The sequence below is a fragment of the Gossypium arboreum genome, chromosome 9, assembly GCF_025698485.1.
Source record: "Gossypium arboreum isolate Shixiya-1 chromosome 9, ASM2569848v2, whole genome shotgun sequence".
NCBI lineage: Eukaryota > Viridiplantae > Streptophyta > Magnoliopsida > Malvales > Malvaceae > Gossypium > Gossypium arboreum.
The window spans coordinates 87,674,562-87,788,804 of record NC_069078.1 but is presented as its reverse complement, the minus strand read 5'-3'; the positions used below and the strand labels follow the sequence as shown (position 1 = coordinate 87,788,804).

The window sequence follows — 114,243 nt, the reverse complement described above, 5'->3', positions numbered from 1 at the left end:
ACCCTAAGATCTTATTATATTCTCACTTCAACATGATATGTGACAAGTTATTAGATAGTTCGTAGATGACTTTTCGTCAAAAGCAGTTCGTATATAACCCTCCGCAAGGAACTATCCATATCAACTATTTGTATGAGATAGTCCGCAAGCGACCCTTCGTAAATCCTATCTAAGTTAGCCTAAAGATAGTCTGCTACGCACCTTCGTAGGGACCAGTAAAACAAAACAACTTCAAACAATCCCAATGATGAGAATGTCAGGATTATATAGGACACTCCATGGCGATAATTGACTTGTAATGGCCTTGACATCTGGCCAGCACACACAACCTTGCAAAACATTGCATTGTCGACTATGTGACACTACAGGACAAGAGATGATCCCCCAATATAAACTTGAGTGCACGAGGGACCAATGATCGACTCTATTCACTTTGAAAACCCTATATAGCAAGCTTAGAGATTCATCAACTTACTCTAGCTCTTTACTTATCATAGGTGAATTATCTCTTTTCTTTACTTTCATATCCTCTTTATTGATTATTTATATAAACAAATCTCAAAATTTCCAGAGTTTCAACTTTACCATTAAATTAATGCTTCATTTGTAAATTTAAAAAAAAAATCAATTAATAATTTTATCAATAAAAATTTAAAAAGAAAAATACAACTACTGACAATAAATTAAGACTTTTTTTTTGGTGCATGTGTCGAGCAAAAGTGATAGATATCGACTCCCACTAATTCTTTATTTGTTTAGTTGAATCCAACCTTTTAAGGATGGGTATGGTTAGGATAATGACTTAAATCTTATTGGATATTGACTATAAGGTTAGAGTTAGATTAACTTGTAAAATTCTTGGAATCTTATTTAGTAAAATATAGCTAAATTATAAACATGAAAATTGAATTTAATTCAAAACACATGAATTATTTTAATTCCAAAAGGTTATGAGTTTTAAATTTGAGTTTTAAATTTGAATTAATTAAAACATCTTGAACGGTGAATTTTCAGACTAGATTTTGGAACTTTAATAAAAGTTATAAAAATTTAATTTGGGGTCTAATTAAATTTTTAAAATTTTATAAAATTAATAAGAATATTTAAAATTTAAAAAATCAAAATTTATCAAAATTTAGATTTACAAGGACTATCATAAAAGATAATTCAATTCACTATTTATAAAACTTATATTCAAACTCGATTAAATCAAATGGATAGCCTACCCTTGAAATATTTGTTTGATTTTTTTGTCTTTAAATATAGTTATAGAAAATTTGAAATATCCAAAATGGAAGTTTCCCTCTGGTGGAAGCAATACAATTTAATAATAAATCATGGGTTATCCTCTTCCCAATTCACGGTAAAAAAGGGGGAAAGATTTAAGATTGTTTAATCATAGGGTTTGAAAATTGTTTATTATTTTAATCTTCCTTTCTTTTTTTTTTCTAAATTTACTTTTCTACCTTTCTTTTCCAAACAATTAAGGATAAAAAGATCTCCAAAATCTATTGCTGCCGTAAGCCATTTTATCCAATCCCCAACCTCCCATTTTGTTTATAGCACTTGAAAAAGCCCCTCTAATTCACACAATTAGATAAACAAATAGATGAGTTCCAGACACGGTTGGCAAAAAACAAAAGTGTTGAGTTTATTGATTGAGTTTTAATTTATAATGCATTATTTTTATTTATAATTTAAATTTTATTTTGATTCATCGAATTTTAATTTGGATGATTTTTTTAATTTGCTTGTATTGATATTAATTTAATTTAATTTTATAATGGTTCAAACTTGCATTTAGAGGTTAACTTTATTTAAATTTATTTGTTTATAATTAATTAAAATGTCCCACATATTGGTAGTTGTTGACCCTAAATACAAAATACATAAAATATCCAAATGTTAGGTTCTAATCAAGCAACGTCGGGGTTTTTTTTTTTTTTTTCTCATTGATTAAGAATTATGAAAATCCTTAGTTACAAATGAATCAAAATTGTAAGGTGAAAGGGCAAGTGGTTACGAGAGGAGGAGGGTAAAAGTATTATAAAGGTTTCAGTGTTAAAAATTGGATTGTATTTTATTTATTTTATTTAAAAAATAGATGAATTAGTTCTTATATTTTAGATCAAATAGCAAACTAGTATTTTTTATTAAAAAATTTATCTATTTCTATTATTAAAAACTGGATTGCTGATAGAATAATCAAACAATTATACAAGACGTGTCACGTGTTCCTTATTTCGACATACAAGGCCCAATTTTTAATAGTAAAAATTGATGTAATTTTTAATAAAATTACCAATTTACTCTTTGATCTAATAAGGAAAGACTAAACGTGGGTTTGGATAGGCGATGTGTTTACTTGCGGTTAATGTAAAAATAACAATGACAGTAAGATTGAATATTGTAACTTGAGACAAAAAGTAAACTAAAGGTATCGCACTACCCATCCAAATCTATCCTAATTTACTCATTTTCTTAATAGAGAGAATAAAATACAATCTAACTCTTAATATAAAAACTTTTATGATAATTTTAGCGAGGAAGGTAATAATTTTATTGAAAGTTGACCCTTGAGAGTTGAGGGTGGACCCTTCAATATTCCAAGTCCAACCCATGTGTGTTGTCTTAGTTTAATTTAATTATTTATCTTTTCCTTTTTAACACTTTTTAGTATAATTGATGTATGGTGAGGGGTATTTTGGATATGCTTTTCCAACTTGTAAAGATTGCAAATATAGCTTGTAGCTTTTGGGAAACAACATTCATTTTCTTTCAAGTTTCAACTTTTGCTTTACAACTCATATAAAAAATGTTACTACTTTTAGAAATATGCAAAAGTTAAAAGAAAAAAAAAATCTAATCTAATTTAATTTATTTTAATTTTAGTTTAAATAATGATAAAGTATATTTTATTTTGATTTTGATTTTATAATAAGTGACAAAATCGAACCAAACTGAAACCTTTAAGGGTTGGAAACCCATCATCTTCCGATCCTCTCTTCCCCTAAAAGCTAATTGGTTTTTATTTGGTATTGTTTTTCAGATTATTAGATACTTTGCACTTTTATCTTTTCTTTTCTTGTTTACTTAACCAAATGATAACTTGTAGAAAGGGGATTTATTTGGGTGAATTTCACATAATTAACTAAAAGAGTTAATATATCATTTAGTATATATATATATATTAGGCACTAAATTGAAATTTAAAGTCAATTTCAGGTATCGAATTAAATATTGAAGCTGAATTGAAGTATCGAGTGTTATGTCATCGAAATTTTTCCATTTGCTAAGTTTAAGGATTGAAATAGACCTAATTGCTAAGGTTAAGTATCAAAGTGGACTATAAAATGTATATGTATTAAAGTGAACCTAATTATTAAGTTTTAAGGATTAAAAGTTAAATTAACCCATTTTGGAATCCCATACCCCTGGGCCACGCACAAAATTCCCTTGCTGGATCAAGTTGTACTTTTTGTTTCTTCGGTCCAAGAGAATACTTTTTGGATCAAATTAAATCGATGAAACCATTATTCGTATAATTTGATTAAATAAATTATTAAAAAATAAAAGAATTAATTTAATATGTTTTTAATCTGATTGGCAAAGTAATTAATTTAATATCTCTCTTTCAATCAATATTTTGTCGAATTCATAATTTATTCGGTCTAATTTAAACATTTATATCTGAAATAAAAATTGTATGCAAGTTAAAAAGTTATTTTATTTTTATGAGAAAAATTAAATATTTTTTATTCAAATATTTGTAATTTTAAAACTGAAATATGAAGTCTCTTTTTAATATTTATTTTTAAATATTTTATTATATTTTTATAAAATACTTGTCAATTCGTTAATTTTACTTGTAGAATAATGTACTAAATAAATTTTATTTACTTTAAAAAATTATTATTTTAAAAATATCTATGAATTTTAAAAAAAAATATTCAAAATCAATAACAACATTCAAAAAAATTTGACCGATACCCACCGAAACGTTTTGGCTCGAAAAATAGAACTGCTTTTAAAAGATCATCACCTCTTCCAGTTTCAGTTCCATTTTGGCGGGACACTTTTTCACCCATATTCAATAAGCAATTAAGCAGCCATTAAAATGCTTTGTCGAGAATGGACAAGGGGTTTCTTCAACAGCAACCTTCTTCAACTGCATTTTGATCTTCCATGGGATTGGATCATCCATTTGTAAACTCCTTGCTGTTTTTTTTTTTTTTCAAACAGCTGAGCAGCCATTGCTACTACATTTCCATCAAGGAATTTGAGCCAAGCAAAAAACTATGGAGTTACAACTAAGATTTTCTTTTTAGATTAAAGCCAATTGTCAACGAAATAGAAAATGAAAATTCCTCGAAAGATGAAACGTGGAAACATGAAAGTAAGCCCGCCAATATCTCGCTTTGAAAACTTCTTTTTTTTCCCCTCTCATTTCGCCCTTCCTCTCTCTTTCATTCCCTTTGCAGGACAAAGAAATAAATCATAACCCATTTTTTTGGATCACTTTTGGAACTCTCTGGGTGTTTTATTTTTTGTTTCTAATTTGATGTGAAAAAAAAAAAACAGAATTTCGGGGTTTCTTTTAGTGGGATTTGGTGAAGAGTTTGGGGAAAAAAGGAGCTCTGGTTTTTGTTGATGAGAGGCCGAAGCAGTAATCATATATGAATCTATGGAGATTAGGAGAGTATCAAGGGAACCAGCTAACTTTCAACGCCTGATGCTTGAACGTCCTTTCAATTTCCTTAAATGGAATGGCAGATCTTGTTCGTCATTGCAATTCTGAGCGTGACATTGAGCAAGTAATTGAATAATTGAATTATTTATTCATTTATGCTTGTTTTTCTACAGAGGATTGTTTGGGATTATAGGAAAAAGGGTTTCTAATTGCATGAACTAATTGGATTAAGCTAATGGGTACATTATATTAATGACTCACTTGAGAGTAAAACTCAGAATTTGGTTTCATATATGATTTTATAAACAAAATATGAATAAGAAAAGCTGATATTGGTTCAGATTTTAGCATTATCGTTTTCATTGTTTGATTGTTTCATTTATTTCCCAGATTAATTCTTTACCCCCTTTTGTTTTTTTGAAGGCACTTATCGCTTTGAAAAAGGGCACTCAACTCATCAAGTATAGCCGTAAAGGAAAACCCAAGTTTCGTGCATTTAGACTCTCTCCGGTGAGTTCACTTTTCTATGTATTACATCTTAATGTCGAACATTGGCCATAGACAAAACGTCTAGGAACCATTTTAGCTTTTGTCATCGTATTTACGAATTGAATAGCACTTTCAATCATCCATGTATAGCACTTTATGATCAAATGACTGCAACATCGTGTTGTTGTCAATGGCAATGTTTTAATTCGGATTATTAAAACCAATGCAGTTCTTTCTCTCTTAGAGTAGTGTTTAAGTGCATGTATGATTTCAATTTTAGCTTCATTAAACAGGATGAAACATCACTAATATGGTTATCACATGGAGAAGAGAAGACACTGAAATTAAGCTTGGTCTCTCGTATCGTTCTTGGACAACGAACTGTGAGTTCGATTTCAGCCTTTTGTTTTGTTGCTTAACCACTAAGATTTCCATGGCAGAAAAAAACAAAAATAAACAAAAATAAAAATAAAAGTAATGTTAACCATTTATTTGTTAATTTCTACAGGCTGTTTTTAAAAGATATTTGCGCCCGGAAAAGGACTACTTATCATTTTCGCTTCTATACAATAACGGTGAAAGATCTCTCGACCTGGTTCGTGCCTGTTATTGCTTATATTGCTCTGTTCATTGTATCTTTGGATATGGCGATATGACCCTTCAAGTTCGAGTAATATAGATTATTATGCTATTTATTCATATTAAATTTGTTTACCTCCCTAGATCTGCAAGGACAAAGTTGAAGCCGAAGTTTGGTTAGCAGGGCTCAAGGCTTTGATTGGACAGAACCGTAATAGACGGACTGAGAGTGTTTTAAGTGACGTGAGTTAACCTTTCTGCATACAAGTGTATTTGTTGCCTGTGCTTTTATTTGCTAACTTCAGTGTCTTTGTGACAGCTTCAAGAAGGATATTTTGTACGAAATGGTCCCCGATTTGGTACTGCTCTAGAATCAAACAATTTCTGTAAGGTGTCTATAGATTTCGGAAGCTCAGATGTGGTATCAGAACGTGAAAATATGCAGATGAGAAATAATGGTGGAGATGGTTTCCGGCTTAGTGTTTCAAGCACGCCTAGCTGTGCGAGTGGTGGATCTGCAGGTCCCGATGATATAGAATCATTAGGTGATCTTTATGTGTGGGGAGAAGTTTGGTCCGATGGACTTAATCCTGATGGGTCGGTAAGTTTAGTCCCAGCAAAAATTGATGTGCTAACTCCTAAGCCCCTAGAATCAAATGTAGTACTTGATGTTCATCAGATAGCTTGTGGGGCAAGACATGTTGCTCTTGTAACGAAGCAAGGTGAAGTTTTCACTTGGGGTGAGGAATTGGGTGGGAGACTTGGTCATGGAATAGAGAAAGACTTTAGCCGTCCCCAGTTAGTCGAGGTCTTGGCGCTAACTACTGTGGAATTTGTTGCATCTGGAGAGTACCAGACATGTGCTGTATCCACAGCTGGTGATTTATTCACTTGGGGTGATGGTACCCATAATGCTGGAATCCTCGGTCATGGCACCGACGTTAGCCACTGGATTCCAAAAAGAGTTTCTGGTGCATTAGAAGGTATTCAAGTCTTATCAATTGCATGTGGAGCATGGCATTCTGCTCTGGCAACTTCTGATGGGAAGCTATTCACATTTGGTGATGGAACATTCGGTGTTCTTGGTCATGGAGATCGAGAAAGTGTTAAATATCCGAAACTAGTTCAAATGTTAAGTGGACTAAAGACGGTTAAAGTTGCTTGTGGTGTATGGCATACAGCAGCCATCGTAGAAGTCATAGGCCAAGCTGGTGTTAACGTATCATCGAGAAAGTTGTTCACGTGGGGTGATGGTGATAAACACCGGTTAGGTCATGGAAGTAAGGAAACTTATCTACTTCCTAACTGCGTATCTTCACTAATTGACTACAATTTCCACCAGCTAGCTTGTGGACATACTATAACAGTCGCGCTTACTACATCAGGACATGTCTTTACCATGGGTGGCACTGCACATGGTCAATTAGGTAACCCGAACTCTGATGGAAAGCTACCATGTCTGGTGCAAGAAAAACTTGTAGGTGAATTTGTTGAAGAAATTTCTTGTGGGGCATATCATGTTGCCGTCTTGACATCAAGAAGCGAAGTATTCACTTGGGGAAGAGGTGCAAATGGAAGACTAGGACATGGTGACGTAGAAGATAGAAAAACTCCAACATTAGTCGAATCGTTGAAGGATAAGCATGTCAAGAATATATCATGTGGCTCAAATTTCACTTCGAGTATATGCATACATAAATGGGTCTCGGGTACTGACCAATCAGTTTGCTCTGGCTGTCGGCAAGCATTCGGTTTTACTAGAAAGAGACACAATTGTTATAACTGTGGGATGGTACATTGCCATGCTTGTAGTTCCAAGAAAGCATTAAAAGCAGCATTGGCTCCAACACCGGGTAAACCGCACCGTGTATGCGATACTTGCTATGCAAAACTTAAAGCTGCAGAAGCTGGTAATGCTTCAAATCCGACTCGGAAAGTTAGCGGTCTCAATTCTTCCATAGATAGTAGGGAAAGATCAGATAAGTTCGAAATAAGGCCTTCGAGGCTCTTGCTTTATCCCACAGCAGAACCAGCCAAGTACTTCGAGATCAGGTCAGGAAGACACGAGGCCAGATCCAATTCTCCGTCTCTAGTCCGAGGTTCACAAGTACCATCACTTCTACAACTTAAAGACGTTGCATTTCCAAGCTCATTCACTGCTATTCAAAATGTTTTAAAACCTGTTCCTTCTCCTTCTCCTCCACCATCACCACCACCTCCACCGGGATCTTATTCTCCTATCAACTCGAGATCTTCTTCACCGTACTCCAGGAGACCAAGCCCTCCACGTTCCGCCACACCTGCATTTTCGAAGGGCGTTATGGAAAGCCTTAGGAAATCAAATGAACTTTTGAACCAAGAAGTATCCAAATTGCAAAAACAAGTACTTGTGATATATACCTTTTTGCTATTCCAATTTTTTCCATAATGTTCATTTGCAGCCTACCATAAAAACTAATTCATTTTTCCTCAACTTTTGATCGGTTTTCAGATCAAAAGTTTGAAGCAGAAATATGATTCACAAGACATGGAGATTCTGAAACTACAAAAAAGTGCTCAACAATCCACTTCATATGCCACAAAAGAATCATCCAAATCTAATGAAGCCAAGAAACTAGTGAAATCCATCACAGATCAGGTACCATTTCATTCACTTAAATATTTCACTTTGCTACTACATATATATAACCACTGATTGTACAATTCTATATTGTTCAACAGTTAATGGAAATAACAGAGAAGTTGCCAGCTGAAGTTTCTGATGATGAAACCTTTAAAGCTATTCAAACTCGAGCCAAAACGTTCTTAAACCGACTTGAAGCATCTGAAACTTATTTGCCTGCAAGCTTGGAATCTTCACCTATGGAAGGTAACACGGATGCAAGCAAATGGAGACCATCAGAGTCTTCAGCAATTAGAGACGGAAGTGAAAAGGAAATTACCGAACAATTCGAACCTGGAGTCTATATCACTTACTTTTATCACAATAATGGTGGAAAGATCTTCAAACGAGTTAGATTCAGGTGCGTACTTTATAGTTCATGCATACACGCATATATACGGATTTTAAGCTTAGCTCGGTTAGTTCATGCAACTATATTTACGTGTTGGTGTCCTGCTGACCGAGATTGGAATATTAGTCTCATTCATTGTACAAATTAATGTTGCATTGCAAGTGTTCAATGACTTGCATATATTGACACTCCAGCATTTTTGCAGTAAAAGGAAGTTTGATGAACAACAGGCGGGAGAATGGTGGTCCAACAATAAAGATAGGGTGCTTACGAGGTACAGTCCAAACGCGGCAAAACTGGCTTCGGCTGTTTCATCCCCTACTCCACTGCCGGCTGATGAAGAAACCAGTGAAGCTTCAACCCCTTCCTAGAGTACATGTGTTCGGTAAATATTCATTCATATGCGAGTACAAGGGTATGATTTCAAATATACCCATGTCGGATACAAATTCGTGTCCAACACTTACTCGAGTTAAGATCAAGGGGCTATCTTGACAACAATGGATCAACAATTAGGGGATTTATTTGTTTTTAGAAGAAAAAAAAAAAAAGGTTGGCTATATAATTTTTTCACTTTGTCTTAAAGTTCTCTTGATTTCTTAAACCTAATTTGTAACTGTACAATAGATAATTTTTTTCTTTTTCAATATGATATTTGGTGAAGCTATATATATATATATATATATATATATATATTAGAAATTGATTTATTCAACAATAGTCAATGAAAAGAAGTATATTTTAAAATATTTTATATGCAGTTCACATGAAATTGACAAATCTTACAATGAATCAGTATTGTTCTTAGTAATAATTTTATTTTTCAATTTTGACAATAACTTTGAGTGCTTGAGATTACCTAAAGATGTTAGAGGTTCAATAGGGTAAAAGCATCTCACTAAGATGGACCATGCATAATACACGATCATCTATCAAGAAAATGTGACCATTTGTGTTTGATAGGGTTTGAGCTCGTGCCTTACAATAGTAAAAGTATCATAAAAGCCTTTGTACTAAACATTATATTGGATATTTATTTTTTGTCTTCTCTTTTTAAAAAATGGGTAAATTAATTCTTTTACGTTAAACCAAAGAGTAAATTGACTTTTCTGTTAAAAATTGCATCTATTTTCACTATTAAAACCTGGTTCATGTACATCAGCATGAGGAACACGTTGCACGCCATATGTAATTATTTGGTTATTTTATTAATCACGTTAGTTTTTAATTGTAGAAATGAATAAAAATTATAACAAAAATAACCAGTTTACTCTTCGATCTAACGTATAGAGACTAATTTTATCATTTTTTCTAGTAGAGAGAAAAAATACAATCTAACTTTTAATATAGAAACTTCCATAATACTTTTACTGTCTTATAACGTATTTGACACTTACAAAAAAATAATTGAGTGTTTACAAATTGCATCGAGCCACGTTTTGATTCTTAAAATTTTTTCAAGCTTGGTACACTCAACTCAAATAATTCAATTCCTATTTCAAAAATAATAAAATATTTAAAATGTAAATTTTTATATTAATATATATTTTATTATTATATTTTATAAAATTAATCAATTTAAATTCAAACAATCTAAAAAAAAGGTCATGTAAGCTCGAGCCCACCTTGCACCGGGCAGATAATTTAAACATGTCTGAAGAGATGTTCCCGCCATTTTAGTACACGTCATTTCAGTTAAAAAAGAAAGGTATACTGATATTTTTTCGTCCTTAACCTTTTTAGAAATAATCAATTTAGACCTCGCATAATTGGATGGAAAAATTAACAGTGCCGTTAACTTGCGGATGTCGATGCCACATGTGCTAGTTGCTTGCGTGGCAAATTAATTAAAAATTTCAAAAATTATAAAAAATTTAAAATAAAAATATTTTGTATGTCTTTTTATTACCCTTTTACTTCAGTATAATCCCTCTTCCTCTTTGATCAGACTTCAGAGCAAGGGAAAAAAGCAAAGAAAATTATTCATCAATAGTGGGTCTTGGCGATAACAACAATCCCAGTTGCCACAGCAACAACGACAAAGAAAAAGACAAGAAGAAGAAGTGTGTGGGAAGCAACATGAAGATGAACATCGACTTTCAAATCGGTGATCGAATGGGTTTATTTGGACCACCACCCCAATTCTTCTTCTACGGTGGGTTTTGGGGTGCAAAAAAGTTTGGAGAGAGGGATGCAGATAATGGTTTTTGAATCACATTCCCATTTCAAAACACAGTGATAGGTTCTTGTCTCCTTCTAAGCTAAGTTGATTTATATGCTCTAAGGATTGAATTGCATTCCCAAAAAAAATCATTATACCACTCTTATATGGCTGATTCAGTGTTGATTTATATGCTCCAAAGATCAATGGGTTTCTGTAGATTATTAATTGAAGTCAGAAATATAATTATATTGGTTCAAAGATTAATGAGCTTGTTTTTTTATTGTTAAAATATGATGATTTTTGTGCGTATGGATAAAGGATGGTGATGGATCAACGACGGTACAGCAACGGTGGCGGCAGAGATGGAATCCAGCGAGGCATCATAAGAAAAAAAAAAACTGCCTTTTTCATTTGCTTGTTGTCAACTGTTTAAAAGCATTTGTTTTTTTAGAATTTTGGTTTTTTTTAACAGTTAAAATTTGTTATTTTTTAATTTTTTTAATTTATATAATTTTTACAATTCTTTTTTATTTTTAAAATAATTACTTATATGGTATATAAGATAATATAATGCCACATCAGCAATTAATACATGTAGACCACCACATGGCATCCATATCAGCAAGTTAATGGCATTATTAACTTTTCTATCATTTTTGACTAATTTGACAAAAGATAATAGTTTGAGGGCTAAATAAAGAAAAAAAAAAGAAAAAAAGGGCTAATTTGATTATTTCTGAAAAGGTTGAGGGTGAAAATTGTCATTATGCCAAAAAGAAATTAACACTTGAATTTTCTTTACTTCCATTGACTTCCCAAATTCTTCTTTTTAAGAAACCATTCGTAATTTTGGATTTAATTTCCATTTCATTTTTCCGGGGAAAAAAAATACTAGTTCAATTTTCCATCGGCCAAACGTAAGTGTTTTTTTTTTTCTTTTTTCCTTTTTGAATGGGGCAACAACAATCGAAAGACGTATTGCTATACAATCAAGTGAATTATGGTAACACTAAAGGGATTAAAACTCTTTTCCATGAATTGCTATACAAACTGTGTAGAGTTCTTTTTAAGTGATTTGTTTAAAATTTTCAGCAAATCCATTGGTTATGAATGATGATTGCCAAGCACCACTAGATGTTGCTAGGGCGAAAGGATACGTTGATGTCGTACGGGCTATCGAGGTATAAACGGACCCTTCATTTCCGATACTCTACATATTTGCACAATCTGCTCACATTGATGCTGTGCAGGATCACATGTGTTTATTCTCCGGTTGAATGCGAGAGTTTTATGGACAGGAATTCTTCGAAATGTTTGTTCCTCCTCAAGTGGTTTCAAGAAAAGTATGGGTAATTTAGAATACTTATTGGTGTTAGTTGTGTTTTGCTTGTTTGTTGCTTTATGCCATAGAAGCCTTATGCCTAAATGGTTTCTATTGTTCCAATTCCCTAAACAAAAAAGTGTATGTTCTCATTAATGCGTTTGCTTGCAGTTGGGTCGTTGTTCTACCGATCGGTCCCCGTAATCATACGAAGCCGTTCAAGTTGAGGCTGGCAATATACTCCAGTTGTCAGGTACTGCAAATTTAATTAGTCTCTGTGTGTGTGTGTTTAATGTATAGCAATCTAAGGATGCAAAGAATGGTGAAGTGAGCCAAAATTAAATACATCGAACTTTTTGACCTCGGCTAAACCAATACTTCGAATGCAATAATCCATGAGCTTGTCTTAAAACTGTCCTGCATCTTATCATCAAATTAGCTTCAGCTTTCTTAAATACCTATGACGGTGCGATGTGCATAAATTATGAGTTTACTTACTATTTAGCAGTATGGTATTAGTTGTAGAAACTATGTATGTATAGCTTTTGAACTGATCAAAGTTTGGATGCTACTTGATGCATGGATAACAAACATGAAAGGAAAAAAAAAAAAAAAAGTAGCAGTTGAATAAATTCTGAGTATGCAAGGTTTTATACCCTTTTTCTCCTCGAGTAATTTTCCACATCTTATTTGGATAATTGGTGAAACAAAAGGATGCCGAACCACGTACAGTTATTGCATTGTGAAAGCTAATTTGGAGGAACTAAATCTGAACCAGCCTGATCCTTCGGTGACCATCATCGATAACGCAAGCCGTAAGGCGTAAGTTCTCTTGCCAATGTTTCTACTTGGCAATCCCTTTTTGGCTATATTTTGCTTAATTTTATCTTTATGATTGTCTCAAGACATGGGAGGCGGAGGCAAGGCGTAAGCATGGTATTTATCAGTTACTAATAAAAACCCCTGAATTTGACTGAAGTTTCATGTAAACATGATAAAACTAGAGTTCTATGATATTGGAAAGCACCGGTACTCGAAACTGCAGGCTTCGCTCAAATCTTTCTTTGGATAAAAGGCTTCTTTCCCTCTTGTGACTGCTTTGTCAATAGGTGAAAACTGGTTATTTAGCTTTGACGCTTGGATACTACGTTTTATTTGTTTCAGGTTTTGGATGATAAGATGCATGTTTTTCGACATTGCAATTCGCGTCATCACGGTCTGGTTCTTTTTCAGAAACAGAAATCGAACTTGCACCTTGCACCTTGCACCTTGCAACGAAAATGGCATGCAGCAGCTTCATTGGTTTTCTGACGCATGCAAAGGAATTCCACAGGTATTTATCCACGCACGCTTTATATACAGATGTTTCTTTTATGCTTCTTTTTAAAGTCATTGGTAATAGGAAGCCGAATTGTTCTGTCAACAATCGTGTTTTTGCCTCCCTCTTACGATAATTCAATCGTTGTCCAGTTAGAGATTGTTGGAATTGGTCCGTGAAAAGGTACGTGTTTTAGGACCGGTTGCTTGAGGGTGTTGAATAGTTAACTGGTTAATTTTTACGTCGAATCTCCATTTTATTTATGGCATTGGAACTTGTAGGCCAGGATTCCTGAATTCCTGCATAATTCTCAGCCTCCGGCAGCTCCGGCAACTGCACGACCGAACGCAGAGGATTTAGAATTAGCAATGGCGATCCATGCCTCTATCCAATCAGCTATTTTGGAGACATCTATTGTCGATTTGCACTCTGGAAATGTAGTGCATCTGCTGATTGGGGTAGCTCTTCAAGTACCAGCGAATGGACTATGATCGAAGCTAGCTCCGGTACCATTTCAACTGAGGTAATCGAGATCCATAACAATGAAATTTCTGCTGTCCCACCAACTTCAATCCCATCAGCACCACCAGCCACGAAAGAGGTTGTAGAAGATAGTCCGATCCAATATCAGTCAATCGGTTCCGCTCCCATCAATGCCTTCCTCAAACTGTGAAAGCTTACTTTATAGTGCCGGTAAAACAAAACACGACGAAGGCCCTTTATTTACAATATGTATGGATGCTCCCTCAGAAGCAGCCTGTGGTCCTTGTGGCCATGTCGCCGGTTGTATGCGTTGTTTGAATGAGATCAAAGCCAAGAAATGGGGTTGCCCTGTTTGTCGTGCCAAGATTCAGCAGGTTATTATTGTGTTTGACATTCACATCCGAGTTTTCCCGACCTGTAAAATATATTTAATCAGTTTATTAGAACTATATAAAAGTACTAAATACCGTAAAAGTACCCATTGAGACAATACTAGCTCTGTGCAGTTTTGGCATTGATAGTGTTCCATCAGGCTTAGATAACACCTAAGTCAACCACCTCTAACAACTAAGTCACTGTTACACAGCCTTATCACCCGCGAGTTTTGCAACTCAGGTGATGGCAGAGTACTCACATAACAAGGATTTTGGAAAGCACCAACCAATCAAAGGCAACCACATGTTCTACACGATCAACCTATATATGCCTTCTCTCACCTAGGGGTTACAGGATTGGAAAAAATTTTTTTTTACCTTTTAAAATATATAAAATTATAAATTAGTAATAATAAAAATTACACTTTTAACCTTCAAAAATTACAAAATTTTAATTTAATTCTTTAAAAATTATAAAGATATTAGCTAAAATAATGTTCAAATTGTATTTTTAACTTTTATCAAAATTTATATTTTAATTCCGACCACTTAAAAAATATTTTATGGTTTCACCCTTTCTCGCCTCAACCAAAGTCTACATGCACTCATTCCTCATCCCATCCTTATTCTAAGTTTCTTCTTCCTGCATCCCTTTTCTCCACCATCTCCATTGCTTCATGTACGGCTCTTCCTGCAACCAAAATGCACCGTCTTTCATCTCCATCACAATTTTCTTTATGTTATTTTTCTCATATCAACAAAACCAACCAAAAAATAAAGAGACATTATCAAGAAAATTAATATAAAATTTGATGATATAAATATCAAATAGAACATCATATTTTACGTCAGTATAAATAGATTATGTCCTATAAAATAAACACCATTAAAATACACATTTAATATATATGTAAAGTTTTAAAAAATACCATAAATGTACACATGCAAAATACCAAATACGTATAATCTTAAAACTCCATCTTTTAGCAGTGGATTATGTGTAACACTGTAAAAAGGCAAACTGCAAGTTGATGTGAAACATGAGCTCTTTCCCACACAAGCATAGTACTTAGTAGTGAAAGGGTTGGCAGAACCTTTGTCGACGGCTATACTTTTTAGCACTTTGCATGCACTCATAAACAAAAACAATGGCACCAAAAGCTCTTTTGGAAAACATCCTTGTCATCTTCTTCTTTTTATTTATTATATATATATATATATATATATAACTACACAAAGTGGACTATCATGTTTCCTTAATGTGAGTTTTACTAACCCAATATTTTATATAAGGTTAAACTTGGTAACTCTTTCCACTTAAATTAGATTTTAAATTTGATAATTGTTCTCATATTTTGTCTTAAATTCTTTTTTTTTATTATATTAGTTCTTGAACTTGACAATTGTTCTCATACTAAACTTTAGAGTTTTCAAGGACTAACTTGAAAAAAAAATTTAAACCCCAATATGGGTACAATAATTACCAAGTTTAGGATTTAACTTGAATAAAATATTCAAATCCCAATATGAGAACAATTGTCAAGTTCAATATCTAACTAGAAAAAACTTCAGGCTCCAATGTAAAAAATATAATCAAATTCAAGCTCTAAAAATAATTTAACCCTTATATATATATATATATATATATATATATATATAGTAAGGGTAAATATACTTTTTGATACCTAAATTTAGTTTTAATATTCAAATTAGTATTTAAATTTTTTTTCAGATTGATAACTAAATTTGCCTTCTATTACACATTTTAGTCCATAGCTTTATTAAAATTAGATGACGTGAACCAATCAATTTTAAACACGTAATATTAAAATGTGTGAAGAAATTAAATTTAAATAAAAGATATAAATATTTATTTGAATATTAAAATCAAAATCAAGCTTTTACCTATAAATAATTAGCGGACATTCACATATTATTAAAGCAGATAAAAGAGATATGAAAATTCCACTATTTAGATGCACTTTTTATGCAAATATTCACCATGTCTATCTGTAATCATGAATTGACCTATTTTCCTGTTTATGATTTCATCTCCTTTCTAGGCTTTAGCCCCAATCAAGTCGTAAGTAAGATGTAAGATGTTTTAGCCCCAAATTTGTGCTTAGAGATTTGAATGGATGAAAATTCAAACTACAATTTCACCCAATCCCATCATTTTTCAGATTTAGCACGCACTCCTCTTTATTTTAATATGATTAAGCTTATTTATAAATTTCATCTTTCTATTTTACAAAAAAATTTAATTTATTTAAATTTTGTTCTTTTATTTTATGAAAATTAAGAAATTTTCCGAATTATTAGCAAACATACGAACTTGAATCGTTGATTTGTTGTGTTAATTAGTCAACACTTGATTTCTTTTCTAATTCATTATATGAGTTGCTAAACTATTTTTAATAACGGTTTAATCTCAATATTTAATAATGTTAACCAATTGAATTAATTTATAAATTTTCGTAAAATACAAAAATTAAATTTTAACAAATTAAAATAAAATAATCAAATATCGGTTTCTATTAAAAAATCAACGAAATATTTGATATTATTGACAAAGATTAAAATTTTAATATCTTGATCTTCAATGTTAGACTCATTTATATAAATCATATGTGGATTTTATTATATATGATTTTTTTAATTATTTTTGTTTAGCTTACAATATATTTCAAATATTAATTTAATTTCTCTTTATAATACTTAATTTTAATTATATTAATTCAAATATATATATATATATATAAAATCTAGAAAAAAGTATTCCATTAAGTTTGGATGATTAACAGCCATCCTTTTTTTTTTTTTTATACATTTTGAGTACTTCCATGGCACTTTCTTCTTTTCATTTTTCACTTTATTTGAAATGAAATTGTGTCCACCCACTAATTCAACCCCCACTAAAATGAACCCCATGCTTCTTTTTTTCTTTTATGGAGCTGGATAGTAAATATTAATGGGTTAAAATATGCCTTTTTTAGTATTTAAAATTTAGTCCATTTAATTTAATTGTTAATATCATTAAAATTCTCTTATTAAATTTGTTGATGTTAACAATTAGATATGCATTTATAAATTTGAAAAGTAAACATATTAAATTTTAAATGTACGAAGAATATTAAAATTTAGAGCATATTTTAACCGTTGAATAATTGATATGATTTTTGTTTAAAATTAATTTAATTTTGATTTAAATAATGTGGATATTTGAATCTATTATCCAAATCTTTAATTTAAATTCATTTACATTTTTTGTTTATTTTATATTTAAATTTTAAATTAAAAACTTAAAATATATATATATATATATATATATATATATATATATATATATATCTCTTATAAGCATTTAAAAATAGGTTGAGTATTTGGAATACTAATAATGTATTTTTTATTCCACAAACAAATTTTAAAATTGACATTTATCTTTTTAATATTTTAATAAAATCTAATATTTATATTTCTAATTAAACCTAAATTAGTTATCTATGTATAATATTAATACCATACATAAAATTGACCCACAAAACACTCCTAATCCACTACCATCCTAATTTTTCTTTTTTACAAAACATAATTTTCTTCTGCATTAAATCCAAAATTAACTTATTTGGATTCTACAATCACAACCTTTATTTGTCACAATATAGTCTCATTTATATGTATATTGTGGAGAGATCCCAATTCTATTTTTGCTTTTTCCTCTAGACAGATTTCATTCCTTCTACCTTATAAAAATATAAAATTGATCTTTCTATTTTAATTTATTAAAATTTGATCTCATATTTTACGAAAATTAAGAATTTAGTCCAATTTAGTTATGATATTAAACATTGTTAGAATAATTATTATCATCGACTCAAAACCCTAATGGGTTTGGGCCAAATCCTAATGAGGTCACTCTTTTATAAGATTACACGTGCATAATACCATATAAACATGTGTTGAGTCTAGAGTAAAATACGTGCCTATATGCATGGAATCTAACCAACATGTCATATCAATGAACAGTAACTATATTATATAAATATACAAATACCACTACTTGAGGAAGATAGTGATAAAACACTCAACAAATATCAATATTGAATCATTAATTAGGAAACCAACGCTTAAATAATTTATATGGAATGAATTATGGAAGTGATTAATAAGAATGGTGATATTTACCTAAGTTTGATAAAGTTGAAGGAGCAATTAAAGTGGTTTGAAAGAATTGCTAACCTAAGCATGTTTTTGCCCCCCAAAATAAAGGAATAATACAAGTAATCAAGAGATTATATTGTATCAATAAAGATTAAAGAAGAATATGAACTTTGTTTCCAAAGCAATCAATATATATTATTATAAGTCTTATAAACATCTTCATGTCTCCAATGAATTTAACTTGTATTAGGGAAAAGGAATTTTTACTAGGACATTTAATTATTGCTCTTAATTTATAAACTTGGTTGATTTCGGTCATATTTAAATAAAACTGTGGTATAATGATAAATTTAGCTTTAATATTTATAATTTTTAGTTAAATTTGACTATTAATCTTTTAAAAAGAGTCAAATCAATTTTTTTTAACGGAATTAATTTTTAACTATGTTGGTGTGGGAACTGCATGATAGTTCACGTGTAATTCATGCTAACGTAGAACTATTTGACTTATATGCACATCGACAAATAGTTTAAATTTTATAAAAATTTAAAAATCAAATTTAAAACAAATATATAAAAAGTTCATTAAAATTCAAAATACTTTAGTATGAAATAAACGTGAATTGTATTTGTAAATTTGTGATGTGGGTTGTCATGTTTAAAATTTTAACATTTTATTTAGTATTTCGTTTAAAAACAACTTGATACTTTTGAAATGTTGATGAATAAATTTAACTCTTTTAAAAGATTGAAAGTTAAATTTAATAAAAAAATAAAGATCAAATTGACAAAAATGCACACGTTAAGGACATAACTTAGAATTATACCTAAAATTATTGAATATGATTTTTAAGTTTTTAAAAAATTAAGTTGATTTAAGACTCTCCGACCTAATTAGTTAGCTCCTTAAAGCAAAATAAGAAGTAAGTTTTAATAGACATAGAGGAATTGCATTTAAATTTAAAATTTATTAGATGCTATTTTTAAAATAAAATCATAAATAAATTGAATAAAAATTTTAAATTTTAAGACCGTCTTCGGCTGGAATAAAATTAGATATAAATAATAAAAAGAATGAAAATACATATAAAAATATATATATATAATTGATTTGGTGTGATAATTTGAATGACAGGCAAAAGCATTAGGGTTTCAACTATTGGCACACATCAATTAGGGAAACTGTTTCTTGATGGACTGATGCTTTCAGATGATGCAAATTGCAAGCAAGTCAGTGAAGGGCATTGTAGTCTATTTAATAAAAAAGGTGTTGTCAATCAATGAAAAAAAAAAAAAGTGGAAGAAACAAAATCATATTATTCCCTCAATTTTATTTTTTAACCCAATAACTTTATGCTGTCTCAATCAATCACCTTTCTTTTCTCTCTTTGCTTTTACCTCACTGTTAAAAAACACTCTTTCAAGGTTAAGCTGCAACTTTGAGATTTAGTTTTATAAATTTTTTTAAAAATTGGTATCTAATTAAAAGATTTAAAACGGTGAGATTAATGAAAATTTTAAATATTTTAAAAGAATTTAATTAATTTTAAAAAATGTATATATAATGAAAATTTTCCAAAATTACAGATTCTAATTAATTTTTTAGAAAATTCAAAGGAGAAATAAATTTTTAAAAATTTGAAAGTACACTCCGACCACCATTACTGTTTGCGGGCTAGAATTTGAATATTGCAATTCGTAATTGCGATATATAGGTTTGGATGTGCATGTCATGTGTGGTTTTTATTTAAATTTTTTTGAATTAATTTTAAATTTTTAACTTTTTTATATTATATTGATTGAATTTTATGTTATAATTAATCTGACTTGTATTCGATTCTTCAAGGTTTTCACCAAATTCAATATAAAATTCAATCAATACACTATAAAACCAACGCAAAATCAAAGAAAACAAAGCTAACTGCACATATTTTTTCCATTTCCCATAAAAACCCTAGACAATGTTTTTTTAACTTTTACCCCATGTTAATATTACCAGTTCCAGTCAGTGTCATCAAAATTTTTGCAGTGAACTCAGAGTTTTACTGAGAGTTTAAAAAAGATAAATAAAAGCTACCACATTAAGACATGATCATATGATGTTTTCTAGGATTGATCAAACAAAAAATGTTCAAACAAACCTCAAAGAAAACAATGGAATACTCACTAGACCTAGCTGCTTTGCTTTACCCTTAGGTTATATATATATCAAATTATCAATCGACTTCTTCTTCTTTAAACCCCTTTACTGCCCTTTTTCTCCTCTTTATCCTATGGCGGTTCGCTTTTTTTTTTTTTTTTGAGTATTCGTAGGTGAAAAACCTACCTGTTTTCTTCAAACACTTTTTGGGCTGTTTATTTTTCTTACAATATCATGGTGTTTTTCAGACAAGTTTGAGATTTCACAAACTACTGTTCATCTTCATGTTTCTCCTTTGGTTTCTCTTGATCTGTTTCTGATCATTTAAGGAATCATCATCTCATTTGCATTTTTTGTCTTTTTCTCGATATGGATTCTCTTCAGGGTTTCGAAACCACTGGAAACCCTTCCGTTGCTTTAACACCGATTTTCCCTCTTTCGATGACCACCGTGAGCGCAGCGTCCGCCGCCACGACCACTACCAACGGAAACCCTTTATCAGTCTCCTCCCTTTCTTCCTCTTCCAGCTCCTCCACTTCCCCGACCACAACTCTCAGCCGTTACGAGAACCAAAAGCGCCGTGACTGGAACACCTTCGGTCAATACCTCTGTAACCACCGCCCTCCTCTCTCCCTTTCCCGTTGCAGCGGCGCCCACGTCCTTGAATTCCTCCGGTACCTAGACCAGTTCGGGAAAACCAAAGTCCATAACCCACTTTGCCCTTTCTTTGGCCACCCTAACCCTCCAGCCCCATGCCCTTGTCCTCTCCGTCAAGCTTGGGGAAGCCTCGATGCTCTCATCGGTCGCCTCCGTGCCGCCTTCGAGGAACACGGCGGCAAGCCTGAAGCTAACCCCTTTGGTGCTCGTGCTGTTAGGCTTTACCTACGTGAAGTCCGTGATTCACAAGCTAAAGCTAGAGGCATAAGCTACGAGAAGAAGAAAAGGAAACGTCCCCCTCATAATCCTGCATCTCTTCCACCACCAAATCAGTAAGCAAAAAAAACCATATATATATGTTCAAGTATCAAGAAGAGCTGCATGGGAACAAAAATGGTTTTTTTTTCCTCATATGTTTGTTTAATTTATGTTATATAAACCATAATGTCTTAAAAAAGCTTATTTCCTTTTGTTATTTTTGTCAGGTATTTCTCTCTTTTTTTCCATTAATGGATAATTACCCTATATCCCTATATATCCATATATCATTTTAGATCAGTAGAAGAAAACCACTGTCTACTATTTGTAGTAATTTAGATCTATGTGATTTATAACATCCAATTTGTCTTTGATTGTACTTTCCATAAACCATTTGTGACAAATTAAGTTTCAATTTGCAGATCAAGTTTTGTGTCTGTTCTTCAATGGTGCATATATACATACATAATTTTCTTCCATTTCTTCATGGGTGCAATAATGGGGATCTTTACAAGAACCCTAAAGAACAGTGAAATGTTGTTAGTTTCAATTAAAGGGGGAAAAAAGACATGATTTGATATGGACACTAAGAAGGAGACAAGAAGTTGTCCAGTTGTAGATTATCATATATCTGGAATCACTAATGTTGAATAAGCAGCTATACCACAACCTGGATTAGATTTTATATATAGAGAGAGTTTGATGTGATAAGTGACAGACCAATAAATATAGAGACCTGGCTATGTTCTAACCAGTGTAGTATGTTCAACCCTAGTTTGGTGTTTGGTTTCCATGATTTGATTCTTTGAAAGACATTTTCTGATGGAAAAATTTCTTGTTTGAAACATGTTTTTCTTTGGGTTTTATATATACTGTTCTTTTGATCTGTTCTGTAAAATGAATCCCAAAGTTTTCTTTACATAACTAGGTTTTCTTGAGATTTAGGGTAAAGGGTTTCTTAAAAAGCCAAAAAAAAATTAAATCAAATTATTTTACGATACATTGAAATTTTTATATTAAATATACTTTACTTATCAACAATATTAAGTTGAAACCTTTTTTGGCCCTCACAAGGGACTATTATTTTTACTTAAGATGTCCATCATTATATGATATATTTAAGATTCTGCTGGGACCAAAGTTGATTCTAATGCATTACAATTAATAAAAAATAATTTCTCCAAATTTAATTATCTCATGCATGTTAAGTTTTGAGTATAAGTGATCCGAAAATTAATATGACATTGAAGGCTCATTCAAATGTGATGAGACCTTTTAACTTAGTGGTACATTTTATGTATATTAGCTAAATCTTTGAATTTTTCTAATTATATATCTTCTATAAAAGTTAATTGTTTATACATAATTTGTATGATTCTATATAAGAACATGAAGATATGATTGTATGAAATAGTGATGTCACGTTCTTTGTATTTTTTCAATAGTTTAATATCATAAGAGTATTTTATTTAAAAAACAATTCTGAATAAAAATCTTGAAATTTAGAATGAAATATTAAACTAGAGTAATATCTTTGTTTCATAAAATCATTTCTTCATAAATATGAAATATGATATGGAAATGGCCTTATGATTAAATTGAGAGAGATTACCCCGAGGAAGCTTAATTGTAGCTTGATTTTTGCTGGGGAGGTATGAATGTTATCTCTCTCTATATAAGTATTATGTGGATGGTTATTGGAGTAAAAAGTTTTAGATTTGTTTGTAGAGATTTTTTTTTTATTCTATTAGATAATAATCTTTTATATATATATATATATATAATACTCGTGAACTTTATGCCACTCATATGAATCAAATAATTTTTTCAGTGCACGTATATAGGATTATTATCTTATACACCATTAATAGATTACAAGCATAACATTTATTTTTCAATTGTTTATTTTAGCATTAGTTATTTAATTTATGATTTTGGGTGTTGTAGATTGTTTTTTAAGTTATAACTTACAATCACAAATTTTGAATATAGACAGTAAAATGGATATGCATAATATTGAAAAATTAAAGAACCAACAAGTGTTGAGTATAGTGTACGTAAGATACATTACACTTTCAATAGGAGCATTCAAGTTTGACTTTAGAGATGACATTATTGGAAGGGATAATTATGATCTCCGAAGTGATCAGTTCTCATACCACGAGCAAAGATAAAAGAATTATTATAGGGTCGGAATTGAACTGAAAAATCTTGAGAGGCTAAAACGAAAATTTATCAAAATTTAAAAGGTTAATGTGGGAATTACACCAAAAAAAAAAAAAAGGGGATCAAAGCCCTTGTCAATCTCTTGGTGTGGCTCCTCCTTTGTAAACCGCAAAATAGACACGAAGAACACTCTTTAATTACAGCTTAAAAATATTGTTTAAAATTTTAAAAAATGGCATTAAATTTGAACATGGATTAATTAAGAAAATAAAAAAGCTTCTCTACCCAATAATAAATGGAGCCCTCAGACATATTGAAAATTCAAACTCACATCTTCTAAGATATTGCGACAGTAACGATATTAGTTGGTGTCAATTAAATTTTGTAATGAAAAAAATACATTTATTTCATTTTCACCCACCAAACTCCAATTGTTGATTTCAATCTCTTAAGCCCACTGTCACTTTCGTGAATTTTCAAACTCGCAATAAACCTTTTTTTCCATTGTTAGTCCAAATAGGGCAAAAAATGATAATCATATATAGTGATCAATCTTTTGTTGTGTTCTGCCATATTTACTGTGTTTGTTAACATTATTACGATAAATAACAACTATAAACATTAACAAATCATAAAATAACGCTTACAACTGTCTCAAATTTGCTTAAGTTAATCATAATAATATTAACGGGTCATTTGATTTAAAGAATGTAAGATTTTTTCTATAATATGTGAAATTATGGATGAATGTCAAGTATATTATATTATGTTGTTTGATTCATTTAGTAGAATGTACGGTTTCGATGTTTGGTTCATAAAATCTAAGATTACTTAAAAGTATGTTTTATTAAATTATTTTATTATAATTTTTAAAAATAAAATTATGTATTTTAATATTTTTAATCTCAATTTCAATAAAATTATGATAAATTATTATCATTCTTGTTTTATTAAAATTTATATATTAATAAATAAACATATTATGTTGAGATAAATTTATAAATCATAATTGTAATCTTAATTAATCTATAATATATATAAAAGCACGAGTTTGAACAAAGTTTTGAACCGGTGAGAATACCTTTTATTTTTCATTGTATTACTAAATTAACAAAATAACTATAATGTAATTTAGAATTATTAGTTAAAAAAATTATGCTAATTTTGATATAAAATTATTACTTGAATAGAACTCTAGGCATAAAATATAGAAAAATTGTGATAATTACAATTATAATTATTAGTAAAAATTTGAGGTAAAAAGTTGTTATGGTTTTATTTTTTTAATTCGTGTTTATTTATGTAAAACAAAATTAGTAGTTGAATAAAACTTTAAGCATTTTAATTAACACTTAATTAATATTAGAGTTATATATCAATCAAATTTTAAGTTTAGCTTTATAAATAGAATTTAGTAATTAGACATATTTAATCAAGTAATATTTAAGAAAAATCTCGGTAAAAATGAAGACTTTTAGCATTAATAAGTTAGAATTATAAAAAATAAAAAATAAAGAATTAAAGTCATAGTTCTTCGAATACGCAATATCGAATCGTATTCGAACAATAATGACATTGGAGAGTGACTGAAGATTATATTAATTGATGATGAGGTAATATGATATTATGATTTTTTTATTTTTATTTTTTCTCTAAGTTTATACTATGTGAAGCAAGTGCTCTTAAACTCGTTTCTTTTTTACCTATCAATTATTTGTTTGATACAGATAAAAAATATTTTGTGAGCTTGTTTTGGAAAGAAAGTCAAATTTTAACAATTATTTTTAATCACTATTATTAAATATATTTATCAATTTAGTTGTGCAGATGAAAAATGTTTAGTGGGTTTGTTTTGAAAAGAAAGTCAAAATTCGACAATTTTTTAATCAATATTATTAAATGTGTTTATTAACTTAGTTTAAATATATTTCTTGTTTATCACGAACTATTACTATAATTATTATATGTCGTTTTACATATATTTTTTATTTTTTCAAATTAATATTATAAGTATATTATTTAAAAATTAAGAAAAGTTACCACTACGAATGATAGGTAACCATAATTAAAATTATGTTATTTAAAACTAATAAAATATTAAATGCGTAATTTTATATGCAACACATGTAATATTAGAAACTAGTATACTAATAAATAAATATTTAGAATAAATAAATTAATTAAAATTTAAAAGTATACCATATATTTTTTCACTGTTAAGGATAAAATATTTTTAATTAGACTTATTTTATTTAAGAAAAATAGATGAAATTAATTAAAATAATAAAATAAATGGTAACTTTTCCAAAATTTAAAGATTATATTTGTAATATAAGATGAAGAACGAGTTATACTGGAATTATAAATTCATATAATAACAATTTTAACAGCAAAGTGAATTAAATAAAAAATTTAAATAGTTTAATGATAATTCTATAATTTTTTAAAATTGAGTAACAAAACATAAAATTATTAATAATTCAGTAACCTTATGTGTAATTTTCCCTTTTCTTGAAAACTGCCAGTTAACAAACAGTTTTCACCGTAATAATAAAAAAAATTGTACCGTTTTACTGTTTTTTACTCCATGCATGCTCAAAGCTGACAATAATCTGACACAACATGGTCTCCTCTCTTGTCATTCATGTCTGCTCCCCACTTTCACATCCATCATCACCTAGTTTAATACCATGATCTCCTCTCTGATTTTTCCACGTGGATGAATGGCAACCGTTGATGAATTGACTCACTTCTTGATGGGGGGACCTTGTTGATATGAGTGTAAAAGTTGTCATGTCAAAGTCAATAACTTTTGGAAACAGGTTCTGGTTTTTTGTCAGTAATAAGATAAAAAGGGATAACTGACATTAATGAATTATACTAACATTAACCCATATCAATTATCATTAAAAATTTAATTTTAAAAATCATGAAAAATAAAGTATAATGATTAAAAATTATTATTGCATTTTAAAATTTTCTAAATAGATTATTATAAAATAATTTTTATCAGTAAATCAATTTATTAATAAAAATTTTGAAGGCATGGAAGTTGTGAGAGTAATAATTGAACTGTATATTCTTCGTTGTATTTAAAAATAGGTATATTAGTCATACATGTTATATCAAAGAGTAAATTAATTTTTTGTTAAAAATTATTCTTATACATTAGTATTAGTACACGTGATATATCACATGTAAATTGTTTGATTATTTATTCAGCCACACCAGTTTTTAATAATAGAAATTAGTGAATTCTTTAACGAAAAAGATCAGTTTGCTCTTTGATCTAACATATAAGAACTAATTTGCTCAATTTTTTAGTAGAAGGGATAAATTGTAATCTGACTCTTAATACATAAGCTTTCATGGTACTTTTACCAAAATTTTAACCATTAAACTTAATAATTGATGCTTGATCATTTTTCTTAATTTGATCTCTAAACTTTGATTTCGTCGAAGTATGATGACATGACACTCTTTAATTGTGTCACATTAGCATACTTTAACGGAATCCAATTTTATGAACCAATTTGAAAAAAGCTACTAAGTTTAAGAATTAATATGAAAAAAAAATTTAAAGTACTAGAGTGAACATAATTACTAAATTTAGGGGCTAAAAGGTGTATTAACCCATAAAATAATTACAATGATTTAAAAAAAGAAGCAGCATGTGTACATATTGAATTTTTTTTTGTGTGTGTGTGAAAAAAAAAATTAACGCTCAAAGATCAAATATTGAGAAAATTCATTACATAATGTTTATCAAATAACTGCAAATCAGGTTCCCTATCTTTCCTGAGCTTGATTATCTTATCAGCAATGCTATTTTCTTCTCTTGGAATATGTTGGAGATTCCAATGACTTAATTGCTTCAATATCAATAGGATTCTTGTAACTAAAACAGAATCAGAACATTTACGAACTCCTTCGTGAATGAGGTTATGAACTCCTTTGTGAATAAGGTTAATTGCTCCGTATGATAATTTTCCGAAAGCCACGATCAAAGACAATTTGTAACCCATCAAAGATGCCCTATAATTTTGAATCGATAACTTCACAATTACTTGGATACCTTGTGAAGCCAACAATCTAAGTGCCCTGATGATCTCGCAAAAGTCCAACTGCAGCAAACATATCCTCATATTTGATCGAACCATCTGTGTTCAAATAGACCCAACCATTGGGATAGCCAAGATCGAAAACCATGCTTGAGAGTTTAGAGCTATTTGGTTCGGACATCGAAACATATTGCTTCGCCCAACAGAGGGAGTTTTTGATAACTTCATCAGTACTCCAAGAAAGACCTTGAAATATGCCAAGATTCCGATTTACTTGAAAGCTCAATTATTTCACACTTTGTTATTTAATACTACTAACAATACAAAAAACAATTTTTTATTTGGAGGATTCATATTTAATGTGGTATAAAAATTGTTACACTTTTATTGTTAAAAAGTACAGTAATAATATTTTTTTAAAATTATTCATAATTTATCGATAATGTCTTTTAATATGATTAATTCACAATATATGAATTTATATATTATAATTTCTTTAAATGATAAGAATTTGATAGGTTTTCAGTGTATTTTTTATTAGACATGTAATTTAAAAAATTTCTTGTGTCTCTTTTATTTATTTATTTAATATATTGCTATACATTTATAAGATATTTATCAATTTCCTGACTCTACTATAGAGTCTAAAACCTCCCTAAAAGTATACCAAATATTTTTCTTTATTAAATCCAAAAATATTAATTATTTTAAATAAATTATATTCTAATTAACTAAGAATACTAAAGTTATCTACTTTTTTTTTTCATTGAAGGCTTTATCCTATAAAAAGAGTTTATAAAAAGTTTGGGCTTAGAAGTTCAAAAAGGTAAACCAAAATCAAGGCCCATATTTGAGCTAAACTTGGTCACACTGAGCAAAATAAATTCGACCCGTTCAGTCGACTAAGACCAACTTGATGAAGTTCAAGTTAATTATTATAATTTTAAAATTAAAATTTTAAATTTTTATATTGAAAAAATAAAAGCTTCAGAGGCTTGATGGACAAAGTCGAGCCTCGAGGAATTCTTTTTCTTGTCAATTACATTTTATCAAATGTGATCTATGAATACCTGAAATTGTTTGTATCGAATTGTCTTATAAGATTTAAAAAATAAACAAATAATTAAAATTTAGTTACGCTCGAACTCTTTAGATTTTAAAATTTAATCTTTTTACTTATATGACAGAGGCGAAGGTAGAAAATTATTTTAAGGGGCCAAATTTGAAATTTAAATTTTACAATAATAAAAATATAATTTCACCATTTCAATAGCCTATATCTTTATAATTTTAAATGATTAAATCAAATTTTTATCATTTTAGGGGACCAAGATACAATTTTATCTTTACTAATTTAAAATTTTAAAAAATTTAAAAAGCCTAAATGAATTTTTATTTTATTTTAAGGATTAGCCCCTGCCAGTCCCTGACTATGCTCCTATTATCTGATTTGAAAAATTAAAACCTAATCAATAAAAAATATGCTACATTTTAATATTAAAAAAGCTTAAATTAAAAATTAAAGCCTAATCGTTCAAGTTTTATAAATTTCAATTACCAGAGTTAAAAATTGGATTTTAATTTTAATTTTTTCCCAATCAAACAAGTAAATTGACTTGAAAGAAACTAAAAGCAAGGGACTAAATTTCAAAAAAATAAAAGCACAAGGACTGAAAGCATAATTAGACTTGATGAAATGATTTAATCTAATTTTAAATCACAATCACCAGCTGTTTTCCTTTTAAGTTGCTTGCCTGTTTGCCAACGGCAGCAGATTCGTTTTCATTTTTCAAAGTAAGATTTTCAAACACTGATTTTTTTTTTTCTTCTTATAGTGGGGACACAATTCTATGTTATTTACAAATTTGACCACCAACTTTTTTTATAGATTCCTGGCTGTGTTTTCTTTTCTTCTTCTTGATTCTTCCATTTACTGCAATGCCTTTCTCCTTGGGTTACTTTTTCCCTATTGCACACAGCCAAGCAATATTCTATGTAAGTAAGACTTGGAAAATAAGCCTTAGAATTGACCAATGAAAGTGACCATCAAGCTATACACCAATATTCTTTTTTTTCACCTTTGAATTTAAGGTTTAATTTAACTGGTCTATTCAAAAAGTTATATTTAACAAATTTTAAATTTGAATCTAGATATTTTCCATGTCAAAATAATTTTAATCCATCAATTTCAAACATCCTTATTGGGGTGGATTTTTTTTTTTTAAAATTGGGTTCGAGTCTACGGGTTTGTGGGTCTTTTTTAATAAAAAATAAGTTGTGAGAGGTTTTAATTATTTAATTTTATAATTGTTGGTTAGTTGGGTATTAGTTCGATTGATATTGACATTGTTACCAATACAAGAGGACTTGAGTTTAACTGCGCTGAAGTGCATTATCCTCCTATTTAAGGGATCAGGAGGGGTTATAGGTAGTTCTTAGGTGTTGTATAAAAAAGAATAAATATTATAAGAATCTATAACGAGATTAATGTTACAAAAAATATAACTTTTATATATTTTAATCATAAATTTTTTAAGACATTGTAATATTTTAGCTATTTTTATATATTTTGAAATAATAGACGTTGATAATGGCAATAGAATATCATAAAAATAAGAAAAATAAAAACACGTAGATTTTACGTGGAAAATCTTTAGGGAAAAACTACGGGTAGAGGAGAAGAAATTCACTAATGTTGAAAACCGAATGATACAATAGGAGTTTCACACCACAAATTCACTTATTTTGTCACTGTATTTTTTTTTAAATGATAGAATTTAAGTCACATAATTTTAATATATTTAATTAAATAATTTAAAATTTTTATTATGTATTTTATTTAATCTTGTGGAAAATGAATATAATATAAATTTTATATAATATTTCAGAGCAAATCAAGTTGAAGTTGATAAATTTTTCTAAAAATTAAATTTAAATAAAAATAAATTTAAAATGAGGAAGCATTAAAATTTAGTCGGAGCAAATAGGTTATTGCAATCCCTAATGGTAACAATCCCCTCATTTTCATAGCCTATAAAGTCTACAAATGGAGACTTGGAAAAAAAGGGCCTTGAATTGACAAATGAAAGGAAATAAGCTAAAGCAAGCTTATCGACAAACAATATTTTATTTTTCTTTGAATCAAAGACTTAATTTAGTAAATTCATATAATCATTTTTTAAAGGTTTGAAGTATAAATCTAAAATTAAAATATAAATTTATCAATTTAAAGGACAAAAATTAGAATTTCTCATTTTAAAGGGTTGGGGCCTGCCACCCCTTAGCACCGCCCCTAAATGAGAGGAAGAAGTGAGACCAAGTTCATTGGCTCAGGAAAGACGTCCCATTCCTTTTGAAGTTGAAATCTAATTCAATCAATTCACGTAATCATCCTTTAAACATGAAATTCAATAGGTTTGAACTCTAAATAATTGCTATGATAACAACTTTTTCCTTTAATTCGACCTATAAATCTCAAAAAAAAAAAACCTAAGTCCTTAGATTAACAAATGAAATAGATGATAGAATTGTTAATTTATTCAAAACTTAGGGCTCCTTTGGATGCCCGTTTTCTTATGGTGTGGTGAGATTGAGTGTTATTTTAATGTAATTGTGCTGGTGGAAGCTGTTTGGATTGCACAGCATCCGTGCGTTAAATGCTACACAACACCAGTAGAAATAGAATTTTTCACTGGCCAAAAAACTTGCAGTGAGTTCAACGCAGGCATGCTTTTACCATTTTGCCTTTGTGATGTGATTTTTTTTTATAATTTATATACTTTAGATAAAATATATCTCATTTTATTTTTTATCCCAATCTCTTTTATATTTAAAATTTTAGTTTTATTAAATTTAAAAATAATGTTTCATTATAATAATATTGTTTGTATTTTCATGATAACAAATAATTTTTTAAGTGGATTTTATAAAAAATATTTATATAATTAATTAAAATATTTATAATAAAATATTAGAATATACATTTTAATATTTTATTAAATGAATTTATAAATCTACATATTTTAATAATTTTATAAAAGTAAAATAATTTAAAAAACTTCTATTATATATCAATTCTAATCTAATGTCCTTAATAGTCATTTTTTATTTCTCACCTCACTGTTACAGCTGCGTTTGGATCCAAACACACACTCTACCATTGTTTCTAATCTCACCGCTACAGTATTTAATCTCACCATTACAGTAACTAATCTCACCGTCACCGCTATTTTTAACCTCACCGGAACTAAACACACCGCCCATCCAAATTAAGCCTTAGTTGATTTAGGCTGTCTTTGGATGCACTGGACCTCTAGTGCGACCTTGATTTTACGGCCATTTTTATTCTCACTGAACTAAAACGCACCGTGATATTTGTTTGGATGACCAGCGATAGGAGTTTCTACTGCGCTGGACTCCCAATTTTCAATTGGAGTCTTCAAGTAGTGAGTGAACTGGGCAACCAGTGGAAGGAGTAATCCCCCTTTTGGCCCTGTAATTTTTTTAAATTTATATTTGTTACTTTTACTTTATTATTATTTTAAAATTAAATATTATTTTAATCATAGGTTAATATTAATATATTTTATTAATCAATATAAATATAAAATTTTAACAATTTCTTAATATAAATACAATTTAATAATTAATTATTATTTCATTTTATAATATATTATTTAATATAAATATAATTTCAATCATTTTGAATTTTTAACTTCATCGAAAGTAATCGCCAGATTGAGTCTTAATTCATACAATTAAAATAAATGTATGAACGAAAGCAAAGGGATAGGCATTGTCTTGCCCACCCTCACCCTAAATAGTAAAATTTTCATTTATCCCCTTAATTTTGTAGCATAATAGTAGAATTATATTTTGATCCCCATAATTTGTAATTCATTTTTGTCCACTAAAATAATTTTCTAGTTTCACCCATATTTAAATGTCAGATTTAAGATTTAATTATTAAAATCCACAATTTTTTATTTTTTTTTTGTTCTCGAACCGTAATCTCATTTTTCATCAAAAACAAAGTAATCTATGCCCAATCCATGTAACTTAAAACTATTTCTTAATTGTGAAAGCGAAATACCAAACAACGTATCTATTATAGTGTGATAAATAACATTGGGAGCCATAAATAAGCACATGCATTGTCCAAATTTTCTCCTGTTTTGTAAGAATTGCTGATCATGTTCCGTTGACCCTTATTGTCTCCCAACACATCTCCTATAAGTCCCTAATCCCTGTTTCTTTTCCCATTGGCTATGGTTTGTCCAAAACCCAACAGCTCCCTATCCATGCCAGCAACTGTCATGTTCTTTCAACACTTCAATAATTTCCCCCTTTGGATGGCTACTTATGTTAGTCGAATTTTTTCATTTTGTTTTAGGCTTTTTTTTATATATATTTATACTTATCTATATTTTAAAGATAAATATTAGTTTTGGCTTGAGATAAAATAATATTAAAAAATAATATATTTTATCAAACACATAATTTTAAAAGTAATGAATTGAAAATCTAATTTATTTCAAATTAATTAATTAATTAAAATAAATTTAAACGAAAACTTACGCGTTTACATAAAATGAAACTCCAACTTAATGTTACCATTAAAGCCTCAACAACTTTTGTTGATAAGTTAAATTTGAAGCAAATTTATAAATTCCCTAACCACGCAAGGGGGCAAACAAATGGGGATTTATGTTGTACAAATAAAGTAATGTAATGAGAGATTTGAGATAAATAATAATAATGTTTACAAAGTTTTGGTTAAATTTATTATATTTTACGAAAGTCATGAATTTAATCGTCATACTATTTGAATTAAATTTAAAATTTATTTTTAAAAAATATAAAAATTAAAATTAATTAAATTAAAGTATATACACAAAATTAATTACTTTCACAAAATACAAGGATTAGTAATACAATTCAACTATATAATTTTCACATAAACTTATAATATATATATATATATATATATATATATATATATGGACTTTTGTTTCCTCTTTATTTTTGAAAAGATGTGTATCCAAACCAAATGCCTTGGAAAACATGATATGGTCCCCCCAATATGATGCCCTAGTTCTAAGGGAACTCACACCATTCTCATTGCTCATCATGTAGTTGCCATTGCTCGCATTGCTTTCCCCCAATTATTATCCTCTGTTTACAAGAGTTTTTATTGTTTATTTTGGGGAAAAACACATGAGAATTACCATTGAAGCAAAGATATTATTATATGCGTTTTTTTTATTAAAGAAGCTTTGGCTCATGGGGTTAAGGCTGTTCTAGTCCCCTATGTACTGTAGGCGGAGACAAGAAGGCAAGTAGTGGTAAAATTCTTCTTTTAGTTCTTTTAAAATTTACACAATTACAAATTAATATAATAATAAATTTGTACTTTGACTTTTTAAAGTAATGCTATATTTTTACCACTGCCTATATAAATGTTTAAATAATATTATATTATATTATATTATATTATATTATATGATGTATTTTATCATTATGATCTTAATTATTCTTTTGTCATATTCACTATCAATCCTTAAATTTTAATCAAATTATTATTTTATGAAAAACTAACAAATTTGTAAAAGTTTAACCACGCATATTTTGCAGCTGCTTTATAAAATTAAAATACACATTTTGAAAAAATTTATATATATTTTAAAATAAATTATTCATGTAAACAATATAGTACATATGAACTGTTACTTGAGATTGTTAAAATTTTAATAGTTAAATCAAATTTTTGTCCAAAGATGAATAATTTCACTAAAATTTGAAGATTGACGGTCAATGTGATAAAAAAAAATAAGGACCAAAAATGTTAAGAACTAAATTTGATGCTTGAGTTTTTCTATCCCAATTAAGCATCTACGTTTGACATTGGTACTTGAGTTTTTTTTCCCAAGTACCTATACATTTTGGTCCATACAACGTCGTTGGATATCAAAGTGAACATTAAAGCTAAATTCAAGTACCAAATTAAACATTAGAACAAAACTCAAATAACAAAAGGTATATTTACCCTAAAAAGAACAAAGACACATGTCAAGGCTTTTAATAAGTGATTTTTTAAGAAAAGAAATTATTAAGGCAATTATTCTTGACTGACAGACACTTCTCTAATCCCATAATTTCTAAGTGGTCCAGCTCATCTTTCTTTATTATTTAATTGTTTTTAATAAATTACCTAATTTATTCTGTTTCATTTCCTTTTTTATTTGTTTCACTTCTAATTTTTCCTTTTATTTATATATGTTGTAAATTGTATATTTATATCATATTTTATATTATATAAGAAAATATTTAATACACTGTTAATGAAGTTTTAAACTCCATAAGTAAAATTTACATGCAGACACATATCAATATATTGACCGTACATATTTCAACCCATTTTATTGTTTAAAAATAAAATATATAGGAATAATTTTATAGTAATATTTATATATTTTTATAATTAATTTTTAAAAATATTTTTATCATTTATAAATAGTGAAATGAATTGTTTGGGTAAATCGAATCTGAATCTATTCTTCTTTTGAATCGGACTTAAACTCGACCATCAATACTTTTAAATACAAGATCAAATTTTAAAAATTAAAATTAATTTAATAAATTAAAAAATAAATTTCATAATAAAACTAATAAAGTTATCCAAAATTTATATCATATTATAAGAATGAATTTTACATAAGCTAATTTAAAGATATAAATTAAATCAACTAAAAAATAAGCAAATGAAAATTAAAGAGGACGCTGGCTCTCATTTCCACCACGAGGACATTGAATTATTTAATTTTACTGATTTGTCATACATGTTAATTGTTACGTAGATATTAAGTCAATAATTAATTAATTTTTAAAATTTAAAATTTAAAAATTATTTTAAACTAAAAAGTATAAAATAATAAAAAATTATTTTAATTTGTAAAAACTAATTGTTAATATGGTATACACATAAATTGTTATTTTTGAGTGATTTGATAAACTGTACAAATTTAAGGATTAAAAGATACAAAAATTTAAATGTATGGCTAAAACAATCCCTTTTTTTTTTATAAAATTGAAAAGTCAGATAAATTATTATATAATTTTTAGATTAATTCGACTCTATTCTCATTTTTCATTTGTTGTGCTTTGTACTTGTTGAATTCTATATTTTAATTTGTCTAACCTATATTTAGAGGTATATTATACTTATAATTTTGTTTGTATTTATCGTAGTGGAAGGGATTAATATTATTAATTCATATATAAAGTCCTACATGGTCCACTGCATCTATGAACACCAAACCTAACCAAATTCATTTAAAATTCAAATTAATTAATGGGTAAATTATACTCAAGGTTTTAAACTATTAATAAGTTTATGTTTTGGTCACTTAACTTCAAAAAATTATTAAATGATCTTCAAATTATTTGAAAGTTTTCATTCCTTGTTAGAATCAATATTGTATGACCTTAACTATTTGCATTACCAATACCAATCGAAAGCTCTCATTCCCCTTCTATTCTACATTTTAGTTTTTTTATGAAACAACTTTGAATATCACAAATCTGCAAACCAATATCCGGATAGTTTTATTCTTTAATCTCCGAGCTGACCGTCAAATTGACTTGGATCTAATATATATATTTTTATTCGTTGATGGATATTAATCCACCGTAACAATCGTGAAACCAAACTTTAAAAAAAACCTAATAACCTAGTGATTTGAATAAAAATATTCGAATAGTTTAACGATTTAAATGAAAACTTTCGAATAGATCAATGAACATTTTGTAACTTTTTGAAGTTGAGTGACCAAAATATAAACTTACTAATATTTTAGTGACATTGTGTAGAGTCTACCCTGGACTAATTTGTAAATCCCAAAAAATTATTAAATTTAATGTAAAAAAAGAAATATAAAAAAGGAACTGAAATATAAAACGAAATTAAAATAAATATAAAAGCAGTTAAAAGGCAAAGCGAAGGCAAAGCTTCCAACTTTTGAAAAAGCCTGAAATCATATTCAATGGGGTTTCAATTCGGGCATCTTTGCTTCAATCTTCTCTTCTCTATGCTCACTCTTCTCTGAAAATTGGAAACGCTGTCGTTTTTTTATCTTCTCTCGCTCAATCGCCCAATCTAGATTCGGTGCTTTAATCGTGTGTTCAGTTTAATTTCTGCAATTCTTTTGTTTTCTTTATATTTTAAAGCTTTTTGTTTTATTTTTGGAGTTTTTGAGTTGTAATTAAGTTCCGTGTGAGTTGAGATTTTGATTTGACTCTTTCTGTTTGGTTGGTGATTTTTTTCAATTGACTGTTTTCGGGTATTTTTAGATCGATTTTGCTTCTTTGATATGTGATTCTCAGTTCGTAGATTCCCTTTTTGTTATCAGATTTTGATTGTTCTGTTAAATTGATGAAAAAAAAAAAAGCTTTATTTTTTTAACGATAAGTAATCTTTTCTGAGTTGAATTGCTTTGAATGTTATTGATTGATTTAATGCTAACTATTTTGGGGTGAATAGTTAAGACTTGAGGGTCACAGCATCATTCCATTTTTTGTTTTAAATTGATGATAAAGTGTTGGGATATTAATAAATTTTTTGTCCCACAAGAGTTTTAGATTGGTTACTGTAAATCAATTCTACTTCGGGATTCAATTTTCGACCTGTTTGAGATTCGGGTTTTTAGTTGAGGGTTGTTTGGTTGCTGAAACATGTTGGAAAAAAAACTATGTTGGTAGGTAAGAAATGTGCAAAAAGTGAACCTAATAGTGCATACCTTGCTGCCTAGTGCTAGCATGTCACAACTAATTAAGCTTAACATAGTAATTGATTGTTTGGTGAGACATTAATCGCCTCCAAAAGATCATGAGGTTTCTGATGATTACCATGTTTTTCTCCTTACCAGTTGTCTAGTTTTTGTTTGTTTGTATGTCATATCCTTTGACAGATGATATAAACCTAAAATTTGTTTGTGAAGTTGCTTTCCCCTTTTTTTTTTTTTTCTGAAACTTTAACCCTCATTCTAAGCTAATGTACTGTTATTTCATTCTTTTTATATTTGCAGAATTTGTTTGTTGGATATTTCGGTAAACAGTGACGAGCTAAAAGTCTGCAAGATTTGGTCTCTGAGAATAAGATAGTTGATGAAAAGGGTAGCTAAAATGTACATCTAGAAGTGTGACTTTGTAAGGGTCGTATTTATAAACCAATGGAAACTGCAAGGAGTTGGCTCAACAAATTGAAATCTAAAGATAAGTTAAGGCGTTCGAAGAAGAAAGAGGCTGCAAATGGAAAGGAGGGGTCTAAACCACCAGCAAGCGAAGAGGCACCGTCAAATGTCACCAAACAGCGGGTAGAAGCTGCAAAGCAATATATTGAAAACCATTACAAGAAGCAGATGAAAAGCCTCCAGGAAAGAAAGGAGCGGTATGATTTAAATTCTTCCCTCTCATGGAAATTGTTTTTCTGCATATATAATGTTGCAAGCAATTTTATACTGCGTTCCATATTTTAGATCGACAATTTGGTGGAATTATCTCATGTTGAGATGCTTAGTAGCATGTTTTGGTTCAAAACTTCATACAGAAAACTTAATTTTGCCAGTGCTTTCTGTATCATCTGTAAAATATGTAGCATGATTAGGACTGTGGGGAAAGTTATGGTAGTTCATTTTGAAGAATAGGAATGATAGTTAATTATGATTTTTTGCAGACGTGATATTCTAGAAAGGAAGTTGGCTGATGCTGAAGTCTCTGAAGAAGAACAAAACAACTTACTAAAGTGTTTTGAGAAGAAGGAAACAGAATACATGCGACTCCAGCGGCATAAAATGGGTGCTGATGATTTTGAGCCATTGACCATGATAGGCAAGGGTGCATTTGGTGAGGTAATTATATCTTCATCATACTGTACATCATCACATAGGTTCTTGTCTTCTATTTGTGCTCTTGCTTTGATAGTCTTGCCAAACTTTAGAAATTTTTGGCGAGTTATGACTACCACTAGATTTTTCTGTTGCTAAAATCGTGTTTTTAAATTGTTCTTCCTGTTTGGCTTTAAAAAATTGTTGTGCCTGCCTTCAGCACTTTATTTTCTTGAGACAATGCATCTAGTAAACTTCTGGAAGGACAGGCTCCTACATATGTACTGTATTTGTTGAATAGTTGCAAGTTACTAAAGCTGGTGGATTCTTTGGATGTACTGTTAACTCTCTCTTGTGACTCACCTTTTTCTGAGTTTATAAAACTCATAAGAATGAATTTTACGATAATAACTTTTAACTTCGCATCTTCTCATCACAGGTTAGAATCTGCAAGGAGAAAGCAACTGGTCATGTTTATGCCATGAAGAAGCTTAAGAAGTCAGAAATGCTTCGCAGAGGCCAGGTATACACTATTTCAATCCTGCTATATAATTGCGTAAATGCATTTTGAATCACGATGCTAACTTTCTAATTGCATTTATAATTTTCAGGTTGAACATGTGAAAGCTGAGAGGAATCTACTTGCGGAGGTTGACAGTAATTGCATTGTCAAACTATATTGCTCCTTCCAAGATGATGAGTATCTATATCTCATTATGGAATATTTACCTGGGGGGGATATGATGACGTTACTGATGCGGAAGGATATATTAACTGAAGATGAGGCCAGGTTTTACGTTGGAGAAACTGTCCTGGCAATTGAATCAATCCACAAACATAATTATATTCATAGGTGAGTTGACGTGACATTGAATCTTCTTAAGCTTTTATGTAATAATCTTCCTGGATTTGCACTAAGGGGTGAACTCATTCTATGTGGCATGCTGCAGAGACATCAAGCCTGACAACCTGCTACTTGATAAAAATGGTCATATGAAATTATCAGATTTTGGATTATGTAAACCATTAGATTGCAGTAATCTCCAGGAAAAAGATTTTACCTTAGCAAAGAATCTCAGTGGGGCTCTTCAAAGTGATGGACGACCTGCTCCACCAAAACGCACACAACAAGAGCAATTGCAGCATTGGCAGAGGAACAGAAGGATGCTTGTAATTACTTGTCTATCATATAGCTAATTCAACGTTATTTATTGTTATCAGTGATTGAGCTATTGATTTCATAAAGCAAGAAAGTTATAGACTTGTTGCTTCTTATTTTCCATTGTTTAGAGTTTGCAAGCCTTATATTTTACAGCTGTTAGTTGCCTTAGATATTCTAGAACGACCATAAGCTCACCGCTTTTTCATGCTAAGTTTATTTAGAAAGCTTTTTTCTTTTTTGTTGAAATTGCAAATTAATTTTGCTTAAACATTTAAATGTTGTAATACTCAGGCATATTCTACGGTCGGTACACCTGACTATATTGCTCCAGAGGTTTTGCTGAAGAAAGGATACGGAATGGAATGCGATTGGTTTGTATATTAAACATTTTTTTATTTAATTTATATTTCATGAAATATGCTTATTTTAGGATAATATTTTGTAAGATATGTTATAGTGGATTTTTGGATACTTTTCTAGGTGGTCTCTTGGTGCTATCATGTATGAAATGCTTGTTGGATATCCACCCTTTTATTCTGATGAGCCAATGTCGACCTGTCGGAAGGTAAGTTTTTATCATTACATTGTTATGCTATCATGTATGAAATGCTTCTATATCGCAACTCAAAGTAGTTGGTAGTTATTGTTGTCTTTGTCATTGATGATTATTTATTGTCCTTTGTTCAATATCTTCTAGATAGTAAATTGGAGAACGCACTTAAAATTTCCCGAAGAAGCAAAACTATCCCCCGAAGCTAAAGATCTTATCAGTAAACTCTTATGTAATGTTGAGCAAAGGCTTGGCACTAAGGGCGCTAACGAAATTAAGGTGTTGTGCGGTGTGTTCTGTTCAAGATTCTTTGATTCTGTTCTAAAATAGAATGGAAATGACTATATTAACCGTCTGTATCTGTTCTTTTTCAGACTCACCCATGGTTTAAAGGTATTGAATGGGACAAATTGTATCAAATGAAAGCTGCATTTATTCCTGAAGTCAATGACGAGTTGGACACGCAAAATTTCGAGAAGTTTGAGGAGGTGGATTATCGTTGTTGTGTCTAAATATACATTTGTGTTAAGGCATAGTCTTATTTCTCCTTTCTTTCATGCACCAGGCTGACAACCAAATTCCATCTGCCACAAAATCAGGTCCTTGGAGAAAGGTTAGTACAAATAGACTTTTTTATTATAATATTTTGAACCTCAAGAACTCGACTAGCCAGCATCATACAAAATTTGTACGTGTTTTCAGACATATTATTGAACTCAACCTAACATGATTAATAAAGTGCAATTGCTGTTAAACGACATGAGCAACGTTAATCAATTTTACACCTTTTGATACAGATGCTTTCATCCAAGGATGTAAACTTTGTCGGTTACACATACAAGAACTTTGAAATTGTAGATGACAATCAATTACCTGGCATTGGTAAATTTGGTTCCTCCAATTTATACTTTTGTCCCTTTGTTCCTTTTGTTTTCCATGCCTGTAGTGTTCCTCTCGGTACTTTTGACATACGTTGTGTTTTTACAGAGATCATTGATGATTGCTTTTCTCTATCTATCTTTGTCTGTTCTCTTCGGGTTGTTTTGCACACAAGCTTATCTTTGTGTTTGACCCATTTTTATTTATTCCGTTGTGCAGCGGAGTTGAAGAAGAAGAGCTCAAAGCCCAAGAGACCCTCCATCAAATCCCTTTTTGGTAAGACATTATCAAGTATTTGGGAGATATAGTCTAAGGCACATCTATATAATCCAGTATTTGGGGATAATTCACTCATTAACATCGGCATATATTTTGCAGAGGACGAGTCCGCTGCAGCTGCCAGTCAACCTGTTCAAGGGAGTTTCATAAACCTCTTGCCGCCGCAACATGAAGCCCCAGAGAATCATTATAGAAAATGACCTGACTCACTTTAGTGGTATCCATGGGATAATAGCTATCGCCCTGGAAATCCAAAGATAACAAAGCTTTAATATTATCTGGTAAGTAGCTTTTGTTTTTTGCCACAGCTTACCTTTCAAGTTTCCATTGAAAAAGTTTTTAAACAAAGTGGTTTGAGATTTGTGAGATTGGCTCTTGAATCAGCTAGGAGATTGTTCGTCTGTAAAATTATATATATATATATGGAAGTAAATATTCTTTCAATATTTGTTGTGTATTATTTTTCACACCTAACCTATTTCATGTCAAAGAGAAAGAAGTCATGTAGTATATACCCCATTGTTGGTTTCTTTATTTGATTTTTTATTTTTTAATAATGTAAATTAAGTTAATTTGTTATATGACTGACAATAGGTGTAACTATTTCAATATACATGAAAATGGCTAAAATTTATTTCAATGAGCGTACACTATCCCTTCCTAATTATTGTTAATAAAATGGTATCAATAGTGGATTTTAATTTATTTGATAATCCATAGGAAAAGATCTTGTCTGTGCTGTTAGTTTTATTCACAATTTATATGGGGTGTTTTGAATAAATTAAAAATCTTAACCAAATTTAAACAAAAAAGTTAAATTAAAGATTGATATAATTTTTCAAATCAAATTTTGTTTTTTTCTAAATTAACTTTCACAAATAATTTCTGTTTAAAAGCATTTAAAATTTATATTTCATATATTAATAAATTATTTTATCATATTTATATTATAATTTACGAAATTTGTATTAATTTACCAATGTTTGTGATTCTAATATCTAATTATAAAAGTATTAAATATTATATCATATCTTATAATTCTAAACTCGACTTTAATCATAAACCCAAACCATATTAGTACCAAGACAACAAATGAAGGGTAAAAAAACGAAACATATGGAAGACAAAAGATGGCACCCACTGACCCACATATTACAATCAAAATTTTTCTTTTCATATTTGTCCTTATGAGCTATTTATTATTAATAGTTACATGGACTCCCCTATTCTTCTTCAATTGCCCCTAAACAGAAAAACTAATGCATGTGGTATTCTAAAGCTAATCTACCTTCCCATCTACGATTCCTGTATAAAACAGATAATACTAAAGAAATAGGTGTTATGGACTCAACGGGTATACCATACATGATCAAGCTCTGGATACTCTCTATTAGAAGGACCGAATCAAATAAGTCCCTATTTCAACAGAGTTCAACATAAACTGTTTAAAAAGATGTTATTTACAAAGTTAATATTTCAAAAGGTTTTTATAGTTATACAAATGAAAAGAAAAAGTTGTGTCATTTTTTTAAAAGTAAATGTGTTAAACTATGTACAATTTGGCCTTATTTGATTCTTTTAATAGTATAGGGACTATTTTGATTCAGTCCCTATAATTGAGGGGCTTCACATGTACTTTCAGCCTTACTTTAGTGACAATAACTCACTCAAGAAAAAGACTGCAACAAGAAACTATTTCAATTGTATGTATTTACGACAACATACCTGATTAAGTTTAAAAGTGTGCCTCAAATGATTCATCCCAAATATCTCCACTTCCATTAGAAGCATCTTCAATATCTTCTTCCATGGAAAGCCTAATATATTCTCTATGTGCAAAACGATCCCACTCCGTCAATGTTGGATTTTCACGTTCCTAAAATAAATATATCTTTGTAGTCAGCACCTCGTAAAGAGGGTACTCATAATGGCGTTAAAATTTAAAAGTTAAACTTGGATATATATACCTGACGAATGAGAAAAGGATCACGAGTTTCGAAAGCAATGAACTTATTGAGATTGAAAAGAATGTTGAAAACATGTCCAGAAAGTTTGCAGCTTTTCATGTCACGTAGACTGATATAGTCCTCTTTCTGTAATCACCGACACCAATCATGTATTAGCACCGATCATGCAGAAATATGTAGATCTACACACAGTCAAAACAAAAAGACAAGTTATCAGCTGAGAATCCACTACTCACCTCTGGTCTGATCATGTCAACAATCTGGCATAGTATATCCTCAAAGAGAACTGTTTCTTGGGCCATGCATTCCATTCGATGTAACTGCTCCTCGTAAAAGAATTGCAGTTCATTTGGTGTGAGCACCCCATTTCCATCCAAATCAATGCATTTAAACCTAAACAAACAATGCAGCGGATCAGGTAACTTTGTCATTATTAATGATATCTCATATGAGGCTACTAAGAAAACACAAGGTAAAAGTATCATGGAGACCCTTGTAATAAGAGTTGGATTGCATTTTGCCCCCTGTACTCAAAAAATAGGCAAATTATTTTAAAATTTTCATTCATTTTTATTGTTAAAAACTGGTCCTTGTATGTCTGAATGAGGTATACATGGCACGCCACATGTAACTGTCCGATTATTTTGTCAAACACGCCTGTTTTTAACAATAGAAATGGGTGGAATTTTTAACAGAGAAGACCGGTTTGCTCTTTGATCTAATATACAAGGCTTAATTTGCCCATTTGTGACTCCTGGTACAGGGACCTCCATGGTATTTTTACCAAAAATGCAGCTAAGTTTTATCAAACCACCTCATGCTCATGATTGAAGAGATTGCTACGTTTTAAATTATTCAAATACACAAAGAAGATTAAAAAAACCATTTCTCTACCCATCAGTCAAAAGCAAGTACATTTAGAACGATTTTCAATTTGTTTCTCTTCAGCTTAAATTCATGGGGGGAAAATCCGTTAGTATAAGACTCCATTACAAGCTCATCAGTAAATAAAGGTTCTCATGTGCTTGAACCAAAGAAAAGGGAGGAAATATACCAGTATTCCAGACCAGGTTCCAACGATTTATCTTCCTCTGACAGTATAAAGTAAACAAAATCTTCATAAGCCATTTTCCCCTTAACCTTGCTACTAAATTTCCTTGGCACCTGAAAAACCAAAAGCATTATCATCTTTCTTTGTTCTTTGATATAAAAGAATAACTAAACACTTTAAACAGAATTGATTTATGAGGATAAATAACATAAAGAAAATAGTATGTCACAAGTATGAACCTGAGAAAAAATCCTATCAACAATCCGGTAGGTAAGGGCATGGTTACCATATCTGATAAGGTTCTCTTTATCGATAAAAAAATCATGGTCGGTGTCAAGCTACCAAAACTTGCAGTATATTACATAGAAGTGTTCATAAGAGAAGTATCTGCAATATAGAATGGTAGGAATAAAATGTTATTCATCAAATTAGAGAAAATATAAACAAAATGCTGAATGAGAAACAAAACTTCTCAGAAACTAATATTATTATCATAAAAAGCATCACCAAATTTGCAGGCTTTCATCTGATCGCTTTACCTTAAAACTTTGTTAATGTCTTCTTCTTCATCCACATGCTGCATTGCAGAAATTAGGTTGCCACGCTTCAACTCACGGAGGGTAAGATGGCCAGTTCCTGATCTATTTATATAGTAAAATATTCTATATACAACTGTTTCAGCTGTTACATACAAAATAAGTGAAAATATGTAAGGTAAAACCATATTGAGTTTTTATTCGCAAGAATTAGAACTTGACAATGACAGCACAGCATAAAACCTAAAAAGTTCAATAATTTATTTCTGAAGCCAGTGGCCGTACACTAAGTAATATATTGCAATAGTGCCATTCTTTATGTACACTTAGCACCAAATGCTAGAAGTTACATCTACTCTTACTAAATATTAAATATGCAAAACCAGAAATACAGTAAGCCAAATATAAGTCTGGAACCTGTTTGACACGTGTGAAGTATGAAATCAAGACAATGCGAATAAATACTCTAATCCCAAACAAATTGACAAAGATATTTGATGAAATGATTGTGATCATACCATATCTTTCCTGAAACTCTGGGGTGCTTCGTAAAAACTCCAGCCCGGGATGAGATGCCAAAAGTTCGTGTAAAATGGGCTCGAAATCACCCTGTATTCAGATACCAATTACTAAAAGTAGGCAGGGACAATTATTACTTTTACAACCATAGATTTTCCGTTCAGCAGCTAGTTTTTAACATGTCACATCAATACACTATATAATCATATTATTTTCTCTCCTTGCTTGGTATAAGGTACAATCATATTCAAGTAACATGCATTTAAGAAAGATGAATATACCTGAGTAAGGTATCTGCAATGAGGTTGCTTAAGAACTGTATAGACCCGGGTTACCAAATCCATAGTTAGAATGTTGCCTCCAATCCAATAATTGACAAATTGATCCCTAAAAGTTACAGCATGATAAGAACATATCTAACCATAACTTGTTTAGTTTAAAATATTAAAACATGCAGGGACCTTACAATTTTATAATTCAATTATAACTGACTGTGTTTCATAGATAAATCAAGTCTCAGATAGCAAAATCATAATAAAATGATTTGCAAGTTTACTCAAGCTTTCTTCAGCAAAAAGAACAACCAAGAACCTAACCAAGATTCAATGAATTACCCTCAGGTTGGTCCTATTTAAATCCTACAGTCTATTTCCACATCTGTACTCAAACCATTTCATCATCAAAACTTCTGCACAAATTCAATCAAAACCCGTTGAGTGGATTTTAGTAGTTAGTCTGATAATCCCATCCTACCCTTCTCTAAACTACCAATCACAGCCTTATAAAAGTACAGTAAAAGACTAACCCAAAAAGTGATACAAGACAATAGATATGCCAACATATTCAAGGATCATATAAACCCTAGTTAAGGCTATTCCGAATTCCACAGCAATGGGTTGCAAAGGTGTGTGATGACTGACCACCACAAAACCACTTCTCTATTTAAGCAAAATATTGCCAACAAAAAATTCTATTCCTTGTTTACATCAGGTCCTCCTCCCTCTATTATCATCCATCAACAGTGGTTCTAGATGCCAATACACATATCATGCAACTATAAATCCGAAGGTGCACCAATACATACCTTGTCACGATACCACTGTCATTGACATCAATTTTTCTAAACAGAGCCGTAGAGAAAAATGATGGTAGCTTGCAAATATCTTTTGTTACCACCTTGAACTCTGCCACACATGACATAAAACATTTAACACCACCTTTGACTACAGAACCAGATTAAAGACCATAAATGGTTCCCTCACCATGAATTTGCAATCCCAAATGACCATAAAAGTACTGATCAATCGCAAACAAGCACCGCTCTTTCAATTCATTCGGAGGCAGACAGCCGTTTTTAAAATAAAACTACAAGAAAAGAAAAAACCCAGCATTTTCTTTCAGAATTCCATTACCAAAAAAACCCATTAAATTCATCTAAGTTTCGCTTTACAGTTAATAGGCTAAATTCTTCTATTAGTCACTGTACTTTGAGAAAGTTGTGGATTTAGTCCCTGTACTTTAATTTGATCAAGTTTAGTCCTGACCCAAATAGTAACATTTAAATCCTTTTTGGCTAAATTCAATTAGTAGTAATGTATTATGCGTTAAGTTGTAGAGATAGTCCATATTCTCCAATTCAGATCATTCTAAGAATCTATACTATAGTCCATATTCTCCAATTCGGATCATTCTAAGAATCTATACTATTCAAATTTTGAAATTTCAGTTTTGACATAAACTTCAGTCGTTAATCCATTAACTAGACTTTTAGTGAGTGATATCATTTTGCCGCATTATATTTTGGAAATAACAAAAGTTAATGAATTTAACAATTATTATCTGTTGAGGACTAAAATCGTGCAATTTGGACAGTACAGGGCTAAAAATGGCCAAATTAAAGTACAGAATTAAATTCACAATTTTCGCAAAGTACAGGGACTAATAGCAGAATTTAACCTAGTTTGTACCTGTGGTATCACTTCACGGACCGGCTCGCTAACTAATTTGAGTGGCGAACCTAACGAAGAAGGGCTAGACCGCTGTTTGACGATTCGAGGAGAACCGGAAGTACTACGAGGCGAAAGCGGAGGAGTGCTTGAAGAAAGAAACGTGGAAGGCAATGAAGTGGCTGTTGAAACGGCGGAATTCGCCGTCGCATTTGAAAACGATGCCGTTTTGACATCATTAAGCAAATTCTTAACCTAATTACATCAAAACAAAAACAAATTTAAAACGCCATAAATAGGAAAAAAATTAAAAATGAAAATTAAGATGATTAAGATTAAAGCGTTACCAGTCGACTGGTTTCAGGGAGGGAAAGCCAAAGGGAGAATAGTTCTTCAGCAAGGAAAGGATTGGGATTGAGAGCTATAGGAGAGAGCTCTGAAAGCTGAAGTAAATCAGGGTCTAGAGATGCCACGTCACCCACCACCTGCATTTTCATGATTCTTCTTTCTTTTTTTGAATTTTTTTAATCCCGAATTCAATCTCCCCCCCCCCCCCCCCGGCAATCAAACAATGAAAACTGAAAAATTAGAAACCCTTGATCGTCACGTTCAATGGAGAGAAAAATAAAAGATTTAATCTTCTTCTTTTTTTTTTTAAATATATATGGATTGGATTGTAAACTAGAGTTCCAACGAATTTTCTCAACGGAAAAAAAAAGGAAATTAAATCTTTCTTTTTTAGTGAATTGAAGGATAAAAAAGTTGTTTTGGGATAAGAACTCTAAGAAATTCTTGGTTGATTCAGCGGAGAAAACAGGGAAAGAAAAATGCGTGTTTTTTGAGCTTTTACAAGCAATGGCGAAGTGACTGTTTAATTATATTTTCGCTTTTTTGGGGTTTGATTTTGCAATTATCTCTGTACTCTTCAAACTTATAAAATTTGATCCTATACTTTTATTTCAGGGTAAACTCACAAGTAGTCACCCAACTATTAGTAATTTCTTTTTCAGTCACTCAATTAAGAAAAGTTACAAAATGATCATACAACTATTTATAAATTTCTGTTTTGGTCACCCAACTATTCCATTTTATCTTTCTTATCACCAACTGGCTAATTTTAAAATAGAAACACCAAAAAAATCTAAGATAGTTGGGTGACCAAAAAAGACTAAATTGAATAGTTGAGTGATTATTTTCTAACTTTTCATAGTTAAATTAACATTTTGTAACTTTTCATAATTGGTGACCAATAAAAATACTACTAATTGAGTGACTACTTGTGTAGTTTACCCTTATTTAAAAATTGTATTTTTAATTTTTTATTAAATTTGAATATATAGCATATTAATATTTTAAAATTTGATTTAAAATTTTTAAAACAAAAATGAGATATTTAAATTTAATATAACTTCTATATCAATTAATATAATTTTAAATTAAATAATTAAAAAGTTAAATTCTTGAAATTAAAAATAATAATTAAAATTTAAAAATATAAGCATTGAGCACAAAATTAGATTTGCTTTCCAGTTTATTTTTAAGTGAAAAATATAACATAGGTGTCCGTAATTTTGGGAAATTTAGAATTTAATATTTTATTTTTATTTTAAAATTTTAGTCTATCTATTTTATATTTTCAAAATTCAAGTTCAATTATTAAGATTGTTAAATGTCTTGGTGTGACATTTGAAATTAAAAACACTCAATTAGTGACAATATAATTAAAAATTAACAGAATAATCTTAATAATGTTTACAGTTGAATCTAAATTTTAAAATATAAAAATTTAAAAAACTAAATTCTTAAAAGTAAAAATATAAAATTAAATTTTTATGTCATAAAAAATATAAAATTAAATTTTATGTCATAATCTTGCACATGCGAATATTCATGAATATTCTTTCAAACTTAAAAATATATAATTAGATTGTATTTATTGAATAACAATTATCATCTTGTACTTCGGATCATATTTTTTTAAGATGTAATAAAATATTAAAATTAATTTTCTTACTTTATCAATAGTAGATAAAATAATTATATTAATTAAATATGCTTATGATTGATTTATTACATTTTATAATAGCATTTGAAGGTTTTTGTTTACATAACATCGCACCATGGATGTTTACTAATTTATTTTCCATGGTGCAACTTTTCATATAAATAAAAAAATTAAGAAAATTTCATTTTAAATTTTATATTATTATACTTTTATCTATTTAAAATTAAAATACAAACAAAATAGGATTTTTGGACGATTAGGACAAGGCGGATCGAACTGATCTGATTAAAATTTCATAAAAATATTTTAAAATAAAAATAAATTTTAACCCAATTCAACCAATTAAATTCAACCTCTTGTTCCAGATAACAACCGATTAAGATTAGTTCCAAAAACAATAGGTGAGACAAGCAAATAATATAATCACTATATTCAACCCCCCCGCCCCAACAAAAGAAAAAATGACTTGCCTCCACCATTCAAGAAAAAACAAACTTGGATCAAAGTTCATCAAACAATACAAGTTTTATTATCCCTATATGAATTAGATATAAATATCCAGTATTTAAAAAATTGAAAAATCGGAGTAACATAATGGTATGACCACTATAACATTGTACCAAGCAATACTAAAATGAGAAACAACATTCATCTTACAGATAATAGTAACACAAGACTTGAAGGTATATTAACAGAGTCATCATATGTCATAAAAACCAGAAAATCTTTAGGCAATCTTTTTTGTTTTTTTGGTATCTGATTGAAAGAAACAAAGAAACATCAAGTGTTTATTACAGCTAAACTGTTGGAAATATATGAACAATTTCACCCTAAAATGGGATCAGTTTATCTCTTTCTTTTAGATGCATCATAATAGCAAAGCAAGAACACTTGACAATGGTACGAGAGGACGGGATTGGAAAGTTCATTTTTTTCCGGGGATTGCTGTGGATGGAACCCAATAATGGACGATGATATACGGAGTAAACGGTTTGTAAATACCACTCTAGTGTCGAAATCTCCATCAGAGAATAGGATAGAGGGAAATTCTTCTTACCAGATATGCATGTGTGGTTTATTTCCTTTTCCCACTCCCGATCGTCAAAAGATCAAAGCTTCGGAGGGTGTCATCACGGCCAGCTCTTGTGACTGCAGTACGAGTGAAAGATGATGATTTTGATTCAAAGCCGGGTTGAACTCTCTGAGTCATTGACATGCGACCACTGCTTGAGAATAATCTGCTAGAACGATTCTCACTTGGCTCACCAGAGGAGCCAGGTTGGCTGTTGCCTGATATGACAACAGGCCGCTTTGAAGCACTATCATTTCTCGAAGAGGAGCGTGTCCTTTCAGAATCAGGTTGCTGAAGGAGAGAAAAGTTTCAACAGAAAATTCATTAACTTCGGTAGTGAACAGCTAAGGCATTTAAACTTGAATTTCTGAGGAAGCGAAATTCAACGGAGAACAATAAATTAAACGTAAGAATAAAATAAAAAATAAAGAAACGCAGAACCGAGATAGCTCACCGCATCCTTGGATGATGGCACGTCATCTGAAGATCTGTGTCTAGACTGATCACCATGCAAACCATGGCCAGAGACATTCCGTCTTGCAAATGCCTCAACTGCACCAGAAAACCTTTCTCGAATCTCTTGGCCAACTGCAAAAAATAAGGATATGAACTAGAAACTATAAGTTCACTAATTTAGGGGAATCGGAGTAGCAACATGGGGAATTCAGGTGTCTTAAATATGATATTTTATGTCAAAAAATTTATAACCAGTTAAATTGTCGGAATATATTCTCAAACCAGGTTGTGAAAAGGAACCGACCAGATGGCCTTTCTGTTCTTTCAGCAGATACTCCGGGGGGACTTAAACCTGGCTTTGGGCTTGCCTGTTGAGGAATGACAAGAAACACGGTATCAGAATCCTTAATGAATAAACAAAATCAGTATTTCCATGAAAATCAAGGTCATCGAATTAAAGATCACTGACCCGTGCTCTTGAGCTAGAGCCAACCTGTGGATATCTCAGTATAGTCCAATCAAATACATAGTCAAACTGATATCCTGCACCGGTTATTAATTCGGGAGTTCAATCAAGCAGATTTTACAATAAAAGATCTCACCCAAACTTGTGATGAAGAACTAATGAAAAGATTGGTTAAATTTTCAAATATTAGAAAAGTGACAGATATATGAACAATGGGACTTTAAATAGTGAGTTAACCTTCACGAATAAAAAGGTCCCGGAACAGCCTTTTCAGGTATGAGTAATCTGGTTTGTCTTCAAACCGTAGCGATCGACAATAATGAAAGTAAGATGTAAACTCAGATGGATACGATTTGCAGAGGACCTGAAGATGACATATTACTAGTCAGACATACATTCAATCTTAAATTTATCGAATATGGAGAATAAGCAAAATTTCCTGTATTAACAGCAAGCAAGTAATGGTACCTCTATGGGAGTTAGCATCTTCTTTTCACTAATTTTGTCATACTTCTGCTTTTTGGTGCCGGCTTTCAGGCCCTGCCATGGAAGGCTGAGACGAGGAACAAGAAACAAAGTTAATAAATGTGACTTATAACAATGTTACTGAAGGAAGCGACCCAGTAATGTGTTCAACCAACCTTCCTCTTAGGAAGTACATAAGCACATAACCAAGAGATTCCAGATCATCTCTCCTGCTCTGCTCTGCAAGTTATATACAGCATAGTCACATCAAATAGAAAGCCAAAAATGAAATAAATAACAAAGGGTGTTCACTGAAAGTAAAACAAAAATGAATTTTTGATTCACTAAGTTTGCTCACCAACTCCAAGGTGAGTGTTAACACTTGCATATCGAGCTGTTCCTGTAAGATTCTTGTTTTCCCTACAAGAAAAAATAGCACAAGATGAGGTTGCTGAGTTAAATATTGAATTCACCAGAGAAATATGTATTAAACATATGAGATATACTTATTGGAAGAATTGACAAATAAAGTTAAAACCGGAATAAGTATTAAGCTTTCCTGAATAGTTATTAATATGAAATCAAAATTTTTAAGGCTTCCTAAGTAGGTAAAAGTACCATGAAGACCCCTGTACTAGGAGTCAGATTGCATTTTCCCCCCATTTACTAAAAATTTTGGCAAATTAGTCCTTATACGTTAGATCAAAGAGCAAATTAATCGTTTCTATTAAAATTTTCATCCATTTCAACTGTTAAAGCTGACATGGCTAATAGAATAACCAAATAGTTACACATGACATGCCACATGTACCTTATGCTGACATAGAGGGACCAACTTTTAGCAGTAAAAATGGATGGAGTTTTTAACAGAAAGACCAGTTTGCTCTTTGATCTAATGTATAGGGACTAATTTGCCTATTTTTTTAGTAGAGAGGGCAAAATGCAATCCAACTCCTAACACAATGGTACTTTTACCCCCTAAGTATGGAAATCCCAAAAATAGATGCCTTAAGTTAGCCAATGATTGACGAACATAACTGATGAAAAACATTATGGACTATTACCTGTATGGTATGTGCTTGTGTGTTTGAAGATCCCTATATTTTTTCGCAAGGCCGTAATCAATTATATACACCTACAGTGAAAAATAAGAAACAATGGAATTAAACAACACAAACTTGGAGAGCCTGTGGTATATTGACTCGAACGATGCTGAAGTGTGTCAAGCTGAATTTCAGTTAAGGGAAAAAGAAGTTCCCATGAAAACCTATTCGAAACTATCTAACCAAAAATCTGTAAGGTGCAGGGATTAAACAGAAGAACATGCCTGGTTTGCTTTGCGCCCTAAACCCATCAAAAAGTTATCAGGCTTTATGTCACGGTGAAGAAAACCACGAGAGTGCATGTACTCAACTCTATTTATCTGAAGCAACAGGAAAGAGCAATTATTAGTAAGGCAGCCAAGTAACTAGAATAAAAGTTTCCGAAATAGATGGCATACTTACTAACTGATCTGCAAGCATCAAAACAGTTTTTAAAGAGAACTTCCGATTGCAATAGTTGAACAAGTCTTCTAAGCTTGGTCCAAGAAGATCAATAACCATAACATTGTACTCACCCTCAACTCCAAACCATTTTAAATGTGGAATGCCCGCTGCACACATAAAAGAAAGTAAGAAAACTACTCCCTAACTACAACTGACAGTAATAAATAGATTGAGAGAGAAACTAAACTTACTTCCCCCTTGTAGAAGCATATAGAGCTTTGACTCATAGTGAAGCTGTGGATGCTTAGTCTTGGCAGATTCCTGCAAAACACAAGGTGTACATATCAGAAACAGATACAAAACTTTGAACATTGGCAATACGGTGACATTTCAATTCAAGTATCAAGTGGCAAACAAAGAATAGAAGTGTAACTACAACCTAACAATTAAACTTCTACCCAAATTATTTAAAGCACTTTGGCAAATCATGGAAATCTATCAGCTAAAATACCATGCCCCATGGTCCAACTCTAAAAATACTCAAAGTAAGTCACAGTCAAACAAACTTTTACCCCCTAACTCCTTTATATCATTATAAAAGTAAACATATATATAAACTCTCCAACAATGCCTTCATAGCTCGTCATGTACTATCTCCAGAGCAATCTTGAGCTAATTGCAGATATCTCCACTCCGACTAGGTGAACTACTTGAAAGAAGAACAAACATCACTGGTTGATTTTCTTCGAGCTTAATAGGCATAAAATAACTGCTTTGGGCTTAAACATTCACAACATAGCTCTACAACATTAAATCTAGCATCTCCATAGTAGCATATGCAGATAAATCAGCTAATAAACTAGTTTCTACACCACCCAAAAAGCAGATCAATGATATGAAACACTAGGTATCCAAATGAACCATAAAGAAATGCATCAAAGAATAACATCAGACACAAGTGCAACAATCATCAACTAAATCAACCATGTATTTTAATATATATTATATATATATATAGTGATCAACCACCAATACACTATAGAAAAGAAAACACACAAAAAAAGGAAAACCCTTTCCCCATCCCTAATTAAATTTGTGGGGAAAACAGTAAAACACCAAATTAATAATAATAATAATAATAATAATAATAATGAAGATTACTAGCTTAACAGCCACTTCTTCTCCACTTTGTACATTAACGCCTGCAAAACAAGTACATCAAAAAAAATTAATTGAAGCAGCTTTAAAGAGGATAAAAAAGAAGAAATAAAATTCCATTAATCATAATACCTAAATACAGTTCACCAAACGATCCACTCCCGATCTTTCGACCAAGCTTGAATTTTCCACCGATAATATGCTCCATGATCTCTACTCTTTTATTGTAACTTTATCACGATATAAAAGAAACCCTCCCTTCTTATTCCACTTTATTAGTATTGAAATTGACTACAAGATGTTTCTCTTCAAACCAACTCTGAGATCCATCAAAAATTCTTATCTATTAACTCCAAAGATCAAAACCCAGATTATTGAATGCTTGTTAGACCCTCCAAAAATTCCAAAAAGAAAACACCCTGTTATCCCTTTTAAGTGACTAAAGGGGAAACCCAAGGGGAAAAAAAACTTGATTGAAAATTTCACGAAAACCCATTAATCAGTGAACCAAAACAAGCGTTTTGGGGTCATTAAGCTGCATTTTCAAGGTGGGGAGAAAATAAAAGTAAAGGGAGATAAAACTTAGGTTGTATTAAAGAAAAAAAAAAGGGTATATTTTGATTTGCCCCGGAAAAAGGGGAATATGGAAAAGAATCTAAAACAAACAGATTTATCGGCAAGAATTTGGGGTAATGATCTACGGATCTGAGTTAAGGACAAGGATTTAATTTTCTCGGGAATTTTTTCCTTGAAGTAAACCCAAAAAAAAAAAACAGGAAAACGGATGATTTGCAGAAGAAAAAGTTGGAGCTGGATGATGAATTAGGTGGATTTTTTTTTCTTCTAATATTTCTTAAGTGAATTTTTTAACAAAATTTACTCATTTTGATTTTTTTTAATCTTGGTGTTTGATTGAGAAAGGTGGCCTTTTATTTCTTTCATTTCTATACTCATTTTTTTCATTAATCCGTAACTATTAGCAGATAATTTAAGTTTTATCTCAATCAAATTTTAGTGTATTTCAACTGATTTAATATATTTCAATCTATTTCCATCATTACCAATTTATATCAACATTTGAACTTAAAATATACTTATTAAATATTGAATCTAATTAATAATTTAAAATATATATTTACATATAATTATATTAATGTAATTGTGATATATTTATATATAATATATAATTTATTAAATAATTAATAATTATATTATAAATAATGTAAAAATTAAAATATTATAAACTCGAAATAATACATTAAAATATACCAAAATTAATATATAAAACAAAGTAACACACTAAAACACATACAATACTAAAATTAAATTATAAATATATATATAAATATAAAATAAAAACATGAAATAATACATTGAAAACATACTGATACTACAAAACTGATTATTTGAAACTGAATTTTTATTACTCAACTCAATACAAGTTAAGATTTCACAACCTGCTTATAGATAATTTCAAGGAATAATCATTTTTATTGTAAAAGAATATTATTCATTAAAAGAATAAAATAAATTGGTCATGTTGGGTTTGGTGATATAGGTTGTCTTGTTTTCACGATATATTTTATAAGCTATAGAATATTATTTTAATTCATGTGATTTAAAATTAAATAAGAAATCAGATATTTGAATTTCAATATGATAATTATTTTCCTTTTATTTTAGATTCTAATTTTTTAAAATATTGTAGGCATTATATATAGTTTAAAATTAAAACAAGTATTTAATTCAGTTAATTCAGTTAAATACTCTTTAAAAACACAATATTTAAGAATCGAAACTTAATCAGTTCATGTAATTAACTCTTTAATATGTGTTTAATAATCCAGACCTCGAGGCCTATAAATTATAATTATATTAATAAAATTGTGTTAAATATTTAATTTAATATTTAAATATTTTATTAAATTAATGTGACACTTAACTTTATCAATAACTAAATTCTAAAATTACAAAAATACTCCTCTTATAAATTATAAAATTATATTCAATTGCATCATTACTGTTTGTTTTATTTTAATAATTAGAAAATTCCTAACCAGAACAAATAAAAACATGTTTGTTTTAAAAAGAGAGAACATAATTGAATAAAACAAGGAAATATATCAATATGAAATATTCTCCATTTGTCAATCAATCGCTCCATCCATTGTCAAGAGCAGACAACTTGGACACAATTAATTATTTTATTGAATAAATTGTTTTAATTAAATATTCAAAATATTAATATGGTCCTTTATGACATTGGTTGTTTGCTTGAAGACAAAGAATAGGCAAATTTTAGTAACCTATAGGTTGACAAAGGTGAAGCCTATTTACACTTGGGTAAATTATATTTAAGGTCACCAAACTATTAATAAGTTTATGTGTTGGTCACTTAATTTTAAAAAATTACAAAATGATCATTAGATTGTTTTAAAGTTTTTATTTTCAAGTCATTGGGCTATTTTATATATATATATATATATATATATATATATATATATATTAAGTCTAGTTAGCAAGTTTTAAGCAAAGATTTGATGAACAATATAATAGATCAATACCCACCGTAGAATATACATTAGATCTAAGTTGATCTGACATTCAATATTGGAAATCGAAGAAAAAAGTTGTTTCATTGGTGCAGGTAATGTGAATAGAGAATACCATACACTATCAATTTCATCAGCCTGATGACTTAAATGAAAAATTTTTAATAGTTTAATTACTTATTCATAACATTTTAAAATTGAGTAACCAAAAGATAAACTTATTAATATTTTAATGGTTTTGAGCGTAGTTTACCCAATACTTTTTTATATCACAAATGAATGATTGCTACCAAAATTTAATATTTTGAAACATAAAAGATTAGTGGCCGGGAAAAAAAAAAGCATAAAAGGTCCCAATGTGCAAATCTCTTTTTCTAAAGGAAAAATAGAACAAAATAAAGTCTGATTGTCAATTAAGATTGGGTTTTCTGCCGACGAGCATTTTTAAGCATTGATCTAATATTATTAAATAAAAAATTAACAATTATTAAATTATATATATTATAACATTTCACCTAAATGCAACCTAATTATCCTTTTTCACTAAGTTGGCTTGGTTACTTTGATTATGATATCATGACATGGCCTACAACTTGTTGACTTTTCTTTTGAAAGATATCGACTATTGTTTGGTTAAAATATTTGGGAGGTCAGTATATTATGAAAATTAAATTAAATTAGAATGTTTATTATTAAATAAATTAATTTAGTTTTTATTATTAAAAATATTTACATAAACCTCGATTATAATAAAGTTAATATTTATTATATAAAAAATATCGTAATTTTTGTTTCAATTGTAGTTTAATTCTAGATAAAATAATTCATTTGCAGAACTATAAGAACTTAAAAAAACTCTATTAAACATTAAATGATATTTTTAAATAATAAATGATAATTTTGTTCAAACTTAGCTTTATTTTATTTTTAATAGTATTGATTTATTTAGTAAATAAACTAATTTGATCGGTCCTTATAATAGAGGGACCTCTTAAGTACGTTACTTTATTTTCCCAATATGTTAGTTGATTAGGTATTAGAATTGTTGCCAAATAATAAGGTTTCGGGCCTTTATGTATCTAAGTTCGAGTCTCGCAATACGTAATTATCATGTGTAAGATTTGAGTCACATCATGTGTTGTTGTCATGTTTAGGTTTTAGTTCAAATTAGTCCGATTATTATTTTACTTATACCTTATATTATTTGATCCTAATTTATAATTATTTGAAAATATATTTATAAATAACTTGTACTTGAAATCTCTAAAAAAAATCAATATATTAAAAAACACATTGGCATGGTTAATAACTTTAAATAACACTTTTAGTAAAAAATTGTTTTATCTTTTTATAATCGACGGTTAAATTATCAATAAGAAGATAATTTAGCGACTTTTAAAATTAGCATAACAATAAATTTAACCCTCAATATTTATAGGCCGTGTCGGTTTCATATTGATTCTAAAATAATTATTTATCAACATTTACACATTGTGTAATTTATTTTTTATTTACATAGAGTGTTGATTTTAAAATAACGAGAAAAAATAAAATTATTATTTTAGATTTTTGGTGTTTCTAATTTGTTTTTTTAATTATTAAATTTAGCTATTTTTTTAGTTTTTAGGTGAAAATGTCACAAAGAAAAGTAAAACTGTAAAATATTTACACAACATGCAACTGTTGAGAGCTAAATTTTTTAGAATTAATACTAAATTGACATAATATGTTGAAGGTTAAAGTTGTTATTATGTTAATTTTAAAAGTTATCACGCCATCTTTTCGTTAATTATTTATGGACATGTGACAAAAGAAATCAAATAATTGATAATCATTTTATAACTTTTCGTAATTAAATGATAAAATAAACTTATTAATAATTAGGTAATTACTAGTTTACCCTAACAAACACTTTAATCACTCACTGGGCAGAAAAAAAAAAATTCCATATCCTGCCTCATAGCCATTGGATACTCCATAGACAAAAATATTAAGTAATTGATTAACTAATGCTTGTTTAGAAGGGTCCCAGTATCAGCCTTTTTAATTAATTATTTGAATTTAACGCAATCATAATAATACCCCCTTAAATGGTTACTCTTCTAATATCTTGACAGCTAAATCACATGTCTCAGGCGAACCATTTCCACTTTTTCAAAATGTTCAGGGGTGTTTGATGGAATTAACCCTATATATAAAGATCAACTAAAGCTGGTATACCAAAAAACGAAGTTGTTTTGAAACTTGGAAATTAAGATGATGACTGGGTCATGGTTCGTCATTTTCTAGTGTTTCGCCGCTGCAATGCAAAGATGAAACTCGAAATTGACAATAAATTGAATTTTAAAGCAGTTGAATAAGTAATTTGAAATGATTTAAAATTTGAATTTTTAAAATTTTAATTTATCGTAATTTAAAATAATTTAATTTAAAATATTGGAGTTTTAAATTGAAATGATTCGAACTTAAAATAATTTAAATTTAAAATGATTTGAAATTTAATATGATTCGAATCAAACAATAACTGAATTAAAATTACTCAATATGTTAAAACCCAAATTAATTTGATTCAAATTGATCAAATTTAAAAGGCTTATAGTCTTTTATCTTATGTGTAAATCGTGAATTCAACTATTATACCCTAATTTAATTTTTTAGTCCATATATTTTTTGAATATCGAATTTTAATCAAAACTCAAATGATACCTACTATTACCATATCAACTTATTATTTTCAGGTAATAATAAAAAAATCACATCATCCTAATTAATAAGATCAACAATTACTGTTTGAAACAAAAACAAAGTTTGAAAAATATAAATATTAAAAATAATTAAATCAGAGAATACAAACTAAATTTACAATTTACGCATAGTATAAAGACTAATGATAAAATTTGACCATTTAAATTGTATAAAAATTATAAATATCAACATTTACAATAATTTATAAAAAAATGGACAAAAAAAAAAAAAGACGTTTTCCTAAAATAGAAAAGAAAAGTTATATGATTACAGTTGTAATCTATATTTGTATATTGATGCATGATTGTCATTCTATTTTAGAGATTCATAAATACTCGTTGATTTGTCGGGTTGTCGGGTACGATAAAACTCCTTCAATCACAACCGATTAAAATATCGGTAATTTTCATAAAATTTAAATCAAAATTTATTAATTTATTTTAAAAGTATATGTCAAAATTTCAAAATATATAATAAACATGTTTCAGCACACTTAAACTTATATTTTATTACATTAACAATAATATTAAATTCAACTAAACTAATACTCAATCAATACTACACATAATAATTAGAATATCTATTATTTGAATTTATATTAAAATATATAAATATTCAAATTAATACTATCTATTATTCTCGTAATTTGATCGGTCGAAAGAATTTTTTAAGATAAAATCAAAAGGTGTGATAATCAAAGGAAATCATAGTTAAATTTCATCGATTAAAACCTTTAGAAAATAATAATTGCATTGCAACTATTATTTGGAATTTTTTTCAAAATTTTCTAAATCCATCTTTTCTTGCCCATATACTTTTACATCACTTTTAGAAAAATCATCATTAATCCCAGATGAAAATAAAATTAAAGATAAGATTCCTTTCCTTTATTATGACCCAAAAAGTTACTTATTAATTCAATTGATATAGTTAATGTTTTAATAATTTTAAAATAGTTTTTTTATAATACTTAAACGTGTAATTTTTTAAAGTTTAATTACATATTTTTGGGTTCATAAATTATTTAGAAATGGTATAAAATTGCTTATTATATGGTTTACTTTTAAATAAGTTTAAAATATTTTATATTACCAATATGTAAAAAGACCACTTCTGCTTTCATTTTGTATTATTGTTTAAATACTGGTCAAAATCCCATCATTATATAATATACAATAGTTTAATATATTAAATATAAAAGGATTGTTTATAATTATAACGTCGAAATTGGCAAGAAGAAAAAAGGATATTTTTGTAAATTCCAAAGCAAAACATATCATCAACCAATACTATATTTAACCTTTATACTTCGGCATTTCCAATGTTTGTCGTCAAATTTATTTGAGTTTCCCGTTCTACCCCTCAACATTTCTTTTATTGACCTCAAGCAAATTTCTTCTGTTTTTCACTTCCCAACCATCCCCTATTAGTCTCCAACAATAACAGTCTTTGGATCCTTTATTTCTCTCTCTAAAAGAATACCTTTTTTTTTTTTGGTTTCAATTTCTCTCTCTAAAACCCTTTCTTTCTCTCAGAACTTTCCTTTTCATTGGTTTTTTTTTTCTCTGCAAACTTTCTTCTTCTTCTTTTTTTTTTTTGGGGGGGTGGTACTAGAGTGAGCTATCTTTAGAACCCAAATGTCAAAATTTGTTCCTTTTTTGTATTTTTCATGAAAAATTGCTGCCTTTTTTCAATTCCATAACCGCCATTTCACCATTGAAAGATCTGTCCTTTTAGGGGGTAACAATGAAGTCTTCAACTCGACTTGACTCAGTGGTGTTCCAACTCACACCAACTCGAACCAGGTTACAATCTTCTTTGATTTGTTTCTATTACTTAGCTTGCTTAAAAGTAATTGGTTGAGCATTTTTTTCTTATATATATATGTTGTAGAATGTAGAGGCATGTTTTGTCAGGTTTGAAATGCTAGCATTAGAGCTTGTTTTTATATATGATTTTGTTGAATTGGGTACCGTTTGTTTGTAACCTTTGTTGATATAATTTATTATGCTTTGCTTCACTTTTACCAGGTGTGATTTGGTTATATCTGCAAATGGGAAGACTGAAAAAATGGCTTCAGGTTTGCTTAATCCATTCCTTGCCCATTTAAAGACTGCTCAAGAGCAGATGGCCAAGGGGGGTTACTCAATTATCCTTCAACCAGACCCCACCATTGATGCAACTTGGTTCTCTAAAGGAACTGTGGAAAGGTTATATATATGTATATATTGGCATTGGATCACTGTTTTGGTGCTGTGATAGTGTTGTAGCCGAGTCTGTATCTACCAAGCTTGAAATTTAAATGAGATAGTAATTTCTATTTTTGGCATTTGCAGTTTTGTTCGATTTGTGAGTACTCCAGAGATCTTGGAACGAGTGTATTCTGTCGAATCTGAAATTTTGCAGATTGAAGAGGCTATTGCAATTCAAAGCAATAACAATATAGGATCGAGTGCCGTAAGTAATATTTTTAGGGGCTTTATTTTTCATATATACCATAGAGATTATGTATGCATGTTGTTTTTTTTCTTTTGACAGGTAGAAGAAAATCAAGTAAAACCTTTGGAAAGCTTAGAAGGTACTGTTAGTAACTTCTTGCCTATGGTTTTCACTCTGACTGGATTAGTGCCATTGTTAATATAACTATGGATGTATTTATGGACTAAAAAGTTCTGGTGTTACTAATTAAGGTTCTTAGTGAAGTATCGTGCCTGTTCAAGTCTTTCAACACTAGTTCAGAAAACTTTCTCTTTCATTTTTAATTTTTTAATTGTTCTTGTATTATACCCGATGGCTTTCGACAGGCAGCAGGGCTACATCTGATTCCAGTGATGAGAAAGCCATTGTCCTTTACTCGGTTAGTATGCGCTAAATAATACTTAGCATGTATTAAGTCTTCTCATGAATTTGATTTAATCATTTTTCCCCCTTGCAGCCTGGTCCACTACCACCTGAAGCGAATGCATCTTCTGTGGAGGGAAATTCTAAGTATGTTGTACTGGGTCTGAATTGACATTTTTTAATTGAGGATATATCGATAGTTTTTAGTGGTTACTTTCAGTATTACATATTTCGATGTATTTTTCTGTCCGTCTACCTTCACTTTTAGCGAGTGAATCAGGGATGTCGCAAGTGCAGTAACCTTATAATGGTAAATACCATTACAGGTCAGCATGTAAAATATCGCAGGGAGGTGTTTTGATACTCACACTCATCTGACAAGCAAAACATATAACTTACCCTTTTCATGTTCGTGGGTTTGCTTTACCTTTCAATTGTATAAGGTGTATGTACTTGAACTTGGCTCACTCAACCATTTAGCTAGTTATGCTCGAACTCGACAAAACAGTGAATGAGTCAAATCTGAGTATTTTGGGGACTCTGGTCTAGCCCAAGTAGGTTGTGAGTAAGTTTGACTCGGTTACACCCTTAATAGAGATGATTTTTCTTGGCAGACACAAGGGAATTTCGGAAGGACAAAAAACATTGTGGCTTTTCAGAAGAGGATTTGGAATTGAGGCATATTAGATTCTTCGATCATTACATTGATGTTTTGCATATTAGATTCCTTATTAAAAGTAGAAAAAGGCTAAAAGAAAGAGAGGAGTCGCATACTGTTTCATGACAATGGCGGAGAACATAATGTTGAATTGTCATCACCTTTTATGTGTTTAAATTGTTAGAATAATCTTACGGCCAATACATAACTTATTGTTTCGACTTCTCACTAGAGCTCAACTTTTGAAAGTCCTGGAGACAAGGAAGACAGTGCTGCAGAAAGAGCAAAGTATGGCCTTCGCACGTGCTGTAGCTGCTGGTTTTGACATTGACAATATGGCACCTTTGATGTCATTTGCTGAAACTTTTGGAGCCTCTCGTTTGAGGTACGTGGAATTTTCAAACAGGCAATTTAGTCCTATGTGGCCATATAATCTAATAGGTGATACATGTTGGAAGAATAATTTATGCACCTGTGAATGGTCTCTAGATTAATGTCTTTTCTTGCAGGGATGCTTGTATAAAATTTACTGAATTATGGAAAAGAAAGCATGAAACTGGCCAGTGGCTTGAGATTGAAGCGGCTGAAGTGATGTCCAGCCAATCTGATTTCGCTGCTATGAATGCTTCTGGCATTGTGTTGTCAGAAAACAATGGAAAGTCTGGTGTTGAATCAAGTGCAGGTACGAGTTTTGAACTATGTTGCTCTGACTGCCTTTTTTTTGTTGAATTACCCATCTTTGCACTCGTTTTTTTATGCATATCCAGACAAGGGTATGAGGATATGACTTCTAAATGAATGAAAAATCTTTTAAAAGAAAATTGAACATACCTGTGCCTGCATTTGTTTGGTCTTGATCCTGAGAATCTTGGTTTATGGTGTTCATCCATTTGCTTTTAGCACCTCATTTGTATGCTTGACAAGTATTTTATTCATGCTTGCTACTTTCACATAAATGAACTGAAATAAATAAAATTCTGATATGGCTAGATGGGAAGGTTCCAATGGATCAGCAGACCCTGAGCCATCAAGAATATTACCAAGCTCAGTATCCGCACCCCATGTTTCCTCCTTGGCCTATCCATTCTCCACCAGGTGGTATGCCACCTTTTCAAGGATATCCTATGCAAGGGATGCCTTACTACCCGAATTATCCGGGTGGTAGCCCATTCTTTCAGCAACCTTATCCATCAGCGGAGGATCCGAGACTCAATGCTGGTAAACGAATACAAAAGCGACATTCAATGGAGAGCAGAGATAGCCATAGTGGATCAGATACTTGGGAAATGGAGAGAGCAAAATCTCAAGAAAATGAGGAGTTGGACAATGAAACTTCATTAAGTCCAAAACCGAGAAAGAAGAGTATCAGGTCAGGGATGGTGGTCATCAGGAACATCAATTATATCACTTCAAAAAGGGAAAATTCTTCAGGTAGTGATTCGCAGTCACATTCTGAATCTGAAGTGGATATGGAAGATGGAGATATTGAGCATAAGAACTCTCAGAGATCCTCAAAGAGGAAAGGAAGTCGAACAAAATCTGTTGATGAATATGATAGGGAAGAAACAGTTCATGGGAAGGAGACAGATGGTGGACACTGGCAAGCATTTCAAAATTATTTACTTAGAGATGCTGAAGACGAAGAACGTAGAACTGATCAAAGCATGTTTTCGACAGACAAGGAATTTAAAGGAAAGAGAAGACCTAATAGGGTGAATGAAGGTGAATATCCTTTAGTTTCTGGAGGACGAGAAATGGGTCAATTCGAAGAAGGGAATACAACCGACATGCATGAAATTAGTGCAAGTGGCTCTCGCATGCCTATAGCATCGAATGATCAGTCATTGATTATTAGAAGAGGTGGTCACTCTGCTGATGATGGAAGGTTCTTCATTGATGGTGAAATGGATGGCAGGAGGGGTTATCGAAGGAATATAAATGATGAGTTCATTGTAGATAGACAACAGAATCCGTCAGATTTTATGAATTCTCCATCTGATCCACAGACTTTTAATCGGTTTGAACGTTCACCCAACAGTTCGGAAAGAAGACCTTCAAATAATATAAATGATGATTCCTACATAGTTTCATTGAGGTCAACTTCAGCTACCCAAGCTGGAACTGATGACCGAAGTGCTATCAATATGGATTCCGATTTCACGTTATCACTTCAGAAAGCAGAAAATATACCTAACAGGGCTGGAAGCCAGGTCAATTATGAACTGGATGATTTGAGTTTGATGCCTGAGCGTGGAGCAGAAATGGGGTCAATTGGTTACGATCCTGCTTTGGATTATGAAATGCAGGTTCATGCTGAAAGTGGTACCAAGAAAAATAAAGATGTCATGCAAGGGTCTAAAAAGTCAGAAAAGGACCGAAAATCAAGGCTTACTTCCGATCCTTCAGATAAAAAGAAGACTATAGGGCCAATACGGAAAGGAAAGCCTTCAAAACCGAGTCCTTTGGATGAAGCAAAAGTCCGAGCTGAGAGGCTAAGAACCTATAAAGCTGATCTTCAGAAACTAAAGAAGGAGAAGGTATGCTGCTCTTGCTGTCAGCTAGTTCGTGTGGTTTATCAAATGAATTCTTTTTTCGTTATTAGTTAACTAAATTTTAACATTTTTTCAGGAAGAGGAGGAGATTAGGCGACTCGAAGCATTGAAGATGGAGAGACAAAAGAGAATTGCTGCAAGAGGCAATTCCGTTCCAGCTCAGTCATCCGTGGCTTCACAAAGCAAGAAACAATTGCCATCAAAACTTTCTCCGAGTACTCATAAGGGATCAAAGTTTACTGATGGTGAGCCTGGACCATCATCACCGCTACAAAGATCCATCAAGCCTGCTTCTGTGGGATCAGTTGATTCTCATAAAGCCTCCAAACCGAGTAAATTGAACAGTGCAACTCCGTCCCGTGGAAATAGATTAAGCCACTCAGTTTCATCATTGCCAGAACCGAAGAAAGACATTGGTGGTGTAACTCCTGATACAAAGGCATCTATGGCAAGGATTAGGAGATTATCAGAGCCAAAAACAAGTAGCAGTCCACTTGTTTCTTCAGTGAAGTCACGGCACTCTGAACCAAAGTCGAAAACAAAAGCATCTGGAGTGCCTGAAAGCAAAAAAATATCAGCAATTATGAACCATGATAAAAGTAAGATTGCTTCTCTTCCCGAGCTCAAAATTAAAACAACTAAAGATCCCAATGTTACGGACAACAAATTGGGAGGAAATGAAATGATTCAGAAGGTCAGTGGAAGTATTTCTTCGACCATCGATGTTGCTGAACCAAGTAGGAACACAGACAAAGGTTCACTTCATATTGATGGGGACGACGGTACAGTAATTGAGAAAACTGTTGTGATGCTTGAATCCATTCCCACAGTAAATTCATCAGAAGCAACGACACTAGTACAGAAGGAGAACAATGGCATCTTTAAAATCGGGAGGGAAACTGAGATGGTGTCAGATTATGCTGCCATTCGTGCACCTGTTTCTTCATTGAATCTTGATGCAGTTGATAAAGAACATCAAATACAACCAAAACCGCAAGCTTATGAGGTATGGTTTATAAGACCTTGACAGGGGAACATTTTTTATTTATATACATGTTTCATGTGCCTGTAAATGTCATTCTTGTTCTTAATATGCTGTTGTACATATCTGCAAATTCAAAAGGGAAATGTAAGTAACACTGAGAAGGAATTGTCAAAATTTACGAGCACAAGTGTTACTGAAAAACAGTATCAAGCCCCTTTAGCTCGGGTGTCTTCTTTGGAAGATCCATGTACTGAAATTTCAGAGTATGACAAAGCACTTCCGACAAGCATGCAGGTTGCAGCAACAGATTCGGAGAATGTTAGAGCTCTTGTAGCTGACACGAAGAACTTGAAACTGGAAAAGATTCCTGAAGTGTTGGATAAATCTCAAGTAAAGGAGCCATCGAAAGGGTTTCGACGGTTGTTGAAGTTTGGAAAAAGGAATCATAGCTCAGCTAGAAGTGAACATAGTATTGACTCAAACAATGAGGCTGATGAGTTGGTTGCAAACGGTGCCTCATCTAGTGAAGGTAATTGCTTTGTGTTCCTTCCCTTGTGCACTTCGATGGATAGTGAGATACAAAATGTTACGACTATCTTTTAACAACAAAAGGAAAAGTCGGACTATCTCAGGATCGGATGCTCTACTTGTTGCTAATTCTTCTTTAAAAGGTGTATTGGCACCCTGAATTAACTTTTCCTCATTTCTTAAATGAGATAAATGTCTTGGTACGTGCATGAAAGATATTTTGGTTTCACTATGAAGCTGTTAAAAATGGTATGCTATCATCAAAATATATATTAGGTGGAGGACCGACAAGTTTTATGCGAGTATTATCTATTGTTTTTGTTGTAGCTTTCAATAACATTGTGATTGTATTTGATGCCAAAGCTGACTAATTTTATGGTTCTTATCAGTTCAATCGTTGAAGAACCTAATCTCTCAGGATGAAACCCCGACAGCCGATAATACTCCACAAAAGTGTAAGTATTTGCTGCTCTCGTTGCCCTTTTATTTGTATTCTTTCCCAACGTTCACAAATATGTCAGTATTTTACATCACTAAGGTGGAGTATCTGAAGTACTTTACATATAATAACCATGCAGCATCTCGTACATTTTCATTGTTATCACCGTTCCGAATCAAGACAAGTGAAAAGAAGTATATGGCTTGACAATTAAGGTGAAACCACGAACTTTGTTTTCTACTGCGGATTGGGCTGTCTTAACATTTACATTTTCTTTTTCATTTATTTTCCCTTATTGCAACCTGAAAAAAAAGTAGGTACCATTAAGAATATATGTTTGTAAAAAAATGTTCTGCAGTCACATTCATTGGTTAATGTTGTTGAACTGAATTGGCTTTTTAGCAGACTTTTCCACTAAACATGATTATATATAGCTTATTTTTTCTATCCGTGATTTGGTAGAAATATATATGGAGGGCATTTTACTAGAAGTCAGATTGCATTTTGCACCCTTTGCTCAAAAAATTGGCAAATTAGTTCTTGTACGTTTGATCACATAGCAAATTGATCCTTCTGTTAAAAATTTCATCTATTTATCCTGTTAAAAATTGATCTCTGTATGTCAGCATGATGTGTACGTGGCACGTCATGCATCACTGTTTGATTATTTTGTCAGCAATGCCAGTTTTCAACAGTACAAACGGATTAATTTTTTAACTGAAAGAATCTATTTTTGTTTTGAATTAACGTACGGGGACTAATTTGCTCATGTTTTTAGTAAAAGGGGGTAAAATACAATCTAACTCTTAATATAGGGGCCTTCATAATACTTTTACCCCATGATTTTCTGCCAGTTCTTGAGAGTTTCATTGGTATTATCAATGTACAAGGTCGAAGAACTCGAACCTAAGGTCCGGGGGTTCGAGTTTCAGCATTTGTAATCCTTTATACTATCATATATAGCGTGTATCGGATATTGCCATTTGCAAGATTACCACTAAAATTTTGGGGGGGGGGGGATAAAGATTTCTTGAAAGTTTCAATTGAAATTCTCAGGTTTATTGATACATATTAATGGATGATACCCAAACTATAGATGAAAACAAAAATAGTATTAATCAAAACGAATGATGACACATGATATATTGCTTTTGCTCATTCTTGTTAAAGCCTCCTTTGTTAAGCACTCGGCTGCTTGTTGTGGATCCTCTAAATGCCTGATGAGATTCACAGCTTCTTGATTTTTCATCACCTGGAGTGAACAACAGTGCACATAGTAAGTAGAACGAGATGGAAGTTTTTTAACCTATTTACTCGGGCTCAGATGTAGTGTTGGATAACTGTATGCATTTGATGCATCTTTAAGTTTTTTTCATGTACATCAGAATATGCATTGGACATAAAAGGCGGTGAGTTGAGCAGATTAAGCTTCAAAAGACGATGAAAAAATGGTTTATGTTGATGTATACCTCCCAGATTCCAGTGCTTGCTATAATGATGAATTCGGTCTCGGCATTGAGCTTTTCGGCCCCGACAACAAGTTCCGAGCTTCTGGGGTGCCGTATTGCTGTTACATTACTTGAATCGCAAGCTAATATGCGTACTTCAAGCACAAATATATGACATAACCAGCATCAAATAATTTCATTTACAAAAAAGGATGCAAATACTAAGATTCGAATAAAATTATTTATGAATAAAAGATCATATTAATTTGACCAACTGAGCCTAGATTGTACTAAGATAAAAATTAAACCGATCAAAAATGAATTAAATTGTTAAAAACTAATTATATATAATTAATGAGGTTTAAACATGAATTCTAATTTGTTTATTTTGATGAATTTTAGTCGATTAAATTAAAAACTAGAGGTATGACCGGAGTGAACCGAGGTTTCTGTCGTAGGTGTTAAAATACCTGGAAATAGTTTGCGAGTCCAATGTCTTCTAGCTCCACCATGGTGCTTGCTGTTCAGTTGATGAGCCACACCATTTCTACATACAACGGCTCTATAGCCACCTAGGTTGGCCATCACAAGCTTTTCTCCATTGATAAGCATCGCAGATGCCGACTCGGTTTGGAACGTCTCGTCTTTTTTTTGTGCCTCCCTTGCCTTTGCTCTTGCTCCCAGATATGCCTTCTTCATTATCTCTTTGGTCTTCTTGTTTATTTGAGACTGTAACGCCAAAGTTTTTCACACACAGGCCTGAGTATTTAAAAAGAGAAATCTACACTAGAACATACATTCATACATACATACATGGTTTTAAGTTATGGTAGCAGATTTCACCGCGAATAGTGGTTATAATATCACGAACGTTATCATCGTTATGATTTCTATTAACTTTGCACAATGGTCGCATTATAGAATTATATATGTATGAAAATAGGATCCAATGTTCATCTGTTTAGACTTCTTATACATCAAGGCCATATACATATACATACATATACATAATGTATTGTAAAAATATGATATGATATGTTGTGTAATCATCTCTATGTAAGCAATAAACATAAATAGATGCATACATTTTTCCTTATTTGAACACAATTTGTTATCTCCTATACTATGTTTCATAACACTCATCATTTCGGTTGCAGATTTCGTTGTGAGTGTGATTATGATATCATGAACACTCATCATTTCTTTCCACGAAATCATGATTTCAGTTGCAGATTTCGTCGCGAGTGTGATTTTGATATCATGAACATTACGGTATTATTTTAAAGCTATATGTGCATACGTATATGAAAATATGATTCAATTGTTTACCTGTTTAGGCTTCTTATCAAAGAAATGAGATTGAATATACTTGGTAACTCCATCACCAATCCTAGGATCAAAAACTCCAAAGAACCATAACTCAAGTTCATCAAATTGCTCCCTTTGAACCACCACCGTATCGAAATCCGGCTCATCGGAGCCGCCTCTCACCGACTTATTTTCTACCACATGGTAGCCATGAGAGATTGGCATCATCCATGAAGGCTTCTTCTTAACCCCATTCTCTCTTTTCTTGCTCCCACCATCACCAAACCTAAATCTTCTTAGCTTAAACGCCTGCTCCATTAAAAAAAACCCCAAAAAATATCAAAACAAAAAACAAAAACAAAAAACCAGAGCTTGGTTCATGAAAACTAAGGTTTATACGAAGTCAAACATGGAAAACAAAATCGGGGTTTCAATATTTTGAAATCATTTCATATCTTTTTTCATACGTTAAATAAGTTTATGAAAAAGAGTTACCTTTAACTATAATCTAGGATCATGAAATGTTTGAAAAAGTGGTGCTTACCTTAAGCTTAAAGTGGATATCTTTTAGTCCCATGTTTATGGCTTCAAATTTTGATACAAAGAACCTTGAAGGAGTGATGTTGAAGAAGAATTATATACAGTATTAAAGCGAAGTTTTTCTTAAAAATAATTTGAAGTATTTGTTTTTATTTTGTTGTTAGTAAAATATTTATATTGTTTTATAAGAGATATCTGTTTAAAGTTAATGGAAAATTTGAATTTGTTGGAAAAATACTTTGAAATTTTAATTAATTAATGTTTTTAAATGAGAAAATTTATTGACTTTAATTGTATCTGTTCAGCAAATTTACTCATGTAACTGCCATTTTTATGCTATTTCGAGTGTGTGTTTTTTCTAATTAAAATTTAAAAATTAAAAACAGGACGAGACAAAATTCTTTTCAGTTGGGTAGATAAACCAAATTATGTTCTACTCATTAAGTAGACCGCACCATAAAAAAAAAATAATTATTCTATAAAAGTATCACTAAAATTTTATGTATATTAAATTAAAGCATAAATTAATTTTTATTTTGTAAAATTTTTTATCTATTTTTATTGATAAAAATCTATTTTTGTATGCCATAATGGCATACACGTAGCTATCAACCAATTAAGTGTTCAACTGTAAATATAAACCAGTTTGCCTTTTGATTTAATGTATATAGACTCATTTGCTCTTTTTTTATTATAAATGGAGCAAAATGTAATTTGATTCCCTGATACTTTTACTCTAATTAGACTTGCAACAAGAAAAAACCGAATATGTATCATGGATATTTTTAAATTAAGTCAATTTCGTTTGGTTAAGAGTTATTGGACCGGTTTAAATTTGGTCCTATTCATATTTAGTTGGTTGTAACTTACCTAAAAACTTATTAAATTAGGGGTGAATCCGAATTCTTTTTAAGAGGTTAGAATTAAACTATAAAATATTTGAGGGATTAAAATATAATCTCATCATGCATTAACTTATGATTCCATCGTTTTTGAAGGATTAAATAAAAATCTTTTCATTTTGAAAGTCAAAATACAATTTTACCACATATACATTTTAATTTCGGCATTTTTAAAAGATTTTAAAAGATAAATTTCCATTTTTGAGAGTCCCTTGTATTTACTTTTGTATTGAATACCTACCAATAAACGTAATTATACCAACCAATTAAACTAAATTTCAAATTTTATTTACTTGAATTAACAGCATATGATTAGGCATTAAGAACATATTTATTTACTTAATTAACCCTTTCAACAATGAAATTATCCTAACATTCAAATAAAATAATGTGGGTACAAGGATTGAATTTTTCTTCTTTTTATAAAAATGGACCGACATGGAATTTATCAGTTCTGGTAAACAATTTATTTGAAATAATTAACCATATTTATTTTCATGCCTATCTTGATTCAACTCAATGAATGGCAAGAAAAGCAGCATGAAAAATAACACAATATTTGTCATTGCCACTTGTAATTTAACCTCGGGATTAGTATCAGATATGAGCTTGAATTTAGTATCCAAGTCTAATATAAATTTATTTAAATTTTAAAAATATAAATATCGAGTTTAATATTATATATATAATATAATTAAGATTTTTAAAATCGAATCGGTGATGAAATCGGTCAAATAATAAATTTATCGATTCAACTGATTTAATTATTTTATTTAATTTAATTAAATAAATTATTAAAAATTTTAAAAATACATACAAATTCAACCAATTCAACCGATAAATTAATTGGATTTAAACTATTATGAATATATATATATATAAAGGCATGGCTCATGTTTGAATTGCATTTACAGCAAAAAGCTAAGAAAAATAACACTTCAACTGCTGAAATAAAACAGTGGTTATAAGGTCTAAGAGAAGTAGGTGTGGTGTGCAAACCAATTCTAGAAGATAAACTAAGTTCACAGGCCAGACAAAACGAATTGGTCAACTTTTACCATTACTCCTTGTATTACATATAAGTTGTGAGTAATTTAATTTGATCGATTTTAGTTTTAGAATATTTTAAGTTTTAACATTTCAATTATTAAATCAAAATTTATTATTAATTGTGTACATATAAATTGTAAATTTAATCTCTATTCTCCGATTTAATATTTTTATATATTTTAAAATTTTAAAATTTCAATTTACACTTAAATGTAACTATTAAATTCATTAATTAAAGTAATGATTTTTTATGAGTATTATGTGTAGTTAGTAATAATATATAATAATATATTTTACACATAAAACTCTATACCATAATAGCAAATTTTAATTTAATGAATGTAAAAATTATTGTAGGGTAAGAATAAAGTACAAGGATTAAATCTCATATTATAGCTTGATAATTAAAGTGTTTACGGTTCTAGATGTAATTTAGATTCAAATTGCGTTGGTTATGTTTGTTGTTCGAATTTTGTCCAATTCTTGTAATTCACCAAAAATAAAAATACAAAGACTAAAATTCAAAAATTTTAAAATTAGACTGATATCGAACCAATCAAAACACTTAATTCTCTTTTCACTCAATTTCTCTAATTCAATTGAATAAATTAATTAAAAATTATATATAAAATATTTAAAAAATTCAACCAAGATTTAACCAATCCAATTCTCAATCCAACTATATAACTCGAGCTACCAGACAAACCAATCTCGAATATTCTAATGCTTATGTGTTAGAGAATCTAATTGAATTCTTCTTTTTTCAAATTAATATTAGAAAATGAACACTAAGCACATATAATTTTTAAGGAATTTTTTGAAGAAATTTTCAAAGCATTTGTGGCCATCAGAAGGAGGACAAATACAACGCTGTTTTTATGGAGACTATTATTATGCCTCTCATGCAGCCAATATAAATTACCACAAGTTTTCACAAACAAAAATCTAGCAATAAATTCACTACAAAATCCGTCTTAGACCAATGAAACTGCACTCAACTGATCTTAATTGAAACAAAAAAAAAAACCATTCCGAAAGAACACATTGCAGAATGTTGAATGACAAAACTAGCAAATCCTCGTGATTCAGGTATCATTTCAAGATGAATTCTCCTTTTTCAACTTCGCGAGTTCTTGCCTGACAACCCCAGCCCTCTGCAAGATACATTATATATCCGGTTAAGCTCAGATCAAGGTTTCAAGAAAGCCTTTTGGATTTTGAGAAAAAATACAATTGTGCATAAATCCGGTGAGCATATAAGAAGTAGAACGAACTGACCTTGATCTTAGCTAACATAAGCTTGAACCGATCAAAGTCGTTGAGAGATGCTCTTCTCTTCTGAACAATCAACTTTCTACCCCATGAGCTATTCTCCCACTTGTTCTTAACATCTGCCATTGTCAAATAAATGAAATACCAATTAGAAAGAAAAAATTGTTTGAGAAACAACATCATAATGTCGGTCAAAGTTATTGTACTTACCGGCCTTCTCCATAGCTTCAATCAATGTCTTCTTCTTTGGAACACGGGGAATGTCGATTGTGATATCTGTCAATGTAAGCCTCTTGAAGTTCATTTGGCCTCTGACCATATCTGGAGCATCAACAAGTGCCTGACAGACCAGGATAAAAGCAATACACATAATTTCTTAGCACACAAATATTACCAATCTAGTCAACATGACTGCTAAAACTCCACATTCTATTATTCTCTGAGTTAACACCATTCATATAGACCTCAAATAACACATCAAAACAACATCCACAGATCAACGAAAGCCGAGAACAAACACATAATAAACATCTACACTTAATCCACACATTAGACTAAAGTTTTTTCTCCAACACCTCACTCTTTATTCTTTTGATACCCTTATCTGACGGATAGTCTTACCTCGATGCATGCATCAGTATGCAGTCTCGACCCCTCCAAATCAAGGGGGAAAATTAGCAATACATGTCTAAAACACAATATCCAGCACTTCGTTACCAAGCATATAACACAACTCCCACAAACAGAATCACCAAAATACAATATAACTTGACATCATGCAGATTCGATTTCGTTAGCTACAAATAACGTGTTTCAGACTAGATTAAACGCAATAAGAAAAACACAGTGAACCCAATTTTAGTTCAACTCTTTAAAAACAAAACCACAACTTTCCACTAAAAAGTTATTCATCCTTGTACGTAATAATTTCTAATTAAAATGCCCTGAGAAACATATTAAGTAAAAACCCCTAAACCCATACAGCATTGAACCTCATTATCCCCCTTAAACATAAACCTTCACCATAAGCCCCATTAATATCACAATAATGTTAAGACCCCAAATGCTATTTCGTCGAATAAGAACAAAAACTCTTTAAATCCTAAACCCCAAATGCGCTAGTTAGAATACTCTAAGAAACATAAAAACCCCAAACCCATACCACGTTGAACTTCATTTCCTCCCATTAATCACAAAATTTCACCCCAAACCCCCATTATATTCACTAAAACGTGAAAACCGAAATGCTATTTAACTATTATAAATCCACTGAACACATTAAAGATAATACTGTGTTAAAATCTGGAAACGAGAAACGACATACTCTGTTTTGGTCAACGACATCGACGATGACAACCAACTTGCCGTAATCTTTGCCGTAGTTAACGAGAGCCACTCTTCCGATCTCAACGTACCTCTTGAAAGGCTAAAAAAAATCAGAAAAAAAAAAAATTAAAACCCTGATTACATGATTGAGGAGCATGCCAAATGTACCCTCTATTATAGATTGAAGAAGAAAAACTCACCATTTTCGTTCTCTACGAGTGTTCGTAGCTTAAGAAGAGGCGGAGGGTAGGAATTAGGGTTTCTCTATGATGGATTAATAGTAGGGTGCTTTGTAACTGTTGGATCTAGGTTTTTATTTTATTTTGGGTTAATTTCATGAAAGGTCTCCAAACTATGACCCAGATGCTAAATTAATCTGTAAACTTCAAAATATTCTAATTAAATCCTCATTGTATCATTACACCGATCAAATCTTTTCGTCAACTTACGTAAAACATAACTAAAATGCAAGGATCAAATTTAAAATACTTTAGTATGTTTTGCATCAACAACACATGGATATAACGTGTTATACAAATAATTCTCCTTGATACAATCTATTACCTTTTAACGTATTTTTTAAGACATTTTTTTAATATGTTATATCCGAGCTAGTTACGCAATAAGTATATACATGCTTGAAATTTGATCCATGTACTTTGAATACATCCATGTGATCTGAGATTCCAAGTTGACATTTGATTGATAGAAAATTTTGATCACTACGATATTAATACTTTAAAAACTAAATTGAAATATTTTAAAATTTAGAGAACAATTTAAGATTTAAATCATAGTTTAAGGATGTCTATTGATATTTAATGTCCACTCTAGCATTAGCCTAGTGCAGATAATTTGTTAGGGCTAAATTCGATTCGGTTTTAAATTTTTTTTTTAATTCTCAAAACCATGATAATTTAGTTTGATTTAATTCAATTTCTAATTATTTTGTATTGATTTTCGGTTTTGAATTTTGAAATTTTTTAACAAAAATTTATTTTATGACTTTTAAAAATTATTTTGTAAATTTATAAAACTTTTCATAAATATCTCTAATGCGATTCTTTTCTTGAAAATTTATTTTATACAAAATTTTAAGTTATTTAATAATTAAAATAAATTTTTATTATTTATATATTTTATATCTATAAATATAGAACATAAAAAACGTGAAAACATTCATATTTGATCCATAAAATTCATACTTACTTTTTTGCTCTCCTATTTTTTATTTATTTTACTCTCTTTTATTTATTTCATAACATTTTTACTATTTTAAATATAAAATATTTTTCACATTATAAATTTTAAAATTAATTATAAATTAAATAAAATATAAAATTTAGTTCAAGTAACCACAATTATTGACACGATTAAACTATTAAATTGATTCAAAATTTACATACATAATAATTGTAATTATATTAAAATATTAATTTTACAAAAAGAAGTTACGGATCACTCCCGATGATATATACACATACAGACAATATATGAAGTAATGAGAGTGCATACGGGCTTTGATATTAGATGTGCTTACTAATTTATGAGATGACAAAAACCCTAAGCTCACCTCTATCTCCTCTGGTGATTCGGGTATCGGCGTCGATGAAGGTAACATCAAAGTCGCCGCTCCCTGGATTAGATGGAGGCCTTAAAGCGTCGGGAATCCGAGGTACATCCAATGAAGGAAGCTGAGAAAAGGTCCCTCTCGTTTTCACACTCGTTTTCTCAAATGTTATTTTGATCTTTGAAGATCCTATATGCAAAAACCAAAACACAAGTCTTTTATCAGTTTGCCGATTCCGACTCGGACAACTTTGAACTTAAACACAAAGTAGAAGCTAAGTAGTAACCTATGATTTCGAATTTGTGAGCTAAGGTAGCAGTGACTTCAAGTGGAGGTAATGGCCATGGAGCTCCCAATTCAATTTCTGCTATATTATCAAAATCTTTGCTTATGACATCAATTCTCTGAAAAACCTGCAAGTTCACGAAAAAGTACATGTATGATTTGAATATGTTCCGTACATGCTTACGTCCCGAATATTAAAAATTACGACAACAGTAGGATTTGCTGCAAACCTGGCCGAGAGTTACGGGGAGCAACCTTCCAGTGGGAAGTCCAGGACGGCTCCCACCGAGCGTACGAGACGAGAATGCACTACTGTATATCAGTTTCCATCTCCCTTGCAGCTTATCAAGATCGGTCAATAAGTCCACAGGTCCGGCAACCGTTTCGAGTTCCTTGGCGGCATCATCTGCTTTTCCGAGATCATCTTGGTTCGCAGCAAGACCTCTATTCAGCCCAGAAACAATACCCTGAATCCAAATCAACCTCCATCAAGACATTGGTATTGGAAAATGATGTTCATATCAAACACATTCCCGGATAATTAATTCAATCAAAACATATCCGTATTGTGTTCGTATCATATATATATATATATATAGCTTGAAGTCTAATTGGACATAAATTACGACATTTTCACATCAAAAAGTATGATTCCAGCTTTAGTCCTCTATTTTTATAAAATTATTAGTAGGTCCAAATTGATAACACCATAGTTGTTGATGTTAAAGTGATGACATAAATTTATTTTAGTGTTATTCGACACTGAAAAATTCAATAAACAAATAATATATTTTTATATCAGTGAAATGCTTAAGCTGTTTAAATAAGAATTCACCTTCTATTTAACAACGGTATTATCAATTTCAACCTACTAATAACATAGTAACCAAATTATATCAAATTAAAATAAAAAAGATTAATTCTCAAATTTCAGCATGGTACAGGGACTATAACCATAATAACACCTAAAACAAATCCAGCGAAAACCCAGAAAAATGATCTGCAACTTTTAAACAAAAAAATACCAGTAATTTAAGCTTCAAAGAAGAAATGAGTTCAGATTTAGCATCTTGAGGTGGAGGCGGCGGCGGCGGTGGTGAGTCAACGACGGAGACATCTCCAACAGCCGATTTCAGAACAGGGTTTCGCTTCCTTTCGGGACGGCGCCGTTTCACGTTAACAATAAAAGGGTAGGGTTTCGGGAGATAGAGAGGAGCTTTAATGGAGGAAGAAGAGAAGATAGACGCCGGAGATTCTAGAAGAAAACTTGAAGAAGCCATTGGCTCTCAAGTGGCTTTTGCTGGCCCTTTTTCGGAGCTTTTTGCAAGAATGCTTTTTTCGGGGGTTTATTTTGTTATTTTTCTGTTTGTCTTTTTCTTGGGGGAAAAATTAAAATCAAAATCTATGGTTTGTATGGCTGTTAGAAGTTTAGAGAAGATTTCCTCTAAACGAAAAAAAAAATTAATGGAAGAAATATAGGTCAAATTTTAGTTATGGTCCCTCTAAATGGTCAAATTTGAGTATGTAGTCTTTACATTTTAAATGAGTGTAATTTGATTAATCTATTTTTATATGATTAATGTAATTTTTGGATTTCGTAAAATAATGATGAGGTAGTACAGTCTCAAATTATCACCTCGTCACTTGAAGTTTAAAAGTAGATATTTTAAAATTTTAATTTCAAAGTGATAAAGTAATATAATTTTAAAATGATAAGTCATATCTAAATTCTAATACTAAGGTGAACTTAATTACCAAAATAAGGTATCAAAGTATAGACTAACTTTCAAATTTAATCATAATAAAAAAAATCGTCATGTGGGTCGATTTTAATTCGGACTATTCCGATTCTTAATCCGTTTGCATTTAATGTTTATTTTGTTTTATAATCACTCCATATAAATTATTTATATGGTAAGCTAGTTCACATTGTGTAGGTATAAGTTGTATGTCAATTTGATACATCAAACATTAATGCATTATTCAAGTGGCATGGATATTAATATTTTTCTTATTTTTTAAGCAATGAAAAGTGTTGTGACACCATGTTGTTGTCGAATCTTTCTCTCGTTGGGGAATTAAAAAGAAAAATTTAGGGGATTTTGAGGCTATTCTGAAGTCTATAAAACATAGGTAAAATTATGGTTTTGGTCCCTATGTTATGCTTAGATTTGGATTTTTAGACCATTTGCTTTAATTTTACATAATCCGATTGCTCTATTTTTTAATGCCATTAGCTAATTTAAATAGTTGTTGATCTAAATTTGTTTAAAGGGATAAAACAACATTTATACTCAAATTCTACAAACTTTATAATTTAGTCTGTGTATTTTTTTTTTACATTAATCCTTAAACTTGAATTCCATCAAATAGTTTAATCCTTTTCTTAGCAACTTTTAAGAGATGTTAACGTTTTAAAAGAAATTTATATAGAATAAAAATTACAACAAAAATATAAAATTATAAATAAAAATAAAATTCACGTGAAAAATGAACTTAGACAAATCAGCACCAAAGTTCATTTAAATCCACACCACTATTTATCCATGTGCATTATTGATTTGAATTTTCTATAATTTTCTATATTTTACAATTTTAGAAAATAATAATTTCAAAATAAATTATATTTTTAAAATTTTGTGAATTTTGTTGAGATGAACTTAGACTTGAATTTGTTTACCTTCATTTTGAACATGCATTTTCAATAATGTCACCTTTTTTGTTTATAGATTTTTATAATTATTTATAAATTTCCTATATATATTGTATAATTTTATAAAGTTTTAATTTATATATTTATAAATTCTCAATATTTTGAATTTTTATAATTTTCGAAATAATTTTTTAAAATTTTAATTGATAACATTGTCACATCATCACCTTTTAATTGTGTCAAAGAGGATAAATTATTTAATAGAATTCAAATTCAAGGACTAATATGAATAAAAAATTTAAACACAAAGTATATAAACTAAATGTTGTTTTATTTTTTAAAAGCAATAATTTTGACAAAATAATAATAATGATGCGTTGAGCGGAGGTTCCAAGAAAAATTCATTTAATGGTGTTAAATATTTAAATCAATTAATAATGTTGTAAAAATAGAAAAAAATTATATCAGCTAAATTCTAAAATTGAAAATAGCAAAAGGACCAAAATCATAAACTAACCAAAAGTATAATTAAAACTCATTTTGTTAATAATTTCTTCTTATAAGGGATTGAAAAGCATTATATTGGTTAATGGTTTTTCTAAGTAAATGTTTAAATTTTAGTTTAATCGTTCGTATTTAATATATTGTTAAATGAATCAATTTAATTCTTATGTTATTAAAATTTTTAAAAAACAATAATAATTAAATTAAATTTCCAGCAATTAACCTTACAAACACCGAAAGCGACTGTGCCAAATTGACGCATCAAACATAAATGTGCATGGCTGTCATAATTAACGTACCATAATGGTCCAACGAAAGCAATTAACCATTCAACTTAGCCATCCCTGCATAATATGTTGTTGTCCGGTATCGTTTATACATCGTATACATACTTCAATTAAGAGCATCGGTGATTTGATCGATTTAACTTACATTTTATTTTTTAAATCATCAACAAATTTAGATTTAATTGAGATTAAACTTGTCTCTGAATTAAGTTCCAGAGAGAAAATTTTTAATTTTGAACTAGCTTGATACATTATTGGTATACGAGTTTCATGCATAGTCAGTAAAAAAAAAAGGACATTTCATCATTGGTGAAATAAAAAATAGTGGAAGACTTACAAATAAATATTAATAATTTCATTTAAATATAACTCCATTCGAAATTTGAAAATCAAAACTCAAAATGAAATCAAAACCCGGATCCTAAAATAAAATATTGAATCCAAAATTTGAAACCCGAGACAATATAATAATTATAATTAATATTTAATTATGTTTTAATTAGAATTATTAATATTTATTAATAAATCTTTCAACATTTTTTATTTTACCTAGTGATAATTATTCATATAATTATTTATTGATGGTGCATGAAATGAATTGGCAAGCAAAACCAATCGAAGCTTGATCCAAACAACTCCTTCTGGAGAAGTCAACTTCACCATTAATTAATATGTACTCTATAACGTGACTCATGTGCAAATATAGAGCTTTTTAATTTCGAGTGAACTACATTAGTCACTAAACTATGGATATATTTTGTTTTGATCACTTAGCTAAAAAAATTACAATTTGGTCATTAAATTATTCAAAAATTTCCATTCAAGTCATTGAACTATTCAAAAGTTTTTATTAAGTCACAGAGTTGTTAAGTCTTTTTTTTTTTTAAAGTTTCGCCACCAAGCTCCAAATGACAATTCGACGATCAGTACGGTGGATTGATACCCATTGGTGAGTAGAAGAATATTGTAACACTCCTAACCCATATTCGTCACCGAAATAAGATTACGGAGTATTACAGGACAACGAAATAGTAAATTAATCTTTCAAATCATACATTAGTACAAACATAATCAAATTGCTTGGACCTTAAGAAACTCAAATACTAACCAAAATACAAAATCAAAATGACATTAATTGGGTGAAAAACACATCAAAACCAACCTAATATGTGCTTAACCAATGTACCCTCATTGGTACCACAATTATATACAATTTAATCTCAAAATACAAATTAATTCAGCTCATCAACTCATTCAAGCAATACCAAATCAAAATACCTGATAAAGTTACCACAGCCACAACAAATCAAATATATGTAAGCCACAGACATTAGCATAACAACTATAACTCATTCTCATGCCCTTTGCAATTTGGTTATTTGCACAAAATATCATTCATAATATTTACATAAGCCAAACATTAACCAAAATAGCACAAGAGCCTATACATGCCATATAATCTGAATTTAACGTTTCAAAAACTACCAAGATAATTTGGATAGTGTGACTTGAGTGTTGATCTGATCATCCAGAAAATCTACAATGACATTAAACAACATAAGTAAGCTTAATGAAACGTAGTAAGTTCGACGAGATAAACAAAAATCTTACCGAACTAACTATAATAAATCAAATAATAAAAATCATCAATGACAACTCCCTGTCATTCACAACTTCAATATATAAATACATTTATATTCAAATCAATACAAAAATAAATAACATGTCTTTCAAATTCATTAAATAAATCACCTTACCGAAATTTTTTCATTCAAAGAAAAATGACTAAAAAAATTCATTTGATGACCTGATAATTAAAGTGTTCACCGTTCTAAGTGTGAAAAAATAAAATTATATCAGCTAAATTCTAAAATTGAAGATAGCAAAAGGACCAAAATCATAAACTAACCAAAAGTATAATTAAAAACTCATTTTGTTAATAATTTCTTCTTATAAGGGATTGAAAAGCATTATATTGGTTAATGATTTTTCTATGTAAATGTTTAAATTTTAGTTTAATCGTTCATATTTAATACATTGTAAATGGTGTATGTATAAAGAGATCCTTCCATTATAAAAATTTAATTTAATTAATTTTTATAATGTTAAATAAATCCATTTAATTCTTATATTATTAAAAATTTAAAAATAATAATAATAATTAAATTAAATTTCCAGCAATTAACCGTTACAAACACCGAAAGCGATTGTGCCAACTTGACACAACAAACATAAATGTGCATGGCTGTCATAATTAACATCCCATAATGGTCCAACGAAAACAATCAACCATTCAACTTAGGCATCCCTGCATAACATGTTGTCCCGTTTCGTTTATACATTGTATACATACTTTGATCATATTATTAGAATCGAATTAGTTAGATAAAAAATTAATTAAAATCCATATTCGAATGAATTGTCCAAAACTTATAAAAAGGGAAATCAAAGAAAAAAAATTGACGGTTGAACTTGTTTATAGTTTTTAAATATTGTTTTATTAAATTTTAAATTATTTAATTAATTATTATTGGATTGGTGATCAATTCAATTGAACTAAGAGCATCGGTGATCTGATTGATTTGACCTGCATATTATTTTTTAAATCATTGACAAATTTAAAAATAATTGGGCTTAAACTTGTCTTTCAATTAAGTTTCGGAGAGAAAGTTTTCAATTTTAAACTAACTTGTTAAGTATAAAAAAAGATGAATATTTAATGCACTGTCGATACACGAGTTTCATGAATTGTCAGTAAAAAATAAAGGACATCTCATAATTGGTGAAATAAAAAATAGTCGAAGACTTACAAATAAATATTAATAACTTTATTTAAATATAACTCCATTCGAAATTTGGAAGTCGAAACTCAAAATGAAATCAAAGCACTCAATCCTAAAATAAAGTCTTGAATCCAAAATTTGAAACCCGAGACAATATAATAATTATAATTAATATTTAATTATGTTTAAATAGAATTGGTCATATTTATTTATAAGTCCTTCACCATTTTTTATTTTTCTTGGTGATAATTTGTCATATCATTATTCATTGATGGTGCATGAAATGGATTGGCAACCGAGCCAATCCAAACTCGATCCAAAAAACTCCTCCTGGACAAGTCAACTTCACCATTAATTAATCTATGCTCTATAGCACGACCAGTGTGCAAATATGAAGCTTTTTAATTTTGGGTAAACTACATTAGTCACTAAATTATGGATATATTTTGTTTTGATCACCTAATTAAAAAAATTACAATTTGGTCATTAAATTATTCAAAAATTTTCATTTAAGTCACTGAACTATTCAAAATTTTTTATTAAGTCATTGAGTTGTTAAAGTTTCGCCACCAACCTCCAAATGACAATTCGACGATAAGTACGGTGGATTAGTACCCATTGGTGAGTAGAAGAATATACTTTAGATCCAAGTCAATCTGATAGTCAATTCTGGAGATTAGAGGAAAAAAAGTTGTTTAAATTTTAGTTCGCATATTCATGACTTCCAAAATTATTTTATGAAAAAATACCGAACTACAAAATAGAAGGAAAAAGAGAGCTTCCAATTTGTGTAGCCTATGCGAATAGAGAAAGTCATATAACAAATAAATCAAATTTAACAGCTTAGTGATTTAAATGAAAATTTTTGAATAGTTCAGTGACTAAACTATAACTTTTTTAGTTAAATGACCAAAACAAAAATTTACCTATAATTTAGTGACTAATAATGCAGTTTACCATTTATTTATTTACTTAAATGATTAGACTTAGAGGACAAGTTTCATGTCAATAACAAAATACCTCGTTTGTTGCAACACTCCTTTAAACAATAAATAAGGGGTTCTCTTGAATTAAGAATGAGAAAGAAGAAAGCAAGTCGGTGTGATAATTCCTCTTCCTCAAATTAATCATTTCAATGGATTATTATCTCAATGAATAAGTTTTTGTACGGGTGAAATATTGATAGAATTTGAACTTTCTTTATCATTAAAAGATAAAACGGTGAAATTAAAATTAAATATGTTTTGAAGTAATTTGAGATATTGAATAAAATTAAATATATTGCTTCTCAAATATTAATTTGATTCACCAAAATATTCTCAATTACTTCATAAATTTGGATAAATGCTTTTTCTTTATATATATAAAATCAAGTTGAAGAATAGTGAAGAAGAGGCATATTTAGAATTATGAATGTCATGTGGATCATATATTTGATTTGGGCTGTTTGTTTGTTGGCTTATAAATTTTTTTGAAAGAAATATTTATATTTATACATATTCATATTTAATGTTCATACATTATTGATGAAATAAATATATTTTGACAAAACTGCCTACTTTTTTTTTATAATATTTGAAAATTTCAACTAACTTGTTTGATGATTATATTGATTGGTTTTGTTGATTTTTCTCATGGTTAGTGGGAAATTTAGATTTCTATAGCAGAGTTAAAGATGATAATAAACGTATTATAAAGTATATTAAAATATTAATAAGTTAAATAGATGAAAATCGATTCGACTAAAATCTTGATTGTTATAATAAAAATGTTGTTATAGAAAGTGATTGTTATAAAGAGGGTTAATTGTATTTATTTATTTATTTATGTGTTGTATTAAACATTATATATATAAATAAACAATAGACTAAATATCATTTTTTTTTGCATTGTATTTAAAATTATCAATTTTATGAATAATTTGAAATTTAGATGTTAACTTACAGTTTTCTTTACGTGCAAATTTAAAACAGTTGGTTAATTGTTTGATATCCTCACGGTTGAATTTTGATAAATTTAAGAGCTTAAATTGAAATGCTTTTTGCATGATTTTTTTTTTTGAAAAAGATCATTAATATTATCTTCGTGTAATCCTATTTTCAGTTGTTCAGGCACGTTCCCAAATACTTGTACTTCAAATGTTTTGTCAGAAATCATTTTGACTATGCAATCTGCCACTTGGTTCATCTCTCTTGGAATATCTTTAATATCTGATTTAATCTTCTAAATAATCTTGAAGAAGAAATTGCCAAATGTCTATCTTGGAGGGCATTAACCACATCTAATAAACTATTAATATGAATCAAAATATTATTGAATCCCCGTCTTTCAAGAAGAATCAAACCATCCATGACATGCAAAACTTAGCATTAAAAGCTAAACATTCCCCCAAATAATGATTAAAACCTAATATCCAATATCCATTTTGTTTTCGCATCACACCACCAGCAGCAGTGAAACCTGCATTTGACTTAATAACACCACCAATATGTAAGAAAATGTAATTATTTGATAAAGGTAGATTGAAATTGGTAAGATGTTGTCTTGATGATCCTTTCATCTGAGCTAAATTTTATTTTTCCTTTTCCAATCATTTATGCATTAGATTTTCTTTTGTATTTTTAAAAATTAAATGAGTGTTTATTACAGATATATATTTCATCATAAGCAGATGAAATTTATTATCTCAAAATGACACAAGCATCGATGTTAAGGTTTAATAATTATAATAGGAGAAAATATTTAATGCATTGTTAGTAAAATTTTTAAATTTCATTAGTAGGATAGAGGTTGACAAATGTCTTATAAGTTATAATAAATTATTAAATATATATTTATGAAAAGGTTATTTTTTAAGAATGCTTGTAAAATAAAATACATATAATACCAGATACCAAATAATAGATTTATATTTAATATAATAATATTGTATAAATTTATATACAGTGAATAAAAAGATGATATCATTTATAAAATATAAAGTTTTATTTATTTATTAATAAAATATATTTATCTAATTTATTCATCATATAAAATTTGAATATATTATTAAACTTAATTCTCATCAAAGAGAGGCTTGTGTTTTGGTTGGGTGAACTAATTTTATCTGAATTATTTAAATGATAATAAAATTAATTTTAAAATTTTAAACTTAATTATAAAATATATTTTTATATTTATTAATATAATAATGAATCGAGTTATTGAATTAGATCAAATTGAGTACGGATATAAATTTTAAAATCACATTAATTCAACTGACCAATGAATAAATAAATTGATATTGCTAATAGAAAAAAAAAGTGATTGACAAAATAGGCTTCCAAAAAGAGTAGTTAAGTATCCTATTAAAATACACAATCTTTTTATAGAAATTTAATTTCTCTATTTTTAGATTTTAAAATTTAAATTCAATTGTTAACACTATTAAATTTATTTTGTTATTGTCACTTTTAATTATTATTGTGGGTTTTTTTTCATGTCAAAAGGTCGCACTAAAATTTTAACAAAAGAAATAGTATTATTAACAATTGAATCTAAATTTTAAATTCTAGTAGTAAAAGGACTAAATTCTAAATTTATGGGTAATACTCATACGTTTGGTATATTTTATTTAAGTACCCAAAAATTGGGTGAAATTGCAACCATTCCACGTAAAAAAGGGTAACAAAATAACAAGCAAGAAAACCAATTGAGATCGTATTGAATATAAATACGTATTGAATACAAACATATATCTTGAAAAATTATTTATATATTAAATATGAATATCAATAAATTAAAAATAATAAAAAGAAGTAGACGGATCTACATTACAATTACTTCCACAACTATGTTAAATTGGGGTTAAAACGCAAAAGTTACCCAAATTAAATGTCATACCCAACTTTGCATGTTTTACTGAAATATACAACCACAAATATATATATACTAGTATATATAAAAGGAAATTATTAATACTAATGAGGATAAAAAATAGTATAACTATATTAATAAAAATTATTATATTAGAAATACACGATATTTTTGTTGAATTGTTTAAATATAAAATTTAAAAATTATGATGGTTTATGTTTAAATATTACCCTTTGTTGATTTATATTGATTTTAAATTTGTATAAAATGATAAAAATATTTTCAAAATAATATTGTAAAAATAAAAAAATAATTATTTTTAATTAAATTAATGTCCGATAAAGTTAGTCCAATAATAATTCCTTCTGCTTTTTTTGGTGGACATTTTCCTTTGGGAGAACAGCTAGCATTAATAGTTGTAAATTATTTGTTGATTACTGCTCAACAACCTTTTTAAGTGCAATTATTAATAATGTATTAAAATAACTAAATTTTGTTTAAGATCATTAAATTATTAGTAAATTTATATTTTGGTCACTTAATTTAAAAATTATAAAATGATCATTGATATATTCAAAAGTGTTTATTTAAGTCATTTGGTTGTTAAGTGTTTTTTTAAAGAAACTTGGCTAGTGAGTTCCAAGTGATGATTCGACGATCGACATGGTGGATTAATGTCCATCAACAAGTAGAAAAACATACCTTAGGTCTAATTCGATTTGATGATCACTATCGGAGATTAGAGAAGAAAGTTGTTTGAATTTTGGTTCGTAGATTCGTGACGTTCAAAGATGTTTTAAGAGAAAAAAACTGAATTGTAATAGAGAAGGAGAATAAAAGTTTTCGATTGGTTCAAATAATGCAAACAAAAAAGGAAATACAACATCAATTTTAATAGTTCAATAACTTAAATGAAAACTTTCAAATAGTCTAGTAACTATTTTTATAACTTTTTGAAATTAAGTAACTAAAATGTAAACTTATTAATAGTTTAATAATATTAAGTATAATTTACTTAATAATTATATGAATTAATTGAATTAAACCCAAAATTTTAAATCATGCTTTTTTTTTTTTTGGTTAATTTACAATTACAGTGGAACTTTCATTTTCAAACGGTTGAACTTATTTTTTTTTTTAATGGAATTAAAACATCCCAATGACTATCCTCCAAATTTCCCACTTTCCACTATTTTATAAATGATTGCAAAGAGAAGGCAAAAATCATCTAGTGTTATCAAAAGTAGAAAATTGGGAGAGAAATGGGAGGAAAATTAGGGAAGGGATTTATGAAAGGAGGGAAAATAGAGGAAATAGAAGGAAAGAAATATGATCATGGGTTTTCTTCAGCTGAAGTAAACACACTGGCCGCCATAGCTGAAGCTTTGTTCCCTTCTTTGCCACCTTCTTCTTGTTGTTTTGAAAGACGAGAAAACCAGACAATAAGCAAAGCTGTTCGATCTTTCATGGAAACTTCTGCTTCTCAATCCCCATTCCCGGACGAGGTAAAAAAGATAAGCTTTTTTGATTAAATTCTGGTTGTGGTCCTTGTAACTATGCTTGAATTTGAGATTTAATTTCTCTCTCTACTTTTGTAATGTCAATCGTACAAATAGTTAATGCCTTAGTTATATTTTGTTTAAAACAAGGTTGTTTGAACCAAATCGATTATATTGGATGAATTGAGAATCAGGCAGTTGAATTGGATTTTTAATATTTTTTATTTTCTATGAACTTTTAATGATTTATTTAGTCGAATTAAATAAATTAATCGGATTGACTAGACCGATGAATCGGTGACCTGATCGGTCTGATCACCGGTTCAGTTCGGAAAATCTTGGTTTAAAACACTGTTTTCAGAAATGGATTGAATTAGTTGGTTGAACTGAAAATTGATTGAGGTATGGGTATAGAATAAGGGATTGGATTTGTTGAATCGGTAGTTGAACTGGTTTTTCTTTTGTCTCTCTAAATATATATTTTTCTATTTTATTAGTAATTTATTCAATTAAACTTCATAAACAGATAAGACCGATTCTAAAAAAAGTTGGTTTAAAATGCTTACGTAAATATTTTTTAAAATATACTTATTTTCAATGTATAATGCTAACATATAAGTGTAGGAAGGAATTTTTTTTTTAATTTATGTTGGCATTTTAATGGAATAGTAGGTCGGTGTCAAATGGGTAGGTAAGGGTTTTGGTATCCCTTAAAATGAGATTTTTTTTTTTTACTTTTAAAATTTATGAAGTTCTAAGTTTGTGTATGGAAAATTGCACTTTAACGTTCCAAAATAATAAAAATTTTGAATTAATCCTTTAAAATAAAAAGATATAAACTATTAAAATAATAAATTTACATTTTAACTCTTACAAAATATATAATTTAATTACGTCTTAAAAATTGTTTTGGCTCCACCTTGTTAGGAATAGCGAGATTGAATTATACTAAATTTTAGAGTCTAAAACCTGAATTAAAAATGATATTTTTAATAAAAAATTATGTTTTCAATTTAATATTTTATTTAATCATTTCAAGTATAAAATACCATAACTAGCTTATAAGTACAATTATTCATCAAGACATTTCCATCTTTCTTTGTTCCTTATTCATACGGTGAAATTGTATTATGATCCCTTTTAAAAACAAATCATAATTCACTTTAAGTCCTCGGAATAAAATTTTCATTGTGTATAATGTTCTTATTGAAAACTCTTTCTTTTTTCTTTTGGGTAAGCTAAAATTTTGGTCTTATATCATGGTTTTTTTCACTTTGGTGTCTAAATTTTTTTGTCTCATTTTATTATTTAAATTATTAATTTTGTCTCATTTTACTCCCAAAATTACCAACATCGTGTGTCACTTTCTTATTGAAAACATTTTTCTTCTTTTGGGGAAACTAAAATTTTTGCTTTATACCATGATTTGGCCCTTGAACTTTTTTTTGTTTCAATTTGACACCTGAACTTTCTTTTTCTCATTTTGACACCTAAAACTATTAATTTCATCCTAATTTACCTAAAAAATTATCATTATCATGTGCCACGTTATTATTTGATTTTTTTTTCTTTTGGAGTAAACTGAAACGAGAATGAAAATTTAAATATTAAAGTGGGAAAACGAAGGTACTTAAGTCTAAAAATTTTTACTTTAATTCCTGGAAATTTATAATTTTTATGATTTTACCCCTAAAAGTTTCTTTTTCTTTTTCATTTCATTGCTTACATAAAAAAAGAAAAAAATGAGAATAAATTTCAAGATTTATTGGTTTAATTTTACAGGCAGCAGAGATGTTGTGGAAAAGATTATTCATTGAATGTGTGGTGGTAGTGAGAGTTGTGTTGTTGTTGTTATCAACAAAAGTGGGAACTTTGTTGCTTTGTGGAAGCCATTGTTGGGGTAAGGAATGGCCGTACATTAATGGCTTCACGAGCATGCCATTAGCCAAAAGGGAACAAGTTTTACAAGCCTGGTTTAAGCATCGTTTCTTCACTCCCTTTAGGGTCGCTTTCCTCTACTTCAAAGTCGCCATTCTTTTCATCATCTTCTCACGGGTTAGTACTTTTTTGATTTAAAAATTCTATTCCCAGGCACTAATAATATTTTCAATCAAGGGTTAAAGATACAAATTTACCATTTATTTATTTTATAATTTTATATTTTTAAAGGGATTAAAATATGATTTTATTATTTTTTGGAAGGCTAAGACCCTTATGCAATTGGTGTGCCGTTGATTAGGCTGCTCGTATATAACGTAGCGTATTTTATTATTTTTATTTTACGAGGACAATCTAATTAAAATTTAGCATCTTATTATTTAATTACATAAAATATATTTTATTATTAAGTATATATTAAATTATTAATATATATATATATAGCTGAGGGTAGTTGAGGGTAATTTAAAAATATAGCTGGAAATATATTTATATAATTATTTATTATTTTATATAACATAAATTACCTAATATATATAAGAGAAAAGCAGTAATATATTATAAAATATAAATGAATAATGTGGGGTTAGGTTGAGACTTAAATATTGGAATTAATTTATTTTGAGCATAACATTTTCTGAACTCTCTCAATTTCGAGTCAGTTTTTCGAGCTTCAATGATTAGATGAAGTTTTTAAATTATAAGTTAATTTAATGGAAAAAATAAATTTTGACGTCTTAAAAATAAAGAATTTTAGATTAATCTTTTTAAAATATTAAAATAATAAATATATATAAAAATAAAATTATATTTCTGACTTTGTTTTTTAATATACGAACTGACACTCATATTGGAGATTGTGAAATCAAGTTCTAAAGGTAACAATTTGATCCTCAGGTGGATGAAAATGGTGAAAACCCAGCATGGGAAGCTATTGGGTATAACATAGACAAAGTTGAAAATGTTCCAAATGAAAGACCTCTTCAACAAGGAATTGTTGAAACAATGCATGTAATAGACTCCATTGATCTTCACAAATTACTAACAGAGAAAGGCCTTCAAGTTACACAAGATCCCCACAAAAACGCCATCAAAATCAAATGCGACGCAGTAATAGTCGGTTCTGGGTGCGGTGGCGGGGTCGCGGCGGCGACGCTGGCTAGTTCGGGTCTGAAAGTGGTCGTTTTAGAAAAAGGAAGCTATTTCGGCCCGGCAGATTATTCCCCTTTCGAAGGTCCTTCAATGGAGAAACTATACGAATTAGGAGGTAGCCTACCGAGTATCGATGGACAATTCGCGATTCTCGCCGGCTCCACCGTAGGCGGTGGCTCAGCTGTTAACTGGTCAGCTTGTATAAAAACGCCGGAATCAGTTCTTAAAGAATGGACCGATGAGTGTAAAATCCCAGTTTTTGGGAGCAACGAATATGTTTCCGCCATGGATATCGTTTGTGAGAGAATCGGTGTGACAGAAGACTGTGAAGAAGAAGGGTTTCAAAATCTAGTTCTTTGTAAAGGGTGTAAAAATCTCGGCTTTGATATCGAAAAAGTGCCGCGAAATTCCTCCAGCCGCCATTACTGTGGATCTTGCGGCTTTGGTTGCAGAAGAGGGGACAAGAAAGGGACCGACAAGACATGGTTAGTGGATGCTGTTAACAATGGCACCGTCATTTTAACAGCCTGCAAAGCAGAAAAATTCATGTTGGAACAAAACACGACAATGATCAGTACGAGAAAGATGAAGTGTACGGGCGTTATTGCAACAACATTTAACAAAAACATTACGAAGAAACTACAAATAGAAGCTAAAGTAACAATATCAGCTTGTGGGGCACTTCATACGCCACTTTTGATGTATTCGAGCGGACTTAAAAACCCGAACATCGGCCGAAATCTCCGGCTCCACCCGGTTTTAATGTCTTGGGGTTATTTCCCGGATTCCGATTCCGATATCGAAGGTAAAGCTGTCGATGGTGGGATCATCACATCGGTTCATAAAGTGTTGGGACCAAACAACAATGTACAAGCCATTATTGAAACACCATCATTAGGACCAGGACAGTACACTGCTCTATGCCCTTGGGTATCCGGTTTGGACTTCAAACAAAGGATGTTAAAATTTTCAAGAACCGCTCATTTGATAACAATTGTGAAAGACAGAGGGTCCGGTGAAGTTCATATGGGGGGACGGGTAACGTACAAGTTCGATGCGACCGACCGAGAGAATCTCCGAGCCGGGTTGAGACGGTCGTTGAGGGTTTTGGTTGCGGCCGGTGCGGTCGAGGTCGGGACTCATCGTAGCGATGGGCAAAAGTTGAAGTGCAAAGGGGTGAGCAAAGAGGAGCTGGAGGAGTTTTTGGACACGGTTTTCTCGGTAGGTGGACCGTTGTTCGGGGGCGACAAATGGATGGTTCACACCACAGCGCACCAAATGGGGAGTTGTAAGATGGGGAGAAATGAAAAAGATGGGGGTGTTGATGAAAATGGGGAGAGTTGGGAAGCTGAAGGATTGTACGTTTGTGATGCAAGTGTGTTGCCTACTGCTATTGGTGTTAATCCTATGATTACTGTTATGTCTACTGCTTATTGTCTCTCTAAGAGAATAGCAGCTAAAATACAAAACTTATAGGGTTAAAATGTGTCATAAGTACTTACACTTTTCATAAATTTGGAATTTAATCCTTTTGTTTTTACTTTTAAGAATTTAATATCTCTATTAGATTTCAAAATTCATGTCTAATTATTCATAATATAAAATTATTTTGTTAAATTTAGGTTTATTACAACATTATCTCTTAGTTATATTTTTTTCTTTAATTTCAAAATGTCACACCAAAATTTTTAACAAAATGTGTTTTAATAGGGTTAAGAATTTAACCTCAATTTTAAAACCTGAAAATTTAAAGATTAAATTTTTAAAAATAAAAATATAAAGACTAAATTCTAAATTTGTAAAGAGTAGAAGAATTTATAGTATATATTTTAACCAAATTATAGTGATTTGAATTGAATTTAATCATTCACATTCGAACTGCATTATTCGGAAACGGGGATCTTCGAAAAACTGTCCAAATACATGATGATACAAATAAAATTAAATATACAAATTGATTATATTTTGTTTATGTGAAAATTTATCACTTTTAAATATATTTACAAAAGAAATTTTAAAACTTTACCAAATATGTCAAATGGTTATAAAATAAAATTTATTTTATCAAAATAAAATTATAAAATTAAAATTAATATGAAAAAAATCGAGAAATGAATTGAACCAAAACGAATCACGAGCAATTTGAAAAATTAAAAAAAATTTGACCGAATTGAATCCAACTTATCCAATACGCTACATTGGGCAAGCAGGAGTCTTTCCCCCCTAAAGAAAAAGAAAATCTGTTTTAATCTCTTTAAAAATTGAAAATTTTAACATAAAAAATTAAGTCAATATAATGTTTAAATCACGCTTTAAGCTTTTAAAATTTATAATTTAATTCTATCTCTTAAAAATGAAAAACTTATAGTTTAATCTTTTAGAATTTGTAAAATTTGAAGTTAAGGTAATGGTAAAATTATATTTGGTGCCATTAAAACAATTATAATCTAATTCTAACCTCAATTTTTTTTTTTTAACTTCACCCTTAAGCACATACCACATATCTGAATCTCGTTACACCCAACCTAAGTTCAAGTAACCCTAAACTTTAAATTCTATATAAATTCTAATTCAATCATATCCATGAACAAGATTTAAATCGATAGATGATAAAAGTACTATGAATACCCTTGTAGTAGAAGCATTGCATTTTGCCCATCTACTAAAAAAATGAGTAAATTAGTCATTGTATGTTAAATAAAAAACAAAATGATAATTCTATTAAAATTTTCATCTATTTTTACAATTAAAAACTGATTACTGTATATCAGAATGAAGTACATGTTTCACACCAGTGTAATTGTTTGGTTATTTCGTCAATCAAGTCAGGTTTTAACAGTAAAAATAAATGAATTTAAAAAAAAATCTAATTTTCTCCTTAAACAAATAAAATGCACTACTTTTATGGCCATATAAACCAAGAACATAATGATAGTCCAAAAAGACATATCCGGCCATTTAAGAGCTTATTACAAAAATAATGTCTTTATATAATATTATTAGCCTATAATAAATAATAATAGTATAATTACTATGTGTATATATATTATATGATTGCAGGCTTGAGACGGTAGATAATTTTGTTAAATTCTTTTATCCACCAAATGCCAATTCCAATATGCTATAAATTACAATGCATGGATCAAATTGTTAATCACCTAATTTGGTCTCTTGGCGTTTGAGAAAATTATTATGAACATCTTTCACCGCCCTCAGCCACCTAAGTGGTCGGCATCTCTTTGCGGTTGCGGAGGCGATATCGGAACCTGTAAGTTTACATATTTATCTTTCAAATACGATTGCATGAAACGAATTAAATTAAAATCGGATTTGGTTTTCAAAAATTTTTATTATCTTTTGAACTCGAAATGCAGGCTGCATAACATGCTGTCTCCCATGTGTCACCTTTGGCCAAATAGCTGAAATGGTTGATCAAGGACAAAGCAGTAAGAACAATAATTGAGGGAGGTCGATTAGTTTTGAAATATTTTTTATTGGGAGTTGATACAACTCTCACTGGGTTGATATTTTTCTTAACTGCTTGAAGTTGTCCCAGGAAGTGGTGGATTCATCATCTATCATGCGAGTATTCGCACTCGGTAATGTTCAAATCCTTGCCCCTTAAATACAACAATGGGCAAGTATAGATAAAAGAATGATGAAGCCCGTATATTAAGAGTTATATTATATTTTGCTCACTCTACTTAAAATAAGTGTCAATTAGTCCTTGTTCATTAGATCAAAAAGTAAATTAATTTTTCTATTAAAATTTTTATTTATTTTTATTGTTAAAAAATAGTCCTTGTACATCAACACGAGGTACATACGGCACACTACGTATCACTGTCTAGTTATTCCATTAGTCATGTCAGTTTTTTTTTATAAATACAAGTAGATGAAATTATTAACAAAAAAGCTTAATTTGCTCATTTTTTTAGTATAAGGAGCAAAATACAATCTAACTCTTAATATAGGGCCTTCATGGTACTTTTACCGCTAATTATGCTACCACTTGATCAAGTTATCAAGCGTGTATGCTCTGTTTCATTGGTAGATGGTAGTTCTTTCTAACAAGGCGTTCTTGCTCGATGAATTCACCACCTTCTTACATAGTTTCAGACTCTTTGTAGAGTTGAGAAATAAAACCTTGACTAGAATCAATACTAACCATTTGAGAGGTCATACAACTTCCAATAAACAACATTTTGAAGATTTTTTTAAATTGGCCTCTCCTCGACAAATTCCATTATCATATCTCATCGACCTCTTCGACAAACAGCCATTAATGGTGTGTCTAATACATAAATTTTTTTGTTTTGTCTGAAAAACAGCTTGCGTGCAACAAGGTTGCATATATTGTGTATTGATGTTGTTTTCATGCCAATGCCTACTGTCGTGTGTTTATAGAGAGAAACTAAGAGCCAAATTCGGGTTGCCAGCTGAGCCATGCCATGATTGTTGTGTCCATTTTTGCTGTGAACCATGTGCTCTTTGTCAAGAACATGCTGAGCTCAAAGCTAGAGGCTTTGATCCTTCCGAAGGTTTGAATTTTTTTCTCTGCCTGATTTCATAAATACATGCTTTATGGGTAGGGTGAATTCAGATTTTAAAATTATTAGATTGTTTCGAGTTTAGTTCATTTCGTTTCATGTTTGAATTTTAAAATTATTGAATTTTGAGTCAAAATATTTTAAGTTTAAATACTTTCGAATTTTTTGTTCCAATTGTTTTAAGTTCAGATTAGTCTTGAATTAGGATCTATTTTGAATTGAAGTTAATTCAATTTTAGATTGATAGGTATAATGATCAAACCTATCAAATTGGGCCGAAATGAGCCTTAACAAGTAAAATTATTTAGTAATCAAATTTGTTTGACAAGCAAATCTAGGATCGGGTAAGAAAAATCGAGAAATCAAAAATTGTCTAACAAATGTGTTTGGATGATTTATGGAACACCAGTTTAAAAATCACAATTATCCAAATTGAACCAAATTTTCCTTTTATTAAATTAAATTTATAAATAATTTTAATTTTTGTAATGTAAAAATTAATATTTTATATTAAAATAGTGAAAATAACTTAAAATTTTTAATCTAAAAATATTTTTCAAAAACTTTAAAACTTTACTAAAAATATCTAACAAGTTATAGAATAAAAACTAAATTTATTTAAAAAATCCAAATCCCAAAATTAATATACAAAATCGAAAATCGAAAATCGTAAAATCTCAAACACTTAACCAAATTCACCCTTAATGCAAATGTATATATTGCAGGTTGGAAAGGACCAGCAACTGCTCCACCAAGCATGCCTCCTACAATGAAGAGATGATCAGCACTAGTTATCAAAGGAGATTACATCAATTTCTTAATTACATATTTACATCATTATTAAATCATATTTATCTTTTGATGAATAAATGTAACCTCTTTTAAGGCCAAGCACTTCGACTGTTGAAGAATTTTATATTTTATATTTTTAGTTTTTAATTTTATTTTGGTTGTATGTCTTTGTTTTAATTATGTATATGCGATTATTGAGTCGATGAATAAAGAGCACTCGTTTAAAGGTATAGTTTATTTGGATTTTAAATTTAAGCTAAACTCCTATTATATAGTTAAAGATGTTCAGGGTCGAATCGGATCGAATCCATCAGTAATATTAATATCATACATAGGTGTTTAAGCTCGACTCATACCAAAATATGGACCTCAAATATTTACTAAATTTATTAATATTTATAATTAATTGACCTAAACTTAATTATGCTCACTTATATTACTTTTTAAAATATATTAATTATATTTTTCGAGTTAATTATTTTTTTCTACAACCAATCTATTGAATCTAACATATTTGTCTATTCCTCTTAAATATTGGATGAGTTCATCGACATGCGATGGTAATATTTTATTAGAAATTCTATCACATGTATATGTATATGGAAATAATAGATTTAGAATATAAATGTGTGTTAAACAATAATAAATAATAAATAATGAAACGTATGGTTTGAAATTAATTAATCATAATAACACATGAAATACGTACAATATTAAAATAAAAATTAGATTAATTTATGAGTAAAACGAAATTTAAACACAAAAATACATCTAGATAAATAATACTAAATGCACTACAGTTATTTTAAAATAAAAAGGCTAAAATACCCTTGAATAATATGACTCATTTTAATTAAGGAAGGAAGGATATTTTCATGATTTCCTAACCGAGTTGGTACCCGGTTAATTTATGACACCAACTCATTCAGGGGTTTTATTAATAGTATAGATATTTTGCCCAAATCTAACTCGACCCAAAATATGGATCTAAAATGTTACTTAAGCCACTAATATTTCTCAATGATTAATCCAAACTCATTTTAAGTTTGCCTATTATTAATTTTTCTTTAAAAGATTTATTATTTTTAATTTAACATTTGATGCCTTAATTTTTTATTTTATTAAAATTTTAAATATAGACAACTTAACATTTTTCTAATATAAAAATATGATAGGCTTAGGCTTCGAATTTGAAGCTCAAACTTGATCCATATTTTAAACAACTCCAATTTTTTTTATTTAAGTCTATTTTTCAAACATTTATTTTTGTCCAAATTTTTTCATATTTTGAATAAATATTCAAACTTGAACGAGTAGCCTAACTAGTGAATAAATTTACTTTAGACTTGAATAGGCAACACAACTCGTGTACAAATTTACATGTAGTCATCATGGTTGGAAAATCAAACTAATGGTCAAAACAATCAAATTATTGATTTTCAATTCCATATTCAATTTAATTTTAATTAAATAATTTTTTAAAAATTCATAAAAATTTTAAAATAAATTCTACCAATTTTTACCTCCAATTCAATCGATTTCTAACGATTGACGCAAAAATCGATTTAATCTTTCTAGTCAGACGGAAACATTTCTCAACCCAACCGATATAATCCTAGTCGTGCATTTCTAAGCCACCATTTTACACAATCCTTTTTCTTAAACAATTAAAGCAAATTGAGACCAAAAGTTACTTTAAACAATGAAAAAAGTTAAACTCTGCTGTTAGTCCCTATGTTTTACACAATTTATAAATTTAATCCTTATATTTTAATTTAGTTACCTTTTAGTCTCTATACTTTTCAAATTTTAAAGTTTAAATTATCACCAAATAATTGTTATTAAATTAATTAAATTCACTTTTGTTATTTCCAAAATTTGTTACGAAAAATATATTATTATATGTAACTTATTATTTTCACATAATACTCACTAAAAATCTTGTTAATAGATTAATTACTGTTATTTGCGCTAATATTAAAATTTTAAAATTCAATAAGGACTTAAAATGATCCAATTGAAAAATATAGACTGAATCTACAATCGTACACATTCTAGTAATAGAATTTAACCAAACATATTTAACTGCTACTATTCGAGTTAGGACTAAAATTTCAAAATTCAAAAAGTGCATGGACTAAAATTGACCAATTTGAAAAGTAAAAAAACTAAAATTGATTAAATTAAAAGTACATGGACTAAATCCACAGCATTCACAAAGTACATAGACTACTAGCCAAATTTAACCAAGAAAAAACACGTGCTTGAAAGACTTTGACCAAAGAGAAAATGGTAGCCATCGCATGTGTAACTTAAACGCAACTACCCGGCAACTAATGCCTCCCAAACTGTCGTTTTTATAACAGATCCCCTTCCCCTTCCCCTTCCCCTTCCCATTCTCGTACTCTGTCATGTCCTAAAAAATCTCAAATCCAAAAACTCCATTAACAAACCCTCTCTTGTCACATTCTTAACAAAAACAAAGCCTTTTAAGCAGATTTTTATTTTTATTTTTCTGTTTCACTATGTCTGATATTGCCCAAGAAGCTTGGAGAAAATACCTTATTCAACTTCAAGTTCACCCTCTTAGAACCAAGGTAAATAGCAAAAAATATCTCTTTTTGATCAATACCCATGTTTTCAAAATGATTACTTTATTAGACTCTTGCTTCAATTTTGATCAATGGGTGTTTGCTTGATTTTTTTTATTTGATTTTTTTGGGGGGTTATTTTGCAGGCAATTACAGCTGGGTGTTTAGCTGGTTGTAGTGATTTAATAGCTCAAAAGATTTCTGGGGTGAAAAGGATTCAATTGAGAAGATTGGTTCTCATCATGGTATAGAGTTGACTTTTTTTTTCTTTTTTGCTCTCTATGTGTTTGATGTTTGGATGCCAAGAAAATTGGGAGAGGAAAAGAAAATGAAGAAACAGAAATTGAATTCTCCCTTTGCAGCTTTATGGATTTGCATATTCAGGACCATTTGGACACTTCCTTCATAAAGTGATGGATATCATTTTCAGGGGAAAGAAAGGAAGTAAAACTGTTGCAAAGAAGGTAAAAAAGGGTTAATATAACTTTTAGTCCCTGAGCTTGGAAATTAAGTCCATTTTAGTGCTGCATTTTTTTTTTTTGTTCACTTTGATACTTCAACTTAACAACTATGTCCATCCAAGTTCAAGACCGAAATACACCTACAAAGTGGACCAGAAAAAATATAGGTATCAAAGTGGACTTAATTATCAAATTCAGGGTCTAAAAGTCATATTAACCAAAAAAAACACGATGCTCATATTGTCTTTCACTTCATTACCTAATTCCCGGATTTTCATTTTTTACTGTTTAATTTTTCTTGGAAAATTCGAATTATTCCTTTTTGTTTTCCTTTAGGTGTTGTTGGAACAGATGACTTCTTCACCTTGGAACAATTTTTTCTTCATGATGTATTATGGATTAGTGGTTGAAGGTATGTTTCATCCTTCGTATTATCGATTCGTGCTTGATTCATATTTGTACATAAATACGGGAATATAATCTTAATTACACACAAAAATGGTTTTGAAAAAACAAACGAATATATCCATATCTTACATTTACACTTGATATTGTTCAAAATGCTTTACGGTATTAAATTGAAAAAGAGACCCCAAATCCGAATAACATAGATATAACCAAACATATGTGACACATTTCAAATCCGAATAATTGATGATATTTATTATGTTATTGTTTTTTTCAGGAAGACCATGGGGTTTAGTGAGGAGTAAAGTTAGAAAGGATTACCCTAGTGTTCAGTTGACTGCATGGAGGGTATATGGGAATAGATACTCAAATTTGAGATAAGTGTTAGATACGGGTATACATCTAATACGAGTATGTTGATGTTTTTGACTTGCAGTTTTGGCCTATAGTTGGGTGGATAAACTACCAGTACATGCCACTGCAGTTCCGGGTTTTGTTTCACAGTTTCGTCGCCTCGTGCTGGTGAGCCCTTTTCTTCCTCATTCTCTCATATTTTTCTTCCGTTTATTGCCTTGGAACTTAATGTCGGGTACGTATTTGTATCCCCGACACAAGTATATGCAATTTTCTTTTGAAAGTTTTCTGTATAATTGGAAGATTATAGACTCTTGTATTAGGAGTCGGATTGCATTTTGTCTCCTTTATTAAAAGGATGGGCAAATTAATCTCTGTAAGTTATACCAAAGAGCAAACTAGCATCAACTTCTACTATTAAAAACTAGTTTTTATATATCAGCCTAAGATACACATTGTTATTTTGTCAGCTGCAGCAGTTTTTAATGGTAAAAATAGATGTAACATTTAATAGAATAACATGTATGCTCTTTAATTTATCCTACAATGACTAATTTTCTCATTTTTTAATAAAAAAGGCACAATACTGTATGACTCTTAGTACATGAGTGTCCATAATACTTTTATCGAAAATCATATCTCATATTTATTTTCTTGGTATGAATGTGTCAAAAGAAATGAAAAGTCCGAATAATATAAGTTTTTTTCTTGCTAATATTTCAGGGCCATCTTCCTCAACCTAAAAGCAAGATCATCAGTTGCAATCAAGGCGGCGTAGACTTTCTCTTATAGCTTGTTTGTTTGGAGGTTGCTTATGATTTAGCTTTGCAAGGGTGTTTAAGATTTTCATTGTTGTTGGATTCTAAAATAGGCTTTTGATTATGTGGTTGTTTTAGACTATTTGATTTTCATTTTCTTTTATATATCAAAAGAAGGTATTAGTTCGGAGATGTGGAAAATTCGCAAGATTTTTGTAGCATCGGATTCTTAATGATGTCAAGTTAATTTTCTTGCTTCCGCTCTAATCTCTTAGATGAAAATGCTTGAAGCTTTTCAAAATCTAATCCATAATCTACTCAATCAATTAGTTTGAACAGTTTGTTTAATTGAAAAGCAACTCAAAATAATTTTTTTTATCAATTAATTTTTTAATTAATTTTATCAAATAAATTTAATTAAAATATGTCAAAATTAATTCAAATGATAAAGGTTTTAAAAGGTGTGACATATTCAAGGACCCACTTAAAAATTCTGAATAACTTGATTTTATAAGTGAATTTTTAAGTTATAATAGGTTAATTCACTAGATATACAAGCCATAATTTAAACTAATATCAAATCATTTACTTTTTAAGTAAATACAACTCATAAAATTAATTATTTTCTCATCAGTCACAAAAAAAAATATTTACATATTCTGTATTATACAGTAAAAGGACCAACCTTTACCTAAGCACATGAACTAGAGATTACTTCAAAGCCAATGCAAACCTTCGAGTAAGTGTATAGTAAAGATTTCGTATTAAAAGAAAAATTGTATTTTATTTTTTTATTTAAAAACGAGTAAATTAATTACTATACATTAGATCAACGAGTAATTTAGTTATTTATGCTAAAAAATATATCCATTTGTATAGCTATAACCGAACCATGACACATGGCGTACTATGTGTATACCTCATGTTGATGTACATGACTAATTTTTAACAGTAAAAATGGATCAAATTTTTAACAGAATGACCAGTTTGCTATTTAATCTAATGTACAAAATTAATTTATTCTTTTTCTAGTAGAGAGTGATAAGTAATCGAACTCTTAATATAAAAATCGCTATGATGTTTTAATTAAATACTATTCTTAAAAATATTAATTAAGTTGATATATCGAATCAATTATATGTAAATTTAGTTAAGAAATAATAAAAATATTTTTACAAGATAAATTATATGATTATGAAGGTTATTTTTATATAATAAAAATCTTATATAATAAACCCTAACCTAGAAAACTATTATTCTCAAAGCTTTAACTTTATTATTTTAAATAAATTTATTTTTTATAAATGTGCAATAATCTAATATAAATAAAAACAAAACAACACTTACGTCGAATTAAAGAAAAAAAACATAGATTAACTAACATTACCCAAGAAGAAAAACTCACAATCAGTCTCGAAAAAGATAGGGATAATCAGATGCATAAGAGTACAAACTTCAATTACGTGGATATGAATTTTCATCCAATCACATATCGCCACGTCATATCAAATTTTTTGGGAAATCTTCTTTTTCTTTTTCACATCTTGATCCACCTTGAAAGTTGAGTAGGGTTAACGATTCCCGGAATGTGGGTCCCATCGTCCTTCAAAATTCTCGCCACGTCAGCATAACTTTGGCTCTCTTTCTTAAGATTCCTCGGTTCAGTTTCCAGCTTAACAACCGGTTTTCTCGGTCCAGCCAGTGAGCCGATTACTGGAACAGCCTCTGATCGAGCCGGGTCGAATTTTTGACCCAACAACGTACCTCTCGTCAAGAACTCATGCGCCATGTAACCAGCTAAAAGCTGGTTAGAACAATTAGAGGAGGGTAGAGGTTTAGGACCGGTATAAACCGGTGATTGAACCGGCATTGACGGTTTAAATGAATAAAAAGGTTCTCTCTCTTTACGCTTTCTTGAGATCCCAGCTGTCAAAATACTATGCGGGTGATGACTCATTTTCATGCCACGTCAGAAGAGGGTTAATTCCGTTAAACCATCGTAATGTAAGGGCAAAAACGTTAAATGAGAAAATTGATATTTTTCACCCTCTTCACTTATCGTTTTTGGGTAGAACTGTCAAATCAACTTTATCAATAAGCAAGCGGAAACGTACAAATTGATAAAATGACAAATTAGCCAAAATGCCCAACGTTAAAATTAAAAAAATTATCAATAAAATTAAAAAAACTGGAAAACATACATTTTCATAACAAAAGCCAAATTCATTAAATCAAAATTTTTAAAGAACATATTTTAAGAAAAGGGACAGATTTTGGAGATGAAAAACAAGCGGTGCTAACCCAAAGAGAGTTTTAAAAATCTGGGTGTACGGACGGCGGAAAAACGGTGGAGCCGCCGGCTGGTGGCGGAGGAAAACGGTGGAAGAGATCTAAAATAACAGCAAAATACAGGCAGGCGAAAGAAAAGAGGGAAAAAGAAAAGAGAGAGAAAAACAAGAGGAAAATACCACAACAAAATGAGTGATCAAAAATAATAAAAACATTATATGATTGGGGTTTTTTTTGAAACTATCCTTTGCTTTAGAGAAAATGACGGCAATGCCATTATTGGGCTTCTGAAATGACGGAAATACCTTCCTTTCTTTCAAATAAGATTGTTTCTTTTTGGTTAAATTGTGCTAGTAATCCTTGTGCTATATGTAAATTATGGATTTCGTTCATGTACTTTAATTTGATCATTTTTAGTTCTTGTACTTTTTCAAATTTTAGAATTCCAATCTTAACTAAACAGTGGATATTAAATATGTTTAATTAAATTTTGTTATTTCTAAATTTTTATGCAGCAAATATATTATCACATGCGTAGTGTCGTGTTAGCTTACTCTTCTTACATAATATTCAAAGAAAAGCCACATTTATTTTAGATAATGAATTTGATTGCTATTATTCGAGTCAAGATTAAAATTTTAAAATTTGAGAAGCATAGGAATTAAAAATATCAAATTTGAGAACACTGACTAAATCTATGACTTCCAAGACTAATACCAAAATTTGACCTAATAGATTTAATTGTTACCTTTTGGTTCAAGGTTAAAATTTTAAATTTTAAAATTATAGAGATTGAAATTGATCAACTCAAAAGTTCAGTGATTAAAATTAATTAAATTAGAATGCAGTGACTAAATCTACAACTATACATAATATAGGGATTAACAACAAATTTTAATCATTTTCTTTTCCTCCTCTAATGAAGTTTCAATTAAGGTTGATAAATTTGCTATTGTGCTCCTTAATTTTATTTACTTTTTAATTTAAATAAGATGTTGACTTATATCAATGGTTTATTTAAATATAGATTAAATTTAAAGATTTATTGTTTAATATAATTTTTGAAGATAAAAAATTTATATAATTGAAAATAAAAGCAAAATATACAAGAACTTATCCATAAAGTGCTTTTGTAATGGAGATAGAAAATATGTGAAGATAATGCATAAAGAATGGCTAAGGAATCAACATCAATGCCACTATTAAATTGGAGACTTGACTTTGGGTTGAGTTAAATTATAGTTACCTGTATCGAAAATTTACTAAGGACTCGGTTTTTAAAATTTTTAAGTTATAAATTTATATAAATCGATTGGATGGGTTAAAAAAATAATTTAACTAATTTTTAATAATTTATTTAATCAAATCGGTCGGACCGATGATTAATCAATTTGATCGTCAATTTTTGATCCTAAAAATCTTGGGCTAAATTTATTTATGAGCAGAGCGGAATTAGGTTTTATTTTAAAATTTTGTATATTTAAAGTTAAATTCCATTATATTTTTTGATTATTCGATTTTATGATTTATATATTTGTCACATTAATATATAATAAAAAAATTATTTAATTTAAATCACTTGGCGCATCAACTAATCTTATTTGAAACATGATAGTAATATATTTTACTACGAAGATTAAATAACTTTGAATTATACATATTTTATAAATGGTTGGTTTAATAAATTTAAAGTTGTTGCTTTCATTATATAATTTTATTATTAATATCATGCTTATTTTTTCTTATGTGACACCACAATAATTTAAAACCAAGTCGTCTATATCGTTATAGTTAATCTAAAATAATTAAAAATATATATTAAAAATGGGTTGAATTGTTGTTGTTTTTTTGCAGATCGAGTCTTAGCTCGATTGACATAAGTATTGTTGTCAATGTAGGAAGACATGGATTCGAGTGTGATGAGTGTATTATCCTCCTATTTATAGGTTAGGGAGGAGTTAAAATCAAAACCTATTAAAAAAAATTATTTAAAATCACCAATGATCAAATGACCTTGGTTTATCACAATAATCATTAAAGTACCTATAAAATAATATCTTAAAATTACTTTATTAATAAAATGTATATTTTTTATTTGATTTAACCGGTTAAATTAGAAATCAATTAATGGTATTTTATTTAAAGGGTGAATATGAAAAGTCATTAACATAATTAATACCAATTAATAATATTAATTCTTGTGGAGCTTTTGTACCAAAACGAATCTTGTGGAATTTCTATGCTCATTGCCTCAAATTCCACATGGTTTCCTTTTTGCTTTTGGACCATTTTATTCATCTTTTCAATTTCATATTTATTTTTTTAGTCAAGTTAAAGTAATGGAGACATATGAACCTACTTCCAAAAACCACAATTTGTGAGGACAAATATTAAAAGAATTATGAGCAAAATTGCCATATATAACCATTTTTTCCTTATAAAAAAGTTATAATATGAGGGGTTTTAAATCAATTAAGTTATTAACTAATTAAAGTTTTTAGAGTATGATGATAAATTTTTCCCCATATCTTAAAACACACAGTTTTTTTTTGTAACATTAAGGATTAATTCCAAAAATAAGAAAAAATGAAAATTATTATATTTGATTTGTGAGTATTTTATTTTTTTATATTTTGGATCAAATTTGATTTATAAATTTATTCATTTTGAATTTTAAGTGAAAGTATTATAAAGAAAAACAAAATTGAAAAATTAAATTATACAATGTGTAAATATTAAGGATTATTTTTTTAGAACCAATACCAAATTGACATAATGCATAATGTTAAAAGTTAAAGTTGCTATTATACTAATTTTAAAATTGTGAAGTTATCTTCCGTTAATAATTTAACAATCGATAACTAATAATTTAATAACTATTGATGTAGTTTATCCAAAATATGGAAAACATAAAATAAAATAAAAGAAAAATATATACATATCTCTTTACTTAATAGCTAATACTATAAAACTTTTAGTCTTTGTGAAGGCCTTTGATATTTATAAAAGCCCAGCAGAATATTGGGCCTGAAGGGCCCATTCATTAATTGTCATAGCAAAGGACTATAGAGTCCAGCAGTGCCACCCAAGACTATCATAGCACCAACTTACCTGGCCCTATAGTATTCGACTATTGGCTTGTGACCTCTAATGTACTAATATTGACTTACCACACGACACCTTAGGACAGGGGATGGCTTTTATGTATAAAGCTGAGAAATTGAGGGAGAGGAATAATCAAGGTTATTTGAATCAAATTTGATTAGTTAGATTGAGAATTGGTTGAGGTATTTTAGTTTGGAGAAAGACACTGAATCGATTGATCTAAGAATTAATATAAATTGATTGAACCGAAAAAAGAAAAAACTGGTTGAATTGGATTTTTAATATATATATTTTTATTTTTATAAATTTTTAAATAATTTATTTAATTGAACTGGAAAAATAAATTAAACTACCATTCTCTTCCTTCGTCAAATCGAAATACCCCATATTCAACGACTCTTCACCCTATCCTAAAGAAAAATAAACCAAACACCTTAACCACTTCTATTTTTTATGAACACTACTCTTGAAATGTATTCATTAAAAATCAAAATTTAGTGCATTCAGTACATTCTAGATATTTGTATATTTGGATATATTACAAAGTTTTAAGAGTTGGATCCAATCTGTTACATTAAAATGATACCAACTCCTACTGCCACACTGTGACGGTGGTGGAACGCCGACGCCAAAGGTTGAAGCGTGGGCCTATCAAGTAGGGGCACCATTAAATCAGTCAAAAGTCAGAGGCTAATTATTTGATTTACACATACCATGTAGACACAGCGTTGAGAAAACCCATTCAACACCCCCCCCCTTTTTCCCAAAAGAAAATACTTTTAAAATTGACATATGTCAAATAGCAAGTATTTAAATATCGAATCTATTAGATTAACAATTTTAATTTTATCTGTTTATATGATTAATTAAATAAATTATTAAAATTTTAATAAATTAAAAAAATTGATTAATCTATTAGTCAATTAATTTTTTAACTTGATTGTTCGTGAATCAATCGGTCAAATTTTTTATTTTGAACCGACACCTAAACCAATTCTTGATCTAACGAGTTTGATTATGAAAACAATACCAAATAATTAAATCAAAATACTATTTATATTATTTCATTTTGTTTTGAAATCAGCTTGTAATGATACAAATGGTATCAATACAATACCGATCCTATGTTTGTGTTGCTAAAGTTAAATGATAAGGTTGATCTATTTTTTGGTCCGTGAACTTTACAATTAGATTCACTTTGATACTTGTATTTATTTCTTTTATCTATTTTGGTATTTAAAATTTGACAATCAGGCATATTTTGGGTATTAAATTTAGATTCCATCAATATTTGATAACGTGATACTTTGAGGTTGTACCACGTTACCAAACATTTACATTTTTCAAACTTAAGGACCAAAATGAACATAATTATCAAATTTTAAATATCAAAATGAACTTAATTAACAAATTTAAGAACCAAAATTACATTAACCCGAAATCATACTTACATGTCTAATGTTGATTAAGAAATTTCCTTTCTAAATTTTTTTTATACGTATTTGATTATGATGTAATGCATTGGTCTCTCGTTTTCCACAATCAATCATGTATGAAAATTTATACAAAATTTAAATAAAATAAATTCATGAAATAATACCTTTTTTATAACATTATTAAAATAAACTAAATAAATCCAAATTAATTTTCTTAATAATCTTAAACCTCTCATAAAAAATCTTAAATTCAAATCAAAACAAATTTATAAATAATCTGACCTATAAAATCCTTGCATTAAATTATTGTCGTGGGTGAACATAGGACATATTTGCAATTACTTTAAAATCAAGAAACTATTTTTAAAAAAATTCTTTTTAAGAAAAACATTCAACTACTAATATTTTCTCTTTTAGCTACTTATCTGATTATTTTAAGAAAGATTATAAATGCAATGACAAATAAATTATTAAGCAAAAATAAAGAAAAAACTCTAACACCAATAGCAATAAATTTGCCTATCTACCAAGCACATGGATATTATCAATGATGCATGCATTTTCAACAGCAATGTTTATGTACTTTTGGATTTTTTTTTATTTTGATTTTTTTAGAAAAAAATAGATTTATTAATTAGTTATTACCTTTCATTTTCAATTTTCTTAATTTTCAAAGGGGGTTGGTTGAAGTTGGACCCATGCATGTGCATATTAAATCTAAATAAGCCTATAGTATTCTTTTTAATCATTTTGGATATAGAGAAAGTTTTGAATTGAATATCATGGAATATGTTTGTTTTTCAATAAAAAGTATTCATTATTTAAAATTAACGTTTATATAGTTTAAATCTGGAACCGTGATTTTTTTAAAATTTTGAAAATTCTTATTAGATTTTGAAAATTTTAATTAGACCTCACAAATTTTTTTTTGAAATTCTCATTAAACCCATTAAAATTTTTAAAATTTTAATTAAACTCCCCATAATTTAATTTCAAGATCTACCACTATTCTAAACCATGATTCCCTTTTAACATAAATACCGGTCCATGTTATACTCGATTTTTTTTCAAAGAGGGTTTAATTTGCTAAAATTTCTGGGGTTTAAATTAAAAGGGTTTATATATATATATATATATATATTACTTTTATGGGTGTGTATATGGCTGAAAATACCGATAGCTACAGCAAGTTGTTGAGCAGCATGAAATAATAGGTTACAGTACTTGGATTCAGTGATTTATTTCATAATATTTCTGGTTTGGATTAAAAAGAGTATTCCTATATTCATACATATAATGTGAGTGTGATAACTTTTTTATCCATCCATTTCTTCAAACATAGGACTTTGATATATATATATATACATAAAGGGGCGAAGCCAGAAAATTTTTTTAGGGGGGTCGGATAAAATTTTAATTTTTTATAGTTTATATCTTTATAATTTGTAAAGAATTAAATCAAATTTTTATAATTTTAGGGGGGTCAAAGTGCAATTTTACTTTTATTAATTTAAAATTTTTAAAATTTTTAAAGGCTTAAAATGTAATTTTACATTTTAGGTAGGGCTGGGGCACATGCCACCGCCTGGCTTCACCCTATATACACATATATATACTTTTACTCTTGAAAAGTTCATAAGAATATTAACTAAAAGGAAATTAGTATAAATAAAGTATTTATATTTACTGTATTGTATAAATGTAAAAAACTAAAATAGTTTTACATCATTATTCATATTTTTGTATGATTAATTATTTAACAATCCAACTTATGAATTTATCAATATAAATGTACTTATTATATACGTAAAATTTCGAACTAGTCTAATATCTCTATCATATTAATATGAAACATTGTCTATATAAATAATATTTATTCAACGGTTGAAATTTTTTACATAAAGCAAATAGTTAAGAAATTTAAATTTGTATCAAATTTACCATGCATTATATATATGAACGGAATATGAATTATAATAGTTGAGTTATTAAAATATTAATTGCATACAAATATATCGAATCGAATCCTTCGTTCTATACATATTTTCATTTGTTAAAAAATTATCTATATTCATTTTAAGAGCTTTTTAATGAAATAAACCTATGGATAAAAAAGAAAGTACTTTATTCATAGAAAAAAAAGGATTGATGAGACTATTACCTACATACCATGACCTAATTGGTAACCTAAATAAAGGTGCTTTAAAGTGATGATTAAACTTAAGTTTCCTTTTGGTTTAAATATTTGTAGTATTTAATTTTGAGAGGAGTGATTGTATGAAATTATAATTTTAAGTTATTTTTATTTATTTTAATAAATAATAATAAATCAAATTTTTCATCATGATTATTAATTTTTACTACTGTAAAAATTTAAATCCAATTAAAAATATTAAAAATCAGGAAAAAAATTTAATTTATTATTTTGTTATTGAAAATGGTAACGATTACGTGAAATAATTTCTTGACTTTGAATTATTATTATTACAAATATTTTTATACAAAAATCGAGTTCTTTAACGTTGGGTTATATGCATGATAGAGACAAAGCTAACTTTTAGTTGGTTATATATATATATATATATACACACACACCAAATTTAAGCCTATTGGTATTGGAGTTAATTAATTAGGGTTTAGAAGTATGTAAAATAACAAATCAAGGTGTTGATCTAATGATGAGCAAAATAAAGGGTAACCTCGTGAGCTGGTTTTTGAGATGCAACTTACTCAGAAAAAGGTTGGTTTTTGATACTTGATAATAGTGGTTAATATTACATTAAATGTGGCCAACAGTTAGTTGTTGAGATGATTTAATGCGACCCCATTGGCTTATAAAAGAACTTTGGGGTTTCATCCATCTCATGAACGTAGCTAAAGTTGAACAAAAAAACAAAAATGGCGAGCTTTGCTAAGAGAGTTGTCTTGTTTTCTTTGCTTTGTTTTAATGTGTTTGTGGCGAATGTAGTTGCTAAGAATGTGGTAAATACGGATGAGAAGTACTTTTTGACTAAGGGAGGTGGGTTTGGTGGTGGGGGTGGTTTTGGTGGAGGTGGAGGTGGAGGTCTTGGAGGTGGTTTTGGTGGTGGTGCTGGAGGTGGAGCTGGTTTTGGAGGTGGAGCTGGGGGTGGTGGTGGACTTGGAGGTGGAGGTGGAGCTGGTGGAGGGCTTGGTGGTGGAGGTGGAGCAGGGGGAGGGTTTGGTGGTGGAATTGGTAAAGGTGGTGGACTTGGTGGTGGCATTGGAAAGGGTGGTGGACTTGGTGGTGGCATTGGCAAGGGTGGGGGTCTTGGTGGTGGGATTGGCAAGGGTGGAGGCCTTGGCGGTGGGATTGGAAAAGGTGGAGGCCTTGGTGGTGGGATTGGCCAGGGAGGTGGACTTGGAGGAGGACATGGTGGTGGAATAGGAAAAGGAGGTGGACTTGGAGGCGGAATTGGAAAGGGTGGTGGACTTGGAGGTGGTATTGGAAAAGGAGGAGGCCTTGGTGGTGGAATAGGAAAGGGAGGTGGACTTGGAGGAGGACATGGTGGTGGAATAGGAAAAGGAGGTGGACTTGGAGGTGGAATTGGCAAAGGAGGAGGCCTCGGAGGTGGAATTGGAAAGGGTGGTGGACTTGGAGGAGGACATGGTGGTGGACTTGGAGGTGGTGTTGGCAAAGGAGGAGGCCTTGGAGGTGGAATTGGAAAGGGTGGTGGACTTGGAGGAGGACATGGTGGTGGACTTGGAGGTGGTATTGGCAAAGGAGGAGGCCTTGGAGGTGGTATTGGCAAAGGAGGAGGCCTTGGAGGTGGAATTGGAAAGGGTGGTGGACTTGGTGGAGGAATTGGAAAGGGTGGTGGCATTGGAGGTGGCGGCGGCTTTGGTAAAGGTGGTGGTTTCGGTGGCGGTGCTGGAGGTGGTGCTGGTGGAGGATTTGGAGGTGGTGCCGGTGGTGGTGGAGGATTCGGAGGTGGAGCTGGTGGTGGATTTGGAGGTGGAGGTGGAGCTGGAGGTGGTTTTGGCGGAGGGGCTGGTGGAGGTGGTGGAATTGGACACCACTAAACTACAAAGCTCACGTTGCATGGATGCATGGATTGCTGTCATTAGTCCAAAATGAGAGCATAATTGGAATGATTTGTTGAAACATTATATATTAGTAATAAATTACTAAAAAGTCAAAAAACCGATACCAATTCCAAAATCTACCCTAAATTAAAGCTACTTTTATTTCCATTATTACCTCTCTCTTTTTAATTATTTCTCATCCCTATATATTGTGAAAAGAAAAAACCCTTTTGTTATCAATTAGGTTAATATTTGATATATTGTAATTGAAAATTGAAGATTCAATACCATTAATAAATATTTTCTTTATTTCAATTATGATGTTGGGTGGCATTAATTTTATCATTATGACTTTTAATTTACATTTGTGGAAAATACATAAATTTTGTTTGGCTTGCATTTTTACGATCATTCAATGGTATAAAGTGAAACCAAATTCAAGAGAGGATTAGGGTCTATGATATTTAGAGTCCAATTAATGTTTCAATAATCCCCAATATCTCTGAAAACTCCATGAATGGAAGCTTAGAAAGAGCATATCGACTTAATGTTAGTCAATTAGCATTCAAAGCTACACAATCCATTGCCATAAGTGAATAGAACACTACACATGAAACAAAAACGAAAAATCACCATATGTTACAAGTTTGTGTATCATTTTACTTCCAATAATCTTGAGTACCATAGACTTGCAAGCTTATGTATCTTCTCCAATGAACGAAAGCTCGAAATTTAGGACTTTGATTCGAGTCCAGTATCATTAAAAGCTACACATTGCTAATTCAGGGAAAAGGGCCTACAAGCAAACTTCTAATGAACAAAAAGATTCACTTGATGTTTGTGGCTAAATAACAAGTATGCAAATCAAATGTAAATTTACGTATCTTATCCAATAATTCTGAAACTCCATGAATGAAAGCTCAAAATAAGCATATCGACTTATCAAGGACTTCAATGTGAGTCCACTAAAATTCAAAGAAAAGGGCTTACAAGCAAACTTCCAATGAACAAAAAGATTCACTTCATGTTT

At 29.8% G+C, this 114,243-nt stretch overlaps 13 protein-coding genes, 1 long non-coding RNA gene and 2 pseudogenes across 18 annotated transcripts; 9 read left to right on the top strand and 7 right to left on the bottom strand.

Moving 5' to 3' along the window:
• Positions 1 to 4,046: 4,046 nt before the first annotated feature.
• LOC108456007 (PH, RCC1 and FYVE domains-containing protein 1-like) lies at positions 4,047 to 9,440 on the top strand. Its single transcript, XM_017754598.2, has 9 exons — positions 4,047 to 4,814; positions 5,114 to 5,200; positions 5,473 to 5,562; positions 5,688 to 5,774; positions 5,903 to 6,001; positions 6,078 to 8,141; positions 8,250 to 8,396; positions 8,480 to 8,781; positions 8,978 to 9,440. The coding sequence occupies exons 1-9, from the start codon at positions 4,767 to 4,769 to the stop codon at positions 9,141 to 9,143; spliced, it is 3,090 nt and encodes a 1,029-aa protein (XP_017610087.1). The 5' UTR covers positions 4,047 to 4,766; the 3' UTR covers positions 9,144 to 9,440.
• A 2,447-nt stretch (positions 9,441 to 11,887) lies between these two features.
• LOC128280491 (putative E3 ubiquitin-protein ligase XBAT35) lies at positions 11,888 to 14,248 on the top strand (annotated as a pseudogene).
• A 6,416-nt stretch (positions 14,249 to 20,664) lies between these two features.
• Positions 20,665 to 22,075, top strand: LOC108456004 (protein LIGHT-DEPENDENT SHORT HYPOCOTYLS 4). Its single transcript, XM_017754595.2, has one exon. The coding sequence runs from the start codon at positions 21,103 to 21,105 to the stop codon at positions 21,724 to 21,726; it is 624 nt and encodes a 207-aa protein (XP_017610084.1). The 5' UTR covers positions 20,665 to 21,102; the 3' UTR covers positions 21,727 to 22,075.
• Positions 22,076 to 36,833: 14,758 nt separating this feature from the next.
• On the top strand, positions 36,834 to 42,265 carry LOC108456795 (uncharacterized). Of its 2 annotated transcripts, none has more exons than XM_053018849.1 (14): positions 36,834 to 37,038; positions 37,958 to 38,319; positions 38,605 to 38,779; positions 39,195 to 39,278; positions 39,367 to 39,608; positions 39,706 to 39,925; positions 40,209 to 40,288; positions 40,398 to 40,482; positions 40,615 to 40,746; positions 40,842 to 40,955; positions 41,033 to 41,080; positions 41,265 to 41,349; positions 41,566 to 41,622; positions 41,725 to 42,265. In XM_053018849.1, exons 2-14 carry the CDS (start codon positions 38,102 to 38,104, stop codon positions 41,823 to 41,825), a joined length of 1,641 nt encoding a protein of 546 aa, XP_052874809.1. In that variant the 5' UTR covers positions 36,834 to 37,038; positions 37,958 to 38,101; the 3' UTR covers positions 41,826 to 42,265. The 2 variants fall into 2 exon arrangements, with proteins under 2 accessions (XP_052874809.1, XP_052874808.1); XM_053018848.1 differs by having other exon boundaries at positions 36,834 to 37,049.
• Positions 39,011 to 39,629, bottom strand: LOC128280617 (uncharacterized). The gene is made up of 2 exons (XR_008270710.1): positions 39,485 to 39,629; positions 39,011 to 39,202 (listed from the first exon to the last, which is right to left on the bottom strand). It is a non-coding gene; the product is annotated as an uncharacterized LOC128280617 (long non-coding RNA).
• Positions 42,266 to 42,657: 392 nt separating the features above from the next.
• On the bottom strand, positions 42,658 to 48,604 carry LOC108456796 (serine/threonine protein phosphatase 2A regulatory subunit B''alpha-like; annotated as a pseudogene).
• A 1,771-nt stretch (positions 48,605 to 50,375) lies between these two features.
• Positions 50,376 to 55,721, bottom strand: LOC108457152 (casein kinase 1-like protein 10). Of its 3 annotated transcripts, none has more exons than XM_017756032.2 (14): positions 54,886 to 55,716; positions 54,757 to 54,797; positions 53,847 to 53,916; positions 53,614 to 53,762; positions 53,436 to 53,531; positions 53,173 to 53,243; positions 52,467 to 52,528; positions 52,285 to 52,348; positions 52,112 to 52,196; positions 51,881 to 52,007; positions 51,647 to 51,720; positions 51,482 to 51,545; positions 51,176 to 51,309; positions 50,376 to 51,012 (listed from the first exon to the last, which is right to left on the bottom strand). In XM_017756032.2, the coding sequence occupies exons 1-14, from the start codon at positions 54,959 to 54,961 to the stop codon at positions 50,725 to 50,727; spliced, it is 1,401 nt and encodes a 466-aa protein (XP_017611521.1). In that variant the 5' UTR covers positions 54,962 to 55,716; the 3' UTR covers positions 50,376 to 50,724. The 3 variants fall into 3 exon arrangements, 2 of the variants coding, with proteins under 2 accessions (XP_017611521.1, XP_052874977.1); XR_008270858.1 differs by having other exon boundaries at positions 50,997 to 51,012; positions 51,430 to 51,545; positions 54,886 to 55,721; XM_053019017.1 differs by lacking the exons at positions 54,757 to 54,797; positions 54,886 to 55,716 and adding an exon at positions 54,168 to 54,673.
• A 5,655-nt stretch (positions 55,722 to 61,376) lies between these two features.
• LOC108456830 (COP1-interacting protein 7) lies at positions 61,377 to 68,520 on the top strand. Of its 2 annotated transcripts, none has more exons than XM_053018905.1 (13): positions 61,377 to 61,855; positions 62,081 to 62,260; positions 62,387 to 62,507; positions 62,589 to 62,628; positions 62,855 to 62,907; positions 62,986 to 63,038; positions 63,782 to 63,934; positions 64,059 to 64,231; positions 64,540 to 66,086; positions 66,178 to 67,107; positions 67,381 to 67,615; positions 68,004 to 68,069; positions 68,193 to 68,520. In XM_053018905.1, exons 1-13 carry the CDS (start codon positions 61,797 to 61,799, stop codon positions 68,258 to 68,260), a joined length of 3,678 nt encoding a protein of 1,225 aa, XP_052874865.1. In that variant the 5' UTR covers positions 61,377 to 61,796; the 3' UTR covers positions 68,261 to 68,520. The 2 variants fall into 2 exon arrangements, with proteins under 2 accessions (XP_052874865.1, XP_017611017.1); XM_017755528.2 differs by having other exon boundaries at positions 67,225 to 67,615.
• A 559-nt stretch (positions 68,521 to 69,079) lies between these two features.
• LOC108456831 (putative protein phosphatase 2C-like protein 44) lies at positions 69,080 to 108,488 on the bottom strand. Its single transcript, XM_017755529.2, has 6 exons — positions 108,485 to 108,488; positions 71,354 to 71,420; positions 70,831 to 71,118; positions 69,972 to 70,230; positions 69,523 to 69,656; positions 69,080 to 69,305 (listed from the first exon to the last, which is right to left on the bottom strand). The coding sequence occupies exons 2-6, from the start codon at positions 71,384 to 71,386 to the stop codon at positions 69,168 to 69,170; spliced, it is 852 nt and encodes a 283-aa protein (XP_017611018.1). The 5' UTR covers positions 71,387 to 71,420; positions 108,485 to 108,488; the 3' UTR covers positions 69,080 to 69,167.
• On the bottom strand, positions 74,104 to 76,249 carry LOC108454571 (60S ribosomal protein L14-2-like). The gene is made up of 5 exons (XM_017753074.2): positions 76,100 to 76,249; positions 75,898 to 75,999; positions 74,784 to 74,913; positions 74,580 to 74,692; positions 74,104 to 74,455 (listed from the first exon to the last, which is right to left on the bottom strand). The coding sequence occupies exons 1-5, from the start codon at positions 76,100 to 76,102 to the stop codon at positions 74,399 to 74,401; spliced, it is 405 nt and encodes a 134-aa protein (XP_017608563.1). The 5' UTR covers positions 76,103 to 76,249; the 3' UTR covers positions 74,104 to 74,398.
• LOC108455743 (plastid-lipid-associated protein 6, chloroplastic) lies at positions 77,261 to 79,180 on the bottom strand. The gene is made up of 4 exons (XM_017754285.2): positions 78,780 to 79,180; positions 77,985 to 78,221; positions 77,756 to 77,882; positions 77,261 to 77,658 (listed from the first exon to the last, which is right to left on the bottom strand). The coding sequence occupies exons 1-4, from the start codon at positions 79,032 to 79,034 to the stop codon at positions 77,444 to 77,446; spliced, it is 834 nt and encodes a 277-aa protein (XP_017609774.1). The 5' UTR covers positions 79,035 to 79,180; the 3' UTR covers positions 77,261 to 77,443.
• On the top strand, positions 88,961 to 93,975 carry LOC108457437 (long-chain-alcohol oxidase FAO1). Its single transcript, XM_017756501.2, has 3 exons — positions 88,961 to 89,341; positions 91,118 to 91,390; positions 92,171 to 93,975. Exons 1-3 carry the CDS (start codon positions 89,099 to 89,101, stop codon positions 93,899 to 93,901), a joined length of 2,247 nt encoding a protein of 748 aa, XP_017611990.1. The 5' UTR covers positions 88,961 to 89,098; the 3' UTR covers positions 93,902 to 93,975.
• LOC108455262 (cell number regulator 2-like) lies at positions 95,618 to 97,756 on the top strand. Its single transcript, XM_017753843.1, has 4 exons — positions 95,618 to 95,693; positions 95,800 to 95,871; positions 96,757 to 96,966; positions 97,701 to 97,756. The coding sequence occupies exons 1-4, from the start codon at positions 95,618 to 95,620 to the stop codon at positions 97,754 to 97,756; spliced, it is 414 nt and encodes a 137-aa protein (XP_017609332.1).
• Positions 100,108 to 102,531, top strand: LOC108457438 (peroxisomal membrane protein PMP22). The gene is made up of 7 exons (XM_017756502.2): positions 100,108 to 100,364; positions 100,505 to 100,603; positions 100,721 to 100,822; positions 101,156 to 101,231; positions 101,505 to 101,575; positions 101,664 to 101,749; positions 102,305 to 102,531. Exons 1-7 carry the CDS (start codon positions 100,293 to 100,295, stop codon positions 102,357 to 102,359), a joined length of 561 nt encoding a protein of 186 aa, XP_017611991.1. The 5' UTR covers positions 100,108 to 100,292; the 3' UTR covers positions 102,360 to 102,531.
• LOC108456023 (uncharacterized) lies at positions 103,683 to 104,877 on the bottom strand. Its single transcript, XM_017754617.2, has one exon. It carries the CDS (start codon positions 104,300 to 104,302, stop codon positions 103,877 to 103,879), a length of 426 nt encoding a protein of 141 aa, XP_017610106.1. The 5' UTR covers positions 104,303 to 104,877; the 3' UTR covers positions 103,683 to 103,876.
• Positions 108,489 to 112,003: 3,515 nt separating the features above from the next.
• LOC108454588 (glycine-rich cell wall structural protein) lies at positions 112,004 to 113,528 on the top strand. Its single transcript, XM_017753094.2, has one exon. The coding sequence runs from the start codon at positions 112,068 to 112,070 to the stop codon at positions 113,208 to 113,210; it is 1,143 nt and encodes a 380-aa protein (XP_017608583.1). The 5' UTR covers positions 112,004 to 112,067; the 3' UTR covers positions 113,211 to 113,528.
• Positions 113,529 to 114,243: the final 715 nt, after the last annotated feature.

Bases quoted from the DNA above. Each gene is read 5' to 3' on its own strand.
- LOC108455262 (XM_017753843.1), top strand. From the start codon at position 95,618: ATGAACATCTTTCACCGCCCTCAGCCACCTAAGTGGTCGGCATCTCTT. The intron at 95,872-96,756 runs GTAAGAACAATA...TCTGAAAAACAG, and splicing joins GGTTGATCAAGGACAAAGCA to CTTGCGTGCAACAAGGTTGC. The intron at 96,967-97,700 runs GTTTGAATTTTT...TATATATTGCAG, and splicing joins AGGCTTTGATCCTTCCGAAG to GTTGGAAAGGACCAGCAACT.
- LOC108457437 (XM_017756501.2), top strand. From the start codon at position 89,099: ATGGGAGGAAAATTAGGGAAGGGATTTATGAAAGGAGGGAAAATAGAG. The intron at 89,342-91,117 runs GTAAAAAAGATA...TTAATTTTACAG, and splicing joins AATCCCCATTCCCGGACGAG to GCAGCAGAGATGTTGTGGAA. The intron at 91,391-92,170 runs GTTAGTACTTTT...TTTGATCCTCAG, and splicing joins TTTTCATCATCTTCTCACGG to GTGGATGAAAATGGTGAAAA.
- LOC108456831 (XM_017755529.2), bottom strand. From the start codon at position 71,386: ATGGGACTAAAAGATATCCACTTTAAGCTTAAG. The intron at 71,119-71,353 runs GTAAGCACCACT...TTAATGGAGCAG, and splicing joins ATATCCACTTTAAGCTTAAG to GCGTTTAAGCTAAGAAGATT. The intron at 69,657-69,971 runs GTATTTTAACAC...TTGTGCTTGAAG, and splicing joins GACTCGCAAACTATTTCCAG to TACGCATATTAGCTTGCGAT.
- LOC108455743 (XM_017754285.2), bottom strand. From the start codon at position 79,034: ATGGCTTCTTCAAGTTTTCTTCTAGAATCTCCGGCGTCTATCTTCTCT. The intron at 77,883-77,984 runs GTTTGCAGCAAA...GTGAACTTGCAG, and splicing joins TCCCCGTAACTCTCGGCCAG to GTTTTTCAGAGAATTGATGT. The intron at 77,659-77,755 runs GTTACTACTTAG...TTTTGCATATAG, and splicing joins TCACAAATTCGAAATCATAG to GATCTTCAAAGATCAAAATA.
- LOC108457438 (XM_017756502.2), top strand. From the start codon at position 100,293: ATGTCTGATATTGCCCAAGAAGCTTGGAGAAAATACCTTATTCAACTT. The intron at 100,604-100,720 runs GTATAGAGTTGA...CTCCCTTTGCAG, and splicing joins GAAGATTGGTTCTCATCATG to CTTTATGGATTTGCATATTC. The intron at 101,576-101,663 runs GTATATGGGAAT...TTTGACTTGCAG, and splicing joins TTCAGTTGACTGCATGGAGG to TTTTGGCCTATAGTTGGGTG.
- LOC108457152 (XM_017756032.2), bottom strand. From the start codon at position 54,961: ATGGAGCATATTATCGGTGGAAAATTCAAGCTTGGTCGAAAGATCGGG. The intron at 53,917-54,756 runs GTAATCTTCATT...TGTGTTTTGCAG, and splicing joins AAGAAGTGGCTGTTAAGCTA to GAATCTGCCAAGACTAAGCA. The intron at 52,197-52,284 runs GTTGGTTGAACA...TCCTCGTCTCAG, and splicing joins ATGTACTTCCTAAGAGGAAG to CCTTCCATGGCAGGGCCTGA.
- LOC108454571 (XM_017753074.2), bottom strand. The intron at 74,693-74,783 runs GTAAGTACAATA...TGACAATGGCAG, and splicing joins TGAAGCTATGGAGAAGGCCG to ATGTTAAGAACAAGTGGGAG. The intron at 74,456-74,579 runs GTCAGTTCGTTC...TGTATCTTGCAG, and splicing joins TTATGTTAGCTAAGATCAAG to AGGGCTGGGGTTGTCAGGCA.
- LOC108456830 (XM_017755528.2), top strand. From the start codon at position 61,797: ATGAAGTCTTCAACTCGACTTGACTCAGTGGTGTTCCAACTCACACCA. The intron at 62,261-62,386 runs GTTATATATATG...TGGCATTTGCAG, and splicing joins TCTAAAGGAACTGTGGAAAG to TTTTGTTCGATTTGTGAGTA. The intron at 67,616-68,003 runs GTAATTGCTTTG...GGTTCTTATCAG, and splicing joins CGGTGCCTCATCTAGTGAAG to TTCAATCGTTGAAGAACCTA.
- LOC108456007 (XM_017754598.2), top strand. From the start codon at position 4,767: ATGGCAGATCTTGTTCGTCATTGCAATTCTGAGCGTGACATTGAGCAA. The intron at 6,002-6,077 runs GTGAGTTAACCT...TCTTTGTGACAG, and splicing joins CTGAGAGTGTTTTAAGTGAC to CTTCAAGAAGGATATTTTGT. The intron at 8,142-8,249 runs GTACTTGTGATA...ATCGGTTTTCAG, and splicing joins TATCCAAATTGCAAAAACAA to ATCAAAAGTTTGAAGCAGAA.
- LOC108454588 (XM_017753094.2), top strand. From the start codon at position 112,068: ATGGCGAGCTTTGCTAAGAGAGTTGTCTTGTTTTCTTTGCTTTGTTTT.
- LOC108456004 (XM_017754595.2), top strand. From the start codon at position 21,103: ATGGATTCTCTTCAGGGTTTCGAAACCACTGGAAACCCTTCCGTTGCT.
- LOC108456795 (XM_053018849.1), top strand. From the start codon at position 38,102: ATGGAAACTGCAAGGAGTTGGCTCAACAAATTGAAATCTAAAGATAAG. The intron at 38,780-39,194 runs GTAATTATATCT...TTCTCATCACAG, and splicing joins GCAAGGGTGCATTTGGTGAG to GTTAGAATCTGCAAGGAGAA. The intron at 40,956-41,032 runs GTGGATTATCGT...TTCATGCACCAG, and splicing joins ATTTCGAGAAGTTTGAGGAG to GCTGACAACCAAATTCCATC.
- LOC108456023 (XM_017754617.2), bottom strand. From the start codon at position 104,302: ATGAAAATGAGTCATCACCCGCATAGTATTTTGACAGCTGGGATCTCA.